General features: G+C 38.5%; 5 protein-coding genes and 1 non-coding gene across 8 annotated transcripts; 2 read left to right on the forward strand and 4 right to left on the reverse strand.

Moving 5' to 3' along the window:
• Window positions 1-3,506: 3,506 nt before the first annotated feature.
• Window positions 3,507-16,574, reverse strand: LOC139947951 (uncharacterized). 2 transcript variants are annotated; one of them, XM_071945836.1, is made up of 12 exons: window positions 16,076-16,574; window positions 12,304-12,373; window positions 11,791-11,963; window positions 10,572-10,649; window positions 9,985-10,253; window positions 9,271-9,547; window positions 8,437-8,514; window positions 7,461-7,648; window positions 6,771-6,860; window positions 5,981-6,239; window positions 5,272-5,349; window positions 3,507-4,905 (listed from the first exon to the last, which is right to left on the reverse strand). In XM_071945836.1, exons 2-12 carry the CDS (start codon window positions 12,363-12,365, stop codon window positions 4,754-4,756), a joined length of 1,704 nt encoding a protein of 567 aa, XP_071801937.1. In that variant the 5' UTR covers window positions 12,366-12,373; window positions 16,076-16,574; the 3' UTR covers window positions 3,507-4,753. The 2 variants fall into 2 exon arrangements, with proteins under 2 accessions (XP_071801937.1, XP_071801938.1); XM_071945837.1 differs by lacking the exon at window positions 16,076-16,574 and adding an exon at window positions 14,299-14,388.
• A 787-nt stretch (window positions 16,575-17,361) lies between these two features.
• Window positions 17,362-34,690, reverse strand: LOC139947952 (uncharacterized). Its single transcript, XM_071945838.1, has 12 exons — window positions 34,580-34,690; window positions 28,770-28,842; window positions 28,114-28,280; window positions 27,000-27,077; window positions 23,389-23,639; window positions 22,677-22,881; window positions 21,969-22,046; window positions 21,321-21,511; window positions 20,757-20,849; window positions 19,978-20,236; window positions 19,450-19,527; window positions 17,362-19,346 (listed from the first exon to the last, which is right to left on the reverse strand). The coding sequence occupies exons 2-12, from the start codon at window positions 28,811-28,813 to the stop codon at window positions 19,195-19,197; spliced, it is 1,596 nt and encodes a 531-aa protein (XP_071801939.1). The 5' UTR covers window positions 28,814-28,842; window positions 34,580-34,690; the 3' UTR covers window positions 17,362-19,194.
• Window positions 25,569-25,786, forward strand: LOC139948548 (small nucleolar RNA U3). Its single transcript, XR_011787456.1, has one exon. It is a non-coding gene; the product is annotated as a small nucleolar RNA U3 (small nucleolar RNA).
• Window positions 34,691-37,799: 3,109 nt separating the features above from the next.
• On the reverse strand, window positions 37,800-75,333 carry LOC139948267 (synaptotagmin-1-like). The gene is made up of 9 exons (XM_071946368.1): window positions 75,241-75,333; window positions 48,392-48,629; window positions 46,226-46,320; window positions 44,445-44,602; window positions 43,485-43,649; window positions 40,789-41,055; window positions 40,115-40,253; window positions 39,728-39,915; window positions 37,800-39,195 (listed from the first exon to the last, which is right to left on the reverse strand). The coding sequence occupies exons 2-9, from the start codon at window positions 48,613-48,615 to the stop codon at window positions 39,082-39,084; spliced, it is 1,350 nt and encodes a 449-aa protein (XP_071802469.1). The 5' UTR covers window positions 48,616-48,629; window positions 75,241-75,333; the 3' UTR covers window positions 37,800-39,081.
• Window positions 75,334-79,526: 4,193 nt separating this feature from the next.
• Window positions 79,527-90,744, forward strand: LOC139948451 (Golgi-associated plant pathogenesis-related protein 1-like). Of its 2 annotated transcripts, none has more exons than XM_071946597.1 (5): window positions 79,527-79,632; window positions 83,621-84,071; window positions 87,368-87,523; window positions 88,350-88,469; window positions 89,272-90,744. In XM_071946597.1, exons 2-5 carry the CDS (start codon window positions 84,050-84,052, stop codon window positions 89,436-89,438), a joined length of 465 nt encoding a protein of 154 aa, XP_071802698.1. In that variant the 5' UTR covers window positions 79,527-79,632; window positions 83,621-84,049; the 3' UTR covers window positions 89,439-90,744. The 2 variants fall into 2 exon arrangements, with proteins under 2 accessions (XP_071802698.1, XP_071802697.1); XM_071946596.1 differs by having other exon boundaries at window positions 79,566-79,664.
• Window positions 90,745-103,118: 12,374 nt separating this feature from the next.
• LOC139948350 (probable palmitoyltransferase ZDHHC24) lies at window positions 103,119-109,046 on the reverse strand. Its single transcript, XM_071946490.1, has 3 exons — window positions 107,934-109,046; window positions 106,475-106,573; window positions 103,119-106,115 (listed from the first exon to the last, which is right to left on the reverse strand). The coding sequence occupies exon 3, from the start codon at window positions 106,073-106,075 to the stop codon at window positions 105,212-105,214; it is 864 nt and encodes a 287-aa protein (XP_071802591.1). The 5' UTR covers window positions 106,076-106,115; window positions 106,475-106,573; window positions 107,934-109,046; the 3' UTR covers window positions 103,119-105,211.
• Window positions 109,047-116,675: the final 7,629 nt, after the last annotated feature.

Raw genomic sequence — 116,675 nt, forward strand, 5'->3', positions numbered from 1 at the left:
GGCCCCGATAACGAGAACGAAAACGAGAACGATAAAAAAACTAGAACGATAAAATTGGACGCCCTCGATTGGTTGAAATGCTCCACGCAGAATACGCCCACGCTTATTCAACCAATCGAGGGCGTGCATTTTTGTCGTTCTCGTTCTCGTTTTCGTTCTCGTTTTCGTTCTCGTTATCGGGGCCTGTGTGACCGGAAGCCTGGTTCATATTTCCTGCAAATGCGAATGGGGTACGATTTTTGACGACAAAGCCCTGTTTTCACTGCGAATGTTTCGCAGAAGTTGGGCACATTTCAGCTAAAGCGAGTTATTCATAACGGGTTTTGTTAACGTCAAAATTCATTTCCATTCGCATTCGCAGGAAGTATGAACCGGGCTCATCCAGCCGGTAGAGCGCTGGCAATCCAGATGTCGCAGTTTCATCATTATCTCGCTCTTGTTAGTGTTTTTTTCAACCCTAATATTCAAATTGTACAATAATCAAAACGGTCTTCACTTGAAAGCTCCTTATTTTGTGACACTCTGCTCAGTCTGAAACAAACAAATATAGACAGTGTTTTCCACTGAAGACGAGCAGAGTATGTTCGAAACGTCGAGACTACCGGGTTCCTTTTCAGAGCCAACACTAAAAGAAAGTTATTCCATGGTTGACCCGCAAGTTTACTATTACAAAACATTTTGTCATCACCACAAGGTAAGACCGAATGAAAAAAATTGAATATGGGTGGGTCTTGTTTGCGATTTGTGAAAGCAATTCTGTAGCTCATTTTCTTTTTCTTAAAATTGATTTGCATTATGAATACTAATGCCTTAGGGTGTTAGTATTATTTAATACCTTTTCGTTAATGAATTACATTACTGCTGGACGACACTTACCAAAAAGTGATCCGCCATGTGCCAGTACAGTGGCCAAAGCCTTTTTGGTTCCACTACTACATTCGTTTTTGTTATCTTGTATAGAATTAACCAGAGTCAGTTTTATACTGTAAGTTGTCTTCAAGCAAGGCTTAATAATCGTCCATAGAGACACTGGTATTATGGCCGTAGGTGTTATCTGTGGGTGAATAACCTGATATGCATGGTTTATAATTATCACTCTTGTAATTAAGCAGTTGCAAAGACTAAGCTGCAGAATCTAATTTCAAATTATAACATCCAGTGACGATGTGAATGTACATTTTGGATGGATGAGTGAACTGAAGATCCGGCATTTGTATAGCAGTAAAGTTAGTTGATCTGAATGTCCAATATTCAATATCGATGTGCAAGGTAGACATTCACTGTACAAACCTATGTGAATGTCCAATATTCAATATCGATGTACAAGGTAGACATTCACTGTACAATCCTAGGCCTATTTAAATGTCCAATATCAAACTAACTTTACCGTTTTGATAATTGTTGGGATTGGTTTTATTTCACTTGACCTCGTTGGAGTAAACTAGGTTATGTGTTCGCTTGAATGTTCCACTGTCCTTATCCGCAAGATCAAGAACAGGTCTTGGCTTTATATGTGTATACATGCACGTCAAATTTAACTGTGAATCTCCAGAACAATGAAAGCCAAGTGAAATGGTTCGAGGTCAAAGGTGATTCTGTATGTGGGCTCAAACGGCGGATCTCTGGCGTAATACATGAGCCTCGAAGTGTGGCGTCAGATGTTCAGGCTTTTTGTTTGCTTCCAAACTTACGGAGCTTTGGATGTGTCATCTTACGTTTATGATGTCATCATCATGCAGTAAATTATCTCAGTATCTCAAAAAAGTCTGATGTCACTTCCAGAGCTCCGTACAAATCCGGTCAGTGTATACCAGTACAAAATTAGAACATAAAAGTGGGACATAACACGTGTATATTACACCTTTTTGAATGAAACGGTTATTCTTCAAACCACCAGTGGTTCCCCAGTGCACTCTTTAAGCTACAGTATCGCGCCATAAACACTGCAGGCGTGTACTGTAGTGGTACCTGAAACTGTTACAGTCCATTGGTTTTTTTTCCGTCATCCATTTTTGACAATTACAATGTGGTACTCATATTCATTTTTTTACCACATGCGCATATTTGACCTAACTATGTGCAGCAAACTATGTCAAAAATTATTACTGTTTTGCTTTTAATAAACTCAATTTCGACCCTGTGTAATTTTTTTTTTTTTTTAACATGTGTTTACGCGGTCCAATTTTCTCTTGTGGACATGTATGTTGAACAAGAAGTCGATGCGGGCTGCTACACCAGGTAGATCGGCTTCATTAAGATCCCATAGCATTAGCTACGCTTGACTGAACAGCTTGACTTGTGTCTAGAGACGTATGACTAGACTGGGTACTTAAAGGTACTCTCTGTCCATTAACTAATATGAAATGCAAAAACATAATGATTAGCAGTTATCAGACTTTTATGTTTTTATTGATTAGCAAAATGGCTATTTATCAAGGAGTTTTAGATGCAATTTACGTGAGCAAAACGTGAACTAGAACACCAGAATATTTTGTGGTTTCTAGGTGACGTCATCTTGGTGGGCGTATTGTATGCTCACGTATGACGTACAGACGCGTCTGTACTTACGTACCTGACGTGAGAATGGTAAGTTCACGTATGCTAAAAACGTGAGATTTTTAAAACAACATTTTCTGACGTTCATGTTCACGTATTTGCTCGCGTACCGTGCATCTAAAACCTATGAAACTGGAGTGTCGTGCCAAAGCAGGTAAAAGCATAAGACTTGACATGCATGTGACTTGACATGCATGTGGTGTTTCTATCCAGGTGGGTCCGAGTCCCGGTCATGACACTTCCGTCCATAATAAAGGCAGTGGACGCTATTGGTAATTACTAAAAATAATTATTAGCATAAAACCTTACTTGGTAACGAGTAACTGGGTGCTGTTGATAGTATAAACATTGTGAGAAACGGCTCCCTCTGAAGTGACGTAGTTTTCGAGAAAGAAGTAACTTTCCACAAATTTGATTAAGACACCTCAGATTAAGAATTTGAGGTCTCGAAATCAAGCATCTGAAAGCACACAACCTCTGGTGACAAGGGTGTTTTTTCTTTCATTCATATCTCGCAACTTCGACGACCCAATTGAGTTCCAATTATTATAGGTTGGTAATTTTATGCATTATGTTGAGATACACCAAGTGAGAAGACTGGTCTTTGACAATTACCAATAGTGTCCAATGTCTTTTAGCAAGACACAACCATCATTGCTGCGTCCTTCGGCTGGGACGTAGCTGTTGTTTCTGACTGCGAGATCTTACACCACTTGGAATTTAGCTTCTTGACTCCAATCTTATTTTAGATCTCTCTTTTATTTTTGTCTGCTTAGATTAACTCTTTCCCCCTCCATCTTCTGTGCCGACTATTTCGCTTATCTATTTAGTGCTTTGTGTGTACATTGTACATTATGTTGTATTTAAAGAAGAGTATGAAATAAATGGAAATTATATACAGTTTTTGAAAATAAAATCACCCATAGCAATTTCGTGTAATACAAATTCATTCATTCATTCATTCATCATTGGTTTATTTTATAAACTTACAAATCGCGGCATCAGCCGAAATGCAATAAAATTTACTATAACAGTATTTAAAAATATATATGATAAAATCAACATTAATTTGTGTAAAACAAAATCAAAACCCGGGACAACGTTTGAAACACTTAATACTCGTTATAGTTTGGGACCAGGGTTGGGCCCAATTTGCACAGAGCTGCTCATTGGTCAATGGTTACTGTGCGATTTTTCATTGTATAGCGCTGCTAACTGTAAGCACACTGTAAAAGGCATGCTTACCTTCCGGTGTTTACTGTATGAAAATAAGCAATGTCCCAATATATACTGGCCGCATATTGTTTTTGCTAACCTTTGAAATTCGCTTACACATTTTGTTTTCGGCTGCGAAGAGACGATAAAACAAGCGTCACAGCGCCCCTGTTATAAACTGCGAGCAATATATCATTCAAGAGGGCGCTATTTCGGATTCCTGGGCAGACCCCCCTTCTCCTAACAATTGTTGTATCTAAACAGTAATCATTATTGACTTATGGAATGTTGTTTGAAATGAAGTAAAATAGACATTTTCATACGTCTATCAGATTAAAAAGCAACTAAAAGGGAATATTTGGATACAAAACTTCTACACAAAATAATTCACAAACATAAAGCTGGCTCTTAAAACAGTTGATCTGCGAGACTAATTATTATGATTCCAGTTACTTTATCTATCTTTTTAGATACTGTAACTGAATGATTTCACGGAAACAAAATAATTCATAATTTGCAGGTTTGTGATTTCAGATTTCAGAATATACAACTAATTGTCTGTTTTCATTACAGGCCTACGAGGTTTGTTTGTTTGTTTGGTTGTTGGGGTGCTTGCTTGTTTGAAGACACTGAACACTTTTGGTTACTATACTCAAAATAATTGTTAGCATAAAAACTTACTTGGTATTGAGCAATTGATAGATGTTGATATTATAAAACATTGTGGATAACGGCTTCCTCTGAAGTAACGTAAACTTTTAGAAAGCAACAAGGGTGATTTTTCTTACATTAGTCTCTTGCAACTTCGATGGCTGCAATGGAGTCAAAGTTTTCACAGGTTTGTAATTGTGTGCATATGTTGGGAAACACCAAGTGAGAATACTGGTCTTTCACAAAAAACCAAAGGTGTCCAATGCCTTTAACTCATACTATCGGTGGATGATAACTTTGTTCGATGACCTATTGACCTCAGAGGTCAACTTTATTTCTCCTTCGACACTTGACTTTCGAACTGTCCCATGACGTTTCCTGGAGGGCGGTAGAAGCCGACCAGGATGACTTTGCCTTCCTTGGTGATCGCCTTTCCAATACCCATCTCCTTGGTGTCCTTCCAGACCATCTGGGTAAAGTGGCCTAAGTAAGAATGAACAAAGTTAGTCATGTGAATTACACTTGAGGAATGGGGAGTAAACCACAATAACCTGTGTGCTTTGCAAGACACCTGTAGCCATGATACTTCGTCCTTTGCATGGGACATAGATCCGTTGGTCCCGTGTGATATGTAACGCACGTAAAATAACCTAGTGCACTTATCGAAAAGAAAAGGGGTTCCTGGTTTGATTGGCAGCATATTGCGCCACAGCACATTGTAAAATGTTGTTATGTGAAAGGAGTAAGTCTTATTAGGATCGTGACTCTGCAATATTGTCTTGTGCATTCTGTAATGTACTGTTCAGGATGGAAATAAATGTTACTAGTTTAGTAATATTGAATCCTCACCTGCCCCTGATGTAAAACCAGGTTTCTTGAAGTTGTACTTGCTGACTTGTCGATACCACATTTCAGATGTTTCGTCACCTGATGAATAATGCAACAAAGAATTATAATAATTTATATAAAAGTAGGGACTCGTATTAAAAGTACGGTGTAATGTGATGGTTTTAAAGGGACACGTTGCCTTGTATTGGGCGCTTTGGGCTAATAAAAGCGTTTTCATGAAATGAAATCTGGAAAGAAGAATAATAATGATCCACACAAGAATGCCTCAAAATTGTGGCGTTTTGATAATAATCCACACAATGTGCCTCAAAATAATTGTGGGGTTTTCCATTTTACTTAATGACTTAGCATGGTCCACCATTTTGTCAACAATTTGGTTCAACAAAATGGCGGACCTGGCCAACAGCTAGAAAGGAAATCTGCGGGGTCCGTTTTATGGAGGCGAAAAATAGATAACAAACCTTAAGAAATTAATGTTTCAATCTTTCAGGTAACTTTGTTTACCCAAGGGTATGAATGGGTACCTGCGATGGTAGAGGTTGATATTGTGTATGAAAAAGCCTTTGGAGTGCTACGGTTGCCCATGTTGTATACTCCCCAGGGAGCTAAGAAAGATTAGGGGGATTTCAATGGCCCAATGACCAGGGCACTATTTGTAAAGCGCATTACGGTTTAAAATGCGCTAAAGGAAATAGTTATTATTTATTACCTGAAAACGCTGTACTAGCGCTTGAGTAATGCATAGCGATGTTTTCACCAACATCTGATTGGTCACTATTCTTAAACTCGTCCTTCTCGGCTAGATGTGCTGCCCAGTCTTGCGCCCTCTTTGTCAGCTCAGAAGACCGCTTCAAGTTGGCAGCACCGTGACGTGACCGGTATTTGTTGTGTGAGTCCAGAGCGTCTTGTTGGAACTTTCTCAGATCAGAAGGTGACAGGTCGGGACCTTTAAGTTTGATTGCGCCCATCTAAAGGGAAAGTAAGTTGGTAACATCAAGCTTTAAGAGGAACCTGACCATTTTGTTGGTTTTCATGGATACAGATACTTCAAAATTTTATTAGACTGGTCCCCTGTCTTTATCTGCACAGGCCATGATCTTACAGGCCCAATGATTTCATTGGATAATCTTGCAGTGACGTAAGGCTTATCTTATCTTCTTAATTGGTCCGAGGTGATGTATTTTGGTCAGCTCGCACTTTCGATCGTCTCCGTGCAGTGTGTGCATGTTTGTATAACCTACATGCAAGTAATGTTCTATCTACTATGTGAATATGTTGGCCTGCGGGTTGAATTGACTGCAAATCTCCGTGTGAAAAGGACTCAAGGTCGAAGGTACATCTGGCAGCGTCCTGCCAGGTGTTCAAGGCAGGATCTGGCGTTTTTCACGAGCCTCGAGGCGTGACGTCAGATGTTCAGGCCAGTACTTTGTCGCCTACGGAATTCAAGTAGAGGGCGCTGTTAAAGAAAAGCAGATTCGATACAACTCGTTTAGACTTACCTGTCGAATTGCAGTGTTCATGTTTCTATCAGGCACAGTCTTAGGGTGGTCATCAACTACGAAATGAGTTTTGCGATCGACACGTGTCACCTGCAATAAGTTGAAAGTCATTGTTTGTATCAGTGATAGTATGTGAGGTCAAGCACTGACGCCACGCACAGCTGACAGCTGCCAAGTTTAAATAACATTCACTACTGGATCTTGCCATAATATGAGGCACCTTATACATGCAATTTAAAACGGAACACTTTTTAGCAAAGGAGTACTTTTTCAAACACCCCAAAGTTTTGTTTTATTTTTAGACATGTAAGAAATATACAATGATCATAAGTTGGACAGGGGTTGTCAAGGTTATACAAACGTATTAAAAGAAATTAATTCGTGAGATGTTAACAACCAGACCCAACCAGACCCCTCCAAGAAACTACAACAGTGGACATATGAAACTTGGTAGACTTGGTTCCAAGTCTTTGATCGTGGCTTTTAGTCGTCATGATAGCCGCTACGAACATCGCCCTCTTGTAATGAACCTCCGTCATTCAGCCAACGATCAAACGACTAGATTGCGAGTTAGGGCGCGTGACAGCTAATAATGTGGGGCGTTTTTCGTGGCTGATGAGATGCAGAAGAATAACCGCGATCTAAGACTTGAAATCAAGTCTAATGAAACGGTAGCTGTCAAACGCTTACCTTGGACGAGGGAGCTGCACTAGGCGGTCTGTAGCCGTCAATCCTGGGGAACACATTCGACTCGTACCGCCCAACAACATTACCCGGCGGTCGGAACTGTGCAACGACCAGCACTTTACCAGTTTTAGTTATGGCCTTACCGATGCCAAATTCCTTCGAACCTCTCCAAATCATCTGAGTAAAATGACCTGTAAATAAAAGACAAGCACGATAAAGTATTGGCACCGGTTCTTAGTTTAGCTTTACAGTAATTCTCAAGACAGGATGGATCACGCACAGTTCAGATTACATGTATATGCTTGGTGCAAGACTAGCATGCAGCCGATTTCACGAAACGCTAAGATTAATCGTACCTCGAGTTAGGACGAGTATATCGTCCTAACTTAGGATTGAATTGGTCTGCATGCTTCAGTGCAGGGTTGGGACTCATCCTAAGTCCTAAGATAGTCTTAAGTTAGGAAGAATTTGGTGAAATCGACGGCTGGACATCTAACTCACACTTCGAGGTTCGTGACTAACGCTAGATACCGGCCTTGCCCTCCCGCCAGACGTACCTTTGACTTTTCAGCCACTTCCCACGGAGATTTGCAGTTAATTCAATTTGTACAGTACATGTACGCAGTTATAGTGAATTATTAGCACTGTTACCATAAACACAATGCACGCGGTGCTTGCAGACGATCGAGTGCAATTGCTATCAAACTACATTACCACTCAAAAACACAGATATGGAAAGCTTACGTCACTGCACGTTTATCCAATGAAGTCATTGTATCCAATAAAATCATTGTGCCTGTAAAACCAATTCCTGTCTGTATCCTTACAGTTTTCGATTTGTTTACAATTATCACCGCGAGAGGGCGCTGCCAACCACAAACTACTCTCATAACACCAAGACGAAGTTTGGTTGTGTCTTCGGTACTTTTAAGAAGACATTCTTTAAACAAATACATGTAAGAAAAAAATGGCCTCTAACCTGTGCCACTGCTGTATCCTGCATTCCTGTAGTCATACAAACTGGCCTCGCTGTACCACTGGTCACAAGCTTGTTTTCCTGTTGTAAAAAATAGCAGAGTTTGTTGACGGAGTTTAAACTTAATTAAAGGTTAAAATGAGTTTGGACAAGTACAGTCTACAATTTGTAGATCTTCCTATCAATCAATCTCCATTACATACAATTATCTAGATTTGTAACACTTCATGTCGTGAGGTATTTTCTGAATCTGAATTGTTATATAGTCGGCAAAACATCCAAATAGAAACATCACACCAACTTTGTTTTGTTTAGTAGAGAAGACAATGAAGAAATTTCAGTTTTAGACGTGGGAAGAAAACCCCTGTATAGGGAAAACCCACGCAGTCAGGTAGGGACTGAAAAACCAGTTCACATGCAAGGCTCCGGTCCGGGTACCGACCCGGGGTCTACAGAGGTGAAAGGCAGGGACAGAAACCACTGAGCCAACCTGACAGTAATATTTAACTTCTAAAAGTTACAATGGTGTGCCATTAACGGAGGTCTGTTTTGAATCAGAATGTGTCCAATCCTGGGCCCAATTTCATAGAGGTGCTTAGCACACAAATTTGCTTAGCATGAAATTTCTTTCTTGATAAAAACAGGATTACAAACCAAATTTTCAATTGTTGCATATTGCTTGTAACAGGTATCCAGCTGTAAATCACGTGGAAATTTGGATGGTAATCCTGTTTTTATCAAGGCAAAAATTTCATGCTAAGCAAATTTGTGTGCTTAGCAGCTCTATGAAATTGGGCCTATGTGTCATAATTTCCATTATGAGTCACTTGAACTTACCTGAATATGCAGTAGTAGCTGATGAATAATGCATAGCCACATTCTCTCCAATATCCTTGCTCTTGCTGTGTTCAAATAAGTCTTTCTTGGCAAGATGCTCTGCCCAATCTTGTGCAGCCTTGCATAAGTCACCTGACAGTTCCAACGAATCAACGTCGTGCTTAGATCGATAGTCGTTAGTGACAGAGTGGGCTTCCTTTTGGAATTGTTTCAGTTCGGATTTGGATACTTTGGTGTCGATCTTGTCTCCGCTTGTCCCATTCTTTTTGAGACGGAACTGGAAAAAAAAAGTAAAACTAAAGTTGTGATGTTTTCCCGATGATGGTTTGTAGCGGTTACGACGTCCTGATCATAGAGATGTAAGTTTGCTACGAGTTGACTTTTTGTATTTATTCACTTTCGAGGTTTGTTTTTAAGACAAATTAATCTTGAAACATCACAATGCCGGACGGCCTCTTTAAGGTGGTGGCTACACTTACTGACTTGGGCTGTCGACCCAAATCAACTGTCAGTGTCTCCAGAAGCAAGTTGCCGCCTACTCCTGTGGCTAGGCTGAAACGGGGTTACCCCCTTCACAGTCCATAAGGATGTAGGCATGGGTCATCCACATAGGAGCCTGGCTGGTCGAGCAGTATGCACCAGTCCACCTTCCCAACTACTTAAACATCTGACGATGCAAGTAGTAAAGGTTCCTCTTCGTCACCTCGTACCCACCTTGTTTCCCTTCTCATCGTCACTACTACTTGAACTACTACTAGAGCTGGTCGACCCCCTCCTCTTTCCGAAAAATCCCTTTTTCTTCTTCTTATCTTCTTTTACTTTAGACATCTTAGAATTTGGAGGTAAGACATTCTCAGGAAACCGACCCATCACATTTCCTGGTGGTCTGTAGTTGGCTACCACGAAGACTCTGCCGTTTCCTGCAATGGCTTTAGCAATGCCCAGCTCCTTGGTATCTTTCCATATAACCTGGGTAAAATGACCTGTCAGTAGAACAAGAGTTTACAGATGAGTAACTTCTTGACACAAGACTAAACTTTGTCATGGAGTATATTAGAGAGCTAAATGGGTGTGAATAGGAATTGGTCTGGCAGCCAGGGTACTCCTTAGTATACCTTTTCATACAACCCTATAGTAAAATGCATGAAACAATAATAGTCCACTGTTTGAAATAAAGAATTACATGCAGATAACAGGTGTGAGTTGCCAGACAAAAAGGATGTTTTTATTATGGCCTCTTTCTTTAATGGAGCTTTCCTATCAAGAGAAGTTTGAGAAAATAACTATGTGGGGAAGCTTACCTGTACCGGAGTGAAATCCAGGTCTGCTGAAACTGTAATCCTTCACCTCGGAATACCAGTCATCAGTTGCCTCCTGACCTGACCAATTGGGAGAAGGTTTTTAAAATGTGATAACCTCTGTTTTCTGAAAACATCACTACTCTTACTTTGCTAAGTCCTACGCGCCTCATCCAAAAACGCTAGGGTGTGCCTACGTATGCACATGCGCATTGGAACATTATACGTGACCTTATAATAATAACCTTCGGTCACCTTTTTCTATTCACGAAAGATTACATTTTCCTTATTTTTTTCAGACAACATTTGCATCTGATTGACACTCTGAAGGCAGACCAATTCAACATGAGAGATTTGACCTCTGAACAAGACAACCTGGACAAGGTCAACAGCAAGAGGGCGCTACTCACACATCAACTATAAACAGCAAGTCAAAGGTCAGTCATCTTCAGTTTGTCCTGAATTTATTCAAAATTGCTTAAAATTTTCCCTTTTTTGAGACTTCTTGAAATGCTTCAAGATGCTTTTAAAGGCCTGAGTGGACTTCCAATGATAATAAAGATCTATTTTGTGTAAATCCATTGCAAATAATCGTTTTCATTCTTTGCATTGTACTAAAAAAAACTTGTCTCGATTGCAAAAGGCCTAACATTGGTTTGACAGTAAGGAAGTGTCATCTTAACACCCTAATATGGTGTAAACTTTGACTCTCTCTAGAATTCGGTATCTTTATGTGACACCACCCCCGTGGTTGTCAACTTCAACACCCCAGTTTTTTGCATTGTTGTGGTAGTGGGAGGGCTTGTGTTGCCCCCTTCGTATGCATTTTGGTTTAATTCCAAAAGTCTTTAAGGTACAACTGTCCGCCGGAGATTCTCTCCTCATAATGGGAAATTGTGTTGAAGTAGACTGGTCCCCTGTCTTTATCCACAAGGATAAAGACAGGTGTAGTTTCTTTTCAGGCTAAGGTTTAAGAAGGATGTTTCAAAAGAGGGCGCTATCGGAAGCAGTTTGGTCACAGCTCGCTGTATAGACATTTTCGCAAATACCATTGCGCAAGCGCAGACTGTTGAATGAGGTGCATCGTGGGATAGATATGGATCAAATTTTGATCACCAGCTAGACCACAATGCACCTTATTCCAAGCTTTACGCGCGCGCCCCAGTATTTGCGAAAAGGTCTATGGAGGAACAGAATCTCCCGCCATAAAGCATTATCTTACCTGAAAATTCAGTCCCAGCGGATGAGTATTTCATGGCGATATTCTCACCATATTCCTGCTGTTTACTGTGTACCATTGTATTGGTGGCGGCCAGGTGATCGGCCCACTGCTGGGCATGCGCAGTGAGGTCCTTGTTGAGTTTGAGGGGCGGGGCGCCATGATTCTCTCGTAATCTACGAAGCGATGGAGAGATTGGTTGGGGACAGTAAATAAATATGCGGAATATAAAATAATATAGGAAGATGATCGTCGAAAAGTTGATTTGTAAGCCACCGGTTCTTTTCAGAACCGACACTACTCAAAAAGTTTCCATATGGTGTTACCACAACCCTCGTCTATATTAGGGATTCAATTGTATGCAGAATATGACATCATTTTAGGAGACTGAGGTTAACCACAAAATTAACAAATAACCAAATTAACAAATTGTCTTACAATGACTCATAATCGATTGTTCAATCGCATTTCTGCATCTCAAACGAAATCTTTTAAAAACATTTAAAAAAAACTTACTTGTCATGAGCCAAGAGGGCGTCCTTCTGAAATGCCTTGACATCGTATTTCTGCCTTGACATGGCTAGAACTGCAGATTGGAATTACAAATACATTATATTAATTTCTCATATTTTGTTAAACAAACTATTCAGACAGGGTGCTTTGGGTTTCCCAGATGATTGTAGTACAAAAAAAGTGATATCATGGGATCATGATATCTTTCCCTGCCTTTCACCTCTGTGGACCCCGGTTCGATTCCCACCTCAGAACGGAACCTTGAATGTGGATTGAGATGTCAGTCCCAGTCCCTACCTGACTGCATGGGTCTTTCCCATTGGGATTTTCCTCCCACATCTAAAAACTGAGCATTTCTTCTCGTTTTCAACTCATCCTGATTCCTGCTGTTGGATGTGTAATCGAATAAATAAATAAATAACAAATAAATTGTGTCACAATCATGACGTGTGTGCAAAGGTATTACAGTCAAATCAGACCAATTAATCAAATCAGTGGATACCAATCATCAATTAATCAAATAATAGGTCAGTAACTCAACACCGAATACCACTCCTGGTTACTGAATTCTTAACAATCATCCACTGTCCAAGTGTAAACATTCTATAAACAAGATGCGAATAATGGACAAAGTTCATGTTGATATAATCGCACTTGACATTCCGTACTGGCACAGTTAAGTCCACAACTTCAGCAAACTAGGCTATGGTTTGCTGACGAGGTTAAGTCCGCAATTTCAGCCAACCAGTACCTGGAATGGCTATAAACATTTGTGTTAAAACCCTTGTGGCGTAGCAATCTTTATCCCAACACTGGAAGGTTCAAATATTTACCTCTAAAATATTTATAAGATTTTCTGTGTATTTCCCAATAATTGTTCAGTCCAAATGACTTCTTAACATGCCAAGCTGTTATCTAGGATGAGTTAAGCCTCATTTGTTTTTGTTTGGTTAATTAATTAGTTGTATTTTAATCAGTGGTTGGAACATACGGCCCCATTCGGCAGAGAGTTTGATTTGGTTAGGTCTGTATTTGAAAACGACATTAAACCATTTGACTGCAAAATTACAATACACAACTCAGATAATGTGCAGCGGCTTAGCCTAGTATGATATTAGATGACTTACACCAATAAAATCTACAATGATTTGTGTGAGTATACACCAACTTAAGTTGAAGAATCCAGTTTGTTAAGAACCAATTTTGTTAAGGGGATACACCAGACAAACGTCTCGTTTTGGCTGTACCCTCAGCGCATAAAGATGTCTGTATAACACAACAAAAAGAATATTGTTTCTCAAAGTGCAGGTAAAGCACACTAACTATTTGAGACCCCGTACAAACGTTTAAAGCCATTGGACCCTTTCGGTACAGAAAAAAAAAAGAAAAAAAAATTCACAGATTTACAAAAAACTTACAGGGTTTACAGAAGGTAGTGGTGAGATACTTCTCTTGAAATACTATTCCATGAAATGCTTTACTTTTTGAGAAAAGAGTAAAACAATATCAATTCTCGTTAACGAGAATTTAAACACATGTCATGACACGGCGAAACGCGCGGATACAAGGGTGGGTTTTCCCGTTATTAAGTTTCTCCCGACTCCGATGACCGATTAAGCCCAAATTTTCACAGGTTTGTTATTTGATATATAAGTTGTGATACACGAAGTGTGGGCCTTGGACAATACTGTTTACCGAAAGGGTCTAATGGCTTTAAGACAAAAACAATTGAGAAACACAAATTGTAAATTTGTCTCTAATCGTCAGCAAAAATGTAGCGCGTCTTCACCAGATTGAAAAAAAAAAACGAAACAATCTAACCGAACAACAATAACTATTCAAAAATTATGTTATAGTGTTTTTTTCTTGAAATGTGCCCTCAGAATTCAACTACATTTCTATAGTGAAACTTTCAGAATACATCGAAGCAAGTAAGCTTTACTTTTTATCCTTGTTTGAAACCCACATCGAGAAAAAAAGAAATGCGGCTATACATACCAAGTTAAGCAGACCAAAAAATAAGAAGAGAATTCTTCCAGAAATTCCAACTGTTCGATCAAATTATTGATGCGTGTGTTCGAGTTCCTAGCTCTCTGAAAAGTGTGCGATATCAAATAATGCCCACCTTGTTGTGGTCGTATATTGACCACAAGTAAATACTCTAGTAGATTTGTGTGAATATTACTGGTCATAATAACTCATCACGTAGGTGGTACACTGGCTGTAATGTTTACCTACATAACTTAAGCTGTCATAAACTCTGTACCCAACCCTTTGACCAACAACAAATTCCACAGGCCTGGTTCCATACAAAGGCACATTGTAAGCTGACTGACTTGTGTGAATGAAGTAATTAATTGAATTGTAGAGTCGAGGATCAGATCTTATAGCTTTGTACTTGACATGCAGCCACCCAACCCAGAATCCACCAAAAACAGCTTTGCTAAAAGGTTCCAGGCCTGACACACTTCATGGAGGCAACGAATGCGATTGTCTCCATGCCCCCTGGTTATTGCCTTGGTGCCCTTGAAATGCTCAAGTAGAATTGTACAGTTACCTCATAACGTGTCCTTTGCCCATAAGAAAATGCCTTGGTGACCTTGTCGTAAAACAAACGAAGCATACAGGCCTAAGTTTGATTCATTTTTTTTGTTTTTTTTTATAATAATTTGTTGTTTGGAATGATTTGCTCCGCAAACTCACAGGCATGTTCAAGAGGTATTTTTACAAGATTACAATTCACATCCTTATAACTGGATGCCCAATATAAAAACTCCTTATACATCAATTACATGCTAGAAATGGATGAGGATTTTATTGGGCATGTAGAGAGGAGACCCCCCCCCCCCCCGTCAGAACGTCATTACATGACAACGCAAATACAACAGGTTGTTAAACAGCGAAGGTTTCATTTTACTGCCTATTTAATTACCACCCCCATCGGTGTAATGTTGGGTGTGCCACGGCCATGACGTCATACTATGACACAGAACTGTGGACCCCCTTTATAGGAATAATAAGGAAGTCGCGGCATAATGTTAACTGCGGAACTTTTTATGGTAAACTTTTCTAGTCTATGAACTATAGTTGTTAGGCACGAGTTCTAGATGTGAGGCATCGCACATACTTGTCGGTTTGGCTAAAGCTCTATGTTTTTGACACCCATGTGTGTCTTCATTGTTACGTGCTCCCCCACCCCCTCCCCTCTTCCTGATGGTATTGGGTGCTTTTTATCTCAAGGATGTCGATACCCCCCACCCCTCTCATCCTTTGTCTCATTCTGGGCGGACACAATTGCATTGTGCAGCAGCGTCCAAGCGGACACGATTGCATATGTAAAACCGTCCGGCGGACATTATATGCAATAATGTCCTCCGGATAGTATTGCATAGTGGACATAATTGCCTGCGGACACCGGCATCAAAGACCTTTGATCTTAGTGATTTAGATATAGATATCTAGATACGCATGTCAATTGCGGACTTGAGAGCAGTGTACTGTATTTGGGCAGCAGGCTCATGTCACTGCACGTATATCAAAATCCAATGGAATCACTGGATCTAGCGGCAGGGACCTGTCTTTATCCTTGGAGATAAAGACAGGGGCCAAGTCTAGTAAATCCCCGGTCCATATAGCGCAGCACAGTGAAGAGGGAGTTTGTTTATCAACAATAATAAGGGCTTAGTAACCTCGTACTCATATAGTGTTTTAAATTAAATACTTGATGGGGAAGAAGGGGTTTCCCCAATTACAGAGCGATGAGGTGTTTCCTTACCTTGGTTTGTGTCCTCCAACCAGAGAGTCAAGTTAGTTATGTGTCTCACGTAGTCATACCCCTTCTTCAAGGCACACAAAGTACTTTTTTTAAAAGGCCGTAAGCGAAATTACATGACGCCTGACGAAAATATATGGCATTACTTTTACAGGTTGTGTCTGCTAGAATTGTGCCCATACTTGCTTTCCATTCATGACTTTATGAATGGTAAAAAGCGATCAAACTTTCACACCCAGTTTTCTGCACACATTAATTGCTTACGACCTCGGTAGCTTTCTGTCACGTCCTTCGTCCGGGCACACGACGACGACGTGTCACTTAGATGGTGTATCGAAACACACGACGATATTTATGTCAAAAGTATGCAATGAAATCATCTTCGGCCGTGATCCTTGCGCAAGTTTAACAGCTTGAGACGATAAAGTTCGTATATCCATGACCCATTTTGAGCAACCATGTTCTGCAAGTGTTTGCATTAGATCACTGCTTTGAAGGTCCAGTGAACACTCGTCCTTGGCAGATGATACAAGTCTCTTTCTTGATTGTGCTAGGCTGGTGAGGGTAATCCCCTATTGTTGTGTTGTGGTGCTTTTGTTTAGTTATTGATCCAGAACTGTTAGTTGTCACCAAGGTACTTTTGACGTGCGATGACAAGACAAAGTTAATTTTTTAATTCTTGACTTGTAGTGATGTAATTCAAGTTTTTAAACTATAATGTTTAACGTTAGCGAGAATAGTCAGCTACATTATACTAGGTTAGTTCGGATAGACTGACCGTCAGTTGTCCTGTTTTGGCCGAACATATCAAGTAGGATTCGAAACGTTGGGTTGCATGATGGAAATACGATTTAGTAAGGTTTGCGACGGACTATCTCTAAATGAGTTAGGGTGGTTCTGAAAAGAACCGTTGGTTTCAACTTGACGTTTCGATCAGTATGCTGTGGTCGTCTTCTGGAGAAAGGTAGACTCTGATGCGAATGTATCAAAGTTGTTTTTCGTGGAGGTTGGAGAGGACTTATTTCGCTAAAAGTACCAAACTGAACGGAGCAAAAGTGGTATAACTTCACTCTAATATAGTGAAGTTATGACATCAAACACCAAATCGCTATTTTATACTCCGTGTGGTTATAAATGCTACTGAGTTAGCTGGCTGACATTTTCTGACGAGACAACGCGTTGCCCTATCACTGGTACTCCACAATGTGACCCAGCTATGTTTTGTGGGGAAACTTGTAAATTTGTTGGGACATTTGTGGACACAAAAACAAGTAATCATTGTTCGTAATCGTACTGAGCAATTTATTTCACCACGAGTGTTGAATATTATTAACAAGCTTGAATATTAAACATCAGCCTTTTAGAAGGTATACTTTAAAATGATCGGTGGAATGATGCAAAGGACCATTGGCATAACTGCAATATTATATAATATGATTGTATAGTTCGTTGGAATATGTTTTTACAAATTGTTATTACACATTGGGCCTCCAAGAAATCATAACTATTTCACTTAAAGGGTCTGAACACCTTTGGTAATTGTCAAAGACCAGTATTCTCACTCAGTGTATCTCAACATATGCATGAAATAACAAGCCTGTGAAAATTCGGACTCAATTGGTCTTTGTAGTTACAAGAAAAAGATGAAAGAAAAAAAACCTTAGTTGTACAAAAAAGTGTGTGCTTTCAAATAGGAATAAAAAGGCTTCTGGCCAGAAGTCTTTTATTATTTTAGTGAGGAATTATACCTCTTTCTCAAAAACTACGCTACTTCAGAGGGAGTCGTTTCTCACAATGTTTTATACCATCAACCTCTCCCCATTACTCGTAATCAAGAAAGGTTTTATGATAATAATTATTTTGAGTAATTACCAATAGTGGCCACTGCCTTGAAGACAATTATTTTTAGTAGTTGACATAACTAAAAGACCCTTTGATTAAAGACAATGGACACTGTTGCCCATTGTCAAAGACAAGACTTCTCACTTGGTGTATCTCAACATATGCATAAAATAACAAACCTGTGAAAATGTGAGCTCAATTGGTCATCGAAGTTGCGAAATAATAATAAAAGAAAAAACACCCTTGTCAAACGAAGTTGTGTGCTTTCAGATGCTTGATTTCGAGACCTCGAAATCAAATTCGTGGAAAATAAATTCTTTCTCGAAAACTACTCCAATTCAGAGGGAGCCGTTTCTCACAATGTTTAATACTACCAACCTCTCCCCATTACTCGTTACCAAGTAAGGTTTTATACTAATACTTATTTTGATTAATTACCAATAGTGTCCACTGCCTTTAACTGGACGCTGATTGAGCTATATTCATCAATTCCCTTTGCAACTCTCACTGGATGAAAGTAGTTACGAGGAGTCCTAATTTACAAATAAACAACTTTTGATATTAGGTTACAACATTGCACAAAAGGGGTTTCCTGGAAATTAACAAGAACCGTATTTCAAATACATCCAACCCAACTAACGGGCTAAAATGGACAAGTTAAACCAGATAGTGTTTAACAATCCTACATTAAATATAAAAGATTGGAATGTATGAATTCAAATTGTTCTTAAAGAATAGAATTATAACAGCAATGTGCTTAGAAAGAAAGAAGTGCAATTATTGCGACAAAAATTAAATATATAAAACATTTCAGCTGAAAATTAATCGTGACAATTATTAGTACTGCTTGGACGTGCTTTTAAAACAACATCCATCGCTCCAACCCCCAAAAGAGATAAAAACTTACATACTTTATAATAATTGTTATCATAGTCAGGCTCAGTTTCACAAAGCATGAAGATAATAATATCTTAACATGACTTGTCAGTTTTACAACAGTGATTTGTGTTGTGACGTCACACTTTGCTTAGCAACCGACTACGATTGATTTGCAAACTTAACCCTTGTTAAATCGGCACCTGTTCATAGTAAACCAATTAGTCTACTTCAGTGATAATAATTGCTATACCGATTTGTGGAAATTTTACAGATCCCAAACAAAGACGAACTAGATAGATGTATTGGTTATAAATATTGAGATATAACCTTTAACCATTCATACAACCTTCGTCAATCTTGATTCTGATTGACCTCCCTCCTGTGACGTCATTGGGTCATACTTATTTCTCCTTTGACACTTGACCTTCGAACTTTCCCATGACGTTTCCTGGAGGGCGGTAGAAAGCGACCAGGACGACTTTGCCTTCCTTGGTGATCGCCTTCCCAATACCCATCTCCTTGGTGTCCTTCCAGACCATCTGGGTAAAGTGGCCTAAGTAAGAATGCACACACGAAGTATAGTTAGTTACGGAAATTACATGAATAACCTTAATGCCCAATTGTGGTTAAATGCCCAATTGTTGTTAAATCCTCACCTGCCCCTGATGTAAAACCGGGTTTCTCGAAGTCGTATTTGCTGCTTTGTCGATACCACATCTCGGACGTGTCTTCACCTGTTGACAATAACAAGTATATGAAAATTGGATCACAAATTAAATGAAAATAATAACATTAGTTTTTGAAATTGTGTCAGTCATCTTGTTTCAGACATTCTTGTTATGTAAGTATACAAGAAAAACAAAATCTTTATAAATCTTGAAAACAAACTAAAACACCATGAGCATAGGCCTTTTGCAAATAGCCATTGCGCACTCAAGAGCTAACTGTTGAATGAGGCGCATGCTGGTCTAGCTAGCGACCAAAACTTGATCGCTAGCTAGACCAGGGCCCAATTTCATATAGCTGCTATTATATGCACAAAAATTTGCTTAGCATGAATTTTTTGCATTGATAAAATCAAATTTCCACGTGATTTTCAGGTTAAGCAAACAATAGGCCCTATTGTTATTTTCAGTTAGTATTCTTTGACAGTTGTTGAAAAAAAGGTTGAAAGCAAGTCATACCCGAAAACGCTGTACTGGCGCTTGAGTAATGCATAGCGATGTTTTCACCAACATCTGATTGGCCACTATTCTTAAACTGGTCATTCTTAGCGAGATGGGCCGCCCAATCTTGCGCCCTCTTCATCAGCTCATCAGATCGCTTCAAGTCGGCAGCACCGTAACGTGACCGGTATTTGTTATGCGAGTCCAGAGCATCCTTTTGAAACTTAGCCAAGTCAGAAGGTGATAGATCAGGGGCGTCTAGTTTGACGCCAGCAACCTGTGAAGACAATGGTGTATTTTAAACAAAAATCAACATCGGGAGGGACTGGGCAAGTCTACCAGATGTTTGTGTGATACAGGCATCTCTTCTCCAGTAATTCGTGTTGCAATATCGGCGACGTCGTTAACGAAGCGAACGTCACGAATCAAGACTAAAGGGAGCTCGGAAGACCACTCGTTTTTTATTTTCGAAATGATTTTTTGTTTAATATACTAATGTTTGACCGAAAAAGGAGCCCAACAAAAGTACAATTTGTAAATATTTTGTGCTTATTTATAATGACAGTGATTATTATAATGACAGTGATTATTATAAAGAGACTGGAAAGTGATTGTAATGTGAATATTAATAATGGGGATAAGGAATATTAATTGTGCATTACCCATAAAATACACCGATGAGTGTTAGCACTTACTCAGTACTTTCCCGACGCTGTAAAAAAAATCACTCGGATGGGATTCAAACCCACGACCTTTGCAATAGAGCAGTGTCTTACCATGAGGGTATAATAACTAACCTGTCTGGTAACAGAATCCATGCGTCTGTCGTCAGATCTTGGCCTGGCTGGGTCCTGACCAACGTACTCAGTACTACGTACAACGCGAGTCACCTACAGGGAAGAAGCAAATGTGTCACTGGACAGAGTCACTGTTGGTATCACAACCACTTGAAGATTAAAGGCCTATGCATTAATTTGTTATGAAATGAAGCACTCACAATCATCAGCCACTTGTGTTTATGGGATTGCATAGTCCTACAATCATGTTATGAAATGAAGCATTAAACAGGAAAAAAAATCCCAAGTTCGGCTGTTAAAAATGTAAGAAACACAAGTGCACTTCTCTTTGAATGTTTGCTGCAAAGGTAGCAGGTTCCCTTCTACGGCTGTTTACTGCAAAAATCGCAAGTTCACTTCTACGGCTATTATATGCAAATGACTTAAATTAACTTATACGACTGTTTACTGCAAAAAAACGCAAGTTCACTTCTACGGCTGTTTACTGGAAACATCTCAAGTTCACTTTCTGCAGCTGATTACTGCTTTACACTACATCATAAGTTAAATTCTACGGCTGTTTACCTTGGATGTTATTGCCTCCGTTGGTTGAGGTCTGTACCCGTCGGGTCGCGGCAAAACGTGCTCTTCGAACCGCCCAACAATATTCCCCGGTGGCCGGTACTGTCCGACAACCATCACTTTGCCGCCTTTGGTGACGGCCTTACCGATGCCAAACTCTCTTGAACCTTTCCATACCATCTGAGTAAAATGACCTTAAAAGAAAAGGAGACAAAAACAGTGCTCCGACCTTTATGTAGCCCTAATAAGGGATGATATTTCTAGAAATGATCGACACTACGTCATCTGTGTAAATCAGGGGGTATCTTTGGTAATTACTCCATAAAATAAGTTAGTGATCATAAAAACCCTTTGGTAAAGGACACTGAAGAGCTGTTGATATTTAGAACGACCCTTTGAAGTAAGACAGTTTTAGAGAAGGAGGTAGTTTTTCATGCAAAAGTTGAATCTTAGAAAGGCTTCGTGATGAAGCATTTCTCATACGCCATTTTAGTAAGCAATCTTTCGATGCGAGTACATCAGATTGCCCTCAATGTTATAACAAAACATTTGCCTACTAAGAGGGTGCCCATCATGACTTACTTCACGTTCTATCACTAGTTGCCTCTCTTGGCAGTGCCTTGAGGTGATCTTTGCTTAACAATAGCTTACCTGTACCACTAGTGAATCCTGGTTTATTGAAGTCATATTTACTCAGTTCACTGTACCACTGGTCAGCAGCTTGCTTGCCTGTTGAATTTAAACATTCAACACATTTAAATAAATTTAACCTGCGCGAATAATAATAGTGAGAGTTTTACTTTCATTATTGAACGAATAGTCTGTATTGCCCCCCCCCCCCGTATATATGTTTTTTGTGTTGTTTACGATGGACTGGGCAGCTGCTTTCAGTCGAACAGTCTTTCAATAGGCACTGCATTTTTAACAGATGTTAAATTTGCATCGAGGGTAAAGAATATTTTGGTTTTACCCTTACACCGATGTGTGTAAGCACTGTAATAATACTCAGTACTTTCCCGAGTCCTGTGAAAAAAATCACATGCATATTACTCGGGTGGGATTCGAACCCACGACCTTTGCAAAATTAGTAGGCACTATATTTTGACATTTCATTGTTACTGTGGCATTTGCTCGGCCCAAGCGCAACCAAAGGTGCTGGGATGGGCAAACGTATCAAGCACACCCATTGGATAATGTTCAGTCCCATCATGCATCACACTCGCACTGCACCATAGAAGTAGCACTGCACGCATGACGTACTTCCTGAACAAGAATCTGTGCAAGCTGATTAGCCCATCCCAGCGGTCCTGGATAGATCTGGCCGATGTGGCCGAGCGAAACTGTGGCAAGTAATCTTACCTGAATATGCAGTAGTAGCTGATGAATAATGCATCGCCACATTCTCACCAATATCCGTGCCCTTGCTGTGTTCAAATAAGTCATTCTTGGCAAGATGCTCTGCCCAATCCTGTGCACTCTTACATAAGTCAGCTGACATCCTCAGCGAATCAACGCCGTGCTTAGATCGGTGCTCGTTGTGGACAGAGAGGGCGTCTTGCTGAAACTATTGTTTTACATAGTTGATTCAAAGAAATGATTGCACAAGTGATTTATGTCGCTTGAAAATCCACAATTTAAAGGGCACTGGAGACTAGAATTGCTAGCTCGAAATAGTTGTTAACATAAATACTTTCTTGAAAATGAGTAATTGAAATATGTTGATAGTATAAAACACTCTAAGAAACGGCTCCATCTGAAGTAACATGTTTTGAGAAAAAGGTACTTTCTCACTCAACAATGAAATATTTATATAGGCCCTATATACTTCCACTTCAAGCCTGGAGCCGTTTTAAGGTATCTGAAAGCGCACAAATTATTTGTCCAACAATGGGTTTTGTCTTTCATTATTCTCCAACTTCGATGACCAACTGAGTCAAAATGTTCACAGGTTTGTTATTTCATGCATTATGTTGAGATACACCAAGTGAGAATACTGGTCTTTGACAATACTTTGACAAAGTGTCCAGTGCATTCACAGACAGGTGACAATTCACGTTCCGGACGCACTCACCTTTGAAAGGGGTTCATTCTCATCACCGCCACCCCTCATCCGCTCCCCGGGTCCTGCAGCAGAAAACTCCCCATGGGTGACCACCTTAGACACGCCTCCGACGTGCACAGGGAAAACATTCTCATTGTACATGCTCATCATATTCCCTGGTGGTTTGTAATTAGCAACGACGAAGATCTTGCCGTCCTTTGTCTCCGCTTTACCGATGCCCATTTCCTTGGAGTCTTTCCATACAACCTGGGAGAAATGTCCTTTAGTGAAAAAAAAAAAAAAAAAACTAATATCAAAATCTTTCCGGTGCAGTCTGATAGCAATTGTGTTCATCTTAGATAAGGATGTCATACCCGTATGATGGATGAATAAATTAGATGGTTACATTCGTTTTGTAAAGTTAAATCCAGAAAATCTATATAATGCCAACCACCGCATTGGGCCCAATATTAAAGGCAGTGGACACTATTAGTAATTACTCAAAATGATTAATAGCATAAAACCTTACTTAGTGACGAGTAATGGGGAGAGGTTGATAGTACAAAACATTGTGAGAAACTGCTCCCTCTGAAGTGACGTAGTTTTCGAGCAAGAAGTAGTTTTCCACGCATTTGATTTCGAGACCTCAGATTTTGAATTTGAGGTCTCGAAATCAAGCATCTGAAAGCACACAACTTCGTGTGACAAGGGTGTTTTTACTTTCATTATTATCTCGCAACTTCGACAATCAATTGAGCTCAAATTTTCACAGGTTTGTTATTTTGTGCATATGTTGAGGTACACAAAGTGAGAAGACTGGTCTTTAGTCAAATTCCAATAGTGTCCAGTGTCTTTCAGCCTGTGAGCAGCTGCTAAAAAGCACACAAAAGTTAGCTTAACTTGAACAGGTTACCGGCCCAAATTGCTTTATGTTATTACATATGTTCGTGATTTTTGCCGCAGCTAAGACATTTTGTCAAGCAGCCGCATTTTCTGCTTAATAGCTTTATGGACGGTCCCTCTGGTGTTTGTGGGGGAAGTTAATACTCAACACATTTTGAAAATCCCTCCTCATACATTATTTAGGGAGGGATTCTTTGGTGAAGGAAACTCATGACCATATAAACTTACAAGTAACATGGAGGTAGGAGGTAGAATTTCTACCTCGTGCTTGTACTATTTATACCACATTGTAAGCACTGCATACAGGCTGTTGAATATGTAACATTTAAATTTACAATTCCCTCCAGTAGAATGTGTACAAAGATGAGACATTTAAACACATCATCTGAGAAGCCTTTCTCAAATAGTGCTTCTAATCTAGAGTCAGTTATTCACTGCTCCAGATTTTGGACGCAATACGTACGGTACTAAAAAAAAACTTAACTTATACTGAAATAAATCTCGATGCTACATAAACACCGCTATTGTTCCTAACTGTTGAACACACCGATGGGAATGGTGTTATGTGTTCAACTATGGTTCAACAAAAAATGTTGCCAACATTGAATGATTGAACATGGTTTGAGAACATGCATGTTGTGTACATTGGTACATGTACATAGTACGCAATGACATGCCCTGTGCTCCTCATTTTTTACAGAGTCCATATTGCAGGTGTACATGTACTGTACACATATGGAGTTATATACACTGTACACAATGTACATGTAATGTATAGTCATGGAGATATAGCTCTATGTGTATAGTCCATATCATTGTACAGTACATGTACGTTTACGACTACAGTGTACACGATGCACGTCGTAAACCACGTACGATGTACATGCAGTAATACCACACTGCTGCCTTATTATGCAAATTACGGAGACCATGCCCAGCCTGCCATGGCCACCATCCGGCCGTGTGTGCCATGCTGATTGCGCGGCATGAGTCACGCCCCATAGTTAATATGCACACTCATGACCTTTCAACCGGCAGTGCACCAAGCACCGTTTGTCAGCAGCGCTGTAATCAGGAAATAAATCCCTTGTTTTCACGGTTTTCTGAATTGTTTCTTCCAAATTGTCTGAAACGGTACTGTTTATTTCTTGAGAAGTTATAGGGTTGTTTTCTACGTTTGTGGAAAAGGTATGAAGAACATTTCAGCATCAACAATAATGTTTGTAAGGTGTGAGTTTGAAACTTTACCACCATAGCTGTTGCGTGTGTATGGGAAATAGGCTTGATTCGTAATGAGTTATTAAGTTAAGATCATACTTTTAGGGATCATTTCTATAGTATGTTTCTTCTCTCACGAATGCACATTTGACCAACATACGCAAATCACGATGACGAGTCGTAGTGTTCCTCTCTGAGCGCGAAGCGGGTCCAAGGCGTTACCTTCTGGGTTCTGCTGAGGGTCATTGATGAACGTTCCTCCTACCCATAAGTGGCAGTTGGAGGAGGGGAACACATTCTGAGTGATTTGCGGTCAAATTTTTTCAAATCAATAGAAAATTAGGATTGTTTTAAACTAAACTTTTGAAATTACTTTTTGAAATAATACCCTTGATAGCTACCTCTGATCAGACATATTTTTCAGCGGTAGAGATTGTTCCGAAGGCTATGACACTAGGTGAAAATTATCGGTGCTTAAATAAAAGCATACATGAACTTAATAGTATGGGAAAATTAAGCTTATTTAGGTTTTTAATGGAATAAAAGAGTGGTAAGAGAGGAAACTGTACATTCCGACACCTATAAAATCAAACAGTGTGTTTAGGTTTCATGCTGAAATTTGTGCATGGTTTTCAGTATTCTTCTTCTGACTCATTAAACGGATTTGACCACCCCCCCCCCATAAAATCACAGATTTGGTTTGCCATGTATTCTGAAAAATGTATACTATTACTATGGTTGGTTGCACAAACAATTAACACTGTCTGCAACTTTGCCTGGCTCCCTACATCACTTCAATGTGGCAAATGTTCAGCACAGAGCATTCAGAGAAAGATTTGAAATGGAACTGCTGAACCTAAAGATCAAGAACTGAACTGTTTTGATCAAGGACTATTCCTGTTATGAATAGATTATCTGAGTCACTGACTCTACCTTTAGATTCATTCATCCTCTATTTTCACACTATAGTATTGGTAGTTGTCAAAGACCAGTCTGCTCACTTGGTGTATCTCAACATATGCATAAAACGACAAACCTGTGAAAATTTGAGCTCAATTGGTCGTTGAAGTTGCGAGATAATAATGAAAGAAAAAACACCTTAGTCACACGAATGGTCACACTTGGTAACGAGCAATGGAGAGCTGCCGATAGTGTTAAACGTTGTGAGAAACGGTTCCCTCTAAAGTAACGTAGCTTTTTTTTAAGAAGTAATTTGTCGCTTGAGTATTAAAATACTTTTTAAGGCATCTGAAGGCACACAAGAGTGTTTTTTCATTATTCATTTGCAACTTCGAAAACCAATTGAGTCTAAGTTTTCACATGCTAGTTATTTAATGCTTATGATGGGATACACCAGTGAGAATACTCACTTGTCTTTATTAATTACCAACAGGTGTCCAGTGTCTTTATTTAAGTGATACCTTCCTGATTAATACAACTATTTTACCAGCTTTATCAGTCATGTTTAACACATTTAACAATCCATCAAGTAACGAAAGTTATAGATGAACCAATCTTACCTGTCCCCGATCGAAATCCAGGAGAGCTAAAGTTGTACTTTTGGACCTCGGAGTACCATTGGTCGGTCACTTGCTGTCCTAAAACAATAATGGTTAAACAACTGTCTAAAAAGACTGAGCAAGTAAAGTAAGTGTAGATTTTCAGACACTATTGTTTATAAAGTCATAGACATCAATGTACGAATACAATCTATTTGAAACAAAAAAGTATACACAGATGAAATAAATAATCGCCAAAATATTTTGAAATTAGGCTTCGAGACATTATTTTAAATATAAAGCTGAAGACGTCAATGATACTGAGATAATCTAAAAAGTATTTTTCTTTTTTACATAGAATTCGATTTCATGTCAATACACCTTCATTTTTTGAAATGAGAAGAAATTGGTTTTGTGTGAAGGCTTTTTTGTAAATTAATTATCACGGTGGTGTGTGCCTCTGTGTGTGAATGTTGTATAACACTCATCAAGGGGTAATCCCGTTTCAGCCCAAATACTCGGCTGCAAGGTGCCGACCCCTGGCGACAGATAATGGGTTGTGTTGACAGACCAAATCAGTAAACACTGTATACCCTCACACTGGAGTGGCCGTCCGGACATGTGATGTTAGGCAGCACCTCATTTAAAAACAATTAAAACATACAACTCTCAATGATAAGCCCGGATCATACTTCCTGCGAATGCAAATACAAAACGATTTTTGCCTTCACATGACTGTCTTCGCTGTGTTGTTTCACCGAAGTTGAACACAAGTCAGCTGAAATTGTGACGTCAAATAAAATTCGCATTCGCAGGAAGTGTGAACTGGGCTTTAATTTCTTCAACAGTTTTGTAGCCACGGCGGGCGGTGCCGGGCGGGCCTGCCCAGAACTAACACATATTGCCCAGCCCTCTCAGCAAAATACACTGTGCTGCCCAGCACAGATTTTCCCCATATTGCACTTCAGCAATGATGGCCCCATATCTACCGCTCGCCCTCTTTGGACTAAGTTGGATTTGGAGCCCATCACTGAGACTATAGTCTAGCTACAACACTGTATCTTCAAAGATCCTCGTTGATCCTTTGTCATCCAAACCAGATATATATATATGTCATCAATACACTGTAACATACCTGAATAGTCTTTATACCCGGAAACCATAGCAACATTTTCACCAAACTCTTGGTTGGAACTGTGCTCCAATTTGCCGATACTGGCTAAATGATCGGCCCATTTCTGCGCATGTTTGCAAAGTTCCTTGTTCAGTTTGAGGGGTGGTACCCCATGGTTTGTGCGAGCTCTGTAAAAATGTGACAATGAAAAGAGGTAGATATGGGGTTTCTGAACTATTTGATGTGTACATTAAACTTGAATGAACTTGGATGGCTGAAAGAGTGCATTGTTGCTTTAAAAAAACATGTTTGAACCGAGGGCTAGAAAGTGACATTGTTGGCTCACAACTCTCTGTATGTATGTTCAATGTTCATCTACCGGGTTTCAGTTATAACACAACATCATCAACAAATTTGAGAAAATCACATTGACAAGTTTGAAGCTGCTATTGAAAATATATAGTATAGCTTAACATCGAGCAAAATGTTCTGAGTCCAGTTTCACAGAGCTGCTTAAGCAGAAAATACTGCTTACAGTTCTCTGCTTATCAATAATGAGCAGAGTACCAACCACAAATGGTACAAGTGACATATAGTATTTTGGCTGTGGTAACTTCATTCTTGTTAGCATAATTGTGTTGTGCTTAGCTTGTTTTGGGGCCTGGGCCTTTACTCACTGATTATGCGCAGCAATGGCCTCTGCTTGGAATGAACTTGACATCTTGCTTGAGATGACACTATCTCCGAACCCTACAAAAAGAAATGCAAACATTTAATTAGTAACAGTCGTTTATTAATAGCATTTGATTATACCGCGGGTGTGATGTTTTTTTTTTTTTTTTTTTTTTGTTTTTTTTTCTCTTCCTTGTTTATATTAATTTTGTTTAAAAAAAAACTTTAAAAAAAACAAGCAAGTTGGAATGCTTGAAAACTTTTCTTTTTAACAGTATTGAGCCCCCTAAAAATATTGGATAACTTGAAATGTATATTTAACCAATAATATTAAAAAGTACATTTCAAAAATGTATTTATAACAGCCCCTTTTTCCAAGCGTGCAAACGAAAGAAAAGAAAATAACTTGATGAACAAAAATATATAAATAATGTGAAGGTGTTTCTTGGTAAAGTAGTTATTTATAGGATTTAATCATGGAGGTAGAATAATTAAGCTACGGTTTGTTCATTCAACGCCTCTTTGCAGACAAAAGCATTGTTAGGTCCCTTTCTTTTACACAATGCAGTTAGAAGGCATTTGATATGACTGTGCATTGATATGTCTGATGAACACTAGTTTTTAGTGGTTCCACTTCAATACTTCTTGTTTAGTAACCACAACATCAGACCTGACTATACCAAGCTATCAGGGCACAATTTCATAGAGCTTTTCTTCCTTGATAAAAACAAGATTATCATTAAAATTTCCACGTGATTTTCAGGATAAGCAAACAATAGCTAAATACCAGTAACAAGCAATATGTAACAAACGGAAATTTGGTTGGTAATCCTGTTTTTATCAAGAATAAATGTCATGCCTTAGCAAATTTTTGTGGTTAACAGCTCTATGAAATTGGTCCCAGGCTTCAAACAGTGGTTGTAGTCATTATAAAGACAGACTACCAGCAACATGTATTCCCAAGGTTTATGGTGTATTCTGATTGAGTGGTTTAGGTTATTTATAACATGGACAGTAAACAGAGACCAATTAAACAAAGGGTGTGTTTTAATTCAATTTGTGAGCACCTTGAAATGGTTAATATATATAAGTCACCTCATGAAGTTGATATATTTTATTCATATTTTCATTCAGTGACAAATCAATGTGTCGAGATTAATATACAAAAATAATTTCCAAATTGTTTGCAGCTATAAATCTTAAATGAAACTACATTATTTGGCGATATTGTAGTGAGGGTATATAGGTCACCTCATTTTTTTTATTCAGTAAAAAATAAATGCGCCAAAATTAATATATGCAAACAATTTATGAATGGCACTTAAAAAGGAGACAGATATTGCGATCCTTTGTCATTATTGTAAATTTGTAGGTCTGTTTGAGAAATTTCCCATTGTAACATGAATCAGCTAGTCTACACACTTTGTTTAATAAAATTGATACTCGAAAAAACTTGCGATGAGATTAGTTCATGACTGTGCCAATGAAGTGTTTGCTACATGGAGCTCGTAAACTATGAGTCGACCCATATTTATGTCAGGTGCAAAAAAAGCAAACGCTTAAACAGAGCGGTAGGCCTAGCTTTAAACAATTTGCACATCATGCATATTCAAATCCAACTTGACTTCTCCATGCTTGGTGAATTTCCTACCTCCATGCTTGGTGTGGGAAAATACTAACAAAGTTTAACGAGGCTTCCCAATATATACTTATTTTTTTATGGAGAAGTCGTTAAACGATTGTAAAGGTGGTCGTCCAGGGCTCTGTAAAAGCAACACAATTCAACGCAAGACATAAAAATTGCCAGTATTTATATATAATGATTTCTAATGTGACATCACACGTTACTTAGCGACTATGCTTAATTTTCAGTTAAGATCAATCTTAGCTCTTTGTTATATTGGCCCTCACCCCCCCCCCCCCCCCATTCCCGCGGTTTCCACACTGCAGCATATATAGACCTTTATCACGGTGCAACCATCATGAATTTCTCCCATTGATACCAATGGAACCAAACCGAGGCTGGAAGAACATTCTAGTCTGGTTCCTAATTGCAAAATGCATTCTATGATTGTTGTTCGATACGGGGAACATGACTAAGATAGAGGCAGCATGATAAAGGGCTATAGTCTTGGCACAAGACGTCAGTGGTCTTGACTGCATGCTATAGTGAGAGCCAGACAAATTGGTTAAATCATGCCGTAAGATGGCGCTCTATAACGATTTATATCTCCTTTTGATCACTGACTTTTTGGCCAAGACAAATTACACCCCCGTTTTATGGGGTCGCAGTCACGATCGAGAGCAAAGGTTCCGCAGGAGCATGCAGCAGTCTCGCGAGAGCTAAGGTCCCGGGGTCCCATAAAGGTGTTTGAAAAGGCGCGAGACATGGCACAGACTTCCAATATAGTGCAATCTTTGATGTTTGGGAACAGAGAAATGGCCCATTCATGTTTATGTAAAAATGTTCTCCAGCTGTTAATTGTATTAGATTGAATTGAAGCATGATGCACATGCAATTAAATATTTGCATGCATATGCTTCTTGTAATTAGGAAGTAGCATATTTATTCTAAATATAGATAAATATAGTATGCGATGTGAGCAGCTTCGCCATTCCAATATTCACCAAAACATTACGTTTGTGTTAATTTTGTTCTTGTTTATTCCCCCCATCCGCCACTCAACTGTAGCCACAATTCTTTTTTAGCTGTTATATTTCATTGCAGTAAATTAAAAAAAAAAACATTCACAATTTGACTAAAACAAATTGGATGAATCTGAATGTGTTTGGTGTGTACCAAAGCGGTCCTTAACCCAAACATATGATATTGATTGATCGCCAATCATAACTGCAATTTTATCAAAACAAAAATTGCTAAATTTCAAGTGTTCGCTTTGTTGGCTTTATAGGACAAATACGTATAAAAGGTAAAAGGAATAACTAATGGAAAAATGTTTGGCATCCTACGTTTTTGAAAGAAGCGAGGATGTGGGGTTATTTCTGGTTAATCAATTTTTTACACAACATTTGCTGCAGGACTTTTTATTTTAATGAATTTTCTGTAAAAACGATTTTTGCAACAGCAGTCAATAATGATAGAGCTCTAATTAGGATGCACGTAAATTGTCTCTGTTATTTTCTTAGTAGCAAGCCACAAGTTAACTTTCCAAAAACAATGGGATTCAAATAATTAACATAATAGTAATTAAAGTTACGTAACGAGGTCGTCTATTTATTAGTTAATTTAATCAGCTCATGTATTTATACTGCACTTGTTTAGCTCTACCGAGTACATCAAGAAAGTGGGGCCACTCTCGTTTATTCCTTTCACGTACCACTATGGAACAAAAATATGGACAATGTTCATGTCAAATACAAAAGATTTGTTAAGGCAAAGTACACGTATTTATGTAGTTAAAATTTAAGCGTCATAGTTCTAGAGATAGATTATATTTAAAAAGAAATGATTTCCCCCAGATTTGAGCCCCTGGAAATTTGTGTTCATGCTGGGTGTATATAAATTATGCTGGTGTACAATTTCGAAGAAATTTATACATGTTAAAAAAGAGTGATGCCAAATGCTGTATATTTATAGGCCTACATAAGAACAAAAACTCAGCTATTCCTTGAACGTTTGTTTTCTTTCTCTTTTGTATCTTATTAAACATCAAATCTACTTTAGAAAATCGAGCTGTTGAGTTAACTAACCAGACAATGTTGAGAACGTTTTGTGCCAAACCACTTGTTTACCAATGATAGCATTATTTATTCCAAATGATGTTTTTTTTCTTCATGGCTGTACTTTGGTCGTAGCAGGTTTTGAGGTACCCTGTTTCGAGCCTCTTATCTTTCCTTCAATTTTTATATTTTAATTTTGAGTTATGCTGAAACTATAGTTGTATTTTGTTTAAAGACAGTGGACACTATTGGTAGTTGTCAAAGACTAGCCTTCACAGTTGGTGTATCTCAACATATGCATAAAATAACAAATCTGTAAATTTTGAGCTCAATCGGTCATCGAAGTTGCGAGATAATAAGGAAAGAAAAAAGATGGTTGATTTCGAGACCTCAAGTTCTAAATCTGAGGTCTCGAAATCAAATTCGTGGAAAATTACTTCTTTCTCGAAAACTATGGCACTTCAGAGGGAGCCATTTCTCACAATGTTTTATACTATCAACAGCTCCCCATTACTCGTTACCAAGTAAGGTTTTATGCTAATAATTATTTTGAGTAATATAGTGTCCACTGCCTTTAAGGATAAAAGTTGTGTTTTGGTAAGCTGACAAACTGTTCAGTCCTGGAATATGCTTCAATTTCCGAATGGACATTTTCTTACGGTACATCGCGTGTGTATTGTATTTCATTTTCTAATCAGGAAATCAATAGGCATGACTCCTCGGTTGTCTGAGCATGTGACACAGTCTTTTTAAAATAAATAAATATAATGGATCATCTTCATGCCTTAGCCCCGCCCCTCCCACCCCCAGGGGTCCAATTTCGATAGAGCTGCTTAAGCAGAAATTATTGCTTAAGAATTTTCTGCTTAACATAAATGAGCAGGATACCAGCCATACATTGTACATGTGTGACGTGGTATTTTGGCTGGTTAACCTGTTCAACGCGTAATTGTGACGGCTTAGCTACTTTTTTGTGTTTAATAAGCAGCTATATGAAATTATGCCTGAGAGATATCAGTTACTGCACACAGTCACGGTTATTTGGTTCAGCTAGAAATGTAAATTCACATGTAAAAGTAAAATGAAGAGAAATTGTATAATCATGTTAGAAAAAAAAACATTTTAAAAGGTATTATTACAGGGTTGGTATTAAGGATACAAAATGACATGACAAAAAACATGGTCATTGTACAATGAACAATAGCGATATTGAAAACGCACGAGTGGTGTATAATTTGTGTATCAGTAAAAGTGTCACCTGTACAGTTTACCATACGATTATCAATGTAGGTCACCACGTAGGCCAGGTCGCGACCAGGTAACAGGTACGCTTTATACTTTAACTTCTGTTCTGGCCGCTAATCAGTGTCAAGTTTGAGCGGGTGCAAAGATCTATAACCTGATGCGAAAAAAATCAATGATAAGTAGCGGCCTTGTTCTTGCGATCTGAGAATTTTTGTGGCTGCGAAATACTTAACAACTAAAAGCAAACTTCCCCTACAGCATGCCGACTGGCAAACAATAGATGTTTAGATTGTGTGAAGTTTGACCATGAAATCGAAGATTCAACTCAAAGTAAGGCGTCCATCCAAACTAAAATGTTGGTGTTGTTTTAACAAGATACTCGCCGAAACAAATATACCAATCTTCTTGCACAAGCTCAACACATTCAGATGAACCACCCCCAAAGGTAGTGTTTAATTTAGTGTTCCGTACGTGTTTTGTATCCGCATTCAACAGTTAAATGTCTATAAAAGAAAGAAAAAATGACTGAAACGAACTTTAATGCGAAGAACGAAATCATGTGCTCATGAAACGAAATTGAAAGTAAGAGTAGCTAAAAAAAAAACATAGATTGAATAAATTAGGGAAACGTGTGTTCATTTAAGTGAAACCGAAAATAGAAATAAAGATAAGTTTATGTTCGCTGAAATCGGCCGGGAAACCTTCATGGAAGCGCAAAGTATAGCGCCAAATCACAAAGCAGATACATCGATCTGTATGCATGAGTCACGTCAACAATTACAACAAATCTTCAAAATAAATCCGCAATATGGCAATATCAATAAGGAATAATATTTAGTAACAGATTGTTCATACAAAAAGAGATATGGAAGTTAAGAAACAAACCTACCTTCCCGATCGTTGATATGATTCTATTTGATTAACAACAATTTTATATGATGCATTTGACGCTTTGTATCAGAAGATAGATGAGGGTGCATTATGAATGCACCATCCCCATGCATCCAAGATTGATGGCATGGTGGTTGCTGGCTATAAAACCGAACGACTGTTTTATGACCGGTAATATTGAAAGTTGTTTCTCAAATGAAAAAAAATGGTTGCTTGTTGAAACTATTAATTACATCGGTGGCTATTCTGTGTACACATTCTCCGCAAAGAAACTAACTTTGGTAATGGTCAACACTTCAAGACAATGCAAACAAAATGTAAATTTTTTTTTTTTAGTCTGTTTTATTTTTTTTTCGTTTATTTCAATGGAAGCAAAACAATGTCATCAAATCTAACAAATAGGCCTAGTCCAAGGTATGTTTTTAAATAATTTTGTCGACATTTTGTGTAAGACTTTTATGTAATATTTCGTGTATACAGCTATGATTTTAATTCAGTGAATCCCCCCTCAGCATACGGAAAAAGTCGTCTAACTAGACGAACGCCTCTTTGTATTGTGGGCACACGGAGAAACGGGGTCTCCTCCTGCATGTAGTGATACGTGGTGCTACCGATTCCATTGTGAATATTATTCTCAAAATATACCAAAAACAAACTAATTTACCGGTCCAGCGATATGAATAGACCCTATGCTGCTGCAATTATCAATATTGTATTAATTATCATAATTTCCTCGCTGTTACGGGTAGGATCGAAACAAAGCATGTTCCGGCTGATGGATTCTGCTCTCTACACAAACCGCACGGCCGAGTCCATTAAAATACAGGAAGTCAGTAAGTCTATCTCTTCAAGTTCAACTTCTGCTTGAGAGTAAATTTTCATTTAATTGCCTTATTAATATTCAGCTGTACTGTGCCATTGTACTATAGAATAATTAGACTTGCCTGTGAGTCGCTCATCATCTCCTGGCACGGTAGACACTCCCATCTCGATGAGGCTGAACATCTTCTTCAAGATGGCTGGATTTATGTGCTAGCGCCCTCTGCTGGTGATGGAAAGCATGCGGCAGTGATTCACAATGTTTACTTAATGGCATCATAGTTAAGGTCAGTTTGACACTCGAATTAATTGTGTTTGTTTATAAAATACGTCTTTCTAGTAAATCTCGAAAATTTGCCCCTAGAGTAACTATACAGAAATGGACACAGCGATAATTTTGTTTAAAGGAACAGTACAGAATTGGTATTGCTACAAAACATTTGCTGGCAGTGTAAGCACTTTAATGTAATCCAATTGGAAATTATCAAAAAAAATCTTGAAATTGACGCCTCGAAAACATTAATAAACAAAAGCGAAAAATACTCAGTGTATCACTTTTCGATGTATGAATTTAATCAAAATGTTCAACCACAATAATAATTAACAGGCAAAATTTACATCAAGTGTATACTCCGACATTGTTTGAATATATAAATAGATCTTAATTTTGTCAAAAATACATGAAATTATATACAGCCAATAAAGTGCTTCTTAATCTTATAGAAGTATAAATAGGTGGAATTTATTTTATAAAACAATTTTGTAATATACAGTTATAATATACAGTCATACAATAATATGTATTTTAAATCGCACTTAATGACTGTTGTCAATGGCAAAACACTAGCACTTAAGAAGAATATTAATACAATAAGTACTGTCATACCTAGTCCCCCATACCAAGTTATTTTGTGAAAACGCGACGTTTTTACCTTCTTTTTGGTAGACTGTCTGTCAAGTTGTTCTGCCCAACTTAAAGTATCGTCCCTACTGAAGTTGTGTCTTTAATTAGGACAGCTTTTATAGGTAGATTCAAGTCACACTCGAGTACCTATGGTCCAACTTAATTGGGACAGCAACCCAAGTTGGGCGGTACTCTAAATACAGCTCATTCGGCACCTGTTAAAAATTGACACGTCCTTCAATGACGTCATTTATTTAAAAAATACATGTATTTTTTTTAATGAGCCGATGTCCCTAAAGTGGTATTGGTTGTAATAGGACTTTGAATATCATGACACAATCACAACACATTTATTTACTTTGTTTAAAATGTCCTATAGTCACGAGAAAATAGTCATAATATTTAAACGTGTTAAAAATTGCAGTTACAAAAACATTTCAACGTCCTCTCATTTTAATGTCCTATTTTAAAGATAGTTAACATTTGTTTAAAGACACCGGACCCTTTGATAAATGTCTAAGACCAGTATTCTCACTGGGTGTGTTCCAACATTATACGCAAACAATAACAAATCTGTGAACATTTTGTGTCAGTTGGTCATCGTTGGTTGCAAGAGAACACTGAAGAACACCCGTGTAGTTCAAATTGGTGTGCTTTCAGATGAATATAAAATAATTCAGGCCAAAAGTCTAATAAAATTATTTGAGTGAGTAGTTACCTCTTTCTCAAAAAAATCCGTGACTTCAGAGAGAGCCGTTTCTCACAATGTTTCATAATATCAGCAGCTCTCATATCTCCTAGCAAGTATAGTTTGTATGTTGTAACATTACTTTGAGCATTGAGTAAATACCAAGTGTCCAGTGTCTTGAAATTTTCCCTTTTCAGTTTTCAATGCAGACAGTAAAGTTTGGTGACAATTCGTGCCTACCAACGGGCTCATGTAAACAAAATGTTACGTAAAAACATTAATGTAGTTTTGTTTTACTCAAACAACAACATTGAGTGTGAACTATATCACGCTGTGATGATAGTAGAATAGACAATTTGTAATGGTTATATTAATCTTTTTTTTTTTCTTTTTTTTTATTCTATCAGCTGTCATTGGGCTGTCTCTTTGGATACAACTCTAGCCAAACAACCTGTGCAGATGGGAATAATTTCCCCACTAAAGTACCTTTCACAAGACGATCATGCCGCTCCGTTCGTGATTCCACTACAATGTGAGTTAGAATTAATATTAAGTTCACAAATTAATTACGATGTTCATCACAATATTGAACATTGACAATGAGAGACTTTGGAACGCTAGGTGGCAGCAGACTTACCAGGTAACTTTCCATTGTTAACGTACTTCTGCGTATGCGCACAATTACTGAAAACTTATTATTTACCTGGTAAATCTACTGCCACCTAGCTTCCAGAAAGTCATCCATACTTCTCGAAGCTTCAATTGCTTGTCTTTTCCGTTACGACGAAACATTCGTCGTATCTGGTTAAGAGACTGAGCAGCCAATATAAAATTAAGTTTCCAGTTATACAAGCTGAACCTGCAGCAAGAACTACGTCGTCGGTCTACGTCACACACACACTGTCCACACAGTGCAAACTTTCAGAAGTTCATCATGGAAGTTATGTCCATACTCCCTTCAACGATATAGAGTTATGGTGAACAAGTCACGCAAACTGGTGAGAGAGCCCTTTCCACTGCTGCCTCTCGCCTATGGATTGGACTTCCATTATAAATCATTTCTGTCCTCCAGAAAGGGTTTCAAGACTCACCTCTTCTCCAATCTGCTTAGAGTGTTTGTCACCATCACTTCGGTCGTTTCTTTTCTTCTTATTAGCACCGTGCACCCTTTGGTAATTTGGCGCTAACTCCAGTTACTATAATAATAATGATGACTTGTCGTGATGGTCACCGGCCATCTGTCTCATTCCTTATCTCAAACTCGCAAATAGTTCAGTTCGTTTCGCACGGTGTGGTGTCTCAAGTCAAATACTTTATAGTTTCTAGATCTCCTAGTCTTCCGTCAAGACGTTACAGAGAGATCCACATCAGCCACCATTTTAAATTAACCCCACTGGAGTTTTATGTCTAAAAAACATTGGTAGAACAATTAGTGAACTTTGGGACTGTGCCATCATTGGTGCTTGCACCTCAATACAATTTATAAAAACATATACCAATAAATACCATTAATAAAACTGCTCCTTAAGAAATAAAAACATCAAAATACAACTGAAATAACATTAAGATATATACAGTTAAAAGTATGATTATGATGTTGTTGACAGGACAACAAAATTACAATGTTTGTCGTTCACAATCATGCCAACAAACACCCGCCGCCTGTAAAAGTCACACGGTCTCCATGTTGAGACGAACCTCCCGCCTAAAATGTGGCAAACTCTTTGCATAAAATCGTTTTTAGCAAAAGATATCTCAACTTGCTCAAAGGGCAATGTTGTGTCTGTATATAGGCCTTATCTTTAAGTAAAGTCTGTCCCAAGCCAATATAGCTCATCACACCGTTGTTTGTACCCGGTTTCCTTGGCATTGAGCGAAAATATTTCTGTTCTCCTTATACAGGATGCCTAGCTGGCAGATACTAGGACTAGCAGCGGTTTGAAAAACTCACTTCAATATTATTATAAAAAGGCTTACACTGGGTGATACTTTGGCAATCACGTGACAATACATGTTAACAACAACAACTGTTAAGTGTGTTCACAATGAAACGCGGAAACACTGTAGGACCATGGTAGGACCCAGTGCGTTATGTGATTAGTCTGTGCCACCGAGCCACCGGCTTGCTCGAACTGATCATATCATTCCAATGTGCTAACTCCTCTCCTTGTGAGTCAGGGCCCAAGACCACTCTGCCAAGAATCTGCAAAAGGAAAGAAGAAAAAATTAAAAACTTTGAGCAATTATTGCTAAATACTCAAAATAATTGTAAGCACAAAAACTTACTTGGTAACGAGCAATGGAGAGCTGTTGATGGTATATAAAACATTGTGAGAAACGGCTAGCCTTTGAAGTATGTAGTTTTTGAGAAAGATGTATAATTTCCCACTCAATAAAAGACCTCAGGTCTGAAGCATTTTTTTTTTGGCATCTGAAGGCACACAAATTTTTGCAACCAGGATATTTTTCTTTTATTGTTCTCTTGCATTTTGATGACTAATTGAGACCAAATATTCACTGATTTGTTATTTTATGCAATGCTATTATGTTGGGATACACCAAGTGAGAATACTGGTCTTTGACAATTACCAAAGGTGTCCAGTGCATTTTATAGAACTCCTTTTTTTTTCTTAATCCGACACGAAGCGATACCTACTGAGAGGGTAGCAAGTAAACAAAAACATGCAGCTAGATTTCACCCAGTAGACTTGACCCAGTCCACTCATCAGACTTACCTCATTCTGACCAATTCTGTTCTCATGGATAACCTGAAACTCTAGGCTGAGATGTCGAAGTGATTCCATCATCACTCCGAATACAAGCGCCTCGTTGAATACTGGATGGACTGTGTTGTGTTTGGTTGAAGTCTTCTTCTTTTTCAGCCGCTTGGTGGCGCAAAATATCGACACCTTGACGTAAGGATCTGTAGACGAGGATGAACATTGTCCAGAGTTATAAATTTAAAATACAATCTATTTTGATAAAGAGAATGATGGTTCACCTTGACAGATTATAATTTGAGGAATTCGTGGAAGGCAAGGAAAGACCACAACGCCAACCAGACCCCCTCTGTTGACGGTGGTTTCGGTCAGTAACTAAAGACGGGTGGAATGGAGACTAACCTGATGTTTTCTTGTCTTCCAGTAATTTAACAGCTCTTAAATTCCTTGTCTTTAAGATGACCACAGTAAGTCTCTCGGCACTGGGTAGATAGGATAAAGAGAACATGATGTCACCAAGCTCTGGTGCTTCTTCACTTTGCTGAAAAATAATATTTAATATGCAAGAATATTATGAATGATGCAGGAACTATATGAATATTCAAATGACCACAGTAAGTCTCTCGGCACGGGTAGATAGGATAAGGAGAACATGATGTCACCAAGCTCTGGTGCTTCTGCACTTTGCTAACAAAAATTGTAACATGAATATGCACGAATATTTTTTAATATTCAGTCAAGCACAAAGCGCCATCTTTCATTGTCAAATTAAATTATTTAGCATCAGTTCCAAAGGACATGTTAGAGCAATGGTTAGAGGGTGAGTTTTTTAAAATAACATTAAAAATACACCGGTACACAATAACATAAAACTAAATTACTATTTGAACATCCCAATTACTACCTTTAATTAATTCTGTTCCAAATAATGAGAACCATTATCAGTCAAAAGAAATTTCAGAAACAGTCTTTGTTGTTTTGGGGGCAGTGTACGAAATAATATATCCCTGGATATTATGTATTTTTACAGATTGAAATTAATTAGAAGCTTCCCATCATATCGTAATAATTCTCACTTGTCTATGAGCCACGTAAACTGCCTTGATCTCCTTCCAGACTTCTACCTTCTCAGTAAGGTCTACATTGGTAAGTGGCAAGACCGCGGTCCCAATGCACTCATCTCTCGAGAACTGATCGAAGTCGAAGAGTTGAATACGGGCCGTCTGTCGATGGATGTCGGGCTCGGGTATCTCGAAGACGAACTCTTCCTTGAACTCGGGACAGAGTGTCTTACGATGAACTTTACTCTGGAGCATCTTGGTGGCGTGGGGTACCACTGTGATCTGAAGTGTTAAAGATAACAAGTTTAACTGTCATTTCTTGTATCTTTGCAATGATAAGAATGCAAAAAAGAATTTGTGATTAAAGGGTTTTGGGTACTTTTTTGACGACACTAAACACAATGTCTACAGATTTACTTTAAACTTCCACGATTTGAAGATAATGATAGGTTAGAAAGTTTCCCTTAAAATATATCTTGCTGAGGTGCTGTAGTTTTTTGGGGGAAACGAGTAATACAATGTTCCAGAAGTGGAAAATTATTTTTGCTGGTTTATACAACGAATTATTTTACGCGACTCCGAAAACATTGCTTTGTGATTTTTTTGACGACTATGAATGAGTCTTAAACTTCTTTTAAAATATCACATGCGTCTTAACTCACAGTGGGTAGGAACTCATGTCATGGCCAAAAACTTGATCTACAGTAAAGTACAATGATTGAGCATTCGGTACCATGGAGAAAGGGTGAAATAAAATGTAGCTATGGGGAATTCTTAAGACTGGGGTGCTACACAAGGACAAAGGAAAGAACAAAGGATGTACCCACAAGTATGTGTTTTTGAGAATGTGGTCTTGAAATTGGGGAGATAAAAAGGGGCGGATCCTGAGTTTAAACAGGTGGTCAAATGTTCATATGGATAAAGTCTACATTCATCTGGATAAAAACTTCAAAGGTTACACAATAAGATGAACTTTTGGGCTTTAATTCAAGAGTGACTTTTGAATCAAAGCAGGTGAAATGTTAGTATAGGGCTTGACATTTAACAAAAACAAAATACTGTTATAACATTCAGTGGTTATTTTAGTACAATGAATAATGTTTAGATATTTTTTTTTTTAACTTGAATTGAAAAAGTCGTCCCGTGTGTCAGCAAGCAACGTCTGATAACGGTATCAGTTTCAAGTGTGTATTATACGAACATGGTTTACGGCATTTCGCCTGAATTAGATGCATTTTCAATTGGGGCTGCAAGTGATACCTCGTAAAACAACACTGTAAAGCTAGATGATCACATTGTGAGAATAAAGCAGCACCGACAACAGGTGGCGGCAGACTCCATTGACCTGATTAAGGTCAGGCTCGCCACTAAGGGATAACGGTAACCCAAGAACCTGACTGACATTTGCGAAGTTGCTGATATTTCATATTATGCGTCTGATATTTTTAGACTCAACATTCCATCCCCCTTGGTTGTAATTTGTAAAAACAAGTTTGTCTGGGAACAGTTGTTGTTTCTAATGTGTGAAACTTTTGCGGAGACAGAAAAAGCTTTTGGCTAATTGTTAGGAAAACACCTTGGACTTGAGTAATTCAAGCAAGAATATAATGAGTTGAATATAATTATTTATAAACTGAGAAAGGGATTAAAGCTTCGTCATTAAGTCAGTTTGTTGTTTCAAACTCAAGATGTGGTCCTTCTGAAACCCAAATGAGGTGTATTTGCTCTTAATTCATAGTTTAATCAATAATATAAACTTTGATAGGTCAGCATTAAACAAGCACAATCCATAACTTTGAAAATGGTATAGTCAACTTTCGCCATTACCTCAAGTTAATTCCAACATAAAATGTTTGTATAGATTTGATTGTTGTTATTTCAAATATAAATCGTGTTAATAAGGTCACTAAGTTAGATTTATACTTCCAGACCTTAGTCTAAACGTTGAAGATAAAGTTATTGAAGGATTACAATGATAATAACTCGGTGTCACTCGGAAGAATGGATAAACATGTTAACCAAATCGTCTTATTAGCCTAATTGTATAATCCGCTCAAAGAATATTTGTCATACCTTGAAATGAATTAAGACGCGAATTGTGCTTGGATTTAATTTTTAAGAAGTAGAACCTCCCTAGAAGTAGGTTTGCGTATGGATCAGCATCAGCATAAGCTCCCCCACTCCTCCTCCATGGTGTGACGCAGTATTTTGAGGATTATCTAATCTTGGTTTATAATTGGTGTTCGTGCAATAAGTATGTGCAGGACAACCTCTAGGGTTTTTTCTTCTTATTTTCTTCTTCAGAATCTTTTTTCTACCAACACGAGGAACTCTGGCCTACAACTTAACCAAGACATCGGATAAGAAAGCACACAATTTGTGCAACGAGGGTGTTTTTTCTTTCATGATTCTCTTGCAACTTCGATAACCATTGAGCTCAAATTTTCACAGATATGTTATTTTATGCATATGTTGGGACACACCAAGTGAGAAGACTGGTCTTTGAAACTGAAGGTGTCCAGGGGATGATTTCACAAAGAGTTAGGACTAGTCCTAACTTAGGACTAGTTCTAGGAGATATACATATTGTATGGGTAGTCCTAAGTTAGGACGAGTAACTCGTGATAACTCGAGATAAGACTAGTCCTAACTCTTTGTGAAATCGACCCCCATCAGTGTCTTTAACTATTGTTTGTCTAGTTTATTCTTACCTTACAATAAGGATCAGCAGTTCCACTGAATTCCCTTGGTTGAAGATCCCTGGCTTGTATGAGTCGAACTGTCAGTAGACCCATCTCAGGGTTGTACTTGAGAGAAAAATTGATAATCCCAAGACACGGACCAGTCACTCCAGAATCCATCGATAACTTCCTTATCTATATCGATCAAGACCAGAACACAAAACAAGCAAAGTTTGTCAGTTTTTATTGGTAATATATTTCTGGTCACCATTTCTTTTCCAATGAAATGATATTTCACAACATTATTACTGAGTCAATATAAAGAATCAAGTTATTGACTCATCGGGAGACCGCCAACATAGGGCTGGATAGCTCAGTTGCTAGAGCGCCGGTACATTAATCCGGAGGTCGTTGGTTCAAGTCCCAAACTACGGAGTCAGTTTCCCTTGTGGTTAACTACTTGATACCAGTATTATTTCAGGACACCATTCCGATCAAATTTCCTAACTAGTAAATTAACAATAGAGCACTTGTTTTGAGTTTTAGAGGTCGGTGGTTCGGAACCATTAATGATGTGTTACAGGTTCATTAGTGCTTTCATCTTTCCTGTTATCAAACGCGAATGAGGTCTATCCCAAACTCATCATATTATTTTTGAATAATTTGTGTAAGATTTCTTCAAACCCTGTTGTTGATTGCATTTATGGCTTTCCATAGTTTTCCAACATCGGATGGCAAAAAAATCGTGCTGTTGACGTTGCAATAGAAAGGTCTATTACAGTCAGGTCAAGTAGGGTCCATTCTGTTTCAGTTTCAGCTGAGACGTCTGGGTACCTTCAATGAGTACGCAGTCAGGTCAGCCGTCAGGTTTACTGCCAATGAGTACGCAGACTGACTCCATCCTAAATAATAACTAAGCAAGGACTGGGCAAGGTCTAAGTTTATCAATAGTTTTTATAGACAAGATGTGAGAAGATGACCCAAGCTTACACCATGGTTTTCTTTGTACATATGAGCAGATGGATCCAGCTGAGTAGGATCCAATCTTGCCATCATAGAGGGCGTCTTAGAGGTGGGGCTGAGAGCTCCGATTGCCGGCTGGGGTTTCTCTAACGTAAAGGAATCTCCTTGGAAACCCGGTGACGTTGCTAAGGAAATGATAAACAATGGGCAATTTCCGATTAGTAATATTTTGTTACCTTCACTGAAGACAGTGTTCGTTCGACAACAATGGGCACTTTTTGATTAGTGTTATTTCGTTACTAAAGACAGTATTATTTCAAGGCAGTGCTCTTCTTTTAGTGCTCTTTGCAACTTGGCAGAATGTATAGAGTGAACTGTTTAGAAAATGCCAAGTAGCATGTTAGCTAGTCAGGGCCCACTTTCACATAGAGCTGCTTAAGCAGACAATTTATTGCTTGACACAACTCTGCTAAGCAGAAATAGGTATGGTACCAGTCACAAATTGTACATGTGACGTGGTAGTTTGGCTGGTAACCTTATTCTGGTAAGCATAATTTTGTTGGGTCCACCTAGATGAAAGACAGGCAATGAAATCACGAAATCAACCTGATCCCAAAATGCTAGGTAACAACTGTAAATTATCTTTAGTCCAGCATCATTCCACAATCTCAATTTAGTGGGATGTTTTTTTATTTCATTTTTTCCAATTATGTTTCTTGTCCCAAATTGGCAGATAAAGTGTAATGTATCCCCTGGTGCTTGTGGGTGGGTATAGTCTGGCGCCGTGTTGTCGCTCCACAGCCACCCACTACTGCCATTCAGGTTTCGTTATCGAGTGATGCACAGTCAAGCATGACATAGGATGCAAGATCTATCCAAGTATATAAACGAAACCCAGAAGACGTGGGATGGGAAATGAAGTGTGAAGAAAACAAATCACAGGGAACGATCCTCCAGTTGTCAATTCCATTTATTGATTTTGGGTCTTGGAGATAATATATGGGGAACGACTGCCAGGTTTCCTTCTCGACTTGCAATTGATACTTTATTTTAAACAAAAAGAGATTGAGAAGATCAGATTGCGAATCCTTAAGGCACTGGACACCTTTTTGGGTAATTACTCAAAATAGTTGTTAGCATACAAACTTACTTGGTAACGAGCAATGGAGAGCTGTTGATATAAACACATTGTGGGATGGGAAACGGCTCCCTCTGAAGTAACTTAGCTTATGAGAATGAGGTAATTTCTTACTCAAATAATAAAAGACTTCAGATCGAAACCGTTTTATAAGGCATGTCAGAGCACACGAATTTGTGCAACAAGGGTGGTTTTTCTTTTGTTATTCTTTTGCAACTTCGATGACCAATTGAGTTCAAATAATCACAGGTTTGTTATTTCATGCATATGTTGAGATACACCAAGTGCGAATACAGGGCCCAATTTCATAGAGCTGCTTAAGCAAAACATTTTGCTTAAGCAAACAAATCCTCGCTTAGTAAGATCAGATTACCTGACAAGACTCCACTCAATTGTAAATGCTAAGTAAACAACAGCTAAATACCAGTGACAAGCAATGTACATGGCATGAGATTTTTTGCCAGTAACATGTGTAAAATAAGCGAGCTATTTTCGTGCTTAAGCAATTTTTTTGCTTAAGCAGCTCTATGAAATCGACCCCTGGTCTTTGACAATATTATCAAACGTGTCAAGTACCTTAATTTGGGGGACCGTTTGATTCTTTTAATCATAATTTTATTATTAATGCCGATATTATTGTAAATGTCAAAATAATGTGAAACGAACCTACCTTTAGGTATAGTGAAACTGTAGTTGCTGTTAAGAACGACTGGTGAGACTGGCGGAGGACCAGGTCCGACGGTAGAGTCTGATGGCTTTAAACGACTGTTGCATGAAAAACATAATAATAACAATGTAAGATTAGTTTTTGTCTAACCCTATATAGAAGATTTATAAATAATCAGGGGTGGATTTCACAAAGGTAGTCTTAACTTAGGACTAGTCCTAGGCGATGCTAAGAGATAGGACTGGTCCTAAGTTAGGACCAGTAACTCATCCTAACTGAGGACTGGTCCTATCTCTTAGCATTGCCTAGGACTAGTCCTAAGTTAGGACTACCTTTGTGAAATCCACCCCAGGACAAACAAAGTTATAGTTTTGTGTATCAAGAAGAAAAGGGGGGTAATCAAGGGTATCTTGAGTTCAATTCAACCTTGTTCCTGGTGGTATAGAGGGCTGCTGTTGCTTTTGTGTGGGGTTGCTCTTTGTATTTGCTTATCTCTTGTTCTGTGTTTTGCTTTTTCTACAGGGCCCCCAGGGAAAACATTGTTTTTACACTGATATGGGGCTACCCTGTAATTATACTTAATAATAATAATAAAAATGAAATCATAATAACCTTTAGAACAATATGTTAGGAAAACACATCCACGGTGTTGAGAAGGACCAGAAATTCCGATCTTGAAAGGGCAGTTTTCATAGTATATCAAAATCTGATGTTTACAATATTTTGCACAACATAGTAAGTGGACTGACGTTTCGACCCTAGCAGAGTCTTTCTCGAAGGCTACACAACGCAACAAGTGAAACAGATGCAGTCAGCGGGGAGGGAAGGGGTACGTGGGAGGGTGTGTTTAGTTTCACACGGCCTAAGCTATTTTGTCCGCGATTGCAGTTTATATTCGCCTTCATTGATCCATCACGACTCATGCCTCAATGCACATGCTGATTTTTATGCAAATTAACCAATTAAGGGCCATGCGTGGTGACAGTTTAATGAACAACGCGGGGGTTCCATCCCTCTGATTGGCTGATTTATAATTAGACACTCTTTGCAATCAAGAGTCTCGGCTCAGTTGCAAATTAAACTCGCTTCGGGCTTGCCGTGTTTAATCAGGAAATTGTCCACTAAAGGTTGAACAATGTTGGCGATATACTCTTACATGTACGAGTTACTTTAGCTGTGGCAATTCACTCTAATCAAAGACGAACACAAGTCCACCATTTTGGTCCTTCGCCCCTCGGGTACTTTCAGAAGGGTCGACGCCTTGTGATGAACTTCTTCTTCTTCTTTTTAAGACGTCTAAAACGTAGGTGTTGTGAATGTTTATATTCAGCCAAGTATAAGTCGCCGAAGTGGTTGGTGACCACCCACGGTTTTGATGAGTGGCTATGTGTTTTATAGGAGGGCTGGCAAATTGGCCGGAATATAAAACAGATGAGAGCAACGGCCCATACCTGAATCAAATTGACGAAAATAGTTTGTTTTTACGAAAGGCTTGCCTCGACAACCTGTATGACGTGTTTGTTCTTGTGGTCATTTTTGTTGTATCTTCTTTTTTCTTCTTCTTTTTATTTTTTAACAATACTATTTTAACCTGTGTCATTTCCTTTCCATTTTTTTATTTAACTTTTTATAAAATACTGTTTCGCATTGAAAAACAAGATTCAGTGATGGGAGGTATTTTCATTCAAGACCCGATCTTGGTCAACAAATCCAAAGAATACGTGTTTGTGGTCACCGTGTTCCTGTGGTTAGACCGCAGGACTTGCAATCACAAAGTTGTGGGTTCGAATCACCAAGCTAACAGCTGAGTTCACAGTAAATGGTCGTTTTTTATTTTACTGAATCACAATATGTGTACACCGTATTTGCCCGGGGTGTCAGGGGTCTTGGGTTCACATCCCAATAGACCTTATGCACATGACGTCATTTCAGTAGGGCGCCCTCAGCTAGAGGTCAAAAGGAGGTTGTTCATTGGTACAAATCTGTGCGTTTCGATTGTTTCGTCACCGTTTTTCCACTAAGATGGCCGCTGGATGACGTCAATGCATAAGGTCTATAAGGACCATTTGATTTGTCTCTCATCCTTTGTCTGATTGTTCCTTAAAACTGTATCTCTTCTTTCAAATCATCTATTGATTTAGGACGATTTGGGACCATGATTCGACCTACCAATTCTTCGCTACGATTCTCCTCGGCGGTGCCTTCTTTAAGGCCGAAGAAACTGGCTCTTGGACGTCACTCTGTACTCTGTTCAGAAAGTCATTGTAACTGCACTCCTTAGAAGGGTCTGGTTTGGGGCCGAATTGACGGCAGACGAGGTACGTCGCTAAGGTGATTATGATTGACAGGATGACGCCCACTGCGACAGCCACGCCTACTACGTATACATGCATCTTGCTGGAGAATCCTGTAATGTGAAGAGAGAGAGAGAGGGTGAGCGAGATTAGGTAAGATATTAATTTTCATACAAAATTTATATGTGAATAATAATTATAGGTAATCATCATCATCATTATAGCCGTCCTCCCGTGGTAGGTCACGGAGATGGATTCCCAACCACTATGGGTCTATTTAGGTCTCTGTTGCTTGGTCGGGTGTCCTGCTGCTGCCACAGATGGTATGTCAGCCTCTTCACGGAAGTGCTTGATGTCTTTACTCTGCAGTATATCCTTCTAGATAGACATTAGCCTTGATTCAAGGCTGTTGGCGTAGTGTGCCCCGGCCCGGTGCGCGGCATCCGGCAACAAAAACTGCACGCAGTGTATGCACGAAAACAGTATACATTGTTTGTGCAGTACATTGTACAGCGAGAACAGTATAGCGTAGTCATGAGTACGGTCGTGTCTTCAACCTCGTGCGTGTGGCTCAATCTATAGTACTCTTGTACTGTACGTGTACCGTACAGATGGTACATGTACATGTACAGTACGTATGTGTACATACATACGCTGTACACGTATTATATGCACTGTGTTATGTATTGGGGGGGTGGGGGGGGTAAGCGCTAGCGGAAGTCCGTGATGAGGACTGGGATTTTGCAAATCGCGGCTGGCTGGAGCGCCTTGATCAAGGCTAGATAGACATAAGAAGTATCGGTCGCTTCCCAATGACCAAAAATGCTCGAGTATTGTTTTCCTATTAATTGAAGAGTTGGATGATATGTGGTGAAGCAATTCTTCTACTCTTGAATTGCACAGGCTGTCCCTTCTGGTGACCCCAATGTCTTTATCTAATTATAAATACCGACTGCTAAAACATAGCATTCGAACTGCCTCTAGCTACCGGGAAATCTCGGTGGTCTAGTTGACATGACCCTGCTCTAGAACACCAAATGTCGTGGGTTCGAATCCCACGCGAGTGATATGCCTGTGAATTTGTTTTCACAGAACCCAGGAAAGTAGTGAGTAAACAGTGCTAACACACATCGGTGTTTATGGGTAAAACCCAAAAGGTGTTACGAACCTGACACTAATTATTTAATTTTCGCGTGTGCCATGTTTCGGCAATTACCAATTTTAACAGAGTTAGATTTACGTCGGCGTAAATCTGTTTACTCGAAACGAATTTATAATTTTTACAGAAGTGAATTTGTAAGTATAAATGAAGTTAGTGATTATATATAAAACAATAGGGACCGTACAGTGTGTAATCATTGTACTGTTTTTATACAACACACGATCACAGAGTGTGGCAGGAAATAATGTTCAGTCAAGGTCAGAAAGGAAATTGCACTGTTGGCAAGAAAATTGTTTTTTTTGTTATATATCACTTTAATTCCATTCAAACCAACTCCATGCGTTAAATCAAAAAGACCTTTTGATATTTAACGTCGCACAGCCTGCAGGAAAGTCGTACGCTTTGGGAAACTTAAAATTAAATTATTTTTGTTATGAAGAGGCAAGAGAAAAAATAGAAATTCCCTTTGAGACCGCGGCAAAGGCATTAAATCTGATGAATTAATTCGCATAAGACATCGCAAGAGGAATGAAAATTATTTGCTGGGCAGAATATGAATAAATCATTAGTCTTGACTAGGGTGTTTATACACATTTCTGAAGATTGTATGTCGAAAGGTTCGAAATCATTTTAAATGATAGGGTCACTTTGTTTGGCATAGAACAAGTTTATTTAAAGGCAGTGGACACTATTGGTAATTACTCAAAATAATTATCATCATAAAAACTTGGTAACGAGTAATGGGGAGGGGTTGATAGTATAAAACATCAGTTTGACCTTTTTCGAGAGTCCATTTTCGAAATGATTATTCCAAGCCGATCGGACGTCTATGGGAGTTTTCTAATGGATGCTGAACGTGTCCGACTTCCTTAATAAGCAACTGCATCGCCATGCTGTACTAGCTCATGCTAAATTCATTTTCACTGTGTGACATGAAGGCCGCTGAGTTTTGCCGCAATTTCCCTCAACTCTGTTACCTTCAATTTGATATACAAAACATTTAACTACCGAAAAAACGACCAGCGCACGCTTTGTGGAACATACATGCATACTTCAAAATGGCAGACGGGTGAAAATCGTCATCTATTGCACAAAAGACATCTCGCAGATTATTTTGTTCTGGGATACGTACATACTTGCCTTAGGTAATTGTATCACAAAAATTGTCAAATTCAGATGTTTTGTTTTGATCACGTACCCCCAAAAAACCCTGCATAAAACAAACCAATTGATTGATAAAACAGGTTTTAAAATAGTAAACAAAGTACTTGTCAAAGCTTTGATATTTTGTCATGTAACCCCTTTGTCTTTTGATGTCAACCAACAAGGAGCAAATTTTAATCCAGAAATTAATTCTGGCTTGATTCACCTTTAGCTTAAATATGATCGAGAATTATCTCTAATTAATACCCATTTCCTATAAACCCTAAGTACTTCCTATACATCTTGGGGAGGAGTTTGCCCAACCATGGAGGAAGCTATTTATATCCCCCTTGCCCGACCAGGACAAACACACTTGAAGCAAATAACGTCACGACGTCTAGGGAGCAGATCCCAAAACTACGGAAGCTCCGAAACGCCACAAAGGGCCTCATTAAGTGACCAGTACGATCGCAAGGACAAGCACTAATTTCCCAAAGTGAGGACTTTAACGACACGAGTGACGTCTGTAGAGAGACTCGCTGGTGATCTAAATCGAGTCTTAACCGGATTTAGACTCAAATGTCATTTTAGAGGAACTGTGTAATACGCCTAACTAAACACTCAACCATCAGAACACTCTCATCGGCTCACAACCGGACTTTCACCTACGTTGCTCCCCGAATGTGGAACAACCTCCCAGTATTCATTAGAAATTGTAGCTCTTTGCCAATTTTCAAGAAATCTCTTAAGACTTATCTGTATCAAATGTAACATTTTGTAGTATAGTTCCATTGGTTTGCACGCTATCGCTTTGGTATTGTCGAAAGGGCGCTTTATAAATGCTCTGTTGTGTGTATGTATACGATAGTTGCGATAGTGGAAGTGAACGTTATTACGAATCGATAGGAGTGTGTCAAGATATTCTTTAGGGTGTGGTGATATTCATAATTAGTACACATTCTCAAAACATGCATTCGTTTGCTCCTCGTTCTGTCCATGCATTTAAAAGTCTGCACATAATATAGTATCAACATCTTCTGTGGAGCATCCCAGTCTTTAAAACTCCCTTAAAGCAATTAAACATTTTCGGAACAGAAGGAATTACAGAAGGTAAAGGTAAAAGACTGTCTTGAAACATTATTCCATGAAATGCTTTACTTTTTGAGAAAACATTGAAACAATTATCATTTCTCGACAACGAGAATTACGAAACGCGAAACGTGCGGAAACTAGGGTGGGTTTTCCCGTTATTTTCTCCCGACTCCGATGACCGATTGAGCCTAAGTTTTCACAGGTTTGTTATTTTATGTAGATGTTGTGACACACGAAGTGATGGGCATTTGGACAATACTGTTTACCGAAAGTGTCCAATGGCTTTAAGGAAAGCTTTTGTTCTCCTTTTTGTGTTTTGTCCTTGGTCGCCATTATGAGATACTGAAGAAAATGAGACCACTAGATAAGTAGGATTTGAAACTTTGCAATGTGGGAGTATATAGGAGAGATGACTGAAGTACACACTGTTTTGAGTAATTGCCAACAATATCCAGTGGCTTTAAGAATTGAACATAATGAGTTGGTTCATATCTCATTACTAGTCATAGCTTAGAGAAATGTAAACAAAATTAGCAAACTCATTGCCAGACCTTGTGTGTCACGTACCCACCAGACTCGATCGTGACTGCACATGGTCAACAATGGCTGCTTCACTTCCCAGCAATGTACACACAATATACCTCATAACGTGACTTGCTTGCATGACACTCTTTAAAAAAACCTTCCCTCTTACTTTAAGTTTTTTTTTCTGGACAAGTTACCATGACAACCAAGGTGTAAATTATGCCTGGTCCGAGAGTTCGTGGCATTATACATTTATGGTGGTATTTAACGTTATTGAATGGTTGTCTTGTATAGGCGTATAGTAGGGTCATATTTCAAGGGGGCACAAGAGGGTGAACCGTTTTGTTTTAAACAGGGGGGCATTTCTGGCCAGGTTTCCAGTTTGCCTTTTTCTAACAGTCTATTGTCATCGCTTTAATAAAAACGTACGTTTACAGGTTTCTTGCGTTAGATTTGGCGTATTACAAATACATATTATTATCAGTAGGTCCACAGTCATCAAGTTATTACTTTCAGGTTTCTAGTTTTGTCGCATTGCCGTCAAAATGATTGCAATATTTTGCTTGTTAACTAAATGTTTTCTGTGCCTGCCAATCATGTCAATTGTTTCCCATGAACACGTCACTCCAGAGCCCATTCACGGCATTGATCCAGATGAAATCCCAAAGCTAGCTACAGACTACAGGATTTATCAACTGCCTATCCTCAGGGACTCACACACTTTAGAGTTGATAAAGCCCTTTGCGATTTGTTTTCCCCCAGCACAGGCGAAACATTGTTAAATCCTTCATTTTCATCGTTTGTAATGTTGTAGTCCTTTTGGTGGAGTGTTGGCTCTTAAAAGCGCCAGTTTGGTCTCGACGTTGCTAACAGTGTACTCTGTTCTTGATCAAAGATCAACCAGTTTCACAGTCAACAGCTGATGAGGAACAGAGGGGCTTCTGAACACGAGACTAAACAATCGACTATCGCTAGTCTATTAGCTTGTAAAGCCACGGCTCGTACGTCTTAACAGGGCTTTTCGCGAAGCCACGCGCGGGCTATACAAGAACGGTTCGTGGAAAGCATGGCCTCAGGTCGACTTGGTCCCAACAGATGATACAGTGACGTTACACTGGCATGAATCTTTGATCTGAATGGAGGTACAATGCAGTTAAAGGCACTGGACATATTATTATTCAAAGTAAATGTTAGCATGGAAACTTACTTGGTAGCGAGCAATGGAGAGCTACTGATTGATAGTATAAAACATTGTGAGAAACAGCTTTCTATGAAGTCTAAACGTAGTTTTTGAGAAAGAGGTAGTTTCTCACTCAAATAATATTTGACTTCAGCTGAAGCCTGTTATATGCATCTGAAAGCACACACATCAATGCAAAAAGGGTGTTTTTCTTTGATTATTTTCTTGCAACTTCGATGACAAATTCAGTCCAAGTTTTCATATCACAGATTTGAATGAGGTAATTTCTTACTCAAATAATAAAAGACTTCAGGTCGAAACCGTTTTATTAGGCATCTCAGAGCACACAAATTTGTGCAACAAGGGTGGTTTTTCGTTCATGTTTCTTTTGCAACTTCGATGACCAATAATTGAGTTCAAATTTTTACAGGTTTGTTACTTTATGCATAGGGTGGGATACACCAAGTGAAAATACTGATCTTTGATAATTACCACAGGTAGTACCTTTAAAGGGAATCTAATGGACCAGAAGCAGTACTCTCAAGAGCTGAATAATGAAGGTCCGATAGAACATCATCTATTAAACTAAAACGAGTCCCTCCGGACATGGACACATCCGACTTATGTAAGCTGAGAGATGAATAGAGAGCGATTGGACTGTTGCCTGTCTATTCTTAGGCTTCGAGGAATAGTGTCTGATACTTGGCAAGAAAAAGATACCGCGCAGGAAACCCTTAGCTTTTTGTCAATGATCAATTCAGGTTTGATTTCCTGTCACTTTCTTTACCCAGTCCTCTTCAACAAATGATTGCATCTCAGAAAATTAGGTTTAAAGTTTGTTTTTTTTGTAAATAAGGGACTTATTGGCACTAACTCGGATACTGTTGGATCAGCAAGCCATCTCTTCCACCGGTTTATTCAGAAAATGATTGAATCTTAGAAAGTTTTACTACATATGGGTTGTTTTGTGTCAAAAGCGAACCGAGTCTACCGAGTCTTTGGTGTTGAAGATATTTCTATGAGCCATTCATGCTCAATAAGCCATTGCTTCCACCCACAGTATACTCAGAATCTTAGAAAATTTGGCTTTAATAGGTTGTTTTGTGTGTCAATAACGAACCTATTGGCATCAAACCGGATATCCATAAAAGAGTTTTGTGTTAAAGATCCTATGTAGCTTTTCGAACTCAACCACTATACAAACCATCGCTTCCCCCTTTTACCTAAACTCGGTGAGAAAATGATTACATCAGCTTAGAATGTTGTTTTTTGTGTCAATAATGAACCATTGACATCAAACCGGATAATGATAGATAAGAGTCTTTGGTGTTGAAAATTCTATGAAGCCATTCATACTCATCAAACCATTGCTTCCTCCTTATTTATTCAACTTGATAAGATAAGATAACTCGGTGAGAAAATGATTACATCTCAGAAAATTGAGCTTTAGGATGTTGTTTTGTGTGTCAATAACGAACCATTGGCATACCAGTAACTGATACAGTGTTTTGTGTTGAAGATCGTTCTATGTTGCCATTCTCAACAAACCATTGCTTCCACCTTATAGAAAATTATACTTGACAGTTTGAAAACCGTAACGACAAAAGGGGAGATTTTTCCTTGAACTTTGTTTCTTCGTCTCCTCTCTCTGGAATCGATCTACTTCCCACGCTGGTGTCTTCTTACATTCCGTCTTGAGAAAGGGACAATTTGATCGAGAGAGGGGATATGTGTGAACGAACTTGCACCGATCGGATCCCGCTAGTCTGTATCTCCTTCGGGGAAGTGAAGTGCCCCAAGGGCAAGTGAAGTACCCTGAGGGCGGTCGTGAAAATACTACCCGTTGGAACTCATTAAGCGCTTACACTGTATTAGATGTACCTAAGGGTATGGCACAGGAAGTACAGTAGGAGTGGAAATTTTACATGTACAATACATGGAGGTTGTTTTAAAGGCACTGTACACGTTTGGTAAAATTGCTCAAAATATATATTAGCATAAAACCTTTACTTGGTAACGAGCAACGGAGAGCTGTTGATAGTATAAAACATTTTGAGAAACGACTACCTCTGAAGTAACGTAGTTTTTGAGAAAGAGGTAGTTTCTCACTAAAATAATAAAAGACTTCTGGCCAGAAGCCTTTTAAAGCACACTATTTTGCACAACAAGGGTGTTTCTTTCATCATTTTCTTGCAACTTCAATGACCAATTGAGTAACATGCTTGTTATTTTATGCATAACTATGTTGGGATACACCAAATGATAATACTGGTCATTGACAGTTACCAAACGTGTTCCGTGCCGTAAGAGTGCATCTTAAAAGCCACAACTGTTGCACAAAATTGTGTGCTTTCTATTACAAGATAAAGGCTTCATAGATTCAAATGTTGGGGTGAAAGTTAAGAGGGTCGTTTCTGACAATTTTTATACTATCATCAGCTCTTCAGTGCTCTTACCGAGTTATAATTTTTGAGTAGTTAAACCGAAGGCATAGCCTACATTAACAATAAGAAAGACCGCATAACGAGACACCATTAACGAACAACACTGGACAAAACAGTGCACTGCTGTATTAAAAGAATACCGGAAGGTTTTCTGATACATTCGAAATGTTACTTGACATTTTCATGACTGGTAAACTTAGTCAAGCTGTTCAGAGATGTATTTTGGTGAGCTGACGTTTATTTAGACCTTTATCATGCTGTCACCATCGTGGTCATGCTCGCTGTAACCAATAGGATGCTAGTATTCATTTGACAAAAAGGAACCAGACTATTTACCTTTCCAGTCTTGGTTTGTTTACGTTGATTTGAACATGTGGAAATCAAGATGGTCACACCATAAAAAAGGTATAAGTAGGAGGTGTACCTTTCCCGAAACTAATAATTTACTAACCTTTAATAAATATTATTGAAGAATCACTTTCCACCTGTCGGTAATTTCTGAAAATAGAATTTACGAGCTGAACAAATATTTCATGTTCGCGGATCAAGATCTGTGCTCGACTCGTATGTTTTCTTAACGTCGCATCGGGGTTGACATTTTCTTCAGCTGTCATCGAGGAGAGGAAGTGCCACCTTTGAAATCATATCCAGTCAGTTTGATTCAAGGTTCAATGTTTAAGTTTTGATTTTTATCTTCTAAAACGATGCAGTAGGTTCTGCTGGTGCCTTTTTATGCAACTAGGCCAATATTGTTAGCCATACTTTGAGAATAACAATAATATAATAATAATAAACGTTTTTATCACGCGCTTTTTCCAAAGGACACAAGGCGGCAATTATTTTTACTCAAGGTGAGTGGGGCAAAGATTTTTGAAATTATTATCTTTAGCACACCATGTAGTGGTTTACAAGGTGCTATACGGCGCATACAGCAGCCACAACCAGGAACACCTGGTTCTTTTACATGCGTTACACAACACATAGGACCAACGGCTTTACGTCCCACCCGAAGGACGAAGCAATGGTTAAGTGTCTTGCTTAAGGACACAATTGTCACGGGCTGGGGATTCGAACCCACACTCTGCTGATCAGAAACACCAGAGTTTTAAGTTGCGCCTGATGGTGTCGTAAATGCAACATATAAAACTCATAAAACTTCAAGACATGTTAAAGGTTTGTCTCACATTGACGGTCTAAAACGAGCCTAGACTTTCAGATATATTTCACAGTTATTTAGTCTGCTTGTGGTGATATATTATAAGGTCAATAAGTAATTTTTTTATTCAATAATGCCAAACAAAATATACTCGGGAAAACTTGGTCAATAAACCCCATTTACCAGGAGCTCAAAAAATGTAATCACAATTTTATGAAATCATGCAAATTACGTTATAAAAATACCTTGCTCCTCAGCACAAACGATTTGAAAACATGTTGAGAGCGGGTGGCATGATTGAAACACATTGCTGTATACATTGTCCATACTGCATCTTTACTATATTATCTCCTTCTACCCAAACACTTCCACTAATTACGCAAACAGACTTAATGAGGAAAGCATAATACAAGTATAATTGATATCTAGGGATTTCAGCCCTCGCCAGGGTGGTTGTTGAAAATCCATGGCCTTGTTCGTAATGGGGTTTATAGATGTAAAGATGTTAAGTCACCGTGGCGTACGTAATAGGCCAACTAAGAGTTGCGTAATGTATGGAACGCCAACAGGATCAAGTATTCCGATCAACACGTTTCCTTATACGTGTGCATAAACTATGAATGTTCTAAGAGTGTCGTCATCACACAGAGCTGCGTAAGCTCGTGGTGTGATGGTGTGGTATGGTGTGGTATGCTGTGGTTTGGTGTGGTCTGGCGTGGTGTATCCTCCACTATTTGCTGTTTTAACGAACATTTTGTTATAGGCCTTTATCAACATCGGGCCAGAGAACGTACTTTCACCACAAAATCCAACGGCTGTTTTATGTATCTCGCATCCTACAATTTATCGCTGTTTCTGTGGGTCATTCATCGAAGATGAGGGGAACCTTATGTTCTGATCAGTGACTATAAAATATTCTACACGTACCCATAATGATGACGTCACTAGAGAGGGTTAACGGAGGTAGTAGCCGAATGAATTATTTCAATCTATAAATTTATTATGAAGTACACAATTCCATTGTCAAGACCCATTCATTATGGACTACGCTGTAATGCAAGATCACTGGACCGTAATATGCATGGTTAAAGGTGCCGAGTGACCGAGTGATCTGAATTAATAGGTAGAACGCCCTCTTGGGATCAGCCCTGCATGATTAAACGTCTTTCTGAGATAGGGAGAATGTAGCCTGGGTTGCGTCAGTATTCTGACGGTCACGTTGTATGGATGTATCTTTTATTTCGCATTCATTTCGCAGTTAAAATCTACGTACACGTTTACATTATAAAACAACATTATAAGGATGTACATGTACTGTAATACATGTACGTTGTACCCAATGATATCGCTCTTACAAGCTTTCATGCTTTGAGACAGGGACAGCGACCATCCAATAGATAATGCAGTCCTTAAATGGCTACGTCATTCGCGATTTTTCATGAAGTCATTTATATCGCAAGTCGTGACTAGCGAGTGCAAGTCTTATGTTAACTGTCAAAATCAGTCAAGGATGGGTGACCATATTGACGGGCATTGACGCTATAATGGAGCTTGGGTGAGGATAATGTGATGTCATACAGTCACACATCACACATCACCCATGCACATTAGGTAAAACTAACACTTCGGCATGCCAATAAGGCTTTAAAGGCAAATTATACAATTGTTTCATCTTTTATTTTTTATTTTTAAATGTAGATAACACAATTTGACTATCAATTCCTAAAGTGTTTGCGTTTTTTTTTTAGGATATCGCCGAAATTCAGAATTGGTTAAAATTATGTCCAGCAGGAAAATTATCCGCCATTGGAATGGACACTCTGATAACTGTTTCTGTCACGAATGCTTCTCAGATTCAAATTTGTGGGATAACAAATTGATATTTTTTTTTCCATAACCACATTTCTCCGAAGTGACATGATTTTCAAAACTTTAAGAAAACTCATGTACTTTTTAACTAAATAAGTTTTTATTTGGGCATTCATTTTAAGACTGATAACAAAAAATATAGCTTCCCTTTGAAGTTTAAATCCGCTTAACTGCTTGATTGGAAACCAGTCAACCCTTATTGTCAGTATCAGATGACACAATCACGTGGTCAGCTGATGTATTATACACCTGATGGTCACGTGGTTCAGCTGTATAAAATATCACCATAGTAACATAGTATCACAGAATCTCGAGCAATAATCCCAACTCATTGTGAGCTTTTTGCATTGAACTTCCCGTATTTTTTTTTCTTCAAATAGTCTACGTCCGGCATGACCTTTCTCCAACCGATTCACTAGTTTCTCAGAATTGTTAAAATCCGATCACCGTTTGAGTTTTTTTCCAAACCACTCCATGGTGGATTTTGGATTATTGCTTGAAGTCGAGATGCTATAACACTATGTTACTATGGTGATACTATACACAGCTGAATCACGTGACCATGGTGGTATATGATACATTAGCTGACCGCGCGATTGTGTCATCTGACACTGACAGCAATGGTTTTGGAGACTGTTTAATTTTAACTGACCTGACCATTTCCTGCGCGATTTTTTTCTTCTTTCTGATAAATTGTTCACATGGACACCTTAATGTTTACTCATTCTGAACAAAAGGAACCCCCCCCTCCCTAATCCGAAAACTGTGTGGCCATGTAATCTTTAATCTGCTAATAATTTTTCTTAAGGTATACAATCCGTCACGAAAGAGTCAATGTGCCAAGAAAACGTGCCTTTGTTAATTTATTCATTAACGAGTAATTCATTCATCAGACCAATGTGACGTGATGGTCTCTTCGGCCGGACGGCTGTTTGAATAATTCATCTAAAATGGCATGTTTAATTTGAATGGGTCTTAACAGTTATTAATGGATGTACGTCAGAACTTGAGAAAAATCAGATGATATCATTATTAAAAAAATATTTCATGCAATCGGCTCAAGTTGCTAAAAACCCTAGAAGTTATTCGCAAATTAAAAAAAAACTGTAGATTAACAAACAGTTATTTGAATGTAAAATACAATATTTTGATAAAATCGTCCTTTAAAATACAAGTCCCAATTCGTCGAACTGCCTTACCCGCTGATTTAATGCTTACTGTGCAAGTACCCATTTCATAGCGCTGCTATTGTAAGCACACACAATGACTAGCCCTAAATATGACTATTCCTCTGTGCTCTACACAGATAGATCATCAACCCCATCAGCTTATAATTAACTTGATACACTGGAGATCTAAGTTTAATTTCACGAAATAATCAACATAGAATCGGTTTAAAGTTTTATGGCCTGATTTTCGCCGAAAATTTGTTATGATTTTTTTTCTTCTTACTCCATTCCAACTCACTTTAATTAAACTGATGCTGGACGAAATAATAGTCTGGTGCCATGTTTGCGCAATGAATGTAAGCATTCATTACTGTTTATGGAAACCGGGAACATGTCAAGGTACTGATAGTCACGCACAGTGCATGAAAAATGAATAAAACTATGACTTGCTGAGTTTCCGAGAACTCACGTCACACCAACGCACTATTACAATAACATGATTAGTGGTGACCGAAAATTAACTTTGATCTTTGAGAAACTTTACACTGGTACAAAATGATCAAATAAATAGCATTGTCTCAATTATTGCGTGCGACAACAAAAGAAACCATAAGAAATTACCTCTGTGTGTATTTACGTTTTCTTTTTCATTTGGTCTCGATTTTTTATCTTATCAAAATAAAACTCGACTCAATTTGACGTTCGCGAATCCTTTCAGACGTGTCGCCAATTATGTTTTCTTGAAAATGTATCATAAAAAAAGCAGCAAAAAAAAAAGAATAAATCATCATATATCATAAGGTATGTAATAATAAGATACCTCATCCGTCATTGATTTATATTATTATTGCACCTCCGATGTGCAAGAAAATGAAGATGGGTGTTGCTTTTTAGATATAAAGTGGTGTTTGAAGCTTTGCATGGTGTGACAAAAAAGACGAGTCCTGTTTGAAACGTCGAGATTAAACCGGTTCTTTTCAGAGCCAACACTCCCTCAAAAGAGATTCAAATATGGTTAGACCCGCAAGTTTAAGACTATTGATATTTAGCATCCGCCAATTCAAAAATCAATTTATCCTTTTCTCACTGACATTTACACTCCGTTGTTGAGTTGGCATCTTTAGCAAACTGCAGCTTTTCATCAAATTCACTTCAGTCCAAACTGCCCCAAAGAAATCGTTCAAATTGCGCCCACACATTTCTTGCACTGATAAAAATGCCTGACGGTGCAATGCAAGAATTCTTTAGTCCAAATCCGGAAAGACGATAATAATGGAACTCGGGTCTTATTATAGAGTTGCATGCAACAAATTACCCTATAACCATGGTTAATTAAAGAATCAAAAAGGTGAGATGAGTTACTCTTCGATTTCAGTATTCATACATTCCCAATTTTGTAAGCCCCCGACCTCTGCCACCGTTTGTGCTGGTCATTGATATCCATCCAATATCAGTAAAAGGTCGAGAGGCACTGTTCAAGCACGAGCTTACGGGCGTAAGCATATTGAATTACATCCATGAGAAAATGGTAAAGTTTCAATTGTTGATGTGGGTGCATATAACTACAGCAGTACATTACAGACTCATGAATTGGATAAAACCAAATATGTATCTCTAATCACGTACGTACACGATAATTCCAACTTTGTTTTCGTGTATGTACACGAGAGGGATGGACGTCATATTCCCCGTATCCATTGCACTATAATGAATACAGATTTCCGTTTAAAAAAAGGGGGACCAGATTGTTTGCCCTTCCAGACTCAGTTTGAACTACAAATTGTATGGGTTGACTGTTATCGTGCGGCATCCATCTTGGTCATGTTTCCAGTAGCCAATAACAGTAAAGAATACCAATATTCATTGCACACACAAAGGAACCAGACTGGTTGTTTTCCTTCAAGCCTCGATTTGGCTACAATGGTTTGGAATGAAGAGTCCAAACTCGATTTGGACTGCATTGGTATGAAAGGTTATTTATCATGCGACTACCGTCTTGATCTTATTCCCTGAATCCTATCATTGTAATGGATACCATCATTCATTGCACACAAAAGGGAACCAGACTATAATTTCATCTAGCCTCGATTTGGCTAAAATGGTTTTGAATGGAGAAATAAAAACAAGATGGCCGCCAAAGGTTTATGAAATATTAACACCATGACCAAGGCCATGATGATGAATACCATATGTGTCATCAACAGGTGGAAAACGCTCATAAATCTTGCTACAAATCATACATGCATCAATGGTTACCATGGCAATATATGGTGAGAAGACAGACGTCCTCACCAAATTGTGATTTATTCCCTCATATTATGAACGGTTCAGCCGATTATTAAAGAGACTATACAACCACTGGAAATAGAAAATAACTCATTTGTCTTCAAAAGTGTTCAAAAGAATTTGTCGGCCTGCGAAATATAGCCTTTGAAATGCTCATTTCTTGGATAGGAAAGTATGATTGCATTAGTGTAAGCCAGAGGGGTTTCTGTGTGTCTTTTGGACACCCTGGCTTAAGTTTTGACATCATGTTTTATCTGTCATTTACATGTCAATGCATTGTAAGTGAACAATTTTGACACAGGGGACCAATTTCATAAAGCTGCTTAAGCGAAAAATTTGCTTAAGCACGAAAATAGCTTGCTTATTTTACATATGTTACTGGACAAAATCTCATGACATATACATTGCTTGTGACTGGTAGTTAGCTGCGGTTTACTTAGCATAACAAATGAGTGGAGTCTTGGCCGGTAATCTGCTTTTACTAAGCATGATTTTTGTTTTGCTTAAGCATAATTTTGTGCTTAAGCAGCTCTATGCAATTGGGCCCATGTTTTCAAATTTCCAGCCAACGGTAACGCGGCAACGCTTCTCGGATTCAAATTTCGGGGCATACATAACAAAAATGTTACCTTTTTACATAACCAGTACATTACTTCGAGGTGGAATAATTATAAAAATGCTTCAATCTATCGAAAACTGCTTTGGGTTTAATTAGCCAGTATTTTTTATTGCCACTAATTTAAAGAGTGATTACTTAACGTTTAAATTCCCTATGGTAATTGTCAAAGACAAGTATTCTCACTATGTGCATCCCATCGACTCAATTGGTCATTGAAGTTGCAATAGCATACTTATTAAAGAAGAATTTGTTTAATATTTGAGTGAGAAATTTCTCTTTCTCAGAAACTACGTTACTTCAGAGGGAGCTGTTTCTCACAGTGTATTACACTGTCAACAGCTCACCATTGCTCGCAACCAATTTATGCTAACAATTATTTTTGGTCATTACTAATATTGTCCAGTACCTTTGCGCCTCTTACAGGCAATATAATATTATGGTGACACATGCTCATTACTCAACCATAAATTATTACAAGTGAAATTAATTGCCTGCCTGTGGCAGTTTGTCAAGTCAAGTAATATTCTTAGATAACATTTTTGATCATGTCAATTTATCACGAGACTTTAAGGTGCTACAGATTAAAGGTTGTTGACGCCTTTTGTGTTTCAAGATTTGGGCCATGACTTAATCCCTACTCACGGTAAAAAAGATGTTATTTACCTGATAAGTTTCAGGTTCACTCTTCGTTTTTGAGAAAAAAGGTGAAAATGACTGAGCGATGTTTTCAGGAGAGTCACGTTGTACGCTAAAATTATGTTCGTCTCCTGAGACGAAAATTACTTACGTGACATTGTTTTACTCATTTCTCAAAATAAGTAAAAAAGCAAGTAAAATTTTAAGGGGAGCTTTCTACCATCAATATCTTCAAACCGTGTGTAAGTTAATGTAAGTATGTTGATCTTGTGTTTTGTGTCGTACAAAAAGTACCCAAACCTTTTAAAGGCACCGGACACCTTTGGTCATTGTCAAAGACCAGTCTTCTCACTTGGTGTATCTCAACATATGCATAAAATAACAAACCTGTGAAAATTTACTTGAATTCAATTGGTCGTCGAAGTTAAGATGTGTTAGAATAATGGAAGGAAAAACACCATTGGTGCACAAGTTGTGTGCTTTCAGATGCTTGAATTCGACACCATAAGCTTAGGTCTCGATTTCAATTCAAATATTAAAAGTGAGAAAATACTTCTTCTCAAAAAATACGTTGCTTCAGAGGGAGCTGTTTCTGACAATGTTTAGTACTATCATCAGCTCTCCCTTGCTCGTAACCAAGTAAGTTTTAATGCTAACAACTATTTTGAGTAGATACCAATAGTGACCAGTGCCTTTAAGACGCTTACCTCCGTTACTTCTTCGTGTAATAAGGTGCCTGAAACAGGAACTACAATTCCCTGTTGATCGAACACTGGTGAGATGAGCCGGCTAATTTATCTCATGTATAGTTTGTTGCTTACACGGTGTCGAAGACAACGGAGCCTGCGGTTTATCGTGAAATTGAGGCTCGTGGAATCCCGGGGTTCAAATTGACATACATTGCTCCATCAGGCACAGTCTATAAGATGCTATACGTGTGCTCAAACCCCAGCTGTGAGTTTCTGTGGCACCTCAGATCTCCCTATCAGACAAAGTGAAGTACGAATATTTTCATCTCTTGATCACCATTTATGATTAGCGTCCAACATGCTTTTCAGTGACATAATACACCATACTCGGGGTTATCGCTCTTTAATGTGTTGGATTGCCCCTTGCCTGCAAGACCTTCACGACAGCTACGGTATTAGATGGTGTTGCACTCAGATATTGTGAACGTTCCACTGGCTTGTAGATGCACTGTTAATATAATATATCTCACCGTTTTGCTTGCAACCTCCTACGTCATCAACACGTCATGCTGAGGATTGTAAACAGTAACTATTCAAGATGAAATACAACAGAAACAAGCATTCTTTCTCGACACATGTCACACTGTGAAATCCAAAACCCACTGCCCTTAAAATATCACACGATGCAGTGCGTAAAGAGAAGGGTAGAATGATATTGTTGTGAGGGAGGGCAAAGTGGAATGTCACTAAGACATTTTCGCGCCTAAAGTTTCTGGGGCTTTCTATGCACATGCATTTCGCAAATGTCAACAAAGGGGCTAAGTGTGTAGGGTATTATGGCATGAAAACATTTATTTGATAAAGTAAGAACTTTTTCTTTTTTTTCATGAGCGAGTTGTGAGATTTAGTGAAGGACTTGTTTACAGACATTTCGAACAAAGAGGGATCACCTGTTACGATTATGATCTGTGCCTGGCAACCATCCTTTGCCACGTTCTCGGAACAGATGGCTGTTTTATTACTGTTGCACTAAACTTAAAGACACTGGACACTATTGGTAATTGTCAAAGACCAGTATTGTCACTTGGTGTATCTCAGCTTATGCATAAAATAACAAACCTGTGAAACCTGTGAAAATTTGAGCTCAATCAGTCGTCGAAGTTGCGAAATAACTATACAAGAAAAAACACCCTTGTCACACGGAATAGTGTGCTTTCAGATGCTTGATTTCGTGACCTCAAATTCTAAATCTGAGGTCTCGAAATCAAATTCGTGGAAAATTACTTCTTTCTCGAAAACTACGTCACTACAGAGGGAGCCGTTTCTCACAGTTATACTATCAACCTCTCCCCATTACTTGATACAAGTAATGTTTTGTGATAATAATTTTTTGAGTAATTACTAATATTGACCACTGCCTTTAAAAAGTGCATAATTTTGGAAATAAAACATTCTTTTAATAGTTTGTTTTTATTTGTTTTATATAATCTGAACAAAAGAATACAAACTTGCAGCAAAGAATTTGCCTTCTGCCTCATGCAAAAAAAAAGGACAAAATTGAATACAAATGTTTCAAAACATGAGGCCTTTACGGTCAAGTTCAGATTATTTTTTTAGTGTTGATTTATGGAAGTGTCCACAAGTCATTTTGCTACATCCTCGGACAGCAAATTTTATCAATGATCATTGAGATTTGCGTCGGTCGTTTTTAATAATTATATTAATAATAATAATAATAACTTTATTAATAACTCAGCTCAACTGATTTTCACTATTCATTCAATCATGTAACAGCCGTATACATTCAATCATGCAACCGCCGTATACATTCAATCACGCAACAGCCGTATATTATTACTGAATCAGGAAGGGACCTTGTGTTTCGTTCGAGGTCTCATAAAGAATTTGAATTAAGATGCGACGTTTTACATACACACGTTTACATAATAGATGACACTGCGTTTCAGGTCACCTGGAAACCTACCTTAAAGAGAAAGTGTGAAGTTAAAGCAATCGCACAACATCGGTAAACAGTATTGTCCAAAGGCCCACACTTCGTGTATTAAAAAACCTGTGAAAATTTAGGCTCAACCGGTCATCGGAGTCGGGAAAAAAAAATGGAAAACCCCACCCTTGTTTCCGCACGTTTCGCCGTGTCATGAATTGATAATTGTTTTAATGTTTTCTCAAAAAGTAAAGCATTTCATGGAATAATATTTCAAGGGAAGTCTTTCACCATTACCTTCTGTAAACCCTGTAAGTTATTTGTAAATCTGTGAACTTTTAATTTTTGTTCTGTTCAGGCCATGGGGAAGAATAATTGTTAGTGTCTGATGGATTCGAGGTTGAAATCATACTTGATCATGCTGTAACCATGTTTTGTGTGACTGCACTAATATACATTACAAGGCAAACACTGTATCGTATTTAATTAGATACTCCGAACTATTATTTTTCTTCGGGTTTATTTCCATGTACTGATTGATCATTTTGTTGAACCGTTTTGTTGTTGTTTTTGTCTGCTTTATTTGACCTTTTTTTACAGGCAGTGGACACTATTGGTCATTACTCAAAATAATTATTAGCATAAAACCTTACTTGGTTATGAGTAATGCGGAGAGGTTGATAGTATATAACATTGTGAGAAACGGCTACCTCTGAAGTACCATAGTTTTCGAGAAAGAAGTATTTTTCCACGAATTTGATTTCGAGACCTCAGATTTAGAATTTGAGGTCTCGAAATCAAGCATCTGAAAGCACACAACTTCGTGTGACAAGGGTGATTTTCTTTTATTATTATCTCGCAAATTCGACGACCAATTGAGCTCAAATTTTCACAGGTTTGTTATTTTACGCATATGTTGAGATACACCAGGTGAGAAGACTGGTCTTTGACAATTACCAATTGTGTCCAGGGTCTTTAAGCAGCAATGTTGTTTTTAACTTATAGACAGCGCAGAGCATGAAACTTAAAACTTGACAATCTTTCTTCAGTTGTCTCATCTGAGTTTGTGGACTTATCCTATACTTATACTTCAACGCTAACCATAGAACCGTACAACACCTATAGGCGTCTTAAGTTACATCCTCTCTGGTGACTTTCCCCTTGATCCATCTTCTCGACAATGCCAATGAATCCACTGAAAGCTTCAAGCCATAGATCAGGGGTTAGTGCGAACAGGAGTCAGATAAATAGTATATGAGTACAATCTGCTTAATATAGCCCCTGACGCAGCGCTTCGCTAAGCATCTCAGATCAAGTCTTTATGCCCGATCAAACTCCAGGGAGCAACTTCCGTTGAATTGGCGTCTTCAGTGACGCAAGGTAAATTTTGACGTGGAAATATGAGCGCGTAGTTTGTTCGTGTGGCGATCCAAAAGAAAGAAAAAAGGCCGACTGTAAGAATAACTTTGTATTAAGTATTGTTTAGAACAGGTTCTCATCTGGCTTTTGGAGTTACTTGCTTCAGCTAACTTTAAAGGCAGTGGACACTACTCAAAATAGTTGTTAGCGTAAAACCTTACTTGGTAATGAACAATGGAGAGCTGTTGATGGTATGACACATTACAAGAAACGGCTCCCTCTGAAGTAACGTATAGTTTTTGAGAAGGAAGTAACTTCTCATTAAAATAATAAAAGACTTAAGCTTAAGCCTTTTGTTATGCATCTGAAAGCACACACAGGGTGTTTTTTCCTTAAATTATTCTCTTGCAAGTTCGATGACCAACCCAAAATGTTTACAGATTTGTTATGTTATGCATATGTTGGGATACACCAAGTGTGCACACTGGTCTTTTGCAATTACGAAACGTGTTCTCACAGTGCCTTTTATAAACTTAGTAATGTTTTTGATGTTATAAAGTATAAATATGTTGATGTTGTTATCCTGTGTTTTATTGCTTACGGTTGTCGGCACCATGAAATAGTGATTCAGCGTACACAAGTCATAGTCTGGGACGAACTATTTGGTTATTACCCCCTTTATCTGACGGTCTTAATTGATTGGAATGGTCATGTTTGATTGTCATCTATCAAATATGACGCAGGTGTGCTATGCTTTATATGCATTTTTAAATTATGTCAACGAGATTTATGGTCATCAACATGTAATAAGCATACGGCTTTGAATGTCAAACAATGCTGGACATATTATTCTGCAAGATTGCAAGTCTTCGTGAAAAATGCAATCTTGACAACAAGGCAAACTCGTCCAATAGTACTTTTATGTAAATTGGGTTTCTCTATAACAGTGTTCTCACCCTTTTAAGCCACATGATAAATTTGGTAATTGTCAAAGACCAGTCTTCTCACTTTGTGTATTTAATGAAATGCATGAAATAACAAGCTTGTGGAAATTAGACTCAATCGGTCATTGTTCATCAAAGTTGCAAGAAGATAATGAAAGAAAAACACCCTTGTCTCACAAATGTGTGTTTTTAAGATGCCTATAACTAAAGGCTTCGGGCCAAAGTCTTTTTATATTATTTGGGTTAGAAATGACCTCTTTCTCAAAAACTACGTTACTTCAGAGGGACCCGTTTCTCATAATGTTTTATACTATCAACATCTTTCCATTGCTCGTTACCAAGTAAGTTTTTATAACAGTTATTTTAAAGGCAGTGGACACTATGGGTAACTGTGAAGACTAGCCTTCACAGTTGGTGTATTTCAACATAAGCATAAAATAACAAACCTGTGAAAATTTGAGCCCAATCGGTCATCGAACTTGCGAGATAATAATGAAAGAAAAAACACCCTTGTCACACGAAGTTGTGTGCGTTTAGATGGTTGATTTCGAGACCTCAAGTTCTAAATCTGAGGTCTCGAAATCAAATTCGTGGAAAATTACTTCTTTCTCGAAAACTACGGCACTTCAGAGGGAGCCGTTTCTCACAATGTTTTATACCATCAACCTCTCCCCATTACTCGTCACCAAGAAAGGTTATATGCTTATTATGAGTAATTACCAATAGTGTCGACTGCCTTTAAGTAATTACCAGTAACGTCCAGTGCCTTTAACCGCGTTCTCTTATTCTCACCCCGACCTAGTTCAAGGAGTATTACATGAATGAGAGATTTTTATGATTTTTTTTGTGTGAAGTCAGTTGGGTATAGTCATCTGCACTTTGTAGAGATGAGATTTAAAGGACAAACAACGCGTCATGTATCACCTTTAAATCTCCCTTGCTATCTGCAGACTAAATAGCCAGCAGTAAAAACACACTGTATAAAACAAGTTTTAAATAACCGCCTTCACTCACTGTAGTCTCTGTTTCTCTGTATTGATGAGCTAGTGGCTGTGTTTCCATGGTAACTGATATTGATCGTTCCCGATTTCTTTCGTCGTGTGTGTGATGTAATGTAGTGGTTGATGAAAATGTGTACGATGGTTCCCAGCAGCTATAGGTAGTTGCTGGTATCCACAGTCGCTGGTTCTCAGCGAACATCATAACGTGAGCACTGCTTTAAAGTTAAGGTGTACCAAGGTTTTGGGAAACGTTCGATTTAAAAAAAAAAATTATTGCACCTTGTTTCGCTTTGAATGGGCCGTGGTTTCAAAAAAAGTCACTGTGACTTTCCATAAATCGTTTCATTTGTTGTGCGGACTAATTAAACAAGATACATTTAATCGTCTTAAATCTTTTTCGAAACGTTCGCGTGAGTCTTTTGACATCCCTAAACAAAACGAAACAAAACGAAGAAAAAACACATTTTCGGTCGAGGATTGCCGCGTTTTAAGTGAAAGCCTTTTCGAAATCAATAGAAACCAGACTTCGTCCCCCACCACCACACATTAACGCTTAATGGTACGAAGAAGTTCAAAACTGAATAATATGATCAAAGTCCAAGTCAAGAAATGAAGCATCAATTGTGATCAATGAGGTCAAAATAACAAACGCTTGTACATGACGTCATATGAGAAGGGCGCCCTCGACGTGAGGTTAAAAGAAGGTTGCTCATGTGCCTATCCTCGACGCTGCGTGTCAGAGATGTGTGTGTTTTTCATTATGTTTTACCTCTAAGATAGAGGCGTAATGAGGTCAGTGTGTACAAGGTCCATAAAAACGTGAGATGCCATTCTCTTTGGTATTTCATCTGACATTACTCGTCTATGATCACAGATTTACAGAAAACATACACGGTCTAATGATTATGTAGTAGAAAACATCCCTTGAAATGTTTCTGTCTAAAACGTCATTTTCTCGTAACCATGATGGCCGATCGACCCCAAGCTTCTACAAGTATGTCAGTTTATGGTGGATAAACATAAACTGCTTGCAGTGCCAGCAACTGTTTTATTAGCAAAAACAAATTCTGTGTTGTGCCTTTATGTTGTCTTTCGGCTACTTTCAATTAGGGGTTTTTTGTACCTAAGGATACAAAATATTGTAAGATTTCTGTTATGGAAATGATTTTGGTGTTACGCAAGTCTGCTGAATATATTAATTGAATGATTTTGTATGGGTTTTTTTGTGGGGGGAGGGGGGGGGGGTGAACAAAGAATTGACTTTCAACCCCAAAAATCATTTCAAAATTTACCCAGTCAGTTTCCCTTTTGGTTTATACAAATACATTAATTAAAATGGAATTACGCCTCATTTGTGCGAGTGTTCAGCAATTTCCTTTTGTTAATTCTATATATAGAGGGTTGCCCTCTGTAAACGCGGAACAATCAACACACGATCGATGGCGGCCATTTTAAAGCTGGTCGTCTTAGCAACCATAGAATCAAGACAATTGGTGCATGATTAATCGGATTGTGCAGTTTCTGTTGTAGAGGGTTCTGCCTTTTTTTCTCTGCTCCACCTTGAACATCACACAGTTGAGTTGAACAGAAAGACAACTGGAAATAAAATGATATGCGAAGAAAGAAAAAAACATGGACATCCCTCTAAAGCTGAGTGCTCGTCAAACGACTCTCAGAATCAAATATATTAAATATTAATATTAGAGGTGCGGTTTCCGTGAATTTGTTGTCACACTTCAACCTAGTTTTCGCGAAACATTCAATCTCAGATATTTTTAGCAATAAACTATTATTTTTATTTATTTTGGTTTAACCCATATTCACCCCTCACCGATGTGTGTTAGCTCTGAATACTCAGTTTTTTTCCCCGAGTTTTGTGAAGAAGAAGAAAAAACAGGCATGTTTCTCGCGTGGGATTCGAACCCATGATCTATGGCCGGTCAAGAGCAGATGTCTTACCAACTAGACCACCGAGATTGCCCGGTACAGCTATCGTTGCGGTGCCCGCAGCTAAAATATAGGGTTCGAGCTGCCACTGCACCGCAACGATTTCAAAGATGTTAAAATTGCATCTTTATCCTTTACGTAAATTGAACATCTATTAAAACAACAAATGCTATTTTAATAGATGTGAATAATATATAATATTAGATGTATAATATTATTATAGCCTTCTATTCTTATTCTAATCTCTTTATCAAGTTATGTATTCAACCTTCTTTAATCCACATTGTTTATTATCAAACTCATTAAATTAAACGGTGAAAATTTTCAATCGTCGCATTTGGGATTTATAAGAAGATTATGAGTTGATTGGGGTCAGTATACTTTCTTATAATATTTACTGATTTGAAGACGGGGGCCGTGAGCGAGCATTGATAAGGGATCGAGGGTGGCCACCTCCAGTCATTCTCAAGGCAGCTCAATGAGGCATCAACCTCTTTCACGCATGATGCACAGTCGAATCAGAGACCACGTGAAGGCCCCTGGCTTTCATAATATAAACAGCCTTCTAAAACACATCCCTCGATGGGAGCCATACATCACCTTGTTGCTGTGGCAACCGTAGTGTTTACGATGGCCGTGTGGATTTCATTTTATAGAAATAAAGATGAGGGGAGGTGGACAAACAAAGTTCAACGGTGCTGTATAACATGTCAGGGTTGTATAGCTATGGCCCTATAAAAAAATTGTTAGCGTCGTGCCTTTCTGAAAACAAGAAGGAGGCTTTTTCAAAGTGCCGCCCGACACATCTTTTAGGAAAACCGACTGGGCCTTTTGTATAAAACAAATTGTGAAAATGTATTCTTTTTGTGCTAAAAAATGTGTATTGAAAATCATTCCTTTTTTTAAAGGAGCTGGAGGCCTTTAAACAGAATGCGGTAGGAGATGATGAACAGTTTTTGTGTTCGTGTTAATCTTTGTGTTTTTTCCAACGATTTGATATCTGCCTTGATCCAGTGAACTCCTGTGAATTCCTGTGAATTCCAGTGAATTCCATTGAATTCCTGTGAATTCCTTTGAATTCCTTTGAATTCCTTTGAATTCATGTGAATTCCTTTGAATTCGGGGATATAATTCGCACAAGTAGAGTCCAATCAATACAGGGATCTCTACTTGACTATGTACCTGTACATCACAAGGTTGACGTCTTTCATTGTGTTCACACCTTCAGCTGGCTCGTTTCCATGACAACCACTGCCTGCCCTGTTTCTGCACCAATTGTCACTGGCACATACTATAAGAATCAACGAATTGGAATTCAATTTGTGCCTTGAGTAATTTATCATCTATTTTCCCGAAGTGTCCAGTGGTACAGCAAGACTCAACATTCAAATCGTCTATACGTCATCACTTTGCTCTAACTTATCAATTCAAATTCATCTTGAAAGCCAATTTATGCATTTGTTTTTTTGAGCCGTTCGATTGTTTTAATTCTATATAAATGAAGATGTATCCCCCCCCCCCAATAACCTGTGAATTTGCATTTCAAAGGGGGACTGGAGTATGTCCATAGATGAAGTAGACCTCATGCATTGACGTCATCCAGCCGGCATCTTGGAGGAAAAACGGTGACGAAACAATCGAGACGCACAGATTTGTACGCGCGGCGCACAGTATTGGCCAATTAACAACTTCCTTTTGACCTCTAGGTGAGGGCGCTGTACTGAAATGACGTAATGTGCATCCATCAGGTCTATAAACCTTAACTGGAATACACAATCTGAGCTGCATAGCTTCTCAGATTCAATTGGTGTGCATGGAAAAGATGTTTTGTGTATACATAACCACATTATTTAGAAGTGAAATGTTTCTCAGAATGCTTTCTATACCGCAAAACTGATGCAGGCCTTAACCCAAAGTTTGTATTGCCACTAATTTTAAGACCGATAACCAATTCAACTTCTCAATCTCAAAATAACTCAGAAAACTAAACGGAATTTAAGTATATGGCCCTGTGATTGACGGATAATTCACTGTTTCGTTCAAGTAGAATCATCCAAGATTATCCCAATTTGAAATGTGCTTTTCTTATCAACAGAAGTCATTGAAGTGGTTATTCCTCGCTCATCTCATGTGATCTTCACCCTCTAGTCGTGCATCATCTGACATCCTAAAATCACCCGCCAGCCTACTTATGAACTAGTCTTCCCTCAAACCCAGATGAGATGTCCATTGCGTTCTACAGGTGAGATCAATCAAGTATAGTGGACAACCATTATGACTTCGGCTTTTTATTAATTTGTGTTTGGCCCGACAGGAGAAGGGTTGATGTTTAATGAGTTTCAATTCATTATCGAAATCATTTAGGTGGAAAGGAGTATGCGGGATTTATAATTATTTTCCGGTAGGGTGAACCGAATGCTGGTGGGGGACTGCCTTTGTTTTAAACAGAGTGCAGTTGGGGTACAATATCACCTCGGTGTTTGTTGTTCCCAGAGGCAAAAACACTGTCATGACAAAGCCATTAAAGGGAAGGTACATCTACTCCAAAAAGGTATGACCATAAAACAAGATTTACTCGGTTTAAGGAGCCATGGAGAGATGTTCCCATTACAAAGTATTATTAGAAATGACCCTCTTTGAAGTAATGTAGATTTAAAGAAAGAGGTAAATCTGAGAAAGGCTTCAGGCATGAAGCCTTTCTTAGATATCTGAAAGCCACCAATTGTTTGCATATTATGGGTGTTTTTCTTTCATTATGTCCTTTCTTAGATATCTGAAAGCTACCAATTTTTTGCATATTATGGGTGTTTTTCTGTCATTATGTCTGTCATTATGTCTTCTTGCAATTCCCATGCAATAACTGAGCCCAAGTTTTCACAGGTTTGTTATTTTATGTTGGGATACACCAAGTCAGGATACTGGTCTCTGACAAATGCCAAATGTATAAAATGCCTTAAAAGGTAGCTGTTTTAAACTGGTTTAGAGAATTCCACGAAGACTTGAACGACTTTGTCAAGATTTAAGGTCCGATTGTTTCGCCGGTTGGCCCGAAAATTTTCAAATTAAATTTTAACAGCTATTTTGAAATATTTATTCGAAAGAGTAATAATTTTCGATCATTAGTGGTAGAATTAAAAACTAAAAATTAATATTGTCGGAATCCAGACATTATCTCAAGACAATCAGCCATGTACGAACAATTTGCATGTTACTATTTTGTGCATAGTCCGTGTGCGAACGATTGTGTATTAAGCAGCATTACATGTCAACATTAATTCGCTCGGAGAAAAGAAGATGCAAAAAAAAGAGGCGTTTTCTGCAAAAATTTTGACTTAGCAATTTTAAAACGTATACCGTATATGAACTGTTTTGAATGCAACAGTTTGATGTTTCACAGTCACCTGCTGCTCATTGGTTTCCCAAATCACCTGATTTGGTAACCTCGTAAAAAAAACAATCTTTAAGTTATTGATTTTCCCAAAGAAATGAAAATTACAAAACATAGAGCTACATACAGCTGCAAAAAAATTGATTGCTAACAAAATAATTTTTTCTTACCTGAATATGTGAGCAGTAACTGATGAGGAAAAACTAGACATCAAGTGCTTCTTGAAACATCCAGTGAACTTGTGTATTGTAATCCAGTCTTATGCGTTTATGATGTAGCATTTGCAAGCAAGACTTCTTCGTGCATATGGGTAGAGCTCAGTCAAAGCACATCGAGTCATTTTTATATGGTCTTATGGTATCACCAATTACTCCACAGTGTTATGCAGAAGATTGTACAGTAGGAAAACCTCTACATGGTTTGTGCGTGTGTTACCATTAGTGACAACCTCACTGTTACTGTTGCGAGCCCTATACACACCACTGCATGCAGCATGAAAGAGTGCTGCATGACTCTGATTGTCTCTGATTGTCTATAATTTCACTCATCAATGCCGACGGTGAGTTAAAGGGTTTTGATACCTTCTGTAGCTCAAGGTTTTTTTTCAGCTATGACATGAATCCCCTATAAATGGATGTGTTATGCCTCTTCCCAGGTTTATATTTTGCATTATATATATTTTCTTTTTTTTCTTTTTTTTTTGGGGGGGAGTGGTGATATATACCCTCTTTATCAAAAACTACGTTACTTCAGATGGAGCTGTTCTCACAATGTTGTATACTATCAACAGCTCCCCATTACTCGTTGCCAAGTAAGTTGTTCTGACAATTAACTTGCAGAGTATTAACTACCCTGCATTTAATGGTGAGTCTAAGTATTGTCGTTTTTTATTGGTTTTTTGTTTTTGTTTGTTTGGTTTTTTTTTTGGGGGGGGGGGGGTTAGAATCGGGCCCAAGACTTCTAGGAAATCGTACCCGTTGCTTTTTCAACAAAGGTAAATTCTGTAAAGAAGAAATTAGGTTTAGTCAATAACAAAAAAATGTGTTGGAAAAATAATTTATCTGAAAATATATTTAGGTCAGGTGCGTTTTGCCGATCAATGTCTGTCTGCTCCATTAGCACGGAGTATCTCAGACACAATCTGCTGACAGGAATCATTATCCAGACATAGTAAACACACTTATAGACTAATGATCTGAGGTCTCGAAATCAACCATCTAAAAGCACACAACTTCGTGTGACAAGGGTGTTTTTTTCTTTCATAGTTATCTCGCAACTTATAGACGACCAATTGAGTTCAAATTTTCACAGAATGTTATTTTATGCATATGTTGAGATACACCAAGTGAGAAGACTGGTCTTTGACAATTACCAATAATGTCCACTGTCTTTATAAGCAGTCTGTTCAGTATTTTTAATCCATTTGCGTTGTCGTTAAGGATAAGTTCTGAGCTAGAAAACACAATTTTGCGAGATTGTAAACTCATTTTACCAAAAGGTCATTCGCTAATGAGAGTGTTGTACTAAAATAGAACTGCTTTGTTGATGTCATTTCTACCCAGCTGTGCGAACGTGGTTACAACAGTAATGAGAATAATCCAAAATAGCTCACTCAACCTCAAGAAAATTACACAACCTTACCCATTGGGAAAAAATAGATTTTAAGTCATTATCTCAGCGGGGAAGATTTCTTCTAAAATTATCTTTTGCCAATTAGTTTTGGTTGTCCAAGGCCCTTTTCGAAAGCACAGCTTCGGCTCAAGACTCGGCTTCAGGCTCCTCTAGTCTGACGCCCTGAACGCAAAGCATGCATAACATTGTGAGAACAACCGCGGGGCCAAGCTAGCACGAACCGAATCTGGAGGCAAGGCCGTAGCCTGAACATCTGATGTCACACTTCGTGAATAACACCAGAGACCGGTGTCGCATGCAATTATGTCCCTCTATGCAATACTATCCGGAGGACATTATTGCATATACAATAATGTCTACTATTGCATATGCAATAATGTCTGCCGGACGGTTTTGCAAATGCATTCGTGTCCGCCCGGCCGGACGCTGCTGCATAATGCAATTGTGTCCGCCCGTGCAAAACCGTCCTTGCAGTAAATTAAACGCCCTTGGTCGACGGAACACGTTCGCCATTTTTTGTACAAGCTAAGTGCATGTCATGAATGACATAGGAAATGTTCGGCCGTTGGGTATTCGCTGCAATCATAAAATACGTGAATATTCATGCTGCATAAAAATTATACGTAGGTTCAGTGCATGCACGCTCGCTTACGCGCGCACATAAACATGTACATGTACAGTCATGTCCACCGGAGGGTTTTTGTATAGCCCGGACACGATTGAATATGCAGAAAGTGTCCGGAGCGGACAGTATTGCATGGCGGACACAATTGCATCTGACACCGGCCTCAAAAATTGCAAAACCGGCGTGTAATTTGACCTCTCTTTTCACATAGAGAAGCGCTGTCAACTTCTGTTGCGGACGTGACAGCAGTGACTATTTGGGCATATAGTCACTGCACGTTTATCAAACGATGATTGTATCCAATGGCATCAGTGGATCTGACAGTGGGGACCTGTCATAATCCTTGTGGATAAAGACAGGGGCCCAGTCTACCAATGCCGTGGCTTCGAAAAGGGCCTTAGATTTGCTGTCAACATTCGTAGTCACGAGAGGGCGGGGTTTATCTTTTGAACTGGTGCATATTTATCTCCATCCAAACCAGACTGTTTTAAAGGCAAAGTCTGCTGTGCGGTTGTTTAATATCTTACGATTATTTTTAATAGTAGTAAATCTATTGCTCATAAAAATAATAATAGCAATGTCGCTTGGTTGGGTCTGTGAGGTCACATCATTTGCATTTGAACCACCAGAAAGAAGTTATTAGATTGATTGCTGTGTATAAGGTATAGCTAAAGAGTCGAGATGGGGGGAAATGGAATTAGAATCTGTCTCCATGTACAGTATACTATCAATCATTACCCGTCAATCATTACCTCTGCATGTACAGCTCACGGAATCTAGTTCTTGCAACGTGCGACCTTTTAGTGGCAAAACTCGAAATATGACAATTGATAAAGCAAGTACAGGGTTAGGGCATGCTTTATTCTCATCCATTAAACGTTGTATGCCTCTAAAACTTTGAAATGGAAAACAAACATCCTAAATTTACCGAGATATTAACTTGTCATTGTAAACAAAACAAAACAAAAAAACATGAACAGGTTTGGTGTTGTCATTTACCCTTCGAGAAATAATATCTGCTAGGGTCGAACGTCAGGCCATTAACTTTGTTTTCATTTACACCATGTTTCCTTTTGGTTGGTAAACATTTCGCAACATATTGTCGTATGATAAGAAACCAATATTTTTCGAGTAAGGCTATTTTTGTCATTGAAGACCCCCATGGCACTCACACGGTCCGGCTGAAACCACATCTCTGAACAAACACAGTCACAGTTTGATTTAATAATATACTAGCCCGAGTATGTTATAGCATGGATGAGGGAAATTCTCCATAGTAATTTCTTTTTTGGTTTGGGGAATATAATTATATTAAAAAGTGATCCCCAGTTACAGGTGTGAATCGCCCTTTATAGGTGGCCTAGTTCGTACCCGTCGATCTAAATTCCATACGAAGTGCATGACCGTGGTTTATCGTCAGCCCTGTGGCCTCGACTGAAATTTTAAAGTCGTATTTTGTTTCAAACTGTTCTCCGGCTAGACGTGATATAAAACATAATAGTTTGGGGTTCGAATCCCAACCCGAGTTAAATGCCAGCGATTCTTTTTTACAGGACTCGGGAAAGTACTAAGTATACAGTGCTAACACACATCGGTGTAAGGGTTTACAACTTCCTTTGTTTGAACCCAAATAAACCCGATGCAAATTTAACACCTGTTATAAAACTTGATCTTTACATAATTATTTAACGGCTCCTTACTAGGAACAAATGAGGTCAGATCAGGAGTGGGGGGGGGGGGGTTCTAGTCGCTTTATGTGCCTAGTCCAGTGCCTTTTAAACATAATATATTTAAAAAAATATTATTCTCGTCAAAAGTTCGAAGCTCCCACATGCACACGGTGATCCATTATATTCAAAAAGGTTCAAATGCACTGGAAACAAACTTTACCACAGTTATGACGGTTACTGCAACCATCTCAGATATACATTCTAAGATGTTCTAATCCCATGCTCACTCAGTCCATCCTCCATGCTCAGTCTCAAGACATGAGCTGAGCTTTCGTCATTACTCCCTACAAAAAATAACAATAATATTTTCATTCTCCACGCATGGATGCAGCCGAGAAGCAATGAGAGAGGAGATGCACACCGCTGACTTCAGTTGACCTCACCTGACCTCACCAGAGACCCAAACCGCTGAACCTGTGTAGCGGTACGTTTTGCATATGGATTCAAGACCACCAGTGCGTGACAGACAAGATTAGCTCCGGTGAATTGTGCTTCATATAATTGAAAATAGATTAGCAGTTGAGGTTTTTTCAAACGACCACCGAAGGTGCTCTACGGACGTGCTGCTACTTACGGTAAGAAAAGAAAAGTTACCTTTGTTATTCAGGTGAGTGTAATGGCTGTTGAGGTAGTTTTTAGAACTAATTACCCCTAACTACTGTATCTTCTTTCTCGGTGTTGCATTTCAATTGATACACTTCCAATACGTCTGGTGTCTTCCTTCCAATATTCTTTTTATTCTGTATAAGAATTTATATCAATGTGTACATAAGACTCAAGAGAGATGCTACTTCTACTTCGCTACTCGGCAAAGTCCCATGATGGGATATCACGCCAAGATTACGAATATGCTATTGCATATGGTGGGGTACCAACGTTAACACCATGTGAATATTTTGGGGTCTGGTTGCCAGGCAGATTATTTTCTTTTGAGAACTTGTCTTCCTTTATGTTCTACTGTGCCGCGGAGTAGATTTTTCGGAATTTTGAGGGTTCTATAAAAATAACTGTCCTGCTTACTGTGTCAGCCATGGTCAGTTCTGCTACTTACATGGTTTATTGCTCCATGGTCGTGGGAAGGTCTCCTTCTCCATGCTTACACCCATAGAGCAAGGACATACGGTTTGATGGGCAGCTATAGTTTAGACCTCAGCTATTTGAAACCCCATTTAATATCTTTCCACTACTATCTAGCTAGCCCTGACTTGCTCATAACCGTACAAATTCATATATGTAAAATAACAAAATTACAAATTATGCTGAACAATAACTATATTTTACACCAATAAAAACGTAGAACTGTATTAATTTACACTAGGGAACATCTAAAAATTACTTCATATAATTTAAAGCAATTGGACACTTTCGGTAAACAGTATTGTCCAAGGCCCACACTTCGTGTATCACAACTTATACATAAAATAACAAACCTGTGAAAATTTAGGCTCAATCGGTCATTGGAGTCGGGAGAAAATAACGGGAAAATCCACCTTTGTTTCCGCACGTTTCGCCGTGTCATGACATGTGTTTGTAATAAATCCGTAATTCTCGATATCGAGAATTGATATTATTTTAATGTTTTCTCAAAAACTAAAGCATTTCATGGAATAATATTTCAAGAGAAGTCTTTCACCATTACCTTCTGTAAACCCTGTAAGTTATTTGTAAATCTGTGAACTTTTATTTTTGTGTCTGTTCCGAAAGTGTCCAATGGCTTCAATTAAGACAAAAACAAGAAAGGAAGCTGTTGGCTCCCATTAAAAAAAACGAATAGAATAATATGGTAGGACAAAAAGTATAAATATATATTTTTTGTTCTGCACTCCAGACTTCTCAGCCTCCTATCAGACCTCATCTCCTCATAAATTCTTGTAAGGAATGTGTGTTATTGATTTAAATTGACTCAGCCTTAATTAAAATTCTTAATTAAACATTTTGATAAGCAGGCCTGCAATTTCATCTTTGAGAGGGGGCAAGGTCTTTTTTTATTTTGCAAAAGGCAGTTCCATTGGAAAATCATTACAGGCATGTTCACTAATGGTAATTGTCATAGAACAGTCTTCTCACTTGGTGTATCTCAACATAGTATGCAACAAAATAACAAACCTGTGGAAAATTGAGCTCAATTGGTCTTCGAAGTTGCGAGGGAATAATGGAAGTAAAAACACACGTGTTGCACAAACTGGTGTGCTTTCGGATTCCTAAAAAAGGCTTCAGCACTGAGTGGAGTCTTTGATTATTATTTGAGTAAGACATTACTTTAATAGATGTTAAATTTGCATCGGGGATAGAGAATAATATTAGTTTTTTTGTTACCTATATTACCAATTACCCAATTACTTCTTTCTCAAAAACTAACCTTTAAATGCTTCAGACTCGGGGAAAGTCGTTTCTCACAATGTTTTATACCATCAACAGCTTTTCATTGCTCGTTACCAAGTAAGTTCGATGCTAACAATTATTTTGAGTAGTTACCAATAGTGACTGTCCAGTGCCTTTAAAGGCAGTGGACACTTTTGGTAGTTATTCAAAATAATTATCAGCATAAAACCTTAATTGGTAACGAGTAATGGGGAGAGGTTGATAGTATAAAACATTGTGGGAAACGGCTCCCTCTGAAGTAACATAGTTTTCGAGAAAGAAGTAAACGAATTTGATTTCGAGACCTCAAGCTTAGAATCTGAGATCTCGAAATCAAGCATCTGAAAGCACACAACTTCGTGTGACAAGGGTGTTTTTTTTTTCATTATAATCTCGCAACTTTGACGACCAATTGAGCTCAAATGTTCACAGGTTTGTTATTTTATGTATATATGTTGGGATACACCAAGTGAGAAGACTTGTCTTTGACAATTACCAATAGTGTCCAGTGCCTTTAAAACGTGACCAAGTGTGTGGGTTTGCTTTCTTTCTATGTGAAACCTGAAGAAGCAAACCAAGGAAGATGATCCTCTTTATGTAAACTATACACTGAACTGTAGCCCACTGCACTCTACTTAATTATTCCTACGTTGGATATAATAGTGTTAAGAGCAGCACTGAATTCTTGAATAAAGTTTTGAGGTGATAAAGAAAAATCTAACATTGAGATGGGAAGAGTCTAAGATCTTCCCGCCATGCATAAATTACCAGCACCTCCCATATAGAGTAAGACGTAGTGGCATATAATTATTAGCATTACATATTACCCTGTGGCAAGAGATTATGTCCCTCATTATGGCAAACTGTGTACAAACTACTTCTGAAAGCGCCCTCTGTTGAATCATCCTCCTCAAGCCCATGTCAAATTCCCATATATATGAGAAAGAATCTCCGGCAGACAGGATTCTCTTGGACGCCTCTAAATAAATCATTAGCATTGTTCCATGTAACTTAATTCCATATTATGACAATGACTGCTGCTTAGTTAAATTATCTTCAGATGTAATTTTGTAATGCCCTTTTGGTTTTAACCTATTGTCACTATCAAAATGTCATCTTGGGTATTTTTAAAAACAAAACAATATTTTGTCAGTGAACTCGCCCTGCCCACTTTAGTTGTTTTTCATGGTTGAAATTATGGTGGCGCTAAAGCAGTTATACAGTTATTTAATATCGTGAATGCAGTCATAAATAACCAGAAAGAAAGTTTATATAAAAAGTATCATGTTTCTCAAAATATTTTATACTACCGAAAGCTGTTAATAGGCTTCTAACCAAAAGTGTGTATATGGGCAGGCCTGATATTTCACGGAGGCAACAAAGTTGAAATTGAAATGCTTTGGTAAAATTTCAATTTCCTCATAGGATGCCCTTTACCAAGGAGAAAACGCCTTGATGCCCCTGCCCTTTTAAAACAAAGCATACACGCCTGAATGTGATTACCAAACTAAACGACACCTTCCCTTTAAAACGCCAGCCAAAATGGTATTCAATCGAAACCGTTGCGCATTTTTTTTAAAGCAGATTGACAAAGCATAATTCAGACAACAAAAGCCCTCTAGTGTTGATTTTATGACGTATGCAGTAAGTGTCCAAAGAACTGAAGGTGCAAGAACAAACAGTACGCCGAGCAAACATGCCTTTTATTCACACGTTGGCTGGATTAGGCCTGCGGGTATACAATTACACGAATCCGGAACTTAACTTACACCTTTCCAAAAACTTTTCAATTGTAAATACTCAACTTTTGAAGGTGTATTTTTGACGTTTTGAGAGACCAATATTAAGAAATTCATCTGGTACAGAATTGTTAATAAACGATCCAGTAAAAGCTCAAGTAGTAGTCCCGGCCATTTTGTTTTCACCTTCTGCCCAGGTAGTAGTTAAAACATAGAGCATAAATCAAGACAATCTGTTCTCTATGGTTAAAAGCAGGACAGTTCTTTTCAGAACTAATAAGTGTAGCCCGAACTCCGCAAATCTATACTCCGCGGTATAGCAAGACAGCTCTATAAAGAACACAATCTCCCTGGCAATTGTAGATACACACATGGTGTTCCCACAAACCAAATCTATATGTTTTGAAAATTGATTACCCTGTCTTTAAATCTAATTTTGTTCATTATGATTTTAACTTTACAGCAAGTTCTCAAGCCAGCCAAACCGTACTCAGGAAAACACCGGGACAACAAGTGTTGGTGCTGGTTTTTTTGTTTGCCAAAACTACTACGTGCGCTGGGATCGGGAGGCATTCAAGCACGCCCACATACTCTTTGGACTCGCCGACCTTTACACCTTACTGCGTAATTCTACCCATTCAATGAACTGTTCAGACAGTAAGTTGTCATACAATACATGCTGTGGATTTACGACAGTCAATGAAGAATAAAAACTGTGTCTATTTCTAGCCATAATCTCATCCAATACTGGGAACGCAGTGAACTAGACAGTCAGCTATAACCGTAGTTTATAGTCCATACACTGTCGCGCTAGTTTTGTGAAGAGAGAGCAACAGTCATTTAGTTTTCGTGACATCATTCCTAGAAGTTAACTCCAGTGAGTCCAGTAAATATGCCAGAGGGAGCCCAACTCGGTGAGTCAAAAATTTATATGAATCCCAAAGTGGAAAAGTACACACTTTATAAAGTTAATGGCCTGATGTTTCGGCTGTAGCAGAGTCTTTCTCGAAGGCGCACACAAACAACTGTAACCTGTTCGTGTTGTCTTTTAGACTTTGAGGAGAGATAGACAAAACGACAGGCCATTAACTATTTTTGTGCATTTTATACCATTGGTCTTGCAACAGTTAATTCTATTTTTCTCATTTTTTAAAGTTGTTAGGGATGTAGAATTGGAGATGGCGTGTATTTATTTTTTTGCTCATTATATACAATTTATATCTACATAGGCAAGTTGTAATGGGGTTCATATACTTTAGACTCCTGTGGAATCTAGACCAAGCCATATGTGCTGGTATTTTGATCCTTTGATGATGGACCAGTATTCATTGTAGGATTATTCGGTTCTTTTTTTGATGGTTTAACTGTAAAGTGTAACCCAGCAACCTGATATTACACGGCCTGCGGTGCCGACTGGAGTGGTTATAGTAAGTGGTTCATGTCTAGGTATTGGGCGATCCTTTCATGGAATAAGGTCTGATATTTCACGGAGGCAACGACGGCGATTGCCCTCATGCCCCCTGGTGCATTTGTGCCCTTGAAATGCTCGAGTAGAAATTCACAATTTCCTCATATATAGGTGCCTTTTATCCACTGCCCCTGTTTATACCTTTGGCCCTTTTTGGAAAAAACAGCTAATTTGTTATTGTCAAAGAAAAGTCTTCTTACTTGGTGTACCTCAACAGATGCACAAAATAACAAATCTGTGAAAAAATTGAGCTCAATTGGTCGTCGAAGTTGCGAGATAACTATGAATGAAAAAAACACCCTTGTCACACGAAGTTGTGTGCTTTCAGATGCTTGATTGCGAGACCTCATAATCCAATTCTGAGGTTTCGAAATCAAATTCGTGGAAAATTACTTTTTTTCGAAAACTACGTTACTTCAGAGGGAGCCGTTTCTCACAATGTTTTATACTATCAACATCTCCCCATTACTCTTTACCAAGTAAGGTTTTATGCTAGTAATTATTTTATGTAATTACCAATAGTGTCCACTGCCTTTAATCTCATATATTTTTTAGTTGGGCTGTTTTGCCGTGAAAGGACCGTGGGCGTTCAGCGGGGGAAAAACAACACTGCTGTACATCAATGTTTACTTGGGCATTTTAAGTTTATCTGCTGTTTGTTTTCGGGTGTCAATTAAACCTATCAGAATAACTTTCAGAACCTCAATTCAGGAAATTAAATCTCATCATAAATTCCGAATTTTATGACCTGTTTGTCATTGTTGCTCTGGGTGCGTTCATTCCACACTGGAGTATTCAGTCATGCGCATCCGAGTGTATGGGGGAGGGGCAGGGTTTTTGTGAATTGATGAATGGATCATGGATATTGCATGTTATACACATTGTCATTCGCTTATCGGCCACCTGTCGTGTAAATTTAGATGTTCACACCCGGCCACTTTAAGAAAAAACATTCACTTTAACACCTGTTTTTTTTCTTCCAATTTCGTTTGAAAACTTATGTTTCCTTGCATCAGCATTCAGCAGTCAAAAGCAGTAATTCAATTTCGCCAGTTTAGCATTCGCTGGTCAAATAAGATCATTCAATTTCATTAAGCCGCAAGACTCATCTAATTTCGTGAAAAACCTAAAGCAAAAAAAAAACTTTCAGTTACATCGATGTTGTAAATTTATAGGCAGTAGAAATTCAAATAGTATATAGAATGGTCAAAGTGTAGTCTTGAATGCCCACAAATTTAATAAATAGAATGACCAAACCGAAACGAGCAAGAAGAACAGAACCGTTTGTGCACAAAAATGAAACTGAAAAGATAGTCTTGGTTTGGTTTGGTTTGGATGAATGCGTGTTAATCTGAATTTAAATTTGCGGAACTTTGGGCTGGGAAACCTATTTATTTAATAATGGTCATTCATATATGCTATTGCTACTGGATTTACTCAACAGCTGCTGCAAGAGGCTCCCAAAATAAAAGTCACCTTTTTACGAAGGTTTTGCTGTAAAAAGCTTGGCGTATTCTCATTTGGGTTTTTTCCCCCAGAGCTTGTGATAAAAAACTCCCCATAAAACAACACGTAGCCCTACATGTACGGAGTTCAAACTTTGCCGTAAATATTTATTGTGCAGCACAAAATTTGAAGGGTTGTCTTTGCGTTGTTAGGGTTAGATGTAATAAATAAGCCATGTTTTTCAAGCTCGGATTGTAACAAGATTCCGAGTCCGAATGAAGCAAGTTGTAAACTTAGCCGCCAAACTAATACCAACCGAAACTAACACTGCAGAACCAGACCTATTATAATGAGCTGACTCAATTGACATGGAATTCATGACCTGATTATGAACTTGGATTAAAACCACATGGGGTCTTAATATGGGCAATTTCCTTTTCTTATAACCGCTTCAAACAATGAGGTAATGTTGTGATAAAAAACTGGTACCGGATCTATTCCTAACGCTTGGATTTGGACGACCCAATCGAGGGCAAAATAGAGGCCCCCATGCTGTTTTAAAAACAGCACTCCACCCACGACCATTTCATATTTTTGATAACACAGGAATAGCTTCTGTAAAACTGATTATGTCCTTTGTTGTGCTACCGCAAGATTGTCCTACTTCTGGGGTAGTTTCTGATTATATGGGGTTTTTTTTATAGTGAGAACACATTTTTGTTTCTTACAGGAACTTAACGCTATTCAAAGGGAACATGGTATGCATTCTTGGGAAAACCCACTTTTTTCTTTTTATAGAATTATGCTATGCAGCCTTGGAAAACCAAAGATCTTTTTTTGTAGGGAAATCACTTGTTAAGACATTACAAAAGCTCCATGGGTGTTGAAAGAAAAAATTACCAGGAGCTCCAAAATGTGCAAGCCCAATTTTATGAAACCCATTCAAATTGCAATAACGACATTAAATTCTGAGCTCGGCCCTATTAAAGCCAGTAAGCACACAAACTTGCTAAGCACAGGAACATGATGCTTAGCAAAAAATAGGTTACCAGGCAACATTCCAATAACTTTATACTGCTTTGACTGGGGCCCCCTAAATTTGTGCTTAGCAAAATAATTTGTTGAGCAGTATTTTCTGCTAAACAGCTTTAATAAATTGGTCCAAGATGATACAACGTCTAATTGTGTGTGTTTTTTTAATTGAAGTTGTTTTTAGTTTGTTTACGTTTTCTAACAAATTTTAGCATATAATAAATTTTAATATAATTGATAGTAGTTTTTCTTCTTCTCATACAGACGAGTTTCAGGAGTCGTGTCTTGAAGCCCATAACAGGGTACGAGAAGCTCATGGAGCTGTCCCACTGAGATGGTCTGAAGATGTAGCAGCACAAGCCGCAAGCTGGGCTCAAAACCTGGCTGAAAAAGGCTACAGACAACACAGTGAGAACCAATGTAAGTGCCAATACTACAATTTCAATGAAATGTTATCATGTTATTTTATAAACTCCTTAAAGAAAGTTCAACGAAATCAAAGCCAAAGGGGGTGGGGGCAGTTTTCGTCTTCTAGTGTTAAAGTCAGGGTTGGCCTATATCTTTGGTAATTGTGAAAGAAAAAGACCAGTATTTTCACTTTCTTAACACATGCATCAAAACAAAAATAATGTGTTATTTTGGGCTCATTTAATTAGTCATCAAAAAGAAAAATAAGTTAAAGAAAGAACCACCCACCTCATTGCATAGATTTGTGTGCTTTCAGATGCAAGAGAAAGGCTTTTTGCCTGCCTTGAAGCCTCTCCAAGATAATAATTTTGGTGGGAATAATTACCTCTTTCTCTAAAACTACTTCAAAGGAGGAGGTTCCATCAGGCCTGTTTCTTCATGGAGGCAACAAAAAGTCGATTGCCTCCACGCCCCCTGATCATTGCCTTGGTGCCCTTGAAATACCGGAATAGAAAATTACAATTTCCTCATACGGTGCCCTTTACCAACGAGAAAATTCTTTGAAAATGAAGCATGCAGTCATGAGGTTTGTTATTGGAACTGCAGGCATAAAGGGTTTTAAACTCATGCTAAAAAGGGTCACATAGAAAACCTACTAAGAGAAACAATTAGATAAGTTTTCAAAATAGATTTTTGGAAAAGGTGAAAGCAATGCTCAATGATCGTTTTCCCTTTCCCCACAAGTGTCGCCCTCTTGCGGGTGACTAAGGCATGTTTTTTGTGTGCCAAATGTAGCTTTCAAATCGCAATAATCTGACAATGTTTTTCTACACTTCAGTGCTTGGTGAGAGTATACACATTTCAACCATGGATGACGACGTCAGTGGAGAGGGGTTGGTGGATATATGGCAGGGAGAAGCAGATTATTTCGACTTTGACAAACCAAGATGGCAGAAGGGTAACTTTTTTAATCTCAACTTTCTATTCAAAGAAAAGTAACCACCCTATGTATGTTCTCAAGGTCTGATTTGAGACCGGTAAATACCCCAACATTATTGACCATCAGAATTTACTCGGTGGAAACTGTTTATTCTATAAACTATTTGAAGTATAAAGTATTTGAATCTGAGAAAGGACTCCTGCATGAAGAATTTCTTGTTTTGATTCTTCTTTGGGGAACTGAATCAAATTGGGTCAGTGGTTTCTTTCCCTGCCTTTCACCTCTGTGGACCCTTGAGGCTTGCATGTGGATCGGATTTTTGTAGTTCCTAGCTGATTTCATGGGTTTCCCTTGTGTAGGCATGTATGCTTTGTTTTTAAAAGGGCAAGGGCACCCAATGCATTTTCTCCTTGTATAAGTTGCATCCCAGGCCTGGAATTTCATCTTTGAGAGGGCATGGCCGATTTCATTTTGAAAAGGGCACTTCCATTAAAAAATCCTAAGGTCTATGGGAATTTTTGAAGCTGGGCACCGAGGCCAAGACAAGGGCAACGGTTGCCCTTGTGAAATTTCAGGCCGGGCATTCTGAGGAAGTTGTTTATTTCTACTGTAAACTTTCAAGGGCACAATGCAATGACCATGGGGGCAACTGTACCACGCCCTGCTTTTTAGGGTTTTACCTTTCACATCTAAAGTTCCTCGCATTTCCTATTCATCCAGTTATTCAATAACTTGGCTTGCGCTGTTGGATGTGAAGATAAAAGTAAATAATTCTAAAAAATAATAAAAAATTCAATACGACTGTTTTATGTTTGAATAGGTACTGAACGGTTCACACAGATGATCTGGAAGTCTTCGGCTGAAATTGGAATCGCCAAAGTCAAGATGGTGAACACAGAGAGATTCGTGACAGTGGTGAATTATCGGCCGCCAGGAAACTCAAACAGACCCAATGATTTCAAAAAGAATGTACTTCCAAAACAATAGTTTAAATCTAAAAACACAAAAACCATTGTAGATATTATTATAATAGTTTGTACTCTTTAAACAGGCAAGATTGTTTTGTAAATTTTAAAGGGGAATGCAGGCCTCATGCTTCGTTTTTGAAAGGGCAAGGGCACCAAGGCAAATTCTTCTTGGTTAAGGGCACCCTATGAGGAAATTGTAACTTTCTTTTGTAGCCGTTTCAAGGGCACCAATGCAGTGACCAGGGGGCAAGGAGGCATTCGACTTCGTTGCCTCGGTGAAGTATCAGGGCTGGGTATGTTAATATGATCACTCAATGTGGATTTATTTTATTATTATGCCTACCTTTTGTGTGTTTTTTTTTGTATGCTTCATTTGGCCATTTAACTTTTGGTTTTCTCTCAAATTCTCTACCGCGTTCCCTGTCTTTGAAAAAGCATTAATAATAGACCTTATCGCAAATACCAATGCGCAAGCGCAGACTGTTGAATGAGGTGCATTGTGGGATAGATATGAATCAAATTTTGCTACCAGCTAGACCACAATGCATCTAATTCCAAGCTTTACGCGCGCGCCCCAGTATTTGCGAAAAGGTCTATGATAATTGGCTGTCTCTTAAAGGGGGCCAGACTATAAATCTCTTCTGGTCTCAGTTTGGTTTCATAGAGATAAATAAAAGTTTGCAACTTGGGCCATGCGGAAGGACTATCAGTGATCATAGTTTGACTATACATTGCGCAAACTCATGTATAGCTGTTCTACATTAGTCGACTACTAAAGGCAGTGGACACTATTGGTAATTGTCAAAGACTAGCCTTCACAGTTGGTGTATCTCAACATATGCATAAAATAATAAACCTGTGAAAATGTGAGCTCATCGGTTATCGAAATTGCGAGATAATAGTGAAAGAAAAAAACACCCCTGTCACACAAAGTTGAGTGCGTTTAGATGGTCGATCTCGAGACCTCAAGTTCTAAATCTGAGGTCTCGAAATCAAATTCGTGGAAAATTACTTCTTTCTCGAAAACTATGGCACTTCAGAGAGAGCCGTTTCTCACAATGTTTTATACCATCAACCTCTCCCTATTACTCGTCACCAAGAACAGTTTTATGCTAATAATTATTTTGAGTAATTACCAATAGTGTCCACTGCCTTTAACAACCAACAGAATAACATTCCAGCGCTATACCAACTGCGCTATCTGGACCTTTGTTGTCGGTCTATGTATATGTATTAGTTTGTTAATATCTTTGTTTTAACAAAATTTTGCTTTTATTGTATCAAGGGAAAGTTTCGAAGCACAATAAACGTTTAAGATAACAGCATTTACTTTGTTTGATTTCTCAAATGTTTTTAAAATGTTTTAAAGCAGTAAATCATGATTCATGCAAGTTTTTCTTGCTACTCTGAGGCAAACTTACCCCTAATTGTTTTGGGTCATTTTGTGGGGTTTATTTGCCAAGTACACGTTTTCAGGCAAAATTTACCAAGTACACAAGGCTATTTCAGGCATAGCCTTGAACACTTTTCCAGGCACAAGTTGCCAAGTTCACAAGGCTTATAAAGCCATTTTGAACACTTGGGCAAAAAACACAAGGCTACATATCCTTGTACACTTTTTCACAAGGCTTGTGCACTTTTTTTCAGGCAAGAATTGCCAAGTCCACCGTGGCTATAATATATAGCTTTGTACACATTTTCAGGGAAATTACACTTTTTCAGGCATGTTTGGCAAGTTTGCAAAAATTTGCCTTGTGAACTTGGAAAAGTGTACAAGGCTGTAAGTAGCTTTGTGAACTTAGCGAATTTTGCCTGGAAAGTGCACAAGGCTAAAACCTTGTAAATTTATTCAAAATTTGCCGAAAAAGTGTGCAAGGCTATTGGGAACTTTTCATATTTTGCCGGAAAATGGTAATAGCTAAAATTTGATAAACGCTCGACTTGCCTCATGTGATTTTTTCAATTTTGCACAACAAGAAATTCCCGTTAACCTAAATCTCTGAATTCTACTCACTTTTATCAGCTGTAGGCCTCAATAAAGTAGTTGTCATATAAACATTCACCCTGGAACCACCCACTTCCCAAAGACCAGTGATCTTGACCCACACGCCTACTGCTGGTGATAGAGAGCAATCCTCCTTTTTAATCGTTTGTCAAGATTATTATGGCAAGTTTTGTTGACTCAAAACACTGTTTCCGCGAATCACACACAACAACATCAAATTCCGTCTATATTGGCGTGTTTAATTTTTTGTTGTATTATTAATATTATTGTTTAGGTATTTATTATTCGATGACATATGTAACTGGCGCCGTAGCTAGTCCAAGAACGTACCGGACTTAGAGCTACGGGACCCGGGTTCAACTCCCGTGTGTGGTTTTCTTTTTTGCTTGGACGCAGTGAGTGAATGATTTAAGTAGTATAAAAATCATCTCCAAACACCAACGGGCACTGTGGCGACACGGTGCACTGGATAGTTCAATTGCGTGCAATCCAGAGCTGGTACACCGGTTCGAATCCCGCCCGTACCAAGAGGGACATGACTTTTACTGCTTGCACCAGTAATGGATTGGGGTCCGTCATGTCTATCCCCAAATTAGGTGTGGATGAGTAATACCGTGTGGGAGAGTAAAGGAGGGACCGGGACCGCAAGTCCCTTAAGGGTTCTAATGGGTGATCACCACGCTGGTTTCGATCAGACTTTGAGTCCCCTGAAAGCCTGGTCGTCACTCTGACTAACTCTTTGCACAAATTTACTTTAACTTTATTTAACTTTAACAACTGTATACCAACAACATTTATATACAATTTGACCCAAAAACTGAAAACAAAATTTGACAAGTAGGCCTACACAAGGCATTATAGACTATGACCTTGTAGACTTTTTCGGCAAAATTTGAAAAGTTCAAATTTTGCCGAAAAGGTCACAAGGCTATAGCCTTAACAACTTTTCAAATTTGCCGAAAAAGTCACAAGGCTATAGCCTTGTCAACTTTTCAGATTTTGCCGAAAAAGTCACAAGGCTATATATAGCCTTGTGAACTTTTCCGATTTTGCCGAAAAAGTCACAAGGCTATAGCCTTGTGAACTTTTCAAATTTTGCCGAAAAAGTCACAAGCCTTGTGAACTTTTCAGATTTTGCCGAAAAAGTCACAAGGCTTATAGTCTTGTGAACTTTTCAAATTTTGCCGAAAAAGTCACAAGCCTTGTAAACTTTTCAGATTTTGCCGAAAAAAGTCACAAGGCTATTTCCTAGTCAACCTTTCAAATTTTGCCGAAAAAGTCACAAGGCTATAGCCTTGTAAACTTTTCAAATTTTGCCGAAAAAGTCGCAAGGCTATAAGCCTTGTGAACTTTTCAGATTTTGCCGAAAAAGTTCACAAGGCTGTAGTCTTGTGAACTTTTCAAACTTTGCTGAAAAAGTCACAAGGCTATAGTCTTGTGAACTTTTCAAATTTTGCCGAAAAAGTCACAAGGCCTTGTAAACTTTCAGATTTTGCCGAAAAAGTCACAAGGCTATAGCCTTGTCAACCTTTCAGATTTTGCCGAAAAAAGTCACAAGGCTATAGTCTTGTGAATTTTTCAAATTTTGCCGAAAAAGTCACAAGGCTGTAGTCTTGTGAACTTTTCAAACTTTGCTGAAAAAGTCACAAGGCTATAGTCTTGTGAACTTTTCAAATTTTGCCGAAAAAGTCACAAGGCCTTGTAAACTTTCAGATTTTGCCGAAAAAGTCACAAGGCTATAGCCTTGTCAACCTTTCAGATTTTGCCGAAAAAAGTCACAAGGCTATAGCCTTGTCAACCTTTCAAATTTTGCCGAAAAAGTCACAAGGCTATAGCCTTGTGAACTTTTCAGATTTTGCCGAGAAAGTCACAAGGCTATAGTCTTGTGAACTTTTCAAATTTTGACGAAAAAGTCACAAGGCTATAGCCTTGTGAACTTTTCAGATTTTGCCGAAAAAGTTCACAAGGCTATAGCCTTGTGAACTTTTCAAATTTTGCCGAAAAAGTCACAAGGCTATAGTCTTGTGAACTTTTCAAATTTTGCCGAAAAAGTCACAAGGCTATAGTCTTGTCAACTTTTCAAATTTGCCGAAAAGGTCACAAATTTTGCCTTGTGAACTTTTCAAATTTTGCCGAAAAAGTCACAAGGCTTGTTGCGAACTTTTCAAATTTTGCCGAAAAGGTCACAAGGCTATAGCCTTGTCAACTTTTCAAATTTGCCGAAAAGGTCACAAATTTTGCCTTGTCAACTTTTCAAATTTTGCCAAAAAAGTAAACTTTTCAAATTTTGCCGAAAAGGTCACAAGGCTATAGTCTTGTCAACTTTTCAAATTTGCCGAAAAGGTCACACATTTTGCCTTGTGAACTTTTCAAATTTTGCCGAAAAAGTCACAAGGCTATAGCCTTGTCAACTTTTCAAATTTGCCGAAAAGGTCACAAATTTTGCCTTGTCAACTTTTCAAATTTTGCCAAAAAAGTAAACTTTTCAAATTTTGCCGAAAAAGTCACAAGGCTATAGCCTTGTGAACTTTTCAGATTTTGCCGAGAAAGTCACAAGGCTATAGTCTTGTGAACTTTTCAAATTTTGCCGAAAAAGTCACAAGGCCTTGTAAACTTTCAGATTTTGCCGAAAAAGTCACAAGGCTATAGCCTTGTAAACTTTTCAGATCTTGCCGAAAAAGTCACAAGGCCTTGTGAACTTTTCAGATTTTGCCGGAAAAGTTTTGCCGAAAAGGTCACAAGGCTATAGCCTTGTCAACTTTTCAAATTTGCCGAAAAGGTCACAAATTTTGCCTTGTGAACTTTTCAGATTTTGCCGAAAAAGTCACAAGGCTATAGTCTTGTGAACTTTTCAAATTTTGCCGAAAAAGTCACAAGGCTATAGTCTTGTGAACTTTTCAAACTTTGCCGAAAAAGTCACAAGGCTATAGCCTTGTAAACTTTTCAGATTTTGCCGAAAAAGTCACAAGGCCTTGTGAACTTTTCAGATTTTGCCGGAAAAGTTTTGCCGAAAAGGTCACAAGGCTATAGCCTTGTCAACTTTTCAAATTTGCCGAAAAGGTCACAAATTTTGCCTTGTGAACTTTTCAGATTTTGCCGAAAAAGTCACAAGGCTATAGTCTTGTGAACTTTTCAAATTTTGCCGAAAAAGTCACAAGGCTATAGTCTTGTGAACTTTTCAAACTTTGCCGAAAAAGTCACAAGGCTATAGTCTTGTGAACTTTTCAAATTTTGCCGAAAAAGTCACAAGGCTATAGCCTTGTAAACTTTTCAAATTTTGCCGAAAAGGTCACAAGGCTATAGCCTTAACAACTTTTCAAATTTTGCCGAAAAAGTCACAAGGCTATAGCCTTGTGAATTTTTCAAATTTTGCCGAAAAAGTCACAAGGCTGTAGTCTTGTGAACTTTTCAAACTTTGCTGAAAAAGTCACAAGGCTATAGTCTTGTGAACTTTTCAAATTTTGCCGAAAAAGTCACAAGGCCTTGTAAACTTTCAGATTTTGCCGAAAAAGTCACAAGGCTATAGCCTTGTCAACCTTTCAGATTTTGCCGAAAAAAGTCACAAGGCTATAGCCTTGTCAACCTTTCAAATTTTGCCGAAAAAGTCACAAGGCTATAGCCTTGTGAACTTTTCAGATTTTGCCGAGAAAGTCACAAGGCTATAGTCTTGTGAACTTTTCAAATTTTGACGAAAAAGTCACAAGGCTATAGCCTTGTGAACTTTTCAGATTTTGCCGAAAAAGTTCACAAGGCTATAGCCTTGTGAACTTTTCAAATTTTGCCGAAAAAGTCACAAGGCTATAGTCTTGTGAACTTTTCAAATTTTGCCGAAAAAGTCACAAGGCTATAGTCTTGTCAACTTTTCAAATTTGCCGAAAAGGTCACAAATTTTGCCTTGTGAACTTTTCAAATTTTGCCGAAAAAGTCACAAGGCTTGTTGCGAACTTTTCAAATTTTGCCGAAAAGGTCACAAGGCTATAGCCTTGTCAACTTTTCAAATTTGCCGAAAAGGTCACAAATTTTGCCTTGTCAACTTTTCAAATTTTGCCAAAAAAGTAAACTTTTCAAATTTTGCCGAAAAGGTCACAAGGCTATAGTCTTGTCAACTTTTCAAATTTGCCGAAAAGGTCACACATTTTGCCTTGTGAACTTTTCAAATTTTGCCGAAAAAGTCACAAGGCTATAGCCTTGTCAACTTTTCAAATTTGCCGAAAAGGTCACAAATTTTGCCTTGTCAACTTTTCAAATTTTGCCAAAAAAGTAAACTTTTCAAATTTTGCCGAAAAAGTCACAAGGCTATAGCCTTGTGAACTTTTCAGATTTTGCCGAGAAAGTCACAAGGCTATAGTCTTGTGAACTTTTCAAATTTTGCCGAAAAAGTCACAAGGCCTTGTAAACTTTCAGATTTTGCCGAAAAAGTCACAAGGCTATAGCCTTGTAAACTTTTCAGATCTTGCCGAAAAAGTCACAAGGCCTTGTGAACTTTTCAGATTTTGCCGGAAAAGTTTTGCCGAAAAGGTCACAAGGCTATAGCCTTGTCAACTTTTCAAATTTGCCGAAAAGGTCACAAATTTTGCCTTGTGAACTTTTCAGATTTTGCCGAAAAAGTCACAAGGCTATAGTCTTGTGAACTTTTCAAATTTTGCCGAAAAAGTCACAAGGCTATAGTCTTGTGAACTTTTCAAACTTTGCCGAAAAAGTCACAAGGCTATAGCCTTGTAAACTTTTCAGATTTTGCCGAAAAAGTCACAAGGCCTTGTGAACTTTTCAGATTTTGCCGGAAAAGTTTTGCCGAAAAGGTCACAAGGCTATAGCCTTGTCAACTTTTCAAATTTGCCGAAAAGGTCACAAATTTTGCCTTGTGAACTTTTCAGATTTTGCCGAAAAAGTCACAAGGCTATAGTCTTGTGAACTTTTCAAATTTTGCCGAAAAAGTCACAAGGCTATAGTCTTGTGAACTTTTCAAACTTTGCCGAAAAAGTCACAAGGCTATAGTCTTGTGAACTTTTCAAATTTTGCCGAAAAAGTCACAAGGCTATAGCCTTGTAAACTTTTCAAATTTTGCCGAAAAGGTCACAAGGCTATAGCCTTAACAACTTTTCAAATTTTGCCGAAAAAGTCACAAGGCTATAGCCTTGTGAACTTTTCAGATTTTGCCGAAAAAGTCACAAGGCTATAGTCTTGTGAACTTTTCAAACTTTGCCGAAAAAGTCACAAGGCTATAGTCTTGTGAATTTTTCAAATTTTGCCGAAAAAGTCACAAGGCTGTAGTCTTGTGAACTTTTCAAACTTTGCTGAAAAAGTCACAAGGCTATAGTCTTGTGAACTTTTCAAATTTTGCCGAAAAAGTCACAAGGCCTTGTAAACTTTCAGATTTTGCCGAAAAAGTCACAAGGCTATAGCCTTGTCAACCTTTCAGATTTTGCCGAAAAAAGTCACAAGGCTATAGCCTTGTCAACCTTTCAAATTTTGCCGAAAAAGTCACAAGACAAATTTTGCCTTGTGAACTTTTCAAATTTTGCCGAAAAAGTCACAAGGCCTTGTGAACTTTTCAGATTTTGCCGAAAAAGTTCACAAGGCTATAGCCTTGTGAACTTTTCAAATTTTGCCGAAAAAGTCACAAGGCTATAGTCTTGTGAACTTTTCAAATTTTGCCGAAAAAGTCACAAGGCTATAGTCTTGTCAACTTTTCAAATTTGCCGAAAAGGTCACAAATTTTGCCTTGTGAACTTTTCAAATTTTGCCGAAAAAGTCACAAGGCTATAGTCTTGCGAACTTTTCAAATTTTGCCGAAAAGGTCACAAGGCTATAGCCTTGTCAACTTTTCAAATTTGCCGAAAAGGTCACAAATTTTGCCTTGTCAACTTTTCAAATTTTGCCAAAAAAGTAAACTTTTCAAATTTTGCCGAAAAGGTCACAAGGCTATAGTCTTGTCAACTTTTCAAATTTGCCGAAAAGGTCACAAATTTTGCCTTGTCAACTTTTCAAATTTTGCCAAAAAAGTAAACTTTTCAAATTTTGCCGAAAAAGTCACAAGGCTATAGCCTTGTGAACTTTTCAGATTTTGCCGAGAAAGTCACAAGGCTATATAGTCTTGTGAACTTTTCAAATTTTGCCGAAAAAGTCACAAGGCCTTGTAAACTTTCAGATTTTGCCGAAAAAGTCACAAGGCTATAGCCTTGTAAACTTTTCAGATTTTGCCGAAAAAGTCACAAGGCCTTGTGAACTTTTCAGATTTTGCCGGAAAAGTTTTGCCGAAAAGGTCACAAGGCTATAGCCTTGTCAACTTTTCAAATTTGCCGAAAAGGTCACAAATTTTGCCTTGTGAACTTTTCAGATTTTGCCGAAAAAGTCACAAGGCTATAGTCTTGTGAACTTTTCAAATTTTGCCGAAAAAGTCACAAGGCTATAGTCTTGTGAACTTTTCAAACTTTGCCGAAAAAGTCACAAGGCTATAGTCTTGTGAACTTTTCAAATTTTGCCGAAAAAGTCACAAGGCTATAGCCTTGTAAACTTTTCAAATTTTGCCGAAAAGGTCACAAGGCTATAGCCTTAACAACTTTTCAAATTTTGCCGAAAAAGTCACAAGGCTATAGCCTTGTGAACTTTTCAGATTTTGCCGAAAAAGTCACAAGGCTATAGTCTTGTGAACTTTTCAAACTTTGCCGAAAAAGTCACAAGGCTATAGTCTTGTGAACTTTTCAAATTTTGCCGAAAAAGTCACAAGGCTATAGCCTTGTAAACTTTCAGATTTTGCCGAAAAAGTCACAAATTTTGCCTTGTGAACTTTTCAAATTTTGCCGAAAAAGTCACAAGGCTATAGCCTTGTGAACTTTTCAAATTTTGCCGAAAAAGTCACAAGGCTATAGCCTTGTCAACTTTTCAAATTTTGCCGAAAAAGTCACAAGGCTATAGCCTTGTAAACTTTTCAGATTTTGCCGAAAAAGTCACAAGGCTATAGTCTTGTGAACTTTTTAAATTTTGCCGAAAAAGTCAAAAGCCTTGTGAACTTTTCAAATTTTGCCGAAAAAGTCACAAGGCTTATAGTCTTGTGAACTTTTCAAATTTTGCCGAAAAAGTCACAAGGCTATAGCCTTGTCAACTTTTCAAATTTGCCGAAAAGGTCACAAATTTTGCCTTGTGAACTTTTCAAATTTTGCCGAAAAAGTCACAAGGCTATAGCCTTGTCAACTTTTCAAATTTTGCCGAAAAAGTCACAAGGCTATAGCCTTGTGAACTTTTCAAATTTTGCCGAAAAAGTCACAAGGCTATAGCCTTGTCAACTTTTCAAATTTGCCGAAAAGGTCACAAATTTTGCCTTGTGAACTTTTCAAATTTTGCCGAAAAAGTCACAAGGCTATAGCCTTGTAAACTTTCAGATTTTGCCGAAAAAGTCACAAGGCTATAGCCTTGTTAACTTTTCAGATTTTGCCGAAAAAGTCACAAGGCTATAGCCTTGTGAACTTTTCAAATTTTGCCGAAAAAGTCACAAGGCTATAGTCTTGTGAACTTTTCAAACTTTGCCGAAAAAGTCACAAGGCTATAGTGAACTTTTCAAATTTTGCCGAAAAAGTCACAAGGCTATAGCCTTGTAAACTTTTCAAATTTTGCCGAAAAGGTCACAAGGCTATAGCCTTAACAACTTTTCAAATTTTGCCAAAAAAGTCACAAGGCTATAGCCTTGTGAACTTTTCAGATTTTGCCGAAAAAGTCACAAGGCTATAGTCTTGTGAACTTTTCAAACTTTGCCGAAAAAGTCACAAGGCTATAGTCTTGTGAACTTTTCAAATTTTGCCGAAAAAGTCACAAGGCTATAGCCTTAAAAACTTTTCAAATTTTGCCGAAAAAGTCACAAGGCTATAGCCTTGTAAACTTTTCAGATTTTGCCGAAAAAGTCACAAGGCTATAGTCTTGTGAACTTTTCAAATTTTGCCGAAAAAGTCAAAAGCCTTGTAAACTTTTCAGATTTTGCCGAAAAAAGTCACAAAATCTGAAAGTTTACAAGGCTATAGCCTTGTGAACTTTTCAGATTTTGCCGAAAAAGTTCACAAGGCTATAGCCTTGTGAACTTTTCAAATTTTGCCGAAAAAGTCACAAGGCTATAGTCTTGTGAACTTTTCAAATTTTGCCGAAAAAGTCACAAGGCTATAGCCTTGTAAACTTTTCAGATTTTGCCGAAAAAGTCACAAGGCTATAGTCTTGTGAACTTTTCAAATTTTGCCGAAAAAGTCAAAAGCCTTGTAAACTTTTCAGATTTTGCCGAAAAAAGTCACAAAATCTGAAAGTTTACAAGGCTTGTGAACTTTTCAGATTTTGCCGAAAAAGTTCACAAGGCTATAGCCTTGTGAACTTTTCAAATTTTGCCGAAAAAGTCACAAGGCTATAGCCTTGTAAACTTTTAAGATTTTGCCGAAAAAGTCACAAGGCTATAGTCTTGTGAACTTTTCAAATTTTGCCGAAAAAGTCAAAAGCCTTGTAAACTTTTCAGATTTTGCCGAAAAAAGTCACAAAATCTGAAAGTTTACAAGGCTATAGCCTTGTGAACTTTTCAGATTTTGCCGAAAAAGTTCACAAGGCTATAGCCTTGTGAACTTTTCAAATTTTGCCGAAAAAGTCACAAGGCTATAGTCTTGTGAACTTTTCAAATTTTGCCGAAAAAGTCACAAGGCTATAGTCTTGTGAACTTTTCAAATTTTGCCGAAAAGGTCACAAGGCTATAGCCTTGTCAACTTTTCAAATTTGCCGAAAAGGTCACAAATTTTGCCTTGTGAACTTTTCAAATTTTGCCGAAAAAGTCACAAGGCTATAGTCTTGTGAACTTTTCAAATTTTGCCGAAAAAGTCACAAGGCTATAGCCTTGTCAACTTTTCAAATATGCCGAAAAGGTCACAAATTTTGCCTTGTGAACTTTTCAAATTTTGCCGAAAAAGTCACAAGGCTATAGTCTTGTGAACTTTTCAAATTTTGCCGAAAAGGTCACAAATTTTGCCTTGTGAACTTTTCAAATTTTGCCGAAAAAGTCACAAGGCTATAGTCTTGTGAACTTTTCAAATTTTGCCGAAAAGGTCACAAATTTTGCCTTGCGAACTTTTCAAATTTTGCCGAAAAGGTCACAAGGCTATAGCCTTGTCAACTTTTCAAATTTGCCGAAAAGGTCACAAATTTTGCCTTATGAACTTTTCAAATTTTGCCGAAAAAGTCACAAGGCTATAGCCTTGTGAACTTTTCAAATTTTGCCGAAAAAGTCACAAGGCTATAGTCTTGTGAACTTTTCAAACTTTGCCGAAAAAGTCACAAGGCTATAGTCTTGTGAACTTTTCAAATTTTGCCGAAAAAGTCACAAGGCTATAGCCTTGTAAACTTTCAGATTTTGCCGAAAAAGTCACAAATTTTGCCTTGTGAACTTTTTAGATTTTGCCGAAAAGGTCACAAGGCTATAGCCTTGTGAACTTTTCAAATTTTGCCGAAAAAGTCACAAGGCTATAGCCTTAACAACTTTTCAAATTTTGCCGAAAAAGTCACAAGGCTATAGCCTTGTGAACTTTTCAAATTTTGCCGAAAAAGTCACAAGGCTATAGCCTTGTAAACTTTTCAGATTTTGCCGAAAAAGTCACAAGGCTATATAGTCTTGTGAACTTTTCAAATTTTGCCGAAAAAGTCAAAAGCCTTGTAAACTTTTCAGATTTTGCCGAAAAAAGTCACAAGGCTATAGCCTTGTGAACTTTTCAAATTTTGCCGAAAAAGTCACAAGGCTATAGTCTTGTGAACTTTTCAAATTTTGCCGAAAAAGTCACAAGGCTATAGTCTTGTGAACTTTTCAAATTTTGCCGAAAAGGTCACAAGGCTATAGCCTTGTCAACTTTTCAAATTTGCCGAAAAGGTCACAAGGCTATAGTCTTGTGAACTTTTCAAATTTTGCCGAAAAGGTCACAAATTTTGCCTTGTGAACTTTTCAAATTTTGCCGAAAAAGTCACAAGGCTATAGTCTTGTGAACTTTTCAAATTTTGCCGAAAAAGTCACAAGGCTATAGCCTTGCGAACTTTTCAAATTTTGCCGAAAAGGTCACAAGGCTATAGCCTTGTCAACTTTTCAAATTTGCCGAAAAGGTCACACATTTTGCCTTGTGAACTTTTCAAATTTTGCCGAAAAAGTCACAAGGCTATAGCCTTGTGAACTTTTCAAATTTTGCCGAAAAAGTCACAAGGCTATAGCCTTGTGAACTTTCCAAATTTTGCCGAAAAAGTCTACAAGGTCATAGTCTATAATGCCTTGTGTAGGCCTACTTGTCAAATTTTGTTTTCAGTTTTTGGCTCAAATTGGTTATAAATGTTGTTGGTATACAGTTGTTAAAGTTAAATAAAGTTAAAGTAAATTTGTGCAAAGAGTTAGTCAGAGTGACGACCAGGCTTTCAGGGGACTCAAAGTCTGATCGAAACCAGCGTGGTGATCACCCATTAGAACCCTTAAGGGACTTGCGGTCCCGGTCCCTCCTTTACTCTCCCACACGGTATTACTCATCCACACCTAATTTGGGGATAGACATGACGGACCCCAATCCATTACTGGTGCAAGCAGTAAAAGTCATGTCCCTCTTGGTACGGGCGGGATTCGAACCGGTGTACCAGCTCTGGATAGCACGCAATTGAACTATCCAGTGCACCGTGTCGCCACAGTGCCCGTTGGTGTTTGGAGATGATTTTTATACTACTTAAATCATTCACTCACTGCGTCCAAGCAAAAAAGAAAACCACACACGGGAGTTGAACCCGGGTCCCGTAGCTCCCAGTCCGACACGTTCTTGGACTAGCTACGGCGCCAGTTACATATGTCATCGTTTAATAAATACCTAAACAATAATTTTAATAATACAACAACAAATTAAACACGCCAATATAGACGGATTTTGATATTGTTGTGTGTGATTCGCGGAAACAGTGTTTTGAGTCAACAAGACTTGCCATAATAATCTTGACAAACGATTAAAAAGGAAGATTGCTCTCTATCAACAGCAGTAGGCGTGTGGGTCAAGATCACTGGTTAAGGGGAAGTGGGTTCCAGGGTGAATGTTTATAATGACAACTACTGTACTTTATTGAGGCCTACAGCTGACAAAAGTGAGTAGAATTCAGAGATTTAGGTTAACGGGAATTTCTTGTTGTGCAAAATTGAAAAAATCAAGAGGCAAGTCGAGCGTTTATCAAATTTTTGCTATAGCCTTGTACCTTTTTTCGGCAAAATTTGACAAGCTTTGCCTTGCAAGCTTGTGAACTTGTCAAATTTTGCTTGAAAAATTATATAAGGCTATTTATATAGCCTTGTGAACTTGTCAAAATTTGCTTGAACAAGTCTATGGGGCTATTGGCTTGTGAACTTGTGAACCTTTGCTTGAAAAAGTGTACACTTGTGAACTTTTCTAATTTTTCCGAAAAAGTCACAAGGCCTTGTGAACTTTTCAAATGTTGCCGAAAAAGTGTAGAAGGCTCTTACAGCTTTGTGAACTTGTCAAATTTTGCCGAAAAAGTGTACAAGGCGTTGCCAAAATAGTGTACAAGGCTCTAGCCTTGTGAACTTAGCAACACTGCCAGATGCTGATGAAAACTTCAAGACCAAAACCCTTGTAAATGAAAAGTAAGTACAGACATTAAATAATCTTGGAGGCAACAACAAAGACTGAAAATCTCAAGTGAGTGGTTATTAATAGACATAGAAACTATGACATACTTGCAGTTGATAAACTTACAATTGATAAACTTACACTATTAGTAGAAACAGCTGCTCACTTTAAATAACTAATAGTACATTTTTTGTTTAAATTGGTACATAAAGAGTGACACATGATTTATACTAGAATCTCATTTGTGGTTTCACATTCTCAAGAAGAAAATGACAGTTCTATATTATTTTCTTTGATTTTTTTAAACTATGCATTGGTGCAGACAGAATGATAGATACATAACAAGCGTAAGTTTAGTACAAACATATCATATAAATTGGTATGAAAAGTGTTAATGCATGATTTAAAAATGAACTTGATATCTGATTTTACACTCTCAAGAAGAAAAAAAATAATTCTATATTGCTAGTTGTTTTTTTTTACTTGTAAACTTGGTTAAACTCATTTGTGTGTCCATTTTATAAACATCAATTTGATAACCACACATACTATGTAGCAGTTATTTAAATGTATCGATTAATAATTTATAAAACAAAAGTAACCATCTAGCACATTTTAGATCAATCTAGCATTGAAATATACAGCACAAATAGAAAAAAAAGTACAAATAGGCCTGTAGATGTTTTCAAAATAACTCGGGGAAAATACTAAATAATTATACAAATCAATGTAAGAATCAAACATTTGGTACACAAATGGCTAGTGATGTTCCTTTAAAGGAAGTTTGTAAAAAAGAAAATTATACCTAACTTTCGCACCAATCTTAACAAGAATTTTCATGCAACAGTAAAGCACCTTTTGAAAACATACAATTTCAATGAAAATGTGACATACATACATTCTTGTTGCACTGAAACAACGATGCTGTGACTTCAGAAAGGGTCTACATCATCAGGTCATTCAGGTCAGAATTCAGGTCAGATTTTAGTAGCACTATGTGTATATCTCTTTTAAGTATAGACCTTTATTATGCTGTCTCCATCTTGGTCCTGTTCCTTGTATCGAACAACAATAGTGACTGCAAATAATTATTTTGCAAATAGGAACCAGACTATATTGTTCTTCCAGCCTCAGTTTGGTTACATAGATCTCAATGGGAAAAATTTAAGATGGCTGCAACATGCTTAAGGTATATAGTGTTGGTTTTGAGAATAACTATTGGTTGACAACTCACATCCACCACTACTTAAAGACAGTGGACACTATTGGTAATTGTCGAAGACCAGTCTTCACAAATGGTGTATCTCAACATGCGTAAAATAACAAACCTGTGAAAATTTGAGCTCAATCAATCGGTCATCCAAGTTGCACGAAGAAAAAAACACCCTTGTCACACGAAGTTGTGTGCTTTCAGATGCTTGATTTCAAGACCTCAAATTCTAAATCTGAGGTCTCGAAATCAAATTCGTGGAAAATTACTTCTTTCTGGAAAACTACCTTACTTCAGAGGGAGCCGTTTCTCAGAATGTTTTATACTATCGACCTCTCCCCATTACTCGTTACCAAGTAAGGTTTTATGCTAATAATTATTTTGAGTTAATACCAATATTAAATGGTGCAAACGTGGTGCTACTGCCAACCTCACCTGATTGCACTCCACCCATGCAAAGCTGCTAATCCTACTTCATGTACTTTCAAATTTGGTTCTACTTGGAGCAAGTTCAGGTGCGACTCGACTCAACTAGACCTGACCACATTAACCAGAAACCAAAGAGCACAGGGAGATTGACTATATCGAACCATGCACATGGACCGTCAAGATCTACATCACAGTTTCTGGTCCCGATATTCGGTCTCTGGTCAAGTCTAGTCGCTAACCCGAACTTGCTCCAAGTATGATAGCAAGAATCTATAAATTCAACACATGGGCCCTTTCTCAAAGCTCGACTTGGGCTCCGTCTCTAGCTTGCTACCACGTAATGCACACAAATTTTAATCGTGGCGCGTATGAACCTGGCCTTCAGCTGTCTACATTTTTTGAGCAGCGTGTATTTTGCACGCAGTGGTACGAACATCAGCAGACAGCCTGGAGCACAGGCCAAGGTTTGAGAGAGGCCCCAGGGACACTAGAAAATGATAGTACAAATTGTTATAAAGGTTTTATAAATCTAGTCACATGTCCTTGACATTTTCAAGTAAAGTCGAATCACGCTTCCTAAAATGGAGGCCATCACTCGGAAGCGGAGAACTGATTGCAGGAAATATCCACACCAGGTACCAGCGGGTACCAAGAGCCTCTCGAAGGTTGTCCACAACACCGAGGTCGTAGGACCGGTCTCGGATTCGTCGAAGTTCATGCGTAGTTTGCCCTCTTAATGTGATACGTAAATGGAATATGAAGAGGATTGTAAATGCAATGGATGCTAGAACACAAGTGCCGCTCTGGAATGCGATGAAAAACGACGTCGACTCCGTTAAGCCGAGCAGCCAACCGAAGATCGGAGTGAACGACGCTATCAACGTCTTAAAGTTAAGGTTTGTTGCGACACTCTCCAATGCCAAGTCCATGTTCAGATAATTCGCGTAAAGGGCCCCGAAGCTGATATACATGACGCTCATCAAATAGTAGCGTTGATTGGCGTGGCCGACGCAGTTGCCGATAAACAGGCAGTGGTGGTCCCGTTTCAGGATGCACGCATTGCACTGGTAGCAGTGGAAAGAACGCGGCGGGGAGTTCTTCATGCAGATGGGGCAGTAGCTCCACGATGGTTTTAAGACAGAAGGCAGTATCGAGATCCCTGACGATAGGTCGGTGGCCATTGACATAAACATGTTACCGAGTGTATTGACGAATAGAAACAGGCCGAATGCGACACTTAGCCAGTAAGACGTGGTGGCTTCTGGGTAGAGACGAGGCAGGATTACCAACAGTTCAAAGAAGCCCTCTACGAACAGCTCACAGACGGCAAAGCTAACCGATAAACGGTCGCCTAAGTTACTTGGGAAGATCCGCTTCTTACGAAGTGATGGCTTCATTTTGAGTCCAGACAGGGAGCAGATTTTGGGAACGCAGTATCTGAAAAATTGAAGATGAACATTAGAATTGACATCATGTAGATTATGAATCTTTGTTTACAAGAAAATATATGATATGCCCCCCATCGATTAGACATTCATAAAAGTCTGTCAACAAAATATGAATCTCCAAAGATCGCCTGCATGCCACGCTTTGAATGTTGTTTATGAATGCTGTCCTCAACGCAGCCAGAGGTGGTTTTCTCAACAAGTAGGCTCCACTGTATTTAACTGAAACTTTCACAGATGACTTATGTATAGGCGTAATTGTTGACAGAAAACAGATAATGACCCACTTCAAGGCCAAGTCTGGTAACAAAAAATGTACGCCAGTGTTTCAAACTGCTCAATACAACTTACATTCCTTCTGTTTGTTTTCCGTCTGAAACAATTGAAGAAAGCCTTTCGTCTCACTCTTCAGTTTTTAAAACACCTCTTCTTTTCCTTTGAGTTCACTCTCTATGAAAAATAAAAATACAACTGTTACAAACAAGTTCCAAAATCAGTTTTGAAAGCGTTTCACCTAAACAAAAACAGTAGTGTCAGATGGACAGTATGCAAAATAGTCGCCTTTTTCTCGTTCGTACTTGGGCTTTCATGCCAAATCAGAAACGTGAAGTCCGATTTGAGACCAATTAAAATGAGAAACATACGTGCTTCACACCTGCCCCAGGTTTACCACTCCATAATCAATCAAGACCGTACAGGCAACATACAAAAACTAATGATCACTAACGCCACAGGAAGGGGGTAGTCTTCACGAAAGTCCCACACAAAAACACGGTAGAACAAATGACACCATAGCCGATCTGAAATGTGCTGAAATAGCAATGAAGGTGAAGAATGTTACCCTGGGATTTGATGCAACAATGCAGGAAGATGTTCACGTCAATGCCATACACATAAATACAGAAGCTGAATGCAAACTTGTTGATGTTGATGCCAAACACAGCAGCTAGAAGGGCATCGAAGCAAATGAGGGGGGAAACCTGGATTCCATGCATCCGTTAGGCTTATCACCTAAGATAAAGGCCGCTTCGAGGCGACAGTCCAAGGGGTGCAAGATTCTACCATGACCTATGACATCACATCTCCACCTCAGCTTAAAACGGATGCACACATTGGGGGTGTCAGACGCGGTCTCGTCATCCGTCATGACAGCTGCTTTAGCTACAGCAAGATGTCACTGAAGAAAATCCTAAAACTCACCTACTACTGGGCGGCATGAGGGTTAACCTCTGCGGCAATCAAAGAAACATCAGTTCACGAAGGTGAACAAACCAGTAGTAAAACTGTCGTCGTCTGGTTTACTTTTTGCAGCGAAGTTTGTCTTTGTGTCCTCGAGAAAAGGTGCAGCAAGGGGATTTGTGGGCCGAGCATGACCATCGAAAATGACAAGTTAAATTGTTCTTGTGGGCTATATAAGGAAGCTCTTGAAGTCTTGAAGTCATCTTGTCATGCTTTCTGAGTTGAACCATGGCTACCTTTTGGAACGCGGAGAGATTGTTTGAGACTTTAGCCACGAAGGATGCTGCAATTACATTCTGCAAAGAACATGGACTGATTGCCGACGCCCCCCAATTGTCGGTACTGCCGTCACCAATTAACATGGTCCGTGAAAATCAGAGCTAGAAATTAATGAAGCACTCAAGGGAAAAACCAAAGGTCAAAGGAGAGCAAATGGTAGCACTAGCATTATTGACTCAAATTATAATTAGGAAAAAATCTGTGCATCAAAAAAATTCCAGGGATTTGTTTGTTAATTTGTTTTTCACGATCCAAATTTTGTAAAGTTTCCATTTGTTTATAGTACACTCACCAATCATTCACCTAGTCCTCTTTTCTTTCATACATTTCCCTCACAAAGATCTAAATCGGATATCACAAAGTGTTTACTACACCCACCGACGTGCTGCATGCACAGGACACAGAATGTCAGCAGTGATCCGCCATTTTAAGCACCGGTACCTTTGCTGCAATGGTCATTAGTAGCCCCTAGAGGGCAGTAGAATAAATTGGAAAAAAAAAAAAAAAAAAAAAATTAAATAATAAACCAACTGAGGGCGCTAGACTACCATTCTGTTCAGTTCTTAGCAAAATGACAAAAACACAAAGTATGTACTTTTTACTCCTACTAGTTGGAAATAAAATGCTCCATTTCAAATACAGCATTGATATGTTAAAAAAAAAGCTGAGAAATAAAAATGATTTTTTTTTCTGATGATTGTGAAGTTTGGGACAGGCAGCTTTGCACTCACAAAAAAGGACTCTGTAGGGCCTGTTTGTATTGTAACAGTAGTATTGACCATGTTAAAATGTGTAAAAGGACAAGGTATATTATAGTAAGTGAATTAAGAGTTAAATGAAGGAGGTTTCCCAACAACCAACACTGGATGTCATTTGTTTGACGCAGCGGTTCTATATTTTACACAAAAAAGTTGGCTTCAAAAAGCGAGGAACATGGCTTGCCATCTGCATCACTGCTTCATCTCCACTTCATCAACTTATACAGGACAACGAACTCACTCCATTCATCATCGAGTGCGCCATATCGTCTGGTCGCTTCAAAACAACTTTCCCAAGACCAACTAGGTGTCCTACTCTCCCCTGAAATCTACAATGTCCTGATTTGACTTTGTAAAGATGGGGGATCATTTCCAAGTAGCATCGATGAAGATGATAATAACAACTAATGAGAAAACTGCTAAACATTTACTTAAGATGGGGGATCATTTTCAAGTAGCATTGATGATGATGATAACTCACTAATGAGAAAACACATTTACTTAATTCAAAGGGCTTATTTAGATTTTAAAAAAAATTAGAAGTAATTAAATATTTTTATAAAATTAACCTTCCATCAATTCAAAGGGCACTGAGTAGGGCGGTCATAATCTCTTTTGCAAGATACGAGCGACGCCTCATGGCAGCTCAGACAGAGCAGAAAGCAGAAGATCTGCAGTGGATAGAGAGGCCGCCCCTCTCTGGTTACTATAGGGCAGAGCATCATAGCAAGATGTCACTGAAGAAAATCATCAAGCTCAACTACTACTGGGCGGCACGAGTGACAACCTCTGCAGCAATCAGAGAAACATCAGTTCACAAAGGTGAACAAACCAGTAGTAAATCCGTCAAGGACTGGTTTACTTTTTGCCGTGAAGTTTGTCTTTGTGTCATCAAAATCGGTGGGCTGGGCATGACCGTCGAAATTGTTGATCCAAATGTGGTCACCAGAATGGCATAGGTAGTGTTTATGCGATTGGGGACAGCCGGAGACGAAGTAATCTCGACCATCTGTGCCTTGTATCTGGTTGCTATCAGGTCTTTTTGGCCCACCAATCCCCTTGCTGCACCTTCTTTTTTTGATGACACAAAGACAAACATCACGGCAAAAATAAAATAAAAAATCTTCAATTGTCAAGGGCACCGAGTAGGGCATTTATTGGACCATTTGTGAGGCAGGAGAGACGCCTCACCTCTGATCGTACAGAGGAACGGCAGAGAACAGGAGGTCGTCTGTGGAGAAAGGGCTGGCTGTCCACGCCCTCCCCTCCCTGGTTGCTATTGGGCAGAGCATCATAGCAAGATGTCACTGAAGAAAATCATCAAGCTCAACTACTACCGGGCGGCACGAGTGACAACCTCTGCGGCAATCAGAGAAACATCACTTCAAGAAGGTGAACAAACTTTTAGTAAATCTGTCAAGGACTGGTTTACTTTTTGCCGTGAAGTTTGTCTTTGTGTCATCAAAAAAAGGAGGTGCAGCAAGGGGATCAGTGTGCTGGGCAGGACCGTCGAAATTAACGAGTCCAAATGTGGTCAGTGTGTCATTCATTTAGTCCTCTTTTCTTTCATACATTTCCCTCACAAAGATCTTAATTGGCATAGATTTCAACTAACTACTGAGAAAACTGCTAGACATTTACTTAATTCAAAGGCCTTATTTAGATTTTAAAAAAGTAAAGAAGTAATTAAATATTTTTATAAAATTAACCTTCAATTAATCATAAGGCCACTGAGTCGGGCGGTAATTATCCCCTTCGCGAGGTATGAGCGACGCCTCATGGCAGCTCAGATGGAGGGGGAATGCAGGAGAGCTGAAGTGGAGAAGGAAACCGTTCATGCCCTCCCCTCCCTGGTTGCTATTGGGCAGAGCATCATAGCGAGATGTCACTGAAGAAAATCCTCAAGCTCAACTACTACCGGGCGGCAAGAGTGACAACCTCTGCAGCAATCAGAGAAACATCAGTCCATGAAGGTAAATGTACTTGTAGAAAATCTGTCAAGGATTGGTTACTTTTTGCCGTGAAGTCCGCTTTGTTTCATCAAAAAAAAGAAGGCGCAGCAAGGTGATCGGTGGGCTGGGCATGACCGTCGAAATTGACGAGTCAAAATGTGGTCATTGGGTCATTCATTTAGTCCTCTTTTCTTTCATAAATTTCCCTCACAAAGATCTTAATTGGCATAGATTTCAACTAACTACTGAGAAAACTGCTAGACATTTACTTAATTCAAAGGCCTTATTTAGATTTTAAAAAAGTTAAGAAGTAATTAAATATTTTTATAAAATTAAACCTTCAATTAATCATAAGGCCACTGAGTCGGGCGGTAATTATCCCCTTCGCGAGGTATGACCGACGCCTCACGGCACCTCAGACGGAGGGGGAATGCAGGAGAGCTGAAGTGGAGAAGGAAGCCGTTCATGCCCTCCCCTCTCTGGTCGCTATCGGGCAGACCATCATAGCTCAAAAAGACCTGATAGCAACAAGATATAAGGAACAGATGGTCGAGATGACTTCCTCTCTGGCTGTCCCCAATCGCAAAAACACTACCTATGCCATTCTGGTGTCCCAACCGCATTAATTAATACAATTTTTGTTTCAATCATTAAGGGCACCAAGTAGGGCTATTTATCAGACAGGTTCTTAAGGCGGGAGAGACGCCTCACCCCTGACCAGACGGAGGCGAAGAACATGAGGTCGTTTGTGGAGAAAGAGGAATTCCACGCCCGCCCCTCTCTGGTCGTTATTTGGCAAAGCATCAAAAAGACGTGATAGCAACCAGATATATAAGGAACAGATGGTCGAGATTACTTTGTCTCCGGCTGTCCCCGATCGCATAAACACCACCTATGCCATTCTGGTATTTATTGCCGAATCGGTAGAGTAAAGAAACCTTCTCAGTTCATACATGTTAATTAGATTGATTTGTATTGAAACACCCAAACACACAGAAATTCCACCAGGTCAAAGAGATATACTCAATAGAGCTTCTTTGTTTGAGCACAGACAAAGCAATTGAACCACTTAGGTGCCAAAAAAGGTTGCATTGCGGGGGAAATATAACTCAGCACCAGACCCCTGACCCGGGACCTAGCTATATTCCTACATGCACATATACAACCTACATTAGTATATTTCTAAAAGAATCAGGTCTCGATTACACAGAGACCGCATTGCCCTTGTCTTGGCCTTGGTGCCCCTCAAAAGTTTCAAAGTTCTAATTGCAAAATGAAAAGGCCCTGTCCGAGTTAAATTTCCAGGCCTAAGGAAACCGAATAATGGGAGATTAGTTAGAGTTAAGTTTTTGACTAAGAAAATATGCTCTCCTGGCTGGGAATCCCAACTGTTTAATACTTAAAGTAAGTTTAGAGCAATAGAGCAAGAAGTTAATTCTTTGCCCAAATAAATGTTACTATTATGGAACTAAAAGTTGTCCGGCTTGTCACATGTCAGGGCCCATACAGTTTATAAGCTAGTCCTTCAGCGCATAGCAAGCGGCGACCAATGAGTTTGTCTTTTCACTGGTTCACACTGGTTTTTGCACAACTCAGTCTCGAACCACAGCTCCAAGACCTAGCTGTACAGTACACCAACTGCAATCGCATACATTTTGTATTTTTTTAAAGCTTCCTGATCTAGTACAAGTTTGATAAGGAAGTACAACTTTAACCACTTGAAAAAAATACACAATTTTGTACTTTTCCAAATTAAAGGTTACAGGTTTGTGATATTCATCAGTCAGGCAAAGCACAACTCAGTCTAGAACCAAAGCCCCAAGACCTAGCTGTACAGTACACCAAACTACTAACGCTTACATTGTGTAAAGCAACCCGTATAAGTTTGACTCAGGAGCAGTACACGTTTATGCCCTGTATACGCCAAGTAAAACCAGGTTTGTGATATTCATCAGGCAAAGCACAACTCAATCTTGGACCATGGCCCAAGACCTAGCTGAGCAAATTACATCTTGGATATTTCTGAGAGTGACTGCACTAACCAGAAAATACAAACTGCTTAGCAGAAACAAGCCGGATAACAGTCACACAGATGGTACAACATGTACGTGTGACATAACAGTTTGGTCGATAAGCTCAATTTCTATTGTGATAAGCTACTTTTGATGTGCTTGAAGCAGCTCTGTAAAGTTTTGCCCTGGTGTACAAGCGAATTTTTTCAACCTTTTTTTATTAGTCCCATATGCCAATACTGTTTGTGAGGGGTTTGTGCACAGCTCAGTCTCGAACCACAGCTCTAAGACCTAGCCATGCATCCCCAACAATATGGTTGAAAAATATGACTTAAATCCTGCAAATAGGTAATCTAACATTTTCATTGTCCCATTCCACTTATACTGACAGAGGTACAATCAAAGCCCAACTCAATTTTGAATCAAAGCCCAACTCAATTTTGAACCACAGCCCAAAACATAGTCGAGCAACCAACTTCCCTGTACAATCTTCAGCTACTTCGAAACATTAGTTTTAAAATAATCTTGTTTCTTAATCGTTTTGCAACCGATGCGGTGCCCATTGTTCATGTTGTTCTCAACATCAATATGAGTGTCCGACAGTCTGGATACAAAAATCTAACAATTTTTTGATCTGAGAGACATAGATAACTCACACTCTCACATACTTGACATAATAATAAAATAAAAAGTAAGTAGGCCAGGAATGAACTCAGAATTTGCAGTTTCTTGTTCCAAAGGCTAGTAATTCTTTGCGGGACAAGCGGCGTAGGCAAAGGAACGCAAATTACGGAACCAACGCCGACCTGATGCTGCTCATAAGAAGAGTAGAAAATTCAGAGTAAGCTAATTGCTAACTGTGAAGTTGTTTGTAGTTTGCTAGGGTGTTAGTTTGTTTGTCGTTGTTATGTTGTTGTTGCTGTTATTGTCTTTGCTGTTGTTGTTGTTGTTAATGTTGTTGGCACTGCTGTTTTTGTTGGTATTTTTACTATTCTTAATGTGTTTTCTTTTTTAATGGAATTCGAGCTCAGCTACTCAAATAACGAGTAGCTTGTAAGAAGACTGATTAAAGAGGTGCAGTCGTTGTACGACAAGAACAGATGAGAAGTTAAAAAAATAAATTAAAAAAAAAGTAGGCCAGGAATAAACAATACAAATTTGCAATATTTCTCATTCCAATAGCTAGTCTTTAAGGGAAAAGCGGCCTATATGCAAAGGAACAGAACTTATGGAACCCTATGCCGATATTGCTTAAAAGAGGCAAAGAAAATTCAGACTTTATTGTCAACTGATAAAGAAGGTTCAGACAACGAACCACACCGAGATGAATTAAAGCACAACACTGGCCATGACCTGCATACGTGTGTTGTTCATTGTTCATATTGTAGTTTTGTCAGTTTGTAGCTTGTTGTTGTTGTTGTTACTATCGGTCTGATTAACATTGTCACCAGCGAGGAGATCACGCAGAAACTTGAGGGCATGGTTCATAACCATAAAATATGGAAAGAGGTTTTAGTCAAGATGGAGAATGTCTTCACTCCGGAACAGTGCCACGACAAGTGGTCTTACCTTCGGAGAAGGTACAGAGAAGTTCTGAAGAATAATAACATGACGGGACGGGGAAGGCAAACTTTCTTGTTCTTTGAAGAAATGGACAAAGTGGTTTGACATGTTCGGACAAAATAATGCGAAACAAGGTAAAAGACATCCACCACTATTCCACCATTTAGATATTTTTGTTTTAATTTCGTTTGTAAAAATAATGGATTTGGAGTCATAGAACGCGAAGAAACCAAGCGCCATGAAGACAACATGGACATCGGATCAGACCATCGGTCTGATTAACATTGTCGCCAGTGAGGAGATTACAAAAGAAATTGGAGGGTATGGTGCATAACCATAAAATATGGAAAGAGGTTTCGGTAAAGATGGAGAACGTCTTCACTCTTCACTCCGGACAATGTCATGAAAAGTGGTCGTACCTTCCGAGAAGGTACAGACAGGTTCTGAAGAACAATAATATGTCGGGACGGGGGAGATAGACTTCCTTGTTCTTCGAAGAAATGGACAACGAGACAAGATCGATGAAAGGTCGGTTATAAAACCATATAATATAAAGGAAGTATCTTCGCGTTAAACTTTGTGTTGGTTTGAAAGTACATGTTTTGAAAAATAATAAGAAACATTCCTAGAAATAGAGGCGAGAGTCCTTAGAACACAGAATGATGTTTTCATGTTTACTGATCGCCACAATAATCAAACTGAAATGGGTAGGCAGAGCGAAGAATTAAGTCTTGAAACAACCTTCCTTAAGTTGGTGTGCGTGCGCAAGGCTTTGGGGTTTAGAAACGCCTATTTATGTTTATAAGCCTTCGTACCGACTACCGGGTAAAAAAGTTCATCTTTGGCCTGACCACCACATCTTGGCATGAAGTGTGGAATGACTTTGAGAAGGCCAGTTACATCCCTAAGAAGCTGAACAGGGACAATGTTAATAAAGAGAGGCAGGATGTTAAACATGTTGGGTTTTTTTTTTTTTTTTTTTTTGGGGGGGGGGGGCATAATGTGGAAGCTGAGTCTCAGACCACCACTGATGGGTCAAAACATATAGAGTGGGTAGTGATAATGAGATGCATGGTGTATTTCACAAAGCTTTTGAAAAACACTGGTGGGTGGCACCATGGAGGAAGCAGTGCAACCTCTAATCTCATCTTATGTGTTTCCAACTTCCTGTGGTAAACACCTCCACCCCTTTGTCTCTCCATTCACTGTTTATTCATTGCTTATTCTGCTTCCACTTCCTGCCACTCTCTCTATTCATGTACACTGTAATTCCACTTGACTGATTGTCCAGTTGAGAACCAATGGTTCTTTTCAGTAAATCATTACATCATGGTGTTGCCACAAACCTTTACTATAGCTGCATAATTGTTACACATTCCAGTTCATGTGTGTTGCGTTGTGTTATCATTTTAGCCAGCGTCCAAACATCAGGTTGTAAATATATTGAATAAATGGACTTACCTTTTTATGACCACACAATGGACACTTACAAGCTCAGACACACCAAGCACCAGTTACTTGTAAGAACTGCTTACAAACCACAGTTGACCCCGAACCATTGTTCTTTGAGTAGAGACAGGAATGCTCAGTGATGAAGTCCCATGGATAATGATGGTGCAAAGTTGCATTCCTGCTTGCAGTTCTGCAAGCAGGAATGCTACTCAGGGTGAAAATCTGCTCTCCAACATGTTCAGATCTTCAGAATCAGAATCATGTGTACCTGTAAAAGGAGACAGTGCATGTTGATTAATTCATTTCAAAGTTCAATTTGAGATCAAACTGAACAGAACGAACACCCTTAAAGGGAAACAAAGACAAAGAACTTGGCAATTATTAATGGTTGTATACAATGATTTCTGAATTGTCAGATTGTATAAAACAAATTCGATAAGTAAGACAAATGTTATTACTTGAAATAAAATCTACAAAAGAGTTTGTAGTTTTTAAAATCGTACTTTGAACACAAGCTTTCTGTTGGGTTGGACTGGCTGTTACATGTTACTGAGTGTGCATCCTTCAATCCTTCTATCTAAATTGAGTGGTCGAAGAAGTGGGCACACGGACAGTACAAGTGGATGTTTATAAACATAACAAGAGAAACTTGGCTTGGGACTGGTGTTGTGACTTGTGGTATAATTTTATAAAAAAGAATTATCAAAAATAATCAGGGGTTTTATGGTTTTCATTATACTTTGTGTCAATCCCGGCCCTTTGACCCCAAAATTCCAAACTAATAATTGAGAACAATTTGGATAAATTTCCGTATGGCGCCACGACTTTTTCATTCATTTTTACAAAAAGGGATATATCAATCAGGTAAATTAGATACTATATTATTATTTTATTTTATTTCGAATGAAAAAGTGGTGGCGCCATACGGAAACTTTTCCAACAATTTTGATGCTTTACAAAAAAAGTATATGCATTTATTTGGGCCATGTTCGAAACTTGTTTGTGTTGGGAACAATCTTAAAAAGATTTAATTTTCAAAGTTCCCGCAAGCCGATTTTAGGTTTGCGCTCGCGCAATTTTTGGACTCTTCTCAAGATTTTGAACATGAAGTTACAATCCAACCGAACGTTACTTTCCGTAACTCTTGGCGTACATTTTCTCAAAGACCATATATTTTACAAGTATCATGCAAGGAATCAAAAATTGGCATTATTACGTTGGGGGGGGGGGGGGGGAATGGCACACAGCGCGTATTAAAAAAAATAAAGGAAAATTTCAAAGATTGCGCCCAACGAAT

The sequence above is a fragment of the Asterias amurensis genome, chromosome 15 (assembly GCF_032118995.1).
Source record: "Asterias amurensis chromosome 15, ASM3211899v1".
NCBI classification, from domain to species: domain Eukaryota; kingdom Metazoa; phylum Echinodermata; class Asteroidea; order Forcipulatida; family Asteriidae; genus Asterias; species Asterias amurensis.

Excerpts from the sequence above, each read along its gene's own strand:
- LOC139947951 (XM_071945836.1), bottom strand. The coding sequence starts at position 12,365 with ATGTCAAGGCAGAAATACGATGTCAAGGCATTTCAGAAGGACGCCCTC. Across the intron at positions 8,515-9,270 it reads AGCTACTACTGCATATTCAG|GAAAACAAGCTTGTGACCAG; the intron begins GTAAGTTCAAGT and ends TTTTTACAACAG. Across the intron at positions 7,649-8,436 it reads AGGATACAGCAGTGGCACAG|GTCATTTTACTCAGATGATT; the intron begins GTTAGAGGCCAT and ends TTTTATTTACAG.
- LOC139947952 (XM_071945838.1), bottom strand. The coding sequence starts at position 28,813 with ATGTCAAGTTCATTCCAAGCAGAGGCCATTGCTGCGCATAATCA. Across the intron at positions 22,047-22,676 it reads AGCTACTACTGCATATTCAG|GCAAGCAAGCTGCTGACCAG; the intron begins GTAAGATTACTT and ends TAAATTCAACAG. Across the intron at positions 20,850-21,320 it reads CGGAGGCAATAACATCCAAG|GTGACTCGCGTTGTACGTAG; the intron begins GTAAACAGCCGT and ends TCTTCCCTGTAG.
- LOC139948267 (XM_071946368.1), bottom strand. The coding sequence starts at position 48,615 with ATGCATGTATACGTAGTAGGCGTGGCTGTCGCAGTGGGCGTCATCCTG. Across the intron at positions 44,603-46,225 it reads CAGTTTCACTATACCTAAAG|CAACGTCACCGGGTTTCCAA; the intron begins GTAGGTTCGTTT and ends TCATTTCCTTAG. Across the intron at positions 41,056-43,484 it reads CTGCTGATCCTTATTGTAAG|ATCACAGTGGTACCCCACGC; the intron begins GTAAGAATAAAC and ends TTAACACTTCAG.
- LOC139948451 (XM_071946597.1), top strand. The coding sequence starts at position 84,050 with ATGCCAGAGGGAGCCCAACTCG. Across the intron at positions 84,072-87,367 it reads GCCAGAGGGAGCCCAACTCG|ACGAGTTTCAGGAGTCGTGT; the intron begins GTGAGTCAAAAA and ends CTTCTCATACAG. Across the intron at positions 87,524-88,349 it reads ACAACACAGTGAGAACCAAT|TGCTTGGTGAGAGTATACAC; the intron begins GTAAGTGCCAAT and ends TCTACACTTCAG.
- LOC139948350 (XM_071946490.1), bottom strand. The coding sequence starts at position 106,075 with ATGAAGCCATCACTTCGTAAGAAGCGGATCTTCCCAAGTAACTTAGGC.